Below are 144179 nucleotides of genomic sequence, written 5' to 3'. Positions count from 1 at the left end.
TTGTGCGTCAGTGCATTCTATGTCTTTCACCGCTGGGGAAGGGCTAGGTGGATGCCCTTGGGAAACCCTGCCAGCGGAGTCTTCAAACAGCATAAGAGACTGCTGCATAACTTGAGGCTGAGACAGTTTCCCTGGTATGCATGGGGGTGATGTGGCAGACTGATGGGGTTTGTTTTTTAGGCGCCATCTGTGCGCTTTCTGCAGAAGACTGGGTGGGAAATAATGTGAACGTGCTGGATCCACTGTCGGCCACCCAATTGACTAATGCCTGTACCTGCTCAGGCCTTACCATCCTTAGAACGGCATTGGGCCCCACCATATATCGCTGTAAATTCTGGCGGCTACTGGGACCTGAGGTAGTTGGTACACTAGGACGTGTGGATGTGGCAGAACGGCCACGTCCTCTCCCAGCACCAGAGGGTCCACTAACATCACCACGACCATGTCCACGTCCGCGTCCCTTACTAGATGTTTTCCTCATTGTTATGGTTCACCACAACAACAAAAATATTATTTGGCCCAATGTATTGTATTCAAATTCAGCGGGATATAAATTTGAGGCCTAGTATTTAGGCGCTGGGTGACCGGTATGGATTTACTAACAGAATTGGACTTGGAAATGCACAGTAGCGTGTGTGTGAAGTTATTCTGAATGACCCTATGTGCACCTTGAATATTATATACCCTTTTAGGGATAGATTTCAAATAGCTCTGATATAGCAGGAACCACTAAATTATGAAATTGCTAAATTGGGAATTGTATTTCAACCCAGAACAAAAAATGTGCTTTGACGGACACTAAATAACTTTCCCAGCCACAACAGGACAGCGGTAACGAGAGATTTAGCGGGATATAAATTTGAGGCCTAGTATTTGGGCGCTGGGTGACCGGTATGGATTTACTAACAGAATTGGACTTGGAAATGCACAGTAGCGTGTGTGTGAAGTTATTCTGAATGACCCTATGTGCACCTTGAATATTATATACCCTTTTAGGGATAGATTTCAAATAGCTCTGATATAGCAGAAACCACTAAATTATGAAATTGCTAAATTGGGAATTGTATTTCAACCCAGAACAAAAAATGTGCTTTGACGGACACTAAATAACTTTCCCAGCCACAACAGGACAGCGGTAACGAGAGATTTAACGGGATATAAATTTGAGGCCTAGTATTTAGGCGCTGGGTGACCGGTATGGATTTACTAACAGAATTGGACTTGGAAATGCACAGTAGCGTGTGTGTGAAGTTATTCTGAATGACCCTATGTGCACCTTGAATATTATATACCCTTTTAGGGATAGATTTCAAATAGCTCTGATATAGCAGAAACCACTAAATTATGAAATTGCTAAATTGGGAATTGTATTTCAACCCAGAACAAAAAATGTGCTTTGACGGACACTAAATAACTTTCCCAGCCACAACAGGACAGCGGTAACGAGAGATTTAGCGGGATATAAATTTGAGGCCTAGTATTTAGGCGCTGGGTGACCGGTATGGATTTATCAAACAGAATTAGACTTGGAAATGCACAGTAGCGTGTGTGTGAAGTTATTCTGAATGACCCTATGTGCACCTTGAATATTATATACCCTTTTAGGGATAGATTTCAAATAGCTCTGATATAGCAGAAACCACTAAATTATGAAATTGCTAAATTGGGAATTGTATTTCAACCCAGAACAAAAAATGTGCTTTGACGGACACTAAATAACTTTCCCAGCCACAACAGGACAGCGGTAACGAGAGATTTAGCGGGATATAAATTTGAGGCCTAGTATTTAGGCGCTGGGTGACCGGTATGGATTTACTAACAGAATTAGACTTGGAAATGCACAGTAGCGTGTGTGTGAAGTTATTCTGAATGACCCTATGTGCACCTTGAATATTACATACCCTTTTAGGGATAGATTTCAAATAGCTCTGATATAGCAGAAACCACTAAATTATGAAATTGCTAAATTGGGAATTGTATTTCAACCCAGAACAAAAAATGTGCTTTGACGGACACTAAATAACTTTCCCAGCCACAACAGGACAGCGGTAACGAGAGATTTAGCGGGATATAAATTTGAGGCCTAGTATTTAGGCGCTGGGTGACCGGTATGGATTTAGTGACAGAATTAGACTGGGATATGGCCAAAAAATAACCACACTATTGCTGGTTAAATGCACTTGGTGACGGGCGCAGCTTGCCCCTGATGTAGTATATGGCCAAAAAATGAACAGACTATTGCTGGTTAAATGCACTTGGTGTCACAGCTTGACCAACCACACTACTGAGGGTTAAATGCACTTGGTGACGGGCGCAGCTTGCCCCTGATGTAGTATATGGCCAAAAAATGAACAGACTATTGCTGGTTAAATGCACTTGGTGACGGGCGCAGCTTGCCCCTGATTTAGTATATGGCCAAAAAATGAACAGACTATTGCTGGTTAAATGCACTTGGTGTCACAGCTTGACCAACCACACTACTGAGGGTTAAATGCACTTGGTGACGGGCGCAGCTTGCCCCTGATGTAGTATATGGCCAAAAAATGAACAGACTATTGCTGGTTAAATGCACTTGGTGACGGGCGCAGCTTGCCCCTGATTTAGTATATGGCCAAAAAATGAACAGACTATTGCTGGTTAAATGCACTTGGTGTGATAGCTTGACCAACCACACTACTGAGGGTTAAATGCACTTGGTGACGGGCGCAGCTTGCCCCTGATTTAGTATATAGCCAAAAAATGAACAGACTATTGCTGGTTAAATGCACTTGGTGTGACAGCTTCACCCTGATGTAGGCTTTAGCCAAAAAACAACCACACCATTGAGGGTTAAATGCACTTGGTGACAGGCGCAGCTTGCCCCTGATGTAGTATATGGCCAAAAAATAAACAGACTATTGCTGGTTAAATGCACTTGGTGTGACAGCTTCACCCTGATGTAGGCTTTAGCCAAAAAACAACCACACCATTGAGGGTTAAATGCACTTGGTCGCAGCTTGTGCTGGCGCACCACAAGACACAAAATGGCCGCCGATCACCCCAGAAAAATGTGACTGACAAACGGTCTGGGCAGCCTAAAAACAGTGAGCAATTGAGTATCAGCAGCTCAATGATCCACAGCTGCAGATCGATCAATAATCAAGTACTTTGGATGAGTTAATCTGCCTAATCTCGCCCTACTGTCGCAGCCGCAACCTCTCCCTACGCTAATCAGAGCAGAGTGACGGGCGGCACTATGTGACTCCAGCTTAAATAGAGGCTGGGTCACATGGTGCTCTGGCCAATCACAGCCATGCCAATAGTAGGCATGGCTGTGATGGCCTCTTGGGGCAAGTAGTATGACGCTTGTTGATTGACTGCTTTGCAGCCTTTCAAAAAGCGCCAAGAAAGCGTCACAAAAGCGCCAAGAAAGCGACGAACACCGAACCCGAACCCGGACTTTTACGAAAATGTCCGGGTTCGGGTCTGTGTCACGGACACCCCAAAATTCGGTACGAACCCGAACTATACAGTTCGAGTTCGCTCATCCCTAGTCATGACGTTCCTATCTCCGAATGAAGATGCTGAGGAAAGTCTACATCGCAGGATATGTCACTGGATGTAACAGGTATGGTGCGGTCTTCTCCTGTATTTTTCGTAGCAATGTATGTTATGTCCATACAAATATCTGTTTGGGAGGGGTGGATATAGAATTTGGGCCACACTGCCGACGCCTGGCCCCAGACTTCAGGTCACACTGTGTGTGTGTTCTGAATTCTGGGGCCTCGCACCCATCTACTACATTATCTGTACTCAGAGTTATCCCTGTGTTATCTGTGGTGTTACATAGGACTGCAGATGACATCTACTGCATTATTTGTATAAAAAAAGGGGCGTGGTCACAGGTTGGGGGCGCAATACTTGGCTTGCCCCGGGTGCTGGCAACCTATGCTACGCCACTGGGTGGTATGTTAGAGGACCACTCTGAACTGTGCCTACAGTGGAGGCTGAGGACAAGGTGGAGGATGACTAGGCAGAGGAGGACATTGGCGCAGAAATCTGATGATTACAACATGAAGGCGGCATTGCCATCACCTGGTGTGCCTGGGCTGGAACTATATTTACCCAGTAGGTTGTAAAGGACATATATTGTCCTTGACCATAATTACAGCGCTGGCATGAACTGTACCAGACACTGACAGGCTCAAGCACTGGCCCACCTTCTGCTCAAAATACATGTGCAGGGCTGGTACAGCATTTTTTAGAGAAGTAATGATGGCTTGGTACTCTCCACCTTGGCTGTTCAGAGTCCACAATATGGAAAGGGAGGGACTGCAGCACTAGCAACTTGGCCAGGTGCATGTTCAGCTTCTGCGTTGTTAGATGAATGCACACGTACTGTTGTCTCTTTGTAATTGCCTTGGTGATCGATTGCTGGCAAAACACGTGGGAGTAAGGGAGCAATAGACGAAGGGAAAGAACGACCGCTTCCATCTGCTGAGGCTGAGGAGTCCTGGCTGCCGGAGAAGGGGTGCGAGCCCCTGGGAGATGCATACTGCAACACTAACATCCTCCAGTTACTTGATAAAAAATTCCCACACTGCAGAGTATGGCATTTTAACCCACGCATATGCGTTCTACAGACTAAGTTCATGCACTCCACAGCTCTCAAAAAACGCCAAACCGGAAGTTTCGGTACTGGAAGCGCTCATGAGAACGCTTATACGTTCCACAAGCGGGCACGAATCACCGCAGAGTCGCTGCCACCAGATATGGTCATTATGGATACAACAGGAAACAACAAGTGCGCTCCCAGTGACAGATTAGACCAGGAGATATGAGTCCAAAGGGAGAGAGTAGCAGCCATGGGTACATTGATAAACAAATACCATTGGGGCGGATTTATTTTATTTTAAGATAAAAAAAGAGTGGAGGAGGAGAGGAGTTGTTTGATAACAACCAAGAGGGGGGGGGGGGCAAAGCATGTACTGTTTTTATTATATTTCTCATAATATTCTATTTTTTTTTTTATATATAATGGGTTATTACTAAGAATTTTCTTTATGTTGCCTGCAAGTTGCAACCCAGCATGGGGTGATCCAGTAAAGATAAGGATCACCCCGTGGTAGGTATTTAATGATACATAACAATGGATCTTTTTGATCTGATAGAGAAGACTATGGCTTTGATTCATAGTATTAGGGACTCCTTAAAAGACATTTGTAGATAAAATAAGGGGGATAGGTAACGGACTGGCACCATGAGGGGAATATGGGACATTCGAAAAAAAGGAAAAAATCCCAATGCACGTAATGTAAGTCAGAAAAAGATGATATTGGCTATAGGAAACATCTAAATGACAGTTGCTCATTTAGGCCCTCAGGATTAAATGTCCTCAGTCTGTAGATCCATTGCCACTACCTCTGTAATATTTTCCTATCCCAATCTCCTTTACGTGGGGAAGGAAGGACCACTTCAATAGATTGAAATCTTAAGGAACTTGGATCCCCTTCATGGAATTCCTGAACATGATTAGCCACTGATGTATACCTTTTATGCTTAATGTCTCCAATATGTTCACCGATTCTCTTTCTCAATTCTCTTTTTGTCTTCCCTACATAATTCAGAGGGCATTGACATGTGATCAGATACACAACTCCACATGTTCTACAATTTGAGAAGTCCCTTATATCATAGATTATTTCTGTGGAGACACTCTTGAAAGACTTAGATGTAGAAATAAAGGGGCACGCAACACACCCACTGCATTTAAAGGTCCCCAGAGGCCTTCTATCCAGCCATGTTCCTGCGGGCCTGGGTTTTGTATACATACTGTGTACCAGGTGATCCTTAATAGATTTTCCTCTTCTAAAGGTTATCGCTGGTCTAGGTGGTAGTATGCCCTCTAGATCAGGATCTGTCTGTAAGATACCCCAATGTTTTCTAAGTATCTCATAGACTTTCTCATGGGCATTGGCATATGTACCAATTATCCTAATTATCCCCTTTTTTAAGGAACTCATTCTTATCCGTGACCAAGGAATGTTTGAATGCCCCCTTGAGTGTCTCCTCCGGATACCCCCTCTTCAAGAATCTACTTTTCAATTCCCTCAATTGTGCAACAAAGGTGGAGGTACAGTATCAGTATAGTTTCTCCTAATCCGTATGTATTGGCCTTTTGGTATTCCCTTCCTTAGGGGTTTTGGGTGGAAACTCCCCTAATGAAGGAGATTAATTGTCGCCGTAGGTTTTCTAAACATTTCTGTATGGTGCATGTCTTCCTTTTTCGAAATTTTAACATCCAAGAAGGAAATTTCCCTCTCACCGACCTCGTATGTGAAGCGTAGACCAATGTGGTTCTAGTTTAGGGACTCCACAACTGATTTGAAGGCTTCCTCTGGACCATCCCATAAGACAAAAATGTCTTTGGTTGGTCCAGGGTTCCTCCACCTCACTAAACACCAAACGATCTTCCCACCAGCCCAGGAGAAAATTAGCATATGTGGGCGCACAGGGGCTAACCATTGCGGTGCCCCTGAGCTAGTGGTAGAATACAGACTCGAAAAGAAAAAAATTGTGAGTCAAGATGTATTTGAGGAGAGACAGGACAAAAGAGTTGTGTGCTCTGTACTGTATCCCCCTTGTCTCCAAGAAGGATTGTGCAGTTTTCAGACCCCATTCGTGTGGTATACTTCTGTAGAAGGCCTCAACATCTATGGAGGCCAACAGTGTATTATCCTCTACAGCAGTATCCTGAATTTTCAAGAGTAGGTCAGTTGTGTCCCTAATAAACGAGGGCAGTGAGGAGACAAATGGTCTCAGGATCTTGTCCACATAAATACTTATATTTTGGGACAAAGAGTCAATTCCCAAAACGATCGGTCTCCCCTTAAGGGGATATCTTCCTTTATGAATTTTGGAAAGGGCATAAAAAGTTGGTGTCTGCGGATTTTTAGGAGTCATGTATTTTAATTCTTCAGAGGAAATCATTTTATTCTCAAAGGCATCCCCTAGGATCAAATTGAGTTTGTCCATGAATTTTTCAGAGGGATCAAGTTGTAGACGACTATTGCATTGCGGATCATTCAGGAGGGAACCACACATCTTTTAATATATCTGATGATTTATTATCATTATGTTCCCCCCTTTATCTGAAGGTTTTATAATAATGCTATTGTCCTTCTGCAACCTACTAAGAGCCTCTTTCTCACCCCAAGTGAGGTTCCATTGCTGACCTCTATGAGGACGTTTTTTTTTATCAAACTCTTGCAGCACTAATCTAGAGAATATATCAATCACCGCATTTTCCTGAGAAGGGGGTATATTTTTGCTCTTTGGGAGTAAAATCTGTGAAGGTGCCTTGCCCAGATTCTTGGCCTGGGCCCTCACTGATGGACATCAACAGCTTCACATCATCAAGACAATCAAGAGGAATGCCCAATTTGATGCACTCCTCTCTATTGTTATTCCTGTAGAATTTGTGCCACTTTTATTTACGCGTGAACAGACCCAAGTCCTTCACCCAGGAGAAGGCATCAAAGACTACAGTGGGGACAAAAGACCCTTAGAAAGAACTTGTGACTAGAGTTGAGCGAACACCTGGATGTTCGGGTTCGAGAAGTTCGGCCGAACATCCCGGAAATGTTCGGGTTCGGGATCCGAACCCGATCCGAACTTCGTCCCGAACCCGAACCCCATTGAAGTCAATGGGGACCCGAACTTTTCGGCACTAAAACGGCTGTAAAACAGCCCAGGAAAGGGCTAGAGGGCTGCAAAAGGCAGCAACATGTAGGTAAATCCCCTGCAAACAAATGTGGATAGGGAAATTAATTAAAATAAAAATTAAATAAATAAAAATTAACCAAAATCAATTGGAGAGAGGTTCCATAGCAGAGAATCTGGCTTCCCGTCACCCACCACTGGAACAGTCCATTCTCAGATATTTAGGCCCCGGCACCCAGGCAGAGGAGAGAGGTCCCGTAACAGAGAATCTGTCTTCATGTCAGCAGAGAATTAGTCTGCATGTCATAGCAGAGAATGAGGCTTCACGTCAGCCACCACTGCAACAGTCCATTGGCATATATTTAGGCCTAGCACACAGGCAGAGGAGAGAGGTCCCGTAACAGAGAATCTGGCTTCATGTCAGCAGAGAATCAGTCTGCATGTCATAGCAGAGAATGAGGCTTCACGTCAGCCACCACTGCAACAGTCCATTGGCATATATTTAGGCCCAGCACACACACAGGCAGAGGAGAGAGGTCCCGTAACAGAGAATCTGTCTTCATGTCAGCAGAGAATTAGTCTGCATGTCATAGCAGAGAATGAGGCTTCACGTCACCCACCACTGCAACAGTCCATTGGCATATATTTAGGCCTAGCACACAGGCAGAGCAGAGAGGTCCCGTAACAGACAATCTGGCTTCATGACAGCAGAGAATCAGTCTGCATGTCATAGCAGAGAATGAGGCTTCACGTCACCCACCACTGCAACAGTCCATTGGCATATATTTAGGCCTAGCACACAGGCAGAGGAGAGAGGTCCCGTAACAGAGAATCTGTCTTCATGTCAGCAGAGAATCAGTCTGCATGTCATAGCAGAGAATGAGGCTTCACGTCAGCCACCACTGCAACAGTCCATTGGCATATATTTAGGCCCAGCACCCAGGCAGAGGAGGGAGGTCCCGTAACAGAGAATCTGTCTTCATGTCAGCAGAGAATTAGTCTGCATGTCATAGCAGAGAATGAGGCTTCACGTCAGCCACCACTGCAACAGTCCATTGGCATATATTTAGGCCCAGCACACACACAGGCAGAGGAGAGAGGTCCCGTAACAGAGAATCTGGCTTCATGTCAGCAGAGAATCAGTCTGCATGTCATAGCAGAGAATGAGGCTTCACGTCAGCCACCACTGCAACAGTCCATTGGCATATATTTAGGCCCAGCACACACACAGGCAGAGGAGAGAGGTCCCGTAACAGAGAATCTGGCTTCATGTCAGCAGAGAATCAGTCTGCATGTCATAGCAGAGAATGAGGCTTCACGTCAGCCACCACTGCAACAGTCCATTGGCATATATTTAGGCCCAGCACCCAGGCAGAGGAGGGAGGTCCCGTAACAGAGAATCTGTCTTCATGTCAGCAGAGAATTAGTCTGCATGTCATAGCAGAGAATGAGGCTTCACGTCAGCCACCACTGCAACAGTCCATTGGCATATATTTAGGCCCAGCACACACACAGGCAGAGGAGAGAGGTCCCGTAACAGAGAATCTGGCTTCATGTCAGCAGAGAATCAGTCTGCATGTCATAGCAGAGAATGAGGCTTCACGTCAGCCACCACTGCAACAGTCCATTGGCATATATTTAGGCCCAGCACACACACAGGCAGAGGAGAGAGGTCCCGTAACAGAGAATCTGGCTTCATGTCAGCAGAGAATCAGTCTGCATGTCATAGCAGAGAATGAGGCTTCACGTCAGCCACCACTGCAACAGTCCATTGGCATATATTTAGGCCCAGCACACACACAGGCAGAGGAGAGAGGTCCCGTAACAGAGAATCTGGCTTCATGTCAGCAGAGAATCAGTCTGCATGTCATAGCAGAGAATGAGGCTTCACGTCAGCCACCACTGCAACAGTCCATTGGCATATATTTAGGCCCAGCACACACACAGGCAGAGGAGAGAGGTCCCGTAACAGAGAATCTGTCTTCATGTCAGCAGAGAATTAGTCTGCATGTCATAGCAGAGAATGAGGCTTCACGTCACCCACCACTGCAACAGTCCATTGGCATATATTTAGGCCTAGCACACAGGCAGAGCAGAGAGGTCCCGTAACAGACAATCTGGCTTCATGACAGCAGAGAATCAGTCTGCATGTCATAGCAGAGAATGAGGCTTCACGTCACCCACCACTGCAACAGTCCATTGGCATATATTTAGGCCTAGCACACAGGCAGAGCAGAGAGGTCCCGTAACAGACAATCTGGCTTCATGTCAGCAGAGAATCAGTCTGCATGTCATAGCAGAGAATGAGGCTTCACGTCACCCACCACTGCAACAGTCCATTGGCATATATTTAGGCCTAGCACACAGGCAGAGCAGAGAGGTCCCGTAACAGACAATCTGGCTTCATGACAGCAGAGAATCAGTCTGCATGTCATAGCAGAGAATGAGGCTTCACGTCACCCACCACTGCAACAGTCCATTGGCATATATTTAGGCCTAGCACACAGGCAGAGCAGAGAGGTCCCGTAACAGACAATCTGGCTTCATGTCAGCAGAGAATCAGTCTGCATGTCATAGCAGAGAATGAGGCTTCACGTCACCCACCACTGCAACAGTCCATTGGCATATATTTAGGCCTAGCACACAGGCAGAGCAGAGAGGTCCCGTAACAGACGATCTGGCTTCATGTCAGCAGAGAATCAGTCTGCATGTCATAGCAGAGAATCAGGCTTCACGTCAGCCACCACTGCAACAGTCCATTGTCATAAATTTAGGCCCAGCACCCAGGCAGAGGAGAGAGGTCCCGTAACAGACAATCTGGCTTCATGTCAGCAGAGAATTAGTCTGCATGTCATAGCAGAGAATCAGGCTTCATGTCAGCCACCACTGCAACAGTCCATTGGCATATATTTAGGCCTAGCACACAGGCAGAGGAGAGGTTCATTCAACTTTGGGTAGCATCGCAATATAATGGTAAAATGAAAATAAAAATAGGATTGAATGAGGAAGTGCCCTGGAGTCCAATAATATATGGTTATGGGGAGGTAGTTAATGTCTAATCTGGACAAGGGACGGACAGGTCCTGTGGGATCCATGCCTGGTTCATTTTTATGAACGTCAGCTTGTCCACATTGGCTGTAGACAGGCGGCTGCGTTTGTCTGTAATGACGCCCCCTGCCGTGCTGAATACACGTTCAGACAAAACGCTGGTTGCCGGGCAGGCCAGCACCTCCAAGGCATAAAAGGCTAGCTCTGGCCACGTGGACAATTTAGAGACCCAGAAGTTGAATGGGGCCGAACCATCAGTCAGTACGTGGAGGGGTGTGCACACGTACTGTTCCACCATGTTAGTGAAATGTTGCCTCCTGCTAACACGTTGCGTATCAGGTGGTGGTGCAGTTAGCTGTGGCGTGTTGACAAAAGTTTTCCACATCTCTGCCATGCTAACCCTGCCCTCAGAGGAGCTGGCCGTGACACAGCTGCCTTGGCGACCTCTTGCTCCTCCTCTGCCTTGGCCTTGGGCTTCCACTTGTTCCCCTGTGACATTTGGGAATGCTCTCAGTAGCGCGTCTACCAACGTGCGCTTGTACTCGCGCATCTTCCTATCACGCTCCAGTGCAGGAAGTAAGGTGGGCACATTGTCTTTGTAGCGTGGATCCAGCAGGGTGGCAACCCAGTAGTCCGCACAGGTTAAAATGTGGGCAACTCTGCTGTCGTTGCGCAGGCACTGCAGCATGTAGTCGCTCATGTGTGCCAGGCTGCCCAGGGGTAAGGACAAGCTGTCCTCTGTGGGAGGCGTATCGTCATCGTCCTGCCTTTCCCCCCAGCCACGCACCAGTGATGGACCCGAGCTGCGTTGGGTGCCACCCCGCTGTGACCATGCTTCATCCTCATCCTCCTCCACCTCCTCCTCATCCTCGTCCTCCTCGTCCTCCAGTAGTGGGCCCTGGCTGGCCACATTTGTACCTGGCCTCTGCTGTTGCAAAAAACCTCCCTCTGAGTCACTTCGAAGAGACTGGCCTGAAAGTGCTAAAAATGACCCCTCTTCCTCATCCTCCTCCTCCTCCTCCTGGGCCACCTCCTGTTCCATCATCGCCCTAAGTGTTTTCTCAAGGAGACATAGAAGTGGTATTGTAACGCTGATAACGGTGTCATCGCCACTGGCCATGTTGGTGGAGTACTCGAAACAGCGCAACAGGGCACACAGGTCTCGCATGGAGGCCCAGTCATTGGTGGTGAAGTGGTGCTGTTCTGTAGTGCGACTGACCCGTGCGTGCTGCAGCTGAAACTCCACTATGGCCTGCTGCTGCTCGCACAGTCTGTCCAGCATGTGCAAGGTGGAGTTCCACCTGGTGGGCACGTCGCATATGAGGCGGTGAGCGGGAAGGCCGAAGTTACGCTGTAGCGCAGACAGGCGAGCAGCGGCAGGATGTGAACGCCGGAAGCGCGAACAGACGGCCCGCACTTTATGCAGCAGCTCTGACATGTCGGGGTAGTTGTGAATGAACTTCTGCACCACCAAATTCAGCACATGCGCCAAGCAAGGGATGTGCGTCAAATTGGCTAGTCCCAGAGCTGCAACGAGATTTCGCCCATTATCACACACCACCAGGCCGGGCTTGAGGCTCACCGGCAGCAACCACTCGTCGGTCTGTTGTTCAATACCCCGCCACAACTCCTGTGCGGTGTGGGGCCTGTCCCCCAAACATATGAGTTTCAGAATGGCCTGCTGACGTTTACCCCGGGCTGTGCTGAAGTTGGTGGTGAAGGTGTGTGGCTGACTGGATGAGCAGGTGGAAGAAGAGGAGGAGGAAGCCGAGAAGGAGGAGGTGGCAACAGGAGGCAAAGAATGTTGCCCTGCGATCCTTGGCGGCGGCAGGACGTGCGCCAAACAGCTCTCCGCCTGGGGCCCAGCTGCCACTACATTTACCCAGTGTGCAGTTAGGGAGATATAGCGTCCCTGGCCGTGCTTACTGGTCCACGTATCTGTGGTTAGGTGGACCTTGCTACAGATGGCGTTGCGCAGTGCACACTTGATTTTATCGGATACTTGGTTGTGCAGGGAAGGCACGGCTCTCTTGGAGAAGTAGTGCCGGCTGGGAACAACATACTGTGGGACAGCAAGCGACATGAGCTGTTTGAAGCTGTCTGTGTCCACCAGCCTAAATGACAGCATTTCATAGGCCAGTAGTTTAGAAATGCTGGCATTCAGGGCCAGGGATCGAGGGTGGCTAGGTGGGAATTTACGCTTTCTATCAAATGTTTGTGAGATGGAGAGCTGAACGCTGGCGTGTGACATGGTTGAGACGCTTGGTGACGGAGGTGGTGGTGGTGGTGTTGGTGGTACATCCCCTGTTTGCTGGGCGGCAGGTGCCAACGTTCCTCCAGAGGCGGAGGAAGAGGCCGAGGCGGCAGCAGCAGAATAGGCCGAGGCGGCAGCAGCAGAAGAGGTAGCAGGGGGAGCCTGAGTGACTTCCTTGGTTTTAAGGTGTTTACTCCACTGCAGTTCATGCTTTGCATGCAGGTGCCTGGTCATGCAGGTTGTGCTCAGGTTCAGAACGTTAATGCCTCGCTTCAGGCTCTGATGGCACAGCGTGCAAACCACTCGGGTCTTGTCGTCAGCACATTGTTTGAAGAAGTGCCATGCCAGGGAACTCCTTGAAGCTGCCTTTGGGGTGCTCGGTCCCAGATGGCGGCGGTCAGTAGCAGGCGGAGTCTCTTGGCGGCGGGTGTTCTGCTTTTGCCCACTGCTCCCTCTTTTGCTACGCTGTTGGCTCGGTCTCACCACTGCCTCTTCCTCCGAACTGTGAAAGTCAGTGGCACGACCTTCATTCCATGTGGGGTCTAGGACCTCATCGTCCCCTGCATCGTCTTCCACCCAGTCTTGATCCCTGACCTCCTGTTCAGTCTGCACACTGCAGAAAGACGCAGCAGTTGGCACCTGTGTTTCGTCATCATCAGAGACATGCTGAGGTGGTATTCCCATGTCCTCATCATCAGGAAACATAAGTGGTTGTGCGTCAGTGCATTCTATGTCTTTCACCGCTGGGGAAGGGCTAGGTGGATGCCCTTGGGAAACCCTGCCAGCGGAGTCTTCAAACAGCATAAGAGACTGCTGCATAACTTGAGGCTGAGACAGTTTCCCTGGTATGCATGGGGGTGATGTGACAGACTGATGGGGTTGGTTTTCAGGCGCCATCTGTGCGCTTTCTGCAGAAGACTGGGTGGGAGATAATGTGAACGTGCTGGATCCACTGTCGGCCACCCAATTGACTAATGCCTGTACCTGCTCAGGCCTTACCATCCTTAGAACGGCATTGGGCCCCACCATATATCGCTGTAAATTCTGGCGGCTACTGGGACCTGAGGTAGTTGGTACACTAGGACGTGTGGATGTGGCAGAACGGCCACGTCCTCTCCCAGCACCAGAGGGTCCACTAACACCACCACGACCATGTCCACGTCCGCGTCCCTTACTAGATGTTTTTCTCATTGTTATGGTTCACCACAACAACAAATATATTATTTGGCCCAATGTATTGTATTCAAATTCAGCGGGATATAAATTTGAGGCCTAGTATTTAGGCGCTGGGTGACCGGTATGGATTTAGTGACAGAATTAGACTTGGAAATGCACAGAAGCGTGTGTGTGAAGTTATTCTGAATGACCCAATGTGCACCTTGAATATTATATACCCTTTTTGGGATAGATTTCAAATAGCTCTGATATAGCAGGAACCACTAAATTATGAAATTGCTAAATTGGGAATTGTACTTCAACCCAGAACAAAAAATGTGCTTTGACGGGCACTAAATAACTTTCCCAGCTACAACAGTACAGCGGTAACGAGAGATTTAGAGGGATTTAAATTTGAGGCCTAGTATTTAGGCACTGGGTGACAGGTATGGGTTTAGTGACAGAATTAGACTTGGAAATACACAGTAGCGGGTGTGTGTGAAGTTATTCTGAATGACCCAATGTGCACCTTCAATATTATATACCCTTTTTGGGATAGATTTCAAATAGCTCTGATATAGCAGGAACCACTAAATTATGAAATTGCTAAATTGGGAATTGTACTTCAACCCAGAACAAAAAATGTGCTTTGACGGACACTAAATATCTTGCCCAGCAACAACAGTACAGCGGTGGGTAACGAGAGATTTAGAGGGATTTAAATTTGAGGCCTAGTATTTAGGCGCTGGGTCACCGGTATGGATTTAGTGACAGAATTAGACTTGGAAATGCACAGAAGCGTGTGTGTGAAGTTATTCTGAATGACCCTATGTGCACCTTCAATATTATATACCCTTTTAGGGATAGATTTCAAATAGCTCTGATATAGCAGAAACCACTAAATTATGAAATTGCTAAATTGGGAATTGTACTTCAACCCAGAACAAAAAATGTGCTTTGACGGACACTAAATATCTTGCCCAGCAACAACAGTACAGCGGTGGGTAACGAGAGATTTAGAGGGATTTAAATTTGAGGCCTAGTATTTAGGCGCTGGGTGACAGGTATGGGTTTAGTGACAGAATTAGACTTGGAAATACACAGTAGCGGGTGTGTGTGAAGTTATTCTGAATGACCCAATGTGCACCTTCAATATTATATACCCTTTTTGGGATAGATTTCAAATAGCTCTGATATAGCAGGAACCACTAAATTATGAAATTGCTAAATTGGGAATTGTACTTCAACCCAGAACAAAAAATGTGCTTTGACGGACACTAAATATCTTGCCCAGCAACAACAGTACAGCGGTGGGTAACGAGAGATTTAGAGGGATTTAAATTTGAGGCCTAGTATTTAGGCGCTGGGTCACCGGTATGGATTTAGTGACAGAATTAGACTTGGAAATGCACAGAAGCGTGTGTGTGAAGTTATTCTGAATGACCCTATGTGCACCTTCAATATTATATACCCTTTTAGGGATAGATTTCAAATAGCTCTGATATAGCAGAAACCACTAAATTATGAAATTGCTAAATTGGGAATTGTACTTCAACCCAGAACAAAAAATGTGCTTTGACGGACACTAAATATCTTGCCCAGCAACAACAGTACAGCGGTGGGTAACGAGAGATTTAGAGGGATTTAAATTTGAGGCCTAGTATTTAGGCGCTGGGTGACAGGTATGGGTTTAGTGACAGAATTAGACTTGGAAATACACAGTAGCGGGTGTGTGTGAAGTTATTCTGAATGACCTAATGTGCACCTTCAATATTATATACCCTTTTTGGGATAGATTTCAAATAGCTCTGATATAGCAGGAACCACTAAATTATGAAATTGCTAAATTGGGAATTGTATTTCAACCCAGAACAAGAAATGTGCTTGAACGGACACTAAATAACTCGCCCAGCTACAGCACTAGGGACAGATTTAGCTGGATATAAATTTGAGGCCTAGTATTTAGGCGCTGGGTGACCGGTATGGATTTAGTGACAGAATTAGACTGGGATATGGCCAAAAAATGAACAGACTATTGCTGGTTAAATGCACTTGGTGTGACAGCTTCACCCTGATGTAGGCTTTAGCCAAAAAACAACCACACCATTGAGGGTTAAATGCACTTGGTGACAGGCGCAGCTTGCCCCTGATTTTGTATATGGCCAAAAAATGAACAGACTATTGCTGGTTAAATGCACTTGGTGTGACAGCTTCACCCTGATGTAGGCTTTAGCCAAAAAACAACCACACCATTGAGGGTTAAATGCACTTGGTGACAGGCGCAGCTTGCCCCTGATTTTGTATATGGCCAAAAAATGAACAGACTATTGCTGGTTAAATGCACTTGGTGTGACAGCTTCACCCTGATGTAGGCTTTAGCCAAAAAACAACCACACCATTGAGGGTTAAATGCACTTGGTGACAGGCGCAGCTTGCCCCTGATTTTGTATATGGCCAAAAAATGAACAGACTATTGCTGGTTAAATGCACTTGGTGTGACAGCTTCACCCTGATGTAGGCTTTAGCCAAAAAACAACCACACCATTGAGGGTTAAATGCACTTGGTCGCAGCTTGTGCTGGCGCACCACAAGACACAAAATGGCCGCCGATCACCCCAGAAAAATGAGACTGACAAACGGTCTGTGCAGCCTAAAAACAGTGAGCAATTGAGGATCAGCAGCTCAATGATCCACAGCTGCAGATCGATCAGTTAATCAAGTCCTTTGGAGGAGTTAATCTGCCTAATCTCGCCCTACTGTCGCAGCCGCAACCTCTCCCTACGCTAATCAGAGCAGAGTGACGGGCGGCGCTATGTGACTCCAGCTTAAATAGAGGCTGGGTCACATGGTGCTCTGGCCAATCACAGCCATGCCAATAGTAGGCATGGCTGTGATGGCCTCTTGGGGCAAGTAGTATGACGCTTGTTGATTGGCTGCTTTGCAGCCTTTCAAAAAGCGCCAAGAAAGCGTCACAAAAGCGCGAAGAAAGCGACGAACACCGAACCCGAACCCGGACTTTTACGAAAATGTCCGGGTTCGGGTCCGTGTCACGGACACCCCAAAATTCGGTACGAACCCGAACTATACAGTTCGAGTTCGCTCATCCCTACTTGTGACTCATCATCAGTGAGTGCCTGATTGGTTAGATTAATAATGCACTTTTCTTCCTTCTGTGTGTTGTCTCTGTCCCTCAAATGATAGGGAGGGCCCGTATGGTCCTCCACTCCTTTCGCCAAAAAACCCGAGGATGGCCCCCCAGCAACAGCATCCGAAGAGGAGGAGACATATGTTCTGCCATCTATTTGTGGCCAACTCCTCCCTCCCCTACCTCTATTGCAGCCCCTATTAGATGGTTTTGATTTCGTTGTCCTTTCTGTATCAGAAGAGTCTATGTCAGACTATGCCTTCTGGTTTCTCCGTTAGGAAATTAAAGGCTTTTTTGCTCCCTAAAAGTAGTCAGATCCTTTATGACCTGTTTGTGTTTTCTGTCTTTTAGCTGAGTTTGGAAGCGTTCCACATAGGATAGCTTCTCTTCTATTAAAGTCGTGATCACCTTTAAGTGTCAAAGCCAGTTTAATTTGTTTGTTAAGTTTCTTACAGTTATTGCTGAGGATTTCACTCTCTTCCTCCAGCAACATCTTCATAAACCTGATAGAGCTCTCAATGGATTTTTTTCATTTTCCCAATTCTCAATCAATTTTGGTGAGAGAGACCGTAGTGTACTACAGGCCCCAAAAATTATGCATTCAGCATAAAGAAAAGAACAAGTAAGTATGTGGCTGGAGGTAGATTACACAGTCATTGGATATCAATTTTACAGGAGGCCAGTGAACTACAGGCCCCAAAAATTCTGCATTCAGCATAAAGAAAAGATCAAGTAAGTATGTGGCTGGAGGTAGATTACACGGTCATTGGATATCAATTTTACAGCAGGCCAGTGGACTACAGGCCCCTAAAATTCAGCATTCAGCATAAAGAACAGAACAAGTAAGTATGTGGCTGGAAGGAGATTACATGGTCATTGGATATCAATTTTACAGCAGGCCAGTGGACTACAGGCCCCAAAAATTCTGCATTCAGCATAAAGAAAAGAACAAGTAAGTATGTGGCTGGAGGTAGATTACACGGTCATTGGATATCAATTTTACAGCAGGCCAGTGGACTACAGGCCCCAAAAATTATGCATTCAGCATAAAGAAAAGAACAAGTAAGTATGTGGCTGGAGGTAGATTACATGGTCATTGGATATGCAATTTTACAGCAGGCCAGTGGACTACAGGCCCCAAAAATTATGCATTCTGCGGACAGAAAAGAACAAGTAAGTATGTGGCTGGAGTTGAATTACACGGTCATTGGATATCAATTTTATAGCAGGCCAATGGACTACAGGCCTTAAAAATTCTGCATTCAGCATAAAGAACAGAACAAGTAAGTATGTGGCTGGAAGGAGATTACATGGTCATTGGATATCAATTTTACAGCAGGCCAGTGGACTACAGGCCCCAAAAATTATGAGTAAGTATGTGGCTGGAGGTGAATTACACGGTCATTGGATATCAATTTTATAGCAGGCCAGAGGACTACAGGACCCAAAAATTCAGCATTCACCGTACAAAAAAGAACAAGTAAGTATGTGGCTGGAGGTAGATTACATGGTCATTGGATATCAATTTTACTGCAGGCCAATGTATTTACAGGCCCCAAACATTATGCATTCACCGTACATAAAAAAAAAAACAAGTAAGTGTGTGGCTCGAGGTAGATTACACGGTCATTGGATATCAATTTTACAGCAGGGCAGTGGACTACAGGCCCCAAAAATTATGCATTCAGCAGACAGAAAAGAACAAGTTAGTATAAGGCTGAAGGTAAATTACATGGCCATTGGATATAAATTTTATAGCAGGCCAGTGTACTACAGGCCTCAAAAATTATACATTCAGCATAAAGAAAAGAACAAGTAAGTATGTGGCTGGAGGTAGATTACACGGTCATTAGATATCAATTTTACAGTAGGCCAGTGGACTATAGGCCCCAAAAATTATGCATTCACCATACAGAAATGAACAAGTAAGTCTGTGGCTAGAAGTAAATTACACGGTCATTGGATATCAATTTTATAGCGGGCCAGTGTACTACAGACCCCAAAATTTATGCATTCAGCATAGAGAAAAGAACAAGTAAGTATGTGGCTGGAGATAGATTACACGGTCATTGGATATTAATTTTACAGCAGGCCAGTGGACTACAGACCCAAAAAATTATGCATTCAGCGAACAGAAAAGAACAAGTAAGTTTCTGTCTGGAGGTAGATTAAACAGTCATTGGATATTAATTTTACTGCAGGCCAGTGTATTTACAGGCCCCAAACATTATGCATTGACCGTACATAAAAGATCAAGTGATTATGTGGCTGGAGGTCTATTAGACGGTCAATGGATATACATTTTACTGAAGGCCAGTAGAAATACAGGTCAAATAGATATGTTTAAAATAACTAAAAATATAAAATTGGAATAAAAACATGGCTAATAAAATACCCCCTCTTAAAAAAAACAACTTTATTATAATAGTTAAAACACCTGGTCGTCACAGGTGTTGAATTCCTCCAAGGCCCAAAAGATTAGGCATTCAACGGACAGAAAAGGCCTTTTATGCCACATTATTTACATAAGACAGGGACCATTCTTTGTTCTTGGTGTTGTAGGATATGTGTGAGCTGGCATGAGGAAATTCTATTAAACGTGGTCGTCACAGGTGTTGAATTCCTCCGAGATCCATGCCTCATTCATTTTTATAACTGTAAGGTAGTCTACACTGTTGTGAGCTAGGCGAGTGCGCTTATCGGTCATGAACCCCCCTGCTGCGCTGAACATCCTTTCGGACAGGACACTGGACGAGAGGCAAGCCAAGAGTTCCATGGCAAATTGTGCCAGCTCTGGCCACATGTCAAGCTTGCACACCCAGTAGTCCAGGGGTTCCTTGCTTCTCAGAGCGTCCACATCAGCCGTTATCCTAATGTAGTCGGACACCTCTCCGTCTAGGCGGCTGACGATGGGTTGGCTGCAAGAATGATCTCATATCCGAAGTGACCATCACATCATGCGCTGTTAGATTGGTACCCACAACTGTTTCTCTGTGATTGGAAATTCCTCTGCCAGCGCCCGCAAAGACAAAATGCTGCATTTCTCGAAGCAAGGCCTGGAAGTGGTGCATTCTGACAGCACTCTGTGATGCTGGTAAGATGTCCACCATTTTGTTTTTGTACCGGGGGTCTAAGTACGTTGCCACCCAGTACTGTTCCTTGCCCTTTACGCTTTTTATATGGGGGTCCCTCTTCAATCACTGGAGCATAAAGGCCCCAATTTGTACTAAACTGGAAGCAGTGAAGTGGTCTGGCTCCTGCTCATCGTCCAGGATAATGTCGTCCTCGGTCTCCTCCCCCCAGCTACGGACAACACCAGGATTCCAAGAAATGTTTAAAGCATGCCCTTCTTGCTCCTCCTCTTCCTCCGCCCCGGCTCCATCCTACTCTGACTCCTCTTCAGACTCCTGTTGATTTGTCTCAGATGGAGTAGCCCCTCCTGGGAAATTATCCAGTATTTCGACTTCCTCATCTTCCTGCTACTGCTCCTCGACGGCTTGATCAATGACGCAACGCAATGCACGCTCCAGAAAGATGGCGTAAGATACGATGTCACTGATGGCGCCCTGGCTGCGACTGTCCAGTTTGGTGATCTCATCAAATGGTTGCAGAAGTCTGCATGAGTCGAGCATGAGCAGCCACTGGCGCGGTGAAAAAAAACTAAGCTCCCCAGTCGTTAACTTCACGTTTCTGCCGGAGCAGCCTATCAAGCATATACAAGGTAGAGTTCCATTGCATCGGGCAGTCAAAATCAGATGTCTGACGGGCAGGTGGTGCCGTTGCTGAACGTCAGGAAGGCGAGCCATGGCCGTGTAAGATCTTATAAAATGTCCAGAGATTTTCCTGGCCTGCCACAAGACATCATGGACCCAGGGGTATTTGGCAACTCCCTAGTTGAGTATTGGGCTTACCGCGACTTATGCGTTGACAGCTCAGGCTGCAAATGGCAACACTATTACCAGCAGCGGACACGTTAAAAAAAGACCACACTGCTGAGCCATGTGCCACAGTCCTGGGAGCGCCATATGTGACCGTGAATGGTGGATGGCTCTTTCCAGATACATTAGCAGTCTGCTTTTTGCCTCCTTTGCACTGTAAGTCGTACCTGCTTCTCCTCCCTATCTGCTGCTCTGTCTCTCCCTCTGAACTCCCCTCCTCTTCCTCTCTTTTGGGCACCCACATGTAATCCATCGACACGTCATTATCGTGACCTTCACCAACACTGACATTAGAGATCTCGGAGTAGGCAGCAACAGCGGGGACCACCCTCCTTGGGCTGATCTGGGTACAGTCATCAGACTGCTGGGTGGCGACCGTTGCTACCCCCTCTTCCTGATCTGATGCCTAGAATAGCGGCTCATCAGTAAGGTCTTGGAATGAGTTGGAAAATAATTCCTCTGACTCGAGTGGGGGGATATGGTGGCGGTGGTGGTGTCTTTGGGGGTGCAAACAGCAGAGAGTTAAGAAGGTGCAGATAGAGAGGATGAGGAGGGTGCAGAAGCGGAAGGCTGAGTTAGCCACTCAATCAATTCTGGTGCGTCCTTTGACGTAATCGCACGCACCTTCTGCAACTTTTCACTTAGGCTTCGGCCTGGTGTACCTACCCGACCCCTACCACCCCTGTGGAATGGCCTGCCTCTTCCTCTGCCTGTCATTTTCAAAATGACCCTGTGACAAAAGTCCCTATAGAAGAGCAGTATTTGTAGAAGAAGGTATATCACACCCCTGCCTCAATCAGTTTTTTTGGGGGGCAACTCTGTGTAGCTGTGGTAACACAGCAAAACCGCAAACAAATGCTGCACTACCCAAATGCACTATATAGAAAGCATATTATTGGTATTTCGCACCCTTGCCTCAATCAGTTTTTTTGCAACTGCGAAGAGCTGAAGTCAATTCAAACCTGTTTACTGCACACAACAAAGGTACTGATGGCCGATACCATGAAAGGTAAAAGCTAATAAAACTGAAGATAACAAAAAGTGTATTTACTGTATTCCTACATCTAACAATGAATCGCTTCTGATCATAACAGTGGTTACTAAAAGCTAGGGAAATTCTTAGCTTACATCACAGTATGTTAATTTCTTGTCTTACGTTTCTTCTGACAAACTTGTAAGACAAGGAAATTTATGATTCACCAAAACTCTGCTCTTGTTGTATAGAAATGCCCCTGCAGCCAAAGGGAGTGATTCTGGGTTAGTGCGGAGGCTGGTGGTGGGAGTGGAAAAGTGATCCAGTATCACCCCTTCCCTGCTATGTCTGGTACTAAACAATAATATCAACATGTGTATGGGGCGTCACAGTATGCTTTTCAAGTGAATAGAATAAAATGGCACAATTGGTATAAAAAAGAGCAATCTTATATTTCAGCTCATAAAAGGTATACACACAGGAGGTAGACACAATGATTAGAATTATAACCCTAAAATATACGCTAAAAATAATAATAGGCCAGTTGAATCGAATATGTCACTTACTTCACTAGGGAGGGGGGTGTACAAGATAAAAAATAACAATAAGGGATATACCATAGGAAATAGTAGTGGTGTCCTTAGAGACTAGAAAGTAAATTAATTTGCAAAGGAAGTACTGTACCCTTAAAATATCAACTTTATTAGGATTAAGTTAAAAATTTCTTTTAGACCCAGAAATAAAGGAAACTTACTGTGGGCAAAAAGATGACCCAACAGATTTAATAAATATAGTGTCCAAATGACGGCAGGTATGATGACAACAGATAGTAAAGTAAAAGCGACAGGGTAATTGGACAGTACAAGTTGGAAATACAGAGCGGGGAGCACTTTCCCTATAGAGGCCCTAGTTACACCTCGGCCCAGGGACGACCCCTAATGGTTGGGTCTCCCTGTCCTCATGCCTGTCCTGCAAGACCCTGGAATGCCCTAGATGGTTTGGATTATTAATAACATCACCCCAACGCGTTTACCCCAGATGGGTTTCTCAGGGGGTCGGTATTAGTCAAAAATAGTCCTATCCACACTAATGATATATATGATGCAGTTACATAGACACAGAAATGCGGCAGGTTAGGAAGACATGATAATGGGTAAGAAATACATCACATGTTCCTGATGGGCTTGAGGAAGAGGATACAACAACATATGAAGTGCCCAAAAAGTCACCAGGCTGCCTATGGTAGGGTGCTCAATGAAGCAGCTATAGGGAAAGTGCTCCCCGCTCTGTATTTCCAACTTATACTGTCCAATTACCCTGTCCCTTTTACTTTACTATCTGTTGTCATCATACGGTACCTGCCATCATTTGGACACTATATCTATTATATCTGTTGGGTCATCTTTTTGCCCACAGTAGTTAACTTTATTTCTGGGTTTAAGAGAATTTTTTAACTTAATACTAATAAAGTTGATGTTTTAAGGTTGTACAAGATAAACTCAAGACACTTGACACCCTCTCCTCCCTCGCTGAGATCGCCTGTAGTATGTTAAAACCACCACGTCCACAAGAATGACCCTGGGTACTTCCAAACATAAGGTGCTTTATTAGAAACAAGCTCAACGCGTTTCGGGGAATGTATATAAAATCCTCTTCTTCAGGAGCATAGACAGTGAACAGACATTGAAAATCAAACACTTAAATAGGTGCACAGAGGTATTTGTATTGTGCAGCAGTTGTGTGCGGTTCTGCTGTGATACCGCAGCTACACAGAGGGGCAAACGCTATTGGAACCAATAATTTCTACTGGTGTGATATACCAGTTTCCCCCCAAAAAAACCTGATTGAAGCAGGGGTGTGATATACCAATTATATATTTTCTATATTGTGCATTTGGATAGTGCAGCATTGGTTTGCGGTTTTTCTGCGTTTCCTCAGCTACAGATAGTGACAAACGACATTGGAACAACGTACCCCCGTGGCCTAAAATAAAAATTTTCTAGGCTCCAACAGGCACATTTCAGAGAATTTCCTTTTAAGAAGCATAACAATGTCTTCTGATTAAGATACATATTTTTTGTTGGAATTTTTGTCATTGATCCCCCTCTAGTATGTCACTGTCCATGCTGTGGGACTATTTGTACACTTCTACAAATTATTTGGTAGCTGCAAATATGAGCTGAAGGTTTTTCAGGTTCACCAGCCATTAAAGTGAATGAGGCCCGCCACGAACCGTCCTGGCCGATGTTCGTCCATCACTACCCTTCACTTCCAGTTTGCGTTCCAGTGTGGAACGCAGCGGGCTACAACATACTGCATTAGGGCCCTTCTCTTCCGGTTTGCGTTTGCACAGCAACGCACCGGGCTACAATATGCTTCATTAGGCTGAGCGCTCCACCATCAAAGGCACTGCCATAGTAGGGGCAGCGCATGTTGGGATGAAGCACGCTGCCCCACCAAGAGACTCGGTGTGTGTCTGAGTGGAACGCAGCACCTCATGGGGCATACCATCTAAAAAGGTTTCTTAACAAAGGAAAAACTAACAAGAAGATAACATAGACCAGTGTTTCCCAACCAGTGTGCCTCCAGCCGTTGCAAAACTACAACTCCCAGCATGCCCCCACAGCCAAATGCTGTCCGGGCATGCTGGGAGTTGTAGTTTTGCAACAGCTGGAGGCTCACTGGTTGGGAAACACTGACATAGACAAATATACTGTATAAGAGCAGCAATTATCTCTTACAAAAATTAAATTTATAAAAAGATATAATATTAATAAACCACAATTGTGCCTTAAAAAGAACCTATTCCCAAGGGGGATAAAAAAAATTGATATGATATATAATTAATACAATCTTAATAAAATATGATAATAAATATAACTATAATAATAGCAAATCTAATGATATGAATGATAATAAATATGACATACGATAAATTCAAGTGACATACTATGAAAACATTTTTTAAACAGATAACTGATATAATCCAAAGTATGATGAATAAAATACAACATAATGATGGACCTAATGATATGTAGGGTAATGAATATGATATGCTATATGATAAAAAAATTTTTTATCAATAATTGGCATATTCCAGGGTTTCATTGAGTCCATAGGGGGTTAGAGTGTTAAACTGAAAAATCCAAAACATCTCCTTTCAGCAGAGTTGTACGTAGGAATTTGGTATCCAAGGTGTTAATCTCAACCCCGCTGGGATCCTATGACTCTCCTGAAAGTGTTTAGATATACTGTGTTTGAGGTACTGACCGGCAATATTTGAACAAAGTTGGTTCAATCGTTCTCTTAGTGTTTGGGTTGTGAGGCCGATGTATTGGAGACCACATGGACATTGTAACATGTATATGATATCACTGGAACCACAGTTCATATAATGTTTCAGTTTGATAATTTCTCTTGTATTCATTATTAATACCTCATCAGTACCATGAGAGATAGTTTCGCAACACTTACAGCGTCTGGAGCCACGCCTATATGAAGCCTTTTTCTTTGAGTCATCACATTCACCAGGTGCGAACTCCATCCGCGTATCTAAAGCTTTTGGGCGTGATGGAGCTAACAGATTCTTTAATGTGCGAGCTGTGTAAAAAATGACAGTTGCTTGCTTGGGTAGATCATCCCCTATAATGGCGTCCTTAAGAAGAATGGACCAATATTTTCTTAAAGTTTGTTTGATTCGATTGTGATCTGAATTAAATATAGTAATGAAATTGGAGCGCTATGCTCCATTGTTTTCTTTGTGGGCCCATGGTTTTAGACATCCAGTCTGGCTTTGCTGCATAATTTTTTCTTTAGAGTCTTGGATAAGACCAGAAGGATTCCCTTTATCCAAAAATCTATTCTGTATGGTAGTCAGTTCATTTTCAAGTGTAGTGTTGTCAGAACAGTTTCTCCTTACTCTTTTCATTTGGCCATTTGGAATATTAAGGTTCCATTTCTGGCAACTATGAAACTCTAAATAACTGTTCACTTCTACACTTTTAAAATGAGTACTGGTAGTGATGTGGTTGTTTGCAGAGGACAGATTGAGATCCAAGAAAATTGCAGTATGGGGGTCTATGTGGGCTGTAAATGTTAATTTCCAAGAATTGGAATTAATCTCCTTAATGAAACTCTCCAATGTCCTGAGGTCACCTTGACAGATAAAAAGAATGTCTTCAATGTATATTTTATAAAACCTGATGTTGGTATGTATGGTCAAGGAGTCCCTCATCTGATTCGAATGCTCCCATAAAGAAATTAGCATATGCGGGGGCAAATTTTGTCCCCATTGCTGTTCCACGTTTCTGCAGGTAAAAATCTCCTCTATATTGAAAGTAATTATGTTTCAATAAATAATCTACTGAATCTAATAGATATTCTCTCTGTTTATGTAGAACATAAAGTTCCTTCATAAGGATGTCTGGTACTAGGCAGCCGGCCAAGTTCAGAGTTTCCTAAGAAATAATTGCCATGAAATATTATTAAAGTTATATAGTGCCCTATTTTTGGAAAATTGTTAAAAAAACATTTACACTGCACATAGAGGAAGTTATCCTGTGCTCTCTCATGTTAGATGAATGCAGCTTTGTACACAATCAGGTCATTATAGCAGCCTATTAGCAGTGACCTCCATTGTTACATCTACATATAACACACACTCCTAAATCCTTGTCCAACCATGGAAAACCTGAAGAACATGCAGTGAATTGCTATTATGATTCTCCCTAATACCAGACATAATGTTACATGTGTTTTCATGGACTATCACCTGCCCTATATAAGCTCAGTTCCCCCCTTTACTCTAAGCCCACTGAGCACCAGGAACATTAAAGAGGTTGTCCAACAGTAAAATAAAAAGAATAGCAAAAAACAAAAACAAATAACCAAAATACTTTTAGACTTCTTCATGCATTCATGTCACGGCAGTACCGCTGTTAAATTACACGTGGTCTAGCAAACACAGGCATGGAAGGTATATAACTTTTACTGCCCACTGGGTGAACCTTCTGACGGCTGTCAAGCATGTAAGCCGTGGCACCCGTGTAGATTTGGTTTTACCGTCACGGATTGCATGCAGGCCTGCCTCTTCTTCTCCTCCTCTTACTCCATCCTCCCTCTCCTCCTCGGCTGACTCCTCCTTTTCCGCTGCTACCGTCTCTTTCATTGCGCCACCCAACCAAGATCCCCAGAACCTATTCGACATGCCAGGTGAGATGTTGCCATGCTGTGCTGCGTATGTTGTGCCTGGAAGCCAAGAGCCACACTGGTCCTGCACTCCTTTCAGCTTTGCGTTCACAGGCAGATCAGTGGCTAACACCGCTCAATTTGACAGTTGGTAAAGTGGTGTGCGACAACAGTGCCAATCTGCTGAGCACGCTGAAACAGGGCAAAGTTACACACGTGCCGTGCATGGCACATGTCCTGAACTTGGTCATGCAGCGATTCATTGTCAAATACCCTGGGGTCCAGGACGTCTTGAGGCAGGCCAGGAAAATCTTGGGCCATTTCAGAAGATCTTACACAGCCATGGCTCGCCTTGCTGACATTCAGCGGCGATACAACTTGCCCGTCAGACGTCTTATTTGTGACTGCCCGACGCGATGGGACTCAACCTTGTATATGCTTGATAGGCTGCTCCAGCAGAAATGTTCAGTTAACGACTACCTGTACGAACTCTGTGGCAGGACAGGTTCTGGTAGCTTTTTTTTTTATGCACGACGCATGCAGACTTCTGCGCCCATTTGATGAGATCAAAGGATATTTTTATAGAGACGGTCGATATGTACACGGCGGTACAAAATATTTCTGTCTATTTTTAAACTTTTTATATTTTTTATTTAAAGTCTATATACACATGAACAATTTAAATCTCAATACGTTAGTTAATGATATTTATGATGATTATATTGTTTATTAGTGATATATTTTAGTACAGTATAATTTTATTTTGTTTGTTAGTGATAGTTCTATAGAGTTTAATATTATTTATTTGTTAAGTTAATGGTTTTAATGTAGATTAAAGAGTTATTGTCCAGTGTTCTTTTTTGTATTACTATAGTGTATGTTGTCCCCTCATTGTTGTCCCTTTTAATGTTTATGTACATGTTATGGATACATAATCATATTGCTATGTGCACATATTTACCCTCCTGGCGGGGGCTGGTGATCGCCTCCTTTTCCTCTGAGTCCTGAGATGGGGCGGTGCTGGAGGGTCCAGCACTTTCCACCTCCACCTCCTTCACTTCTCCCACATCTGGTGGGGGTGGCTCAATAGGCTGAGAGGGTCCGGCCTACTCCTCCTCTTCCTCCTCTTCCTCCTCAACTTCCCACAACCTCCATCGCCTTCTCCGAATGGAGGGAATAGGAACTTCTGTGATCACAGAATGTTCAGATTTTAGATAAACAACTCCAAAATCTTAACAACATTAGATATAAAGAAATTCCAATATGGAGGGATCTATATATAATTGCAGTGGCTGCCAGCTTTATGACACATAACTCAATCAAAAATGAACAGCATGCAAAAAGACATCCCCTCCACAGTGTCTTGATGAAACAATAGAGTGAGAGGAGACCCATGTGATGGGATTACCTCCTGAGTGTATCATAGGATGATCTACTTTTCTACACCAGAGTCGGCTACTTCTTAATCCCATCACTAACACAATAGAACAAAGGGACAAATAAACTAACACATTCATAGGTAGTCTCAGAGCAGAGTTAACCCTTATACCTGTTTATGGATTCAGACCAGGCAACATTAATGGGGAATAGGAAAGATGTGGCCTATAAGCTCAACCAAAAAATCATGGTTTATACTGTAGTTCCCTCTAACCCAAATAGGTCAGAGTGGGGGTCTCCATAGTCCTGGGTCAATAGCCTGTAAGAAGGAGGCTAGCCCTCAGGCTTCTACTTCAGACACAGAGATGGTTCAGTCCGTCACTTGTCTGGCACAAAGCCAACACATCACATCACCCAAAGAACACCATCCCCACACCATCAGCAGCCGGGACTAAGAAACTGGTCAGAGTTGAGGGAAAGATGGATGGTGCTAAATACAGGGATATTATTGAGCAAAACCTGTCCCTCTCTGTGCGTGATTTTGAGGCTATGACAGAGGTTCTCCTTCCAGATGGACAATGCCCCCAAACACGCTGCTAAAGCAACACTTGTGTGGTTTAAGGGGAAACATGTAAATGTGTTGAAATGGCCTAGTCAAAGCCTAATCTCAATCCAATAGAAAATCTGTGGTCAGACTTAAAGATTGCTGTTCACAAGCGCAAACCATCCAATTGGAAGGAGCTGAATCAGTTTTGCAAGGAGGAATGGGCAAAAATCCCAGTGGTAAGATGTGGCAACTGCTCATAGAGACTTATCCAAAGCGACTTGGAGCTGTGATTGCTGCAAAAGGTGGCTCTACAAAGTATTGACTTTAGGGGGGTGAATAGTTATGCACATTGACCTTTTCTATTATTTTGTCCTATTTGTTGTATGCTTTACAATTAACCAATTTAAAAAAAGGTCTAACCCTCAAACAATCGATGTTAATTCCAGGTGGTGAGGCAACAAAAAAAAGAACGAAGTCAAGGGGGGTGAATACTTTTGCTTAGCGCTGTAAACATTACAGAGTGTTGGCAAAACATACAAAAGTTATTTACGCATGTACCTGGACATTCTTCATCCCAGATTCTTTTTATAAACCTGGGGTGTCTTCGCTTCATGTCTGACCATTTTTTTATGATGGCCAGACGGCGGTGTTTGAGATGCATTTGGCGCCAGATCTCAAAGGCCAGCTCCCGCACACTTCGCTGCTTCTCGGCGTTGGACCAGGTGCGGTCGTATCCCCGCCCCAACATCCGCTGCAAGATAAAAATGCAAGCATATAATCCCAATTTTTAACAATAATAGTACTCAAGTAAACTGCAAAAATTATTTAATGCTTTGAAGTGGAAATATTAGATTTATGCCACCTGCACACGGGCGTGTTTTATCACAACTACGGACCATACAAACCCGGCCTGCCGTCCTGCAGAGTGGACAAGCGCACAGCGTCATTGGTTGCTATTACGACGTGCGCTTCCAGCCACCACCGCTGTACTGTGATACACTTGTATTACTGTACAGCGGTGGCAGCAAGAAGAGCTCAGCATCAGAGCGAGTTAGCATCCAATGACGCCATGCGCTCGTTCACGCTGCAGGACGGCAGCCTGGGTTTTTACGGTCCGTAGTTGTGAAAAAACACGCCCGTGTGCATGCGGCCTTACTGTTACAGTTAGAAGATGGGATTGTATTACGACTGTATGTGGGTGGGGTCTGAGCTATCAGATATTGTCCAGCTCAGCAGAGATGTACCTGTCTAGTGAAGTGATGGTAGGTATGGGGTGTACAGCTGGTTCGCCTCCCCGGGATGCACCCTGGGTAACTCTAAATGAGCCAGCAAATACTGGCGGTCTGACAAAGAAAGCTTCTCCTGAGTCCTGACTAACAGGATACAAACTATAATCTATAGACTCTGTGTGTGTGTGTGTGTGTGTCTGTGCGGTATATAGTGCGTGTGTGCGGCATATAGTGTGTGTGTGTGTGGTATATAGTGTGTGTGTGCTGTATATAGTGTGTGTGTGTGCGGTATATAGTGTGCGGCATGACAATGGATGTGCAATGTGCATGTTAAATATATTTTTATGCTTTCCATACAAATATGCTACTAACATAGTGGGTGTGATGTCACAGGAATACTTAGTGCAAAAATCAATAATATCTAGTGAGACCTTATAAAATGTGAAGTTTTGTACACTTCAGAAAAAATAGAATCGCAGAAGGTCGCACTGGCGATTTCTTTTTATAACACTCTTTATGCATATAAAGCAATTGTTCAGACATGCAGGTGAGATGTAATCAAATACATTACTTTAATCTAGGATTACTTACAGTCACCAGGAGTACTTCCTCTTTGTCGCTGAACTTCGTTCCAACCATTGCATCCATCTAATTTCTAGTCAGTGCAAACCAGTTGCTGTAGGCCACACCTTTCTAGCGCATGTGCTCTTGTGATTAATACTTTGATGAAATTTCGCAGCTGAAAAAAGAATGCTTGTAGATCGCATATTCGCTTAATACTTCTGGTATGTCAGTGTCCATGTTGTGGGACTATGTGTGCACATCTATTAAGTATTTTGTGGCTGCAAATATGACCTAAAGGCTTTTCAGGTTCGCCTGCCATTAAAGAAAATGGGACCCGCCGCGAACCTGCAGTTCGCGAACATTTGAACGAGTTTGAGCAATCGTCCCATCAGATGTTCGTCCATCACTATTGTACACCAATTATATACTTTTCTACTAGTGTGATATACCAATTGCCCCCCAAATTTTTTTTATGAAGCAGGCGTGTTATAAACAAACCGGATTCCAAAAAGGTTGGGACACTATACAAATCGTGAATAAAAACCGAATGCAATGATGTGGAGGTGCCAACTTCTAATATTTTATTCAGAATAGAACATAAATCACGGAGCAAAAGTTTAAACTGAGAAAATGTACCATTTTAAGGGAAAAATATGTTGAATCAGAATTTCATGGTGTCAACAAATCCCCAAAAAGTTGGGACAAGGCCATTTTCACCACTGTGTGGCATCTCCCCTTACAACACTCAGACGTCTGGGGACCGAGGAGACCAGTTTCTCAAGTTTAGAAATAGGAATGCTCTCCCATTCTTGTCTAATACAGGCCTCTAACTGTTCAATCGTCTTGGGCCTGCTTTGTTGCACCTTCCTCTTTATGATGCACCAAATGTTCTCTATAGGTGAAAGATCTGGACTGCATACTGGCCATTTCAGTACCCGGATCCTTCTCCTACGCAGCCATGATGTTGTGATTGATGCAGAATGTGGTCTGGCATTATCTTGTTGAAAAATGCAGGGTCTTCCCTGAAAGAGATGACGTCTGGATGGGAGCATATGTTGTTCTAGAACCTGAATATATGTTTCTGCATTGATGGTGCCTTTCCAGACATGCAAGCTGCCCATGCCACATGCACTCATCCAACCCCATACCATCAGAGATGCAGGCTTCTGAACTGAGCGTTGATAACAACTTGGGTTGTCCTTGTCCTCTTTGATCCGGATGACATGGCGTCCCAGATTTCCAAAAAGAACTTTGAATCATGACTCGTCTGACCACAGAACAGTCTTCCATTTTGCCACACTCCATTTTAAATGATCCCTGGCCCAGTGAAAATCGCCTGAGCTTGTGGATCTTGCTTAGAAATGGCTTCTTCTTTGCACTGTAGAGTTTCAGCTGGCAACGGCGGATGGCACGGTGGATTGTGTTCACTGACAATGGTTTCTGGAAGTATTCCTGAGCCCATTCTGTGATTTCCTTTACAGTAGCATTCCTGTTTGTGGTGCAGTGTCGTTTAAGGGCCCGGAGATCACGGGCATCCAGTATGGTTTTACGGCCTTGACCCTTACGCACAGAGATTGTTCCAGATTCTCTGAATCTTCGGATGATGTTATGCACAGTTGATGATGATAGATGCAAAGTCTTTGCAATTTTTCGCTGGGTAACACCTTTCTGATATTGCTCCACTATCTTTCTGCGCAACATTGTGGGAATTGGTGATCCTCTACCCATCTTGTCTTCTGAGAGACACTGCCACTCTGAGAAGCTCTTTTTATACCCAATCATGTTGCCAATTGACCTAATTAGTGTTAATTGGTCTTCCAGCTCTTCGTTATGCTCAAATTTACTTTTTCCAGCCTCTTATTGCTACTTGTCCCAACTTTTTGGGGATTTGTTGACACCGTGAAAATTTTAATCAACGTATTTTTCCTTTAAAATGATACATTTACTCGGATTAAACGTTTGATCTGTCATCTACCTTCTATTACAAATAAAATATTGACATTTGCCATCTCCACATCATTGCATTCAGTTTTTATTCACAATTTGTTTAGTGTCCCAACTTTTTTGAAATCCGGTTTGTTCCAATAATATACTTTCTATATAGTGCATTTGGGCAGTTGCCCCCCAAAAAACTGATTGAAGCAGTGGTGTTATATACCAATTATATACTTTATATATAGTGCATTTGGGTAGTGCAGCATTTGTTTGCGGTTTAGCTGCAGATAGTGACAAACACCATTGGAACAAACCATTTATTTTATGTACGCTGAATGCATAATTTTTGGGACTTGTAGTACACTGGCCTGCTGTAAAATTGATACCCAATTACCGTGCAATCTACCTCCAGCCACATACTTACTTGTTCTATTATGTACGCTGAATGAATTGTTGCGGCCTCGGAGGAATCCAACACCAGTGATGACCACGTGTTATCTAATTTCAACTATTATTATTAGGTGTTTTTTCAAGAGGGGGGATTTCGTTAACCATGTTTTTAATACAATTTAATATATATATATTTTTTTTTATGTATTTGACCTGTATTTGTGCTGGCCTGCAGTAAAATTTATATCCCTTGACCGTTTAATATAACTCTGGTCACATAATCACTCGATTTTTTTTCTCCGGTAAATGCCTGATGTTTGGGGCCTGTAGTTCAGTGGCCTACAGTAAAATTTTTATCCATTGACCGCATAATGTACCTCGAGCCACATAATCAGAATTTATTTTATGTCAGGTGAGTGCCTCATTTTTAAGGCCCGTACTTCTGTGGTCTAAAATAAAATTTCTCTAGGCTCCAACAGGGCACATTTCAGAGAATTTCCCTTTAAGACGCATAAAAATGTCCCCTGATTAAGATATATATTTTTTGTTGGAATTTTTGTTATCGATCCCCCTCTAGTATGTCGCTGTCCATGTTGTGGGACGATTTGTGCACTTCTATGTGAACTATTTGGTGGCTGAAAATATGAGCTGAAGGTTTTTCAGGTTCACCAGCCATTAAAGTGAATGGGGCCCGCCGCGAACTTGCGGTTCGTGAACATTTTATTGCGTTTGCGCGATCGTGTTCGTGAACCGTCCTGGCCGATATTCGTCTATTACTACTGCTGGTAAGCTGACCCTCTAAAAAATTATATGCGAGGGCCTGCAGCTGAGCTGACCCTGTAAAACATTGTAGGTGAAGGCATGCTGGTGAAATGACCCTCTAAAAAATTATATGCGAGGGCCTGCAGCTGAGCTGACCTTGTAAAACATTATATGCGAAGGACATATATGCGAGAGCATTATGTGCGACAAATAAGCATGTTGATAAGAGGAGGAGAAGGATGAGAAAAGGAAGATTCAACCATATACCCTTGTTTGTGGTGAAGGGGTGCATTGGAATACAGTGTATTCAGTACATTATAAACAACATATTTAAAGTGCATTTATGTTCAGCCGCTTTCCTCTGGTGGAGTAGAGAAGTCATGGTCAATCCAGGCCTTGTTCATTTTTATAAGAGTCAACCTGTCAGCATTTTCAGTTGACAGGCGGATACGCTTATCTGTTATAATGCCACCAGCAGCACTAATTACCCACTCAGACAAAAAGCTTGCGGCAGGGCAGGTCAGCACCTCCAAGGCGTAGAGCGCCAGTTCGTGCCACGTGTTCAGCTTGGACACCCAGTAGTTGTAAGGCACTGAGGGATCATTGAGGACGCTGACACGGTCTGCTATGTACTCCTTCACCATCTTCCAAAATGTTTCCCTCCTTGTGACACTAGGCCGTGCATTAGGATGAGGGTGTCGGCGGGGTGTCATGAAACTGTCCCAGGCTTTGGAGAGTGTTGCCCTGCCTCTGTTGGAACTGCTGTGTGTTCTTCTTGTCTCCCCTTCTTGGTTGGCCAATGAACTATGGACTCTGCCGCCAGCTTTGTCAGATGGAAATTTTTGGAGCAATTTTTCAACAAGGATCTTCTGGTCTTGCACCATTTTGCTTGTCCTCTCCAAAAGAGGAATGAGAGATGATAAGTTCTCTTTATAGCTGTGTTCGAGAAGGGTGAACAACCAGTAATCCGTGTTGTCTAAAATGTGCATAAAGCGTGGGTCACGGGAAAGGCAGCATAACACGAAGTTAGCCATGTGTGCCAGAGCACCAAAAGGCAAGACTTCGCTGTCGTCATCAGGAGGATCACTCTCAATATCCTTATCCTCTTCCTCCTCTTCTGCCCACCCACATTGAATAGAAGGAATTAAACTTTCATGGGTACTACCCTCTACTTCTCCTGCTCCTCCTCCTCCTTTTCATCGTTTAATTTGCGCTGAGACGGCGAACTGAGTGTGATCTGGCTATCACCCGGTGTAATGTCTTCCCCCATTTCCACCTCTTCCACATCTTCCTTAATTGTGAGCAACGAGCGTTTGAGTACACTGGAAAGGCGACGACAATGTTGCATCTGGTATTTCACTGCTGCCCTCTACTACTCACAAAGCCTGGCCAACATGTGGAACATTGAGCTGGCAATTTTACAAGCACTGCTGCAGTTCTGACAGACCCGCTGAAGCTGTCGATGACTTGCAGAAATGTGCACACATGCGGCACACCTTCACCAGTAGCTCAGGCAAATTGGGGTAGGTTTTGAGAAACCGCTGAACCACTAAGTTTAATACGTGGGCGAGGCATGGGATGTGTGTGAGCTTACATCCATTATCAAACACAACAATGCCTGGTTCTAGGTTAAGTGTCGAGAGCCACAGCTCAGTCTGGTCTCTTATCCCCTGCCACAGCTCTGCGGCGGTGTGCTGTTTGTCCCCTAAGCATATCAGCTTCAGCACAGCCTGTTGCCGCTTCTCCACTGCAGTGCTACACTGCTTCCAGCTACCGACTGATGACTGACTGGTGCTGCATTTAGATAATTCAGAGGTGGAAGTGAAGGAGGAAGCGAAGGAGGAGAAGTGGGGGATGGAGCCACTAACGTAGGTGCTGGCAGAAACCCTAAACGAAGTAGCGCCCGCAATCCTTGGTGTCGGTGGCACCTGTGCCATCCCAGGGTACGACTTGCTCCCGGCTTCCACAACGTTCACCCAGTGTGTCGTCAGGGAAATGTAGTGTCCCTGGCTAAATGCACTTGTCCATGTGTCCGTGGTTAAGTGGACCTTCCCAGTAACTGCATTGGTCAGGGCCCGTGTGATGTTACGGAACACATGTTGGTGTAAGGCGGGCACGGCACACCTTGAAAAAGAGTGGCGGACAGGGACTGCGTAACAGGGGACGGCCACCGATATCAGGCTGCGGAAGGCCTCAGTATCCACAAGCCTAAATGGCAACATTTCCAGGGACAGTAATTTGGAAAGCTGCGCATTTAGTGCTATGGCCTGTGGGTGGGTGGCTGGGTGTTTGCGCTTCCGTTCAAATGCCTGGGGTAGGACATTTGTACACTGCGCTGGAACATGGAAGTGGATGTGGTCGCTGATGGTGCTTGCAAAGGTCCAGGTGAAGGACGGGAGGCATCCAGGCCTGCGCCTTCGACAGAGGATTGGCCAGCAGGTAACACAGGGGAATAGAAGGCAGTGGTGTGACCTGCAGACACAGATTGTGGACCCAGGCGTTCGGCCCACCTATCTCAGTGCTTTGATGCCATGTGGCGGATCATGCTGGTGGTGGTGAGGTTGCTAGTGTTCACAACTCTGCTTATTTTTGTATGGCACAGGTTGAAAATTACAATTCTTTTGTTATCCGTAATTTCCTCAAAAAAGCGCCAGACAGCGGAACATCTACCCCTTTGCAACGGAGATTTCCACAAGGGGGTGCTCTTTGGAACAGTTGCAGGCCTGCCTTCTCCCTTTTGCCACCCCACTGCCTCTTCCAGCCTGTTGTGGTGCAGCAGATCCCTCCCCCTCTGTACTGCTGTCCTCACTCGGCTTTCCACCTTCCCAGGTTGGGTCAGTGACTTCATTGTCCACCACCTCCTCTTCCACTTCTTCACTCTACTCATCCTCCTGACTTGTTGACCTAACCACTACCTCAGTGATTGATAACTGTGTCTCATCCTCTTCCTCAACCTGATCCAGGTTTATCCAGGGAGTTATTCTGATTGCCTGATTGGAGGGAATTTTTTATTCCCCTAAAGTGGGGGAAATTGGCTTCTACCTCACATTTTATTTATTTATTTTTTTGCCTTCCTCTGGATCAACTTGCAGGATAACAGGCCGAACTGGATGGACAAATGTCTTTTTTCGGCCTTATATACTATGTTACTATGTAACCTCTTGAGACAGTAATTGCCGTTGAGTTATTGGCAACTGTGTCTTATCATCATCCACATCTTCTTGTAATTGTGGATGCTCAAGAGTTTGGGAATCAGGGCACAAGATCTGTCCCTCTTCAAGCATGCTTGGAATGGTGCAGAAAAGAGCTTCTCGGAATATCCAAGTGTGGGATGACTTGTTTGGCCAGACTCTCCATGGTAGGAGGAAGGAGGATCAGGGTGAGGATTGGGTTGAGCAGACTCTTGGCTACTGAGACTGGACATGGTGGAAGACAGGGTAGTGTCTAACCGACTAGAAGAATTATCTGCTGCAATCCAACCGACCACCTGGTCGCACTGGTCTGACTTCAAGAGTGGTGTCCTGCACCGCCCTGCAAACTGGGACATGAAGCTTGGTATCGTGGATGATTGTTTTCCTTGAGCTTTGGCAGCAGGTACAGTTTCACCGCGCCCAGGCCCACGGCCTCTACGTGCACCATTATCATCAGGGCCACTGCCCCGTCCCTTATTGCTCGCCTTATTCATATTAAATGTTATATATGATTGAAAGGCTATCACACGTACAGTAGTCTAGGATTTGGAGGTGTTTGTGCAAAAAAAAATTAAAAAGGTATTTGGGATGTGGAAACGTCACACAGGAGATATCTTGCAGATAAGGTCAATACTGTCAGCAGCGGCTAATGAAAAATTACAGGAAATGTCACAGGTATTTGGGATGAGGAAACATTATACAGGAGAGGTATCACTATCTAAAAGTACCACTAGAGGTACTATCACTGTACGCAGGGTCTACGCAAAAAAGTACACTGTATGTCACAGATACATTTTTTAAATGCACACGTTACACTGCAGATGTGGCACTGAAAATGTCACTGTCAAAAGCGGACAGCGTCTATTGAAAAAGTACACTGTATGTCACAGATATTTTTGGGATGCACACACTTTACACAGGAGATGTGGCGCAGCTAATGTCACTGTCCGCAGCAGAAACTGTCTACGGAAAAATTACACTGTATGTCACAGATAAATTTTAGAAGCACACACGTTACACTGCAGATGTGGCGCTGGCAATGTCACTGTCCGCAGGAGACACCGTCTGCAGAAAAAGTACAATGTATGTCACAGATAAATTTTTGAAGCGCACACATTACAGTGCAGATGTGGCACTGGTCATGTCACTGTCCGCAGCAGACACCGTCTACAGAAAAAGTACACTGTATGTCACAGATAAAAATTTTAAGCACACCTTACACTGGAGATGTGGCGCAGCTAATGTCACTGTCCGCAGCGGACACCGTCTATTAAAAAATTGCACTGTATGTCACAGATATTTTTTTGGTTGCGCACACTTTACACAGGAAATTTGGCGCAGCTAATGTCACTGTCCATGTAGTTCGCCAGCTAAGACCTGTCCTAGGTTGCTAATATAGCCTATATGTTTTATACAGCTAAACCTGCCAATAACCTTAATACAGTTCCTATGTTTGTGTGTTAAAGACAAAAGCAGGGTTATTTACAGTGACTTCATGTTTGGATGTCATATAACTGTTATATATATTGTGTTCACAGAAGCAGAAAAGATAATATGCCTTTAAGATTAATTATATGTATGTGAGGTAAGCTCAATGACACAGCAGACACAACAGAAAGCATAGAGTTAAACTGTTGTTGCTGGGCAGGAGTCTAGACTAATCACAGCTAGCCTCACACACAGCAGGAGTTTTGACCAATCACAGCCAGCATCACACACAGCCTGTGTGGGAAATTCCCCTAGCAGGAGCTGCTAGAAATCATTATTTTACAGAGAGAGAAGCTGAACAGACATTCACTCAACTAAGAGCTGTGTTTTATGAAAGCAGAGAGGCCAAAATAGGTATTTAAAACAGTTATATAATATTCCTACTGTTAATATAGTGATTAGAACTGTATATTGAACCAGTTATATGTGTGTTTACTTACAGTCCCACCAATTGCAAATACCATACAATTGCAAACTACAAAGTTCACAATCCAATTTCAAATTCCATATTACAATCCAAATTGCATATAACCATATCAGATCATACTCAACCAATGTGCAAATAGTTACTGCTAACTGCATATTGCAAATTGCGACCAAATTTAGCAAGTGAACTATTAGTTAGACCTCAGATATACCTCGCAAAGAGATCATAAAGTGCTTAAATAATTTAAAGTGAGAGTACAGTTACTGAAGAGAGAAATATATCCACCATTTTATGTTGAATGACAAGATTGAACAGTTGAACCACCATCTTATGCATACCGCCATTTTGTGATATCTTTTCAACACGTGTTATGTACATGGACTATCTGCTGCGGAGGCAGCAGTGTTATATATGAAGAAAAGTTGAAGTTAATAAAGAAGTTATTTCAGGCATTTGGTGTGCTCTTTAAACCTACTGTTTCCATAGAACGGGGCTAGAGGAATTATAGAGTAATAGACAGTCTGGTTAGACTAAAAAGTCAGAGATATCAGAATTCTTCTAATGTCACAGCACAAAAGGCACTTCATAGTGCTGCACCTGCCACAGTGGAACTATTACCCTCAGAGGGAGAAGCGATAGAGCTCATCAACTTGTACAGTAAAGAGCGCATTAGAGCAGCTGTGCAGCAACTGTTCCCTGAGTTAGCAAGCAAAGACACCTCAGCAGAGCTACCATAGATGCCATAGAACGTGCACATTAGTCAAATTGCAGCCGACTCTTAAAGTGTCAGAACGGCAAAGGCAAAATAGTCCGAGTAATAGCGCCAACCCTCTGCGATCCCTAGAAAGAGAAAGAGACAAATGGTGTAAAGGCCAAAGTCCAGAGCTAGTGTCTGTACCGCTATCCACGAAGGGACCACTTACTGTAGCCAGCTAGTTTCCCGCCACTAGGCCCAAAGTCTGCACAGACCATTGCAAGCCTTCACAGAGCATCACAAGTCATCACAGAGCATCGCAAGTCAGCGCAGAGCATCGCATCATCAAGAAAAGGCACATCTCTTTAAGACAGACATTTATTTCTGCTCTTCAGAATAAGGTCAGAGCTTTCCTTATTACTTATCATTGCACATAGGTTTTGGTACAAAGTGACATTTTCGTGTTCAGGAATAAAAGATAAAGGACAGTTTGTAATACAGGGATGCTGTTACATTTAAAGTGCAAGTCATTTATTGCCTGCATTTATCGCTGTTACATTTAAATCGAAAGTCATTTATTTCTTTATTTGTCAATATTGCATTTAAATTGAAAGGCATTTTATTATTATTATTATTGATTGTTATAGCATTGAAAGTAAAATGTCTGAGCCTAGTATTACCATGCCACTGTTAGAGGATACAAAGATAGATAGAGTAGAAGTTGTAGAGCAAGGGATCCTGTCTGAGGTAGAAGAGTCTGATGCAGCATTAGTCTTGCCTCAAACAAATCTAGTCCAAACAAATGAACTAAGACGTTCATCGCGTGCCAGAAAACCAACCTCAAAGATGCTGGAAAATTTGGAGCAAGAAGCAGCATTAAAAGAGAAAAAGTTTGCCTGGGTGTATGATAGGTGGAAATCATACATTAAAGACATTCGTAGAAAGCTAAAGCAAGAAAGTATAAAAAGGAACTTGAGTGATATGGTAGAGATGGTAGAAGAATATGAATCAGAGCTTATGGCAGCATATGTGAACCTGTGGTCATCTACGACACCTTCCCAGGATATTGTAAGGAACATGGACACATGTACTGCGGTCACTAAAGATTTAGTAAAGCTCATGAGAGAACTTTCATCTGCAGCTAATTATGATAAATTTAAAGCAAGAAGTAAAATAAATGAGATTTTTATTAGAGACTATGCTAGGTCCTTAGGGGGAACCACAATCTCAAGTGTGACTTCCTTCACTAGCAGAAGTGCCACCCATATATCAGAGTCCTCAAATACTTCAGCCAAAAGAAAGAAATTAGCTGAACAAGTTGCTTTCAAGAGAGCAGAAATGAAATGAAATCTGCCATCGAGGCACAGCGCTGTCAAATGGAAACATAGCACCATCAAATGGAAGCTGAAATGGATACACAACGCCATCAGATGGAAGCTGAAATGGAGGCACATCACCAACAGATGAAAAGTCTGTAAAGGCAGAAAGAAGTTAAGATCATAGAAGCCAGACTCAGAGTACACGAGGAGGATATGAGTCAGTATAGTCATAGGTTCAAATCTGTACTAAGTGAAGAAAAAGACTCCTATTTTTCTTTATACGCTCAAGAGAATGAAAGGAAATCTCCAGTTTGTAGTGAAGAAGTCATTATCCTTCCATCCCTGCTCAGAAAGACAAAGAGAGGCCTCGTCCAGTGTTAGGAAAAAGGTGTGTGGATTTACCCTCTATCTCTACCAGAGAAGAAGAAGACAGGGACTCAACTAATTCAGAGCTAAGTGAGAAAATAGAACCGGATGATTCAATTCCTAGATGCCACGGCAATGCTCAGGAGAATGTTACAACCATTTTCCTAGCAAGACCACAGAGAACAGTGCTATCTAGATTTCCTGTTCCAGAACCTACTGTATTTTCAGGAGACGTACTGAAGTTTATAGAGTGGAAGGCAAGTTTTGAAATGATCATTGAGCATCATTGCTTCAGTTCAGTCGACGAGTTATTCTACCTTCAGAGATCTGTTGGTGGGGAAGCAAAGAAAGTTCTTGAAGTTAACGTCTATAGAAAAGACAAAGAAGCCGACAAGCAAGCTTGGGAAAAATTAAATGCAAGATATGATCATCCTTTCTTAGTACAAAGAGCTTTTAGAGAGAAATTTAATAGCTGGCTTAAAATAGGTCTAAAAGAACACTTCAGACTCCAAGTGTCTCCAAGCATGCAACAATGCCATCCCACATGTTCAAGGACTGGAAGTACTGAACGACTATATAGAAAACCACAGGATGCTAGCCAAGCTACCTGAAGAAGTGGCTTCTAGAGTGAATCGCTATGTGACTGAACAGTTAAATCTAGACAAGAACTTCCCAAATTTTAAAGAGTTCTCCGAGTTTGTCAAAAGGAAGCATGGATAACATTTAATCCACTAATATCATCTTACGTCTAAAAATCCTTAGAAGAAAGGCCTGCAAGAGAGATAAGACGTGTAAGAACAACTACCTTTGCAATCAACGCAGCAGCTAAAGGTCCAGATACCTACGAGAGCAAGTTCAAAGTCACTACTGGGATCAGTAGAGAGACAAAACCGACAAATAATCAGACTACCTTCAAATGTATGTTCTGTGGAGAGAACCACTCCATACACAAGTGCCAACAATTGAAGCAGAAGCCCCCAGATGAAAAGAAAAGGTTTGTACTTGAGAACCAACTGTGTTTCAGATGTCTAAGAAAAGGCCATGTTACTAAGGAGTGTAAGAAAAAGGCCAAATGCAGCGTTTTCAAAGGACACCATCCTATACCACTACATGAAAAAACGGCCAAAGAAAGATAAATCCTCAATACCTAAAGATACTGAGGAAGGAAAGAAAGTATCGGTATTCTCTTGCAGAGTGAGGGAAGGAAATGCAATGGCACATCAATGGTTGTACCAGTGTGCATTTTAAATCCTAAAAGGAGGAACAAGAAGGTATACGCCTATGCGCTTTGTACGAAAATAGGATTGTGCTGCAGATATTCCTGAGGTCCTCTTTCACACCATGCGGTTTTACACTATCAGATCCAAGCACAGGACGAAATGTAAGTACTCATAAAATGACTCCCCTAATCCAAACCTATAAAAACCAAGGGGTCACAGAATAGTGAAGCACATTCACATATATGTCCCGTAAAAGGTTTATTGTACTAACAAAGTTAATCCTTGTAATCAGCATATCAGAATTTAAAGTGTCCTCGCTGCCCTAGCCGTTCTACCTCCAGCTTATACAAAAGATGATATACCTCTAGATCGAGATCACATACCTACCTGTGAAACAGCAAATAAATGAGAGCACCTATCTGTTATATCTCGTGAAATGTCCCCACTGAAGGAGTTTGGTGTTGGACTGTTGATAGGCTACGATTGTCCCAAAGCCTTGGTACCACCAAAGGTAATCACAGGAGGAAAGGGTAAATCCTACGCTTTTAAAACTGATATGGGATGGGGTGTTGTTGGAGGAAAACAGCAGATCGCAAACTCAAGACAGGTGACAGGATTGTGTCATCGAATATCTGTCCAAGAGTTACCGACTGTAAGTCCAGCGAAAGTAATCAAGACCCTTGAATCCGACTTTGCAGACATAAGTTATAAAGAAAAGAGTGTATCCCAAGAAGACATAAAGTTCGTACACACTCTAGAAGAATGTATTCAGCAGAATCACCAAGGTCATCTTAAAATGCCCTTACCTTTTAGAAGTGTGGGTCACGGACAAATCTAATTTCCCCTCGAAAGCAGGGAAACAGAAGAGAGAGAGCGCACAATAGTGTAGTATGTTTAACCGGATACGGATATCAAAGTGAGAAATATTCAGACTCACCTTACAAAGTTGTGCTCCGGCAGGCACAACTCTACTTGGAGCTTAATCAAAAATAAGACCTCAAAACCAGGACTGCAGCCGCAGATTCTGTAGTCTCTCGGATGGGATGTCCAGTCCCCCAAAAGAAATTTGTAGTAGAAGAAAGAGGTTCTGCGTCGGCGCGAAATCACTGGTGAAAGCGGTCTTAAAGATGAATTTTTCTTTTATTCAGAAACAACGCGTTTCGGGGATCAAAGACTCCCCTTCATCAGGTTTCACAGACATATAGCAGGTATTGTCACAGTATCATATTTATAGGTAAGTTCATTTAAAAAAAAACGCCAAAGGATGCACCTGGGTGACGCCCCTTATGGGAGGAGCTATCTCCAGGTGTCATTTCAGGACATACAGGTCATCCCAACATATTTAGCATAAAGTTATAGTGATTAACTGTGTATGCCTTGGGGACTAAAACCGCTTCTTTATTTACATAAAATTCATAGCCGATTGTAAAAGCCGAAGTAACAGGGTAAGGTATGGTTCCCGGTCATGTGATCGCTAGTGTAAGCGTCACATGACTCGGGAGTCCGGAAGTGTTCTGCTGTTCCAGCGCCGCTCTCATCGGGCGGAAGCAGCAGTGTCAGCGCATGCTCTCATGGGCAATGTGAGCCGGCAGCTGAAGTACGTAACAGGGATGTCACATGATCGCATTTATGCCAGAACGAAGTTCTGGCATAAAAATATCATTTACTTCAAAAGATACATTGACGATTTGATCTTCATCTGGGATGGCGAACAATCTACAATAGAGGAATTCATATCTCATTTAAATACTAACAACTGGGGGATCAAATTTACAGGTACATATGACAAAACAAAAACAGAATTCTTGGACCTAGAAATTTTTATCCTGAATAATGAAATTAAAACACGCACCTTCTTTAAAAAGGTTGACAGTAACAGCTATCTGGACTTCAGCAGCACACATTACAGAAAATGGAAGTCAAACGTCCCTTTTAGCCAATTTAAACGGATCCGCAGAAATTGTACATCGGATTCAGATTTTGACTCACAATGCAACATTTTGACATCCCGATTCAACCAAAAAGGGTACCCTAGGGATATTATTATTGGTGCCAGAGAAAAAGCGAACAAGCTAACTCAATTAGAAAGCCTAGCGCCCCCCCAAAAAAGAGATGATAAAAATGATATCAACTCGTATTGTTATAATTTTATAACGACTTATAATCAAAATCACAACGCCATTAAGACGACATTGGGGAAACACTGGCATATCCTCAAAAGGGATCCCATACTTAGCCAAATTATTCCGGAGAACCCTAAATTTACATACAGAAGAGCTAAAACCCTGAAAAACATCTTAGCTCCAAGTAAAATGAGATCAACAACTCATTCCAGTAAAAATGATCTGGATATAGAGGCCCCCAAAGGAAGTTTCAAATGTGGGAATTCAAGATGTCTCTGCTGTAATAGCATCAAACAACGATCATCCTTTCATAGTAAGAGTACTGGGGAACTGTTCCAAATCCAACATCACTTGACCTGCAGCTCAAACTTTGTCATCTATCTATTAGAGTGCCCCTGTCACCTACAATATGTAGGCCGTACAATACAAACCTTACGCAAACGCTTTAATACACACCGTTCAAAAATTCGGAAAAGATATATGAAACATAGTGTCTCTAGACATGCGGCAGAACACCATGATGGTAATGTTGTAGGGTTCACGATAACGCCAATCGAACTTATCCCAATACATCTCCAAACAGACGTCCAATATATTAGACGTCGGGAGATGTATTGGATTTTTAAACTCAATAGCCTCAATCCATATGGGCTTAATGAGGCTTTTGAAATCAACCTTTAAAGGAAATGATACCAACAATAAAAGGACATTTATTTTATTTAAATCTAAAAATGAAAGGAATTTTTTTATTAATTTTTTTTATTTATTTTTATTTATTATTATTATTATTATTATTATTTTTTTTTTTTCTTTTCCTTTTTTCCTTTTTCTTTTATATCCTTTTATTATTTTTTTTTATTACTATTTTTATACTATCTTTATATAATTTATACACCCTTTTTAATATTATAATCTTATATGAGTCACTTGATTTTATGATACTTTACTGGTTGCTATTTATATCCTTTATTTTGCCTTGTGCTTTTATATATTATATTATATGGCACCCAAAGTAATCTTATAACTATAAAAACTATGGTATAACCTATGAAATAAGTTGCCCTCTATATATGAGCTCATTATGTATAGATCGCTCTTATGAAGTCTAGAACCTAACACTGTGATTGTGGATACTGAAGTATACAAGACCTACGACGCTGTACTACAAGATTACAGGTCACATGACCGCATTATGCGATCATGTGACATCCCTGTTACGTACTTCAGCTGCCGGCTCACATTGCCCATGAGAGCATGCGCTGACACTGCTGCTTCCACCCGATGAGAGCGGCGCTGGAACAGCAGAACACTTCCGGACTCCCGAGTCATGTGACGCTTACACTAGCGATCACATGACCGGGAACCATACCTTACCCTGTTACTTCGGCTTTTACAATCGGCTATGAATTTTATGTAAATAAAGAAGCGGTTTTAGTCCCCAAGGCATACACAGTTAATCACTATAACTTTATGCTAAATATGTTGGGATGACCTGTATGTCCTGAAATGACACCTGGAGATAGCTCCTCCCATAAGGGGCGTCACCCAGGTGCATCCTTTGGCGGTTTTTTTAAATGAACTTACCTATAAATATGATACTGTGACAATACCTGCTATATGTCTGTGAAACCTGATGAAGGGGAGTCTTTGATCCCCGAAACGCGTTGTTTCTGAATAAAAGAAAAATTCATCTTTAAGACCGCTTTCACCAGTGATTTCGCGCCGACGCAGAACCTCTTTCTTCTTACCTTTTAGAAAACAACCTTGTCTGCCAAATAATAGAAATCTTGCCCAAGCAAGATTGAATTGTTTGAAGAAAAAGATGGGAAGAGATCACAAATTCAAGCAGGAATATTTGAAATTCGCATCCTCGAAGAAGGACATGCAGAGAAACTTAAAGGGGTTGTCCGAGTTATGAAAAAAAATAATATCGCACTGAAAATTTGATGGGCAGCAATATATAACTAAGCTAAGCAAGTTTCAGGCAAAAATATATATATATTTCCTCATTTCCCTGGTTCTCTTCTGGCCCTTTGTTTACATGCAATAAAAACAATCTCTGCCGCTCCCCTGCTCTGCTAAGGGAGTGAATACAAGAGCTGCCCTGAGTGACATGTCTGCCCCTCCCCCTGCTCTGCTAAGGGAGTGGATACAAGAGCTGCCCTGAGTAACATGTCTGCCTGCTGGGAGACTCTGCAGTATGTTATATGTGTAGAACTACAAGTCCCAGCTGTATAATGTCACTGCTAAAGGAGTGGATACAAGAAAACAGCAACTTGTAAGTGTAGAACTACAAGTCCCAGCTGTATAATGACACTGCTAATACACACAGGATCTTCCCCCTACCTTCTTGTGCAATGCTCTCTCTAGTCTGTCAGATCCTATGCCCAGAATTGTTACTGCCCATAATTGTCACTGCCTGCAGTCTGTGCAGCTGAAGGGGTTAAGAATCTTAAGAGAGAGAGCAGACAGCAGTGGAGGGGGGCGTGGCCAGCACAGTGATGTCTCGTTTACAGGCTTGTAAACAACCATCACAGGTCATGTGACCGTCAGTGAAATCTGAGAAACCAGCCACTGGAGATAAAGTGAGTTAATTGTAAAGCTGTTACCTTTGCTTAGTTAGGAACATAGAAAGAACAAAAAAATTAACTCGGACAACCCCTTTAATAACCAACCTAAAGAAGGAGAAGTGTGGTACATCCCACATCAAGGTGTTTACCACTCAAAGAAACCAGATAAGATTAGAGTAGTTTTTGATTGCTCAGCAAAGTACAATGGTGTTGCATTGAATGATCATCTACTAAAAGGACCAGTTTTTACAAACTCTCTGCCTGGAGTACTCTGTAGATTCAGAAAGTATCCCATAGTGGTCATGTGTGACGTTCAAAAGATGTTCCACCAGTTTCATACATCTATGCCCCTTTTTGATGCAACCCATTATCTTATTGGCCTTGGCAGCAGCTGCCTGACACTGGTTTCTACAGCTTAGTTTGCTGTTCACTAAAATTCCTAGGTCCTTTTCCATGTCAGTGTTACCCAGTGTTTTACCATTTAGTATGTACAGGTGACTTGCATTATTCCTTCCCATGTGCATAACTTTACATTTGTCAGTGTTAAACCTCATCTGCCACTTATCTGCCCAAGCCTCCAATCTATCCAGATCCCTCTGTAGTAGTATACTGTCCTCTTCAGTGTCAATTACTTTACACAGTTTAGTGTCACCTGCAAAAATGTATATTTTACTGTGCAAGCCTTTTACAAGATCATTAATAAATATATTGAAGAGAATAGGGCCCAATACTGACCCCTGAGGTATTCCACTAGTGACAGTGACCCAATCTGAGTGTGTACCATTAATAACCACCCTCTGTCTTCTATCATTGAGCCAGTTACTTACCCACATACAGATGTTTTCTCCCAGTCCAATCAATCTCATTTTATATACTAACCTTCTATATATTACAGTGTCAAATGCTTTGGAGAAGTCCAGATATATGACATCTATTGATCTGCTGCGGTCAAGTCAAATTAAAGCTGACAGTCTGCAGTTAAAGCACATCTTGTTCGTTTCATTTCAAATCCATTGTGGTGGTGTATAGAGGCAAAAATATTAGAATTGTGTTGACGTCCTAATATTTATGGACCTGATAGTATAAGACAAGATGTGCACTGTACTGCGCTGTCAATAATAGAACACATACTAAATGGGGATTATTCAAGAAAAGAGAAAAATACAATATAGTGCAGCGGTAAGAATCTAACTTACTGTAGTCCCCTCCTAAAGTCCCTGAATCTAAAGTCATGTAATCTAAAGTCACACACTGAATACAAACATGTGAACGATCGAAAACTTGCGTTATTTGCCTGCTTGTATAAATGCAGATTTCAGACCAGCCTGCTTTTTTCCTACACCTTTCCTTCTGAACTGTTCTACTCCCTCCTTCCATTCCTCCCCCAGTCCTATTACCTCGCCCCCGAGCTCTATCTGCACTATCTTCCCATCCCATAATGTAGTTACCCTCCCCCCGGTTATAATGTCAATGCTGTCAACAGCGGCTAATAAAAAAATTACAGGGAATGTCACAGGTATTTGGGATGAGGAAACGTTATACAGTAGAGGTACCACCGGTAATGTCACTGTCCAAAGCGACTACGTAAAAAGTACACTGTATGTCACAGATAAAAATTTTAAGCACACTTTACCCTGGAGATGTGGCTCTGGTAATGTCATTGTCCGCAGCAGACACCGTCTATTGAAAAAGTGCACTGGATGTCACAGATATTTTTTGGATGCGCACACTTTACACTGGAGATGTGGCACGGATAATTTAACTGTCCGCAGCGGACACCGTGTACGGAAAAAGTACACTGGATGTCACTGATATTTTAGGGATGCGCTCACTTTACACAGGAGATGTGGCACTCATGATTTAACTGTACTCAGCGGACACCGTCTATGGAAAAAGTACACTGGATGTCACAGATATTTTAGGGATTAGCACACTTTACACAGGAGATGTTGCGCAAATAATTTAACTGTCTGCAGCGGACGCCATCTACGGAAAAAGTACACTGGATGTCACTGATATATATTTATGTGGCGCGGATAATTTAACTGTTTGCAGTACCCACTACCCTCGTGGGTACTGCAAAGTTGTGCCATTCTCCTTTTCACTTATGCGAGCCTGCCCAGGGACGACATAACCGTGAGTAACCAGAACTGTATTTACCTCGGCCCACCTATTGCTCACACCGTGACCTCACACATAATTCCCCTGCAAGGTCTGGCATACCGCATAATTAAAATTGGCATCACTACGAACAGGATTTCATATTCCTCTGTGCCTTATAGAACAGGATTTCTGATCAATGTCCTCTGTGCCTTTAATGAACTGGACTTGTGCATTGTTGTATTTTTGTGCACTGCAATAATTGAAATTGGCGCTGTGTGAGAACAGGACTTGCAAAACCCTGCTTTATTGTGGATTACCGATTGTGAATGAGCCCCAACTGTTTATTGCTTATATTGGGCCAATGAACTGTTAAAACTGCTTAAAGACTGTCTGCATGTATTGCGCTATTCATCTACTACAAAACTACATAGTTAAAACTGTGAAATTGTGGATTTTTGAAAAGTCAGTAGCGCTGCTTTCTGTATTTGACTGGACTGTTTTGCATTAAAAATTGCTGCCTAACGGACTTGTAGTTATTTGCTGTACTATCACAGAGCAGCTTGGTGGGAAATTCAAATTGCACCCCCTTTCAGCGCAGAGAACGTTAGCGCACCGCCCCTTGTACAAAGTGATTATTCAAAGTGCCGCCTACCACTCCTGTAACCCACGGAGAGGCCGGGCTGTATGTAAAGTGTGGCACCGCCCCCTCTGCTGTGTAATCTCGTTGAAGAGACGCCGCGCACGGGACTTGTCCGTGACGTACTCACGCGCATCGCGAGATTTGGTGCGGACAGGAGAGAAGGAGGATCGGAACTGCCAGCCTCAACCGGGAGACAAAAGCAAGTACAAGCCCCTATTTAGGTCTGCAACTGGTAAAGAACTTATTACCAGCCATAAAGAGACACTTAACTCACATTTCACTCTGCAATAACCTCCAGCCTGCACCGGCCGATCATTTCTTAAAGGGCCATACACCCGCAACGGTTATCCATAGCAACCTCATCTAAGAAGTGTGCAAAATCAGATTTAACCTGCAGCATTTGAATAAAACATCATTGCCATGTCTGCACAGGAGGAAACCGCGCAGCCTGCCCTCAGCGGATCCCTTGCAGCAACCGCACTGGCCCCAGTACACCACCAGCTGTTGCAGCAGCCAGCATGATGCCACCAACCATGCCCTACTACTTTGGGGTCCCTTGGTTCCCACGATACTCTGGTGAAACTCACACCCTAAGAGATTTTAAAGAGAAAATGTGTGCCTTGTTCAGATTGTACCCTGCTTCCACAGAGCAGCAAATGGTAATTCTTCTAGCCCAATTAGAAGGAGCTGCACTCCGGGAGGTGAAATTCTGGCCTAGCTCTGAAAGAAGAACCCTGGGACAGAGCTTTGAGAGGCTCTACACCACCTTTGAACCCAAGACCGTGTCAGAAGTCAAAATGAGGTTCTTCCGCACAAAACAACAAATCGGTGAGTCACTCAGAGACTTTGCATTGTCATTACAAGAAGCCCATAGAGCTGTGGTTCAGGTAGACCCCCGTGAGGCAGAGAACCAAGACAAAACTTTAAAAGAAAAAATTATTGAAGGTGTTAGCACTGACAATCTAAAAAGCCAGTTGGGAATGTTAGCTGCACAACACCCAAGTGTCACATTCCTAGACTTCAAAGAGCTAGCCATTAGCATTCTGGGAAAGAGTCCGCAGCCAGAGCCTACTAAAATAGCTGAAACTCTTGTCCACACACCTGCTACCCCTTCAAAATGTTGTCCAGTAGCCAGTCAGGTAGCTCAAACTCCAGACCCTGATGCCGTAGCAGCTTTGACAGAACAAGTTAACTTTTTGACAAAAAGCCTGGAAAAGGCATGTCAGAAATTAGAACAGTGGGAGAAGCCTTTATTATTGGAAGATAAGAGACCAGTACAAAAAGAACTTTTCCATCCTGACTACAAAGATATATATCCCAGAAGTCCTGGCTGGCGCCCAAATGACCGCTCCAACGCCCGCAGGCGACCTATTTACGCCTACTGTCATATGATAGGACATACAGAAACAATGTGCTGGCGGTTAAAAGAGAGCCCTCGAGAGGTAAACCAATAGGTCCACAAGATTCCAACTGGATGCCCAGATATGTAGGATCCAGTCAATAAGTAGCAATCCGAATTAACGGAATTCCTTTTGTCGCCCTACTGGGCACCAGATCTCAGATCACTACCATCTTACGGCCTGAATTTGATAAATACTGGAACCAGAGCCAACTTACACAACCACCAGAATCCTGGTTGGATCTTACAGCCAGTAACGGGAATCCTGTGCCAATACATGGTTATTGGGAGCCAACCCTGCAAGTAGAAGAAACCACCCTACCTAGACAAAGTGTTATTGTTGTACAAGATGGAGACAAAGGTGGCTCTGCAGTGATCCTAGGAATGAATGTCCTTTGGAATTGTTACACTGAGATGCTTGAGGCATTACACCAATCTATGCCTACTGCTTCACCTGCCTCCAAAAGGGGCATACAACAGACCATTCGTGTGCTGAGAGCACAATAGAAATTCGCCAATGGCAAAGGAGAAATCTGCTGTGTCCACTTCAGAGGTAACCAGCCTGTGATACTTAAGCCAAATACAGAGACACTCATATAGTGCCGTGCTGCCCTGGGAATTCAAGGTCAAGACTACCAAGCCATGGTAGAGCCCTTAGCGCTAGATGACCATCCTCTCGTCAGAGTGGCCAGGAGCTTAGTGACTGTTTACCAAGGAAAAGTGCCTGTCCGTCTCATAAACTTGAATGATCACCATGTTACCCTCCATAAACATTATCCTGTTGCTCAGTTATTACAAGTCTCTTTCCAGGATATTATCAGCATGCCTACAACTAAAATAGGACAATCTGCGCAGAGCTCCAGTACTTCAGAACATACTCTGCCTGCATCATGGTGGGAAGAACTCAACGTGGGAGACAACTCTACGCCCAAAAACCAAATTGAAGGAGTTTTGAACATTGTGGAACATTGTGGAACATCATCAAGCCTTCAGTAGGAACTCTACGGATTATGGGAAAGTCAGAGGGATCAAACACACTATCCCTACTGGTTCTCACCCCCCAATAAAAGAGAGGTACCGGCCTATACCACCAACAATGTACCAATCTGTGAAACAAATGATCCAAGAGATGAAGGATTCCAATATCATCCAAGACAGCCATAGTCCATGGGCTGCACCCTTAGTTCTTGTCTGGAAAAAGGATGGCAACATCAGATTCTGTGTGGACTACAGAAAACTTAATCAAATCACCCACAAGGATGCCTATCCTCTACCCAGAATTGAAGAATCCCTGACAGCACTGGGATCATCAGCCTATTTCTCTGCTCTTGATCTGACCAGTGGATACTAGCAAGTACCCATGGCTCCTGATGACTGAGAGAAAACAGCTTTTACCACCCCCATGGGCCTATTGAAATTTAATTCCATGCCCTTTGGACTTTGTAATGCACCAGGAACGTTTCAACGACTGACGGAATGCTGTTTAGGCCATAGAAACTTTGAAACTGTCCTACTCTACCTGGACGACATGATTATTTATTCCAAATCCTACGAAGACCACTTGAAACACCTTGCAGAAGTCTTCCAAGTCCTCATTAAACATGAACTTAAGATCAAACCATCCAAGTGCTACCTGCTAAAGCCAGAAGTCAAGTACCTGGGACATGTTGTCAGTGGAGAAGGTGCTAAAGCAGATCCGGAGAAGTTAGCTGCAGTCCGGAATTGGCCTACTCCTACCACAGTAAAAGAGGTGAGAAGTTTCCTTAGTTTTGCAGGATACTACAGACGCTTCATCCCTCACTTCACCCAGATTTCTGAGCCAATTCAGGAACTCCTAAGAGGACACCCAAAGAAGTATCAGAAGACGCAGATACCTGTGGAATGGAATGAAGACAGGGAAATTGCCTTCCAGCTCTTGAAAAAGAAGCTGACCGAACCACCTGTCTTGGGATATCCAGATTACCAACAGCCCTTCCATCTCTACACTGATGCCAGCCAGAAAGGCCTGGGAGCTGTCCTGTCTTAAGTGCAAGAAGGTAAAGAGAGTAATTGCTTATGCGGGCAGATCCCTGAAAGGAGCTGAAAGGAATGACCGGAACTAAAGCTCTTTCAAATTAGAGTTCCTCACACTTGTGTGGGCTGTCACCAAAAAATTTAAGGACTACCCTGAAGCAACTCCCTTCATAGCTTTTACCCATAACAACCCCCTGGTGCATATCAATACAGCCAAGCTAGGTGCCTTAGAACAAAGATGGGCCTCAAGCCTTGCTAACTACAACTTCACTGTCAAATACAAAACGGGCAAATCCAACGAGAATGCAGATGCCTTATCTCACCTGCCTACCAAAGAAGATCCTACTACACACATAGATGTCTGGGAAGAAGTGGAGACACCTAATTTCTACAAAAACTTTGCCCAACAAAGCATCCTCTCCATCAAAAACAAAAGAGTCCTAAATCCCCATCTACAGAACAATCCAGAATCTCAAATTGAAAAGGAGAGATGGATCAAACTTCAGTCAGAAAGTAGAGTAATTGGAGAACTAAATGACTTCTGAACCAGTGGAAGAACACCTGAGAGAATCCGCAGAAGAAATGCAGACTCAGAACTGTTGAAGCTGTGGAGGCACCGGAAACAACTCTTTCTGCAGAAGGGCCTACTATTGCGAAGAAGTTCCAGTTACCTATGACAGAGTATACCAAATCCAAATTCCCTGTCGGGATGCAAGCATCATTCTTGAGATGTATCATGACAAATCAGGACACTTTGGCGTGCAGAAGACAGAAGCTACCGTCCGTAGATGATTCTATTGGATTGGAATGTGAGAAGACATTGAGAAGTGGTGTCGAGAGTGTTCCGCCTGTGCTATTGGACGAGGTGAAAAGCATGACCAAAAAGCACCTTTACATTCTATTGTAAGCCAAAAACCATTGGAGATCGTTGCAATTGACCATGTGAAGCTGGAACCAAGTCGCTCAGGTTACACATACGCTATGACCATCATTGACCACTACACCAAATTCGTTGTAGCCGTACCTGTTAAGGACTTGACCGCTAAAACAACTGCAGATGCCTTCTGGAAACATTTCCTGTTACCATACGGATGTCCAGAGAAAATCCTTACAGATCAAGGATGTGACTTTAAGTCACAACTCTTCAAAGAACTGTGTTTACTTCACAATTGCCAGAAAATCAGAACAACAGCTTACCAGACTAAAGGTAATGAACTTTGTGAAAAAATGATCCAAACCTAATAGAAATGTTTAGAGCTGTGCCACCTGCTACCAGAAATGATTGGCCTACTCTTCTACCTCAGCTGATGTATACCTATGATAATACCATTCACTGTTTCACGGGGTATACACCTTACTATCTCATGTTTGGCTGACAAGGTAAACTACCTGCTGACCATACTTTGGACGTACAAGTGCCAGATGCCATCAATCCCTTGCCAAAAACTGATTGGGTGAGCGAACACCAAAGGCGTCTAGCTGATGCACAAGAAATTGTTTACTAACGCATGGAACATGCTTACAAAGAGCAGTAAAAGGATTATGACCAATCTGCCAAAGCAGAGCCTCTTGAAATTGTTGAATATGTGTGACTAAAGAACAATCATCGCACCAGAAAATTGTATAGTAAGTGGAAAAGAGTTCCCTACATTATTTCAGCTATCCCAAATCCAGCAACTGACACCTATGAGATCACCAGAGAAAACAAATCACCTCAAATAGTTCATCGCAATCGCTTCAAACTGTGTAACAAGAAGAAAGATACTCTAAGAGAAATCCTTCCAGATGAGATTGTTACAGAGGAACATCAACCTCCAATTCAAGTGCCTTAACTACCAGCTAAGTCTGTAGAGCCTATACAAACTGGTGAAAGACTAATGAAGGAAACAGATCCACTGCAATGGTTCCTTACACCCTGGTTAAACATTGCTGTGCCTGCACCAGTCAGTACAGTGCCACATCAGCCAGAGGAACCACCTGAAGCAGAAGTTCCGGAAATGCAAAAGGTTCCAGAAGTACCAAATTCCCTTGAGCCAGGGTCAGAAGAAGGACCACCACTTCACAGATCCAGTCAGATTACAAAGGGACAACTACCTGCTTGTTAGAGAATATTTGATTTAAAATACATGGAGAGGCCTTCCAGATACTCCAGTCTAATGTGGATTACAAATTTCACTTTTTGATGAGACTACAGAGCCTGAGTCTGATTATTTGCCTTACTCAAAGGACTCTCTACAGTCTTATTTGTTTTATTGATGCAACGTTCAAGCCTGTGCCCAGAAATGGACTCAAACGCATATGAGCCTCTGTGTTTATTCATTCATCTTTACTTCCCCTATGCTCAGGGAACGGACTCATGCCCTGTGAGCCTCCTGATTTTCACCCATGTTCATTATTTTCCCCATTATGGACTATCCTGGTTTTATTGTTTCGCTGCGCCAGGTCAGCGCCCCTATTCCTCAGTCTTCAGAGAAAAGAAACAATGCCCTTTTCCACTTGTTTATTACCAAATGTGATGTTTAGCCTGATAATTTACAATTGTGCCTAACCAATTGCTTTTCAGATCTCAAGAAAAAGTATTGATATGGGTTATGGTACTGTTCTTTATGCCTGCAGGAGTGTTCTCTTTTGTATTTTTCAGGAGACCTCCATCTTCGTGTTGAGGCCGACACAGATTAAACAAGAGGCGTATGCAGCGTCCCACTACCCGCGTGGGTACTGCAAAGTTGTTGTACTATACTTTATATATACTATACTTTATATGCCTTTTATAAACTGCTATATGTCCTTATGCATCATCCCTGCTAACAGGTGTATTAGCATTCAATTACACTGAGCTTACCACTAGGGGGAGATAACACCTCCCATATATATAGTTTAGCTTATGCCTAGCTAGCTCAGACCAGTTCCTGTTCAGTCTAGTTTTCAGACAACTTTCTGTTGAGACTAGAGTGGCAGTTGAGCACAGTCTAGCAGTGTATGCTTCCTGCTTTATTTATCCCTTAGCCATATCTCAGCCCAGAGCTGAAGTACATTATCTATTCAAAAAAATACTACAGAAAGGAGACCCCCAAAGGGTTATTTGACACATCTTCTTAGTGCCTTAGGACCTTTGGATGTCACCGTGAAGGATATACCAGCCTTTAGAAATTTCACAAGCCTGAACCAGGACCATTCCTGAAGTCATCTATCAATAAGGCTGCAATTTCATACTACTTATTAGCTAGAGAGGGACAGTTACACCTGTCAGCAGAGGACTAGCAGCAGGTTTATCTCTGTACTGAGACTGTGTTAATGCATTGGATGTGTAATTATGCAGAGACATCTACAGTAAAGTTCCCTTTTGCGTTTTATCCTGCTTGCCTCAGACTCAGTTCCTCTATTAATACAACAGTAAATGGCTGTACCTTCATATAAAAGGTACTGGCATCACGACTACAAGGGACCTTGCCACTGGCACATTAATACAGACCACCAAGGGCACCTCAAACCACCATCTGGCCGGTGTCCCTTACACCAGAGTGTGCCCCAGAGAACCCTTGTGCCATTCTCCTTTTCACTTATGCGAGCCTGCCCAGGGACGACATAACCGTGAGTAACCAGAACTGTATTTACCTCGGCCCACCTATTGCTCACACCGTGACCTCACACATAATTCCCCTGCAAGTACACTGATATTTAAGGCATGCGCACACTTTACACAGGAGATGTGGCACGGAAAATAAAAATAAATAAATAAAATAATAAAAATCTTCAAATAACACTCCCTACACTGTCTGTCCCTTCCTATGCACAGCTCTCCCTAAGACTGAGCAATTTAGCGCAGGTTGCTCTACAAACATATTGCTGCTTTCAAGCACTATAGTCCTTAAAAGGACTTTGGGTCTCTGAAAAGTTTTTGTAATAAAAATCTTCCAATAACACTCCCTACACTGTATTTTCCTTCCTGTGCTCAGCTCTCCCTGACTAAGACTGAGCCGAACACGCTTTATAGCACCCGATGACGCGTTCCGGCCAGCCAATCACTATAATGCCAGTAGCCAACATGGCTACGGCATTACAGTGATTGCCAGCACCTCCCTGCGCGTTTATTGGCTACGTAGCAGCCAAGAAACGTGCGGGGAGGAGACTCGAGCATTGCGCTCAGTCACATGCGGTACTCGGCCGAGTACCGCCATGTGCCAAGCATCGAGATGTACGAGCCGAACAGGTGTCATCACTAGTTCTTTTCTGTTAGGTGAATGCCTAATTTTTGGGGCCTCTACTCCAGTGGCCTACAGTAAAAATTGTATCCAGTGACTGCCTAATGTACCTCCAGACACATAATCACTACTTCTTTTCTGTCAGATGAATGCCTAATTTTTGGGGCCTGTACTGGCCCCATAAATTGTTATCCACTGACCGTCTAATATGCCTCCAGCCACTTAATCACTTGTTCTTTTCTGTCAGGTGAATGCCTAATTTCTGGGGCCTCTACTCCCGTGGCCTAAAATAAAAAATTTCTAGGCTCCAGCAGGGCACATTTTTGAGAGTTTCCCTTTAAGATGCATAAAAATTTCCCCTGAATAAAATACATATTTTTTGTGGAATTTTTCAGGTTTGCCTGCTATTAAAGTGAATGAGACCCACCGTGAACGCTCGGTTTGCGAACATTTGATTGCGAACGCATGTTCTCGAAAAGTCCCGGCCGATGTTCGTCTATCACTACTCCTAAGCATGTTATCTTGTCAGACCCCTGGTTTTTACCCTTTAAAACCCCTGTACAAGGATTTGGACTTTGATGCAGGAGAAGCACCACATGTCTTGGAGTAGTCTCTGTATGATTGACAGCTGACCTACTGGGGTCAGAGACACGAAAACAGAGCACCGAGTGTTCAGAAAAAATTGTAGTTAAGGACAGGCTGTGTTCAGTTATATGGTAAACAGTGAAAAGTGAGGATGGGCGGCAAAGAATCAATATGGAGTAGAGGCAAAGGTCATGTCAGGCAACGTCAATATCCAGAAAACGGGCAAAAGTTAGTACACAGACAAACAAAATACAGCACACCTTACCAGGATACTAGCAGACTTGCAAACTATTGCTCAAGTACACTCCCATAAAGGAAGGCGCCTAAAGTACCTCAAAGTTGCCAGCCATAAGCTGGTTTTGAATTAGGGTGCATGAGAGCTGGCAATTAAAGAGCTGGAGGGAGAGCACATGCACCCTAAAAGGCAGAGGAGGAGATGCCTTGCCAGCAAGCAGGCTTCAGCCTGCGTGGAGGAACAGAGCTACCCCAGTGGCTCGGCCCACCCAGGAACAATATGTAAATAACAGTAGTTTTAATTCATTTAGAAGCCGGTCCCTCCATACTTTACAAAAGTGTAAGCCCCTTGAAGTCATGTGCCTGACAATGCACCAACATGAATGGGAGGCAAAGCAAACCACATCAACATTGAGGAAACTACTGGGCTTCTGGTATTTATGATTGGCTTTGGACTACCCAGTTCAAGAGTGAATTACAAAGTTATTTTCAGATATTAATATGAATAATTTCCAGTCCATGGATAACCCAGTATATGGTTGTATAGCCTGCTGCATTTTTCTATATAGTGACAATAAATTTATATATGCCATGTAGTACTGTAATTTTTCTTTTTTTACATTGGCCTGTATGTCTGAGGAGGGGAACCTCCCTTACCCGCCCTTATGGCTTCAGGGTTGTGGTTGCGTAAGAGATCCCATCTAAATAACTGTAATTAATCTAAAGTCTTGTACTATTGTAAGGTTATAATCTTGAAGTTACCATTCCTGTTCAGTAGGCTTGTAAATATAATAACTAGCTAGGGCAGCGCTAAAGCCTGCCCATCACTGCCGGTGACATCACCGGGCTTCCTGGCAGCCCCATGGAGAGCCGGGTTTGTCACCGGAACTCCTGAAAATGCCTTTGTCCTGCGCGACTTAGCGTAGGGCAAAAGAGAGCATCGGAGCATGAACTGCTCCAATGCTCAAGCCAGGGGGCTGCCTGGGGGAAAATGGAGGTATGTCAGGGTTCAGCTCTGAACCCGGACAACCTCTTTAATCAGTATTTTGTAGAAGCAGGTATATCGCACCCCTGAATCAGTATTTTGTGGAAGCAGGTATATCGCACCCCTCAATCAGTTTTTTGGGGGCAACAGGTATATCACACCCGTTGCAAATAGTTGTTCCAATAACGCTTGTCCCTCTATATACCTGCGGTATCGCAGAAGATCCGTTCACAACTGCTGTACAATATAAATGCACTATAATATACTTTCTATGTTAGAAAGTTTATTATAGGTATATCACACCCCTCAATCAATTTTTTGGGGAAATAGGTATATCACATGGGTATATCTATGTTAGTAAGTATCTTATAAGTATATCACATCCCTCAGTATGTCACACCTATCGATAGAACACATATACCAGTCCTTAAAAGGACTTTTGTGGCCCTATTAGCTAGCGTTTGGTGTCCCTAACAGTCTGTCCCTGCTCCACAAAGCAACCTCTCCCTACACTGGCAAAACACAGGATGTAAAATGGCTGCCAGATCGTGTTCTGTTATAGGGTGGTGAAACGTCTCAATTGGATGTCCTGTCCCACCTGATGGATGTGTCATGGGTTAAAGTTTGGCGCAATGCAAAAATGCAGAATATCGCCATATGTTCGGCAAATTGTGAACGAGCAAAGTTCTCCGCGAAACTACCGCCAGGCGAACCACAAAGCCATCTCTAATGGGGAGATCTCTGGATCCATCTGAGGTACAGGGCTGGTTCTAGCTTTGTTAGAAAGAGATTGCCCTGTACTACTGTATCGTTTCAGATATTTTTTTTTTACATTAATCATGGGACCACCCTTATGAATGGGTTTTCTAGGCTTTTAATATTGATGACCTAGCCTCAGGATAAGTCATCAATATCAGATCAGCTAGGTCTATGTCAAGCAGGAAGAGAGACACCTGATCAACGAGGGGTGTCAGGTGTCGGACCCCCTACGATATGATATTGATGACCTAACCCGAGGATAGGTCATCAATATTAAAAGCCTGGAAACCCCCTTTAAGTTTTGGATATGAGGGAACCACAACATTTTTCAGAGTACGAGCTCTCCTATGTGTCACCTTTGTGCTCAAGGGTACTAATTCCTTCAACAATGAGTCTCTGAGGATGATCGACCAATGGGATTCCAAAACTGTACAAATATGTCTAAGATAGTTGTTAAAACGTGTGATAAAATAACATTCTAGGTTTTACTCTCTACCTTCTCTATAGAATCTATAACTACCTTCCTTGGATATGTAGTTGTTTTTTTTTAAGGAGGTATTATCCAAACAATTACAACAAATTGGCCTCATTTGGCTATAAAGAATATTAGTTTTCCACTTTCAAAAATGGCAGCTCTTGTAATCCAAATCACTATTGGAGTCAACCTCCTTAGAATGGGTTCTAGTCATAATAACATTACCGTAATAGTAAAGGTGCAGGTGTAGGAAAAACATTTCAACCAAATCTATATGGGCTGTAAACTCAATTGACTGGTCATTTTTATTCAGTTCCTCTATAAAAGTAATACGTGTATCTTTCTGTCCTTGCCAGATAACATTTATATTATTGAAATAACTTTTATAAAATCCCTCATCTTCATAGCTTATTAAACCTTAGCTCTCTTTCTCAAACAATGGAAGTGAAGGGATGAAGACGGCAGTGCCCTCTACCTATTTACTGTAAGTACATGACAATTTTATTGTACAGATTTTCACTCCTGAAGAAGGGGACACATTTGTTCCCTGAAACATGTCAATATTCAATAAAGATACCCCACTATTGGTAAAGTTTCTGTTTTACTTTCCAATGGTGGTCTCCAGCTATAAGTGACCTTGGCATGAGAGGTATTGGACACAAGGAAAAGTTGGAGATTAATTAGAGAAGGCTGCACCTAGGTCCAATTACTGAATATCAATTTGTGGTCATCTATTGTTGTTTGGTGAGCATTACGCCATCTTAGACATGGTCTTTACACATTGACTCACACCAATCTGACATAGAGATCTACCATCAATTTCTGAGATGGCAATACCTCTTTAAATACTTCCATCTAACTTTATGCTGCATCTTGGTTGACACAATGTGGCATATTTTTCCGGAAAGCCATGCTCCCTTGTCTAGTAAAGTGCAGACATTTCCTAAAACACATAACAAATCTGACACAATGTATGTATCCCAGTTTTTGGTGCATATGGAACCAGAATTCTGGTGAATTTAACTCAGTAAATCTGCACCATTGTCTAGGACAGTTTTCTCCAACCTTTGGCCCTGAACCAGGGGTGTCGTTAGGTCACAACATTCGGGGCTTGAGCCCCGGATGTTTTGTCCAGTTCCCCGAATGTTATGCTAGCCCAACCCCCCTTGTACTTGTTCCGCTACTTGCGGGCTGCGCGGGCATGACTTCAGTAACTTCGGTGCGCAATCCCGTACTGCAGCTCTTGATCCCGCGAGACCTGCTGCTGTAGGTCACAGGTCTAGTGGGATCAAGCTCCGAAGGATGTGATTGCACACCGAAGTGAGTGAACTCATGCCCATGCAGCCAGCGGATCAGCGGAACAAGGACAAGGGGAGTGAGGGGATGATCTGTGGGGTTGCCCAGACAGCTAGGTCCTTCACAGTAGTTATTAACCTCTTTCAGCAGTCCCCCATTCACTGAAAGGGGACTGATGAAAGGGGTTAATAACTACTGTGAAGGGGGGACTGCTGAAAAGGGTTAATAACTACTGTGAAGGGGGGACTGCTGAAAGGAGTTAATAACTACTGTGAAGCCCCCCATCCCCAGCGATGGGTGTGTGGCTTCACTGGGTGGGGGTGTGGCTTCATGGGGCGTGATACAGTGGGCTTGTGCCCTGGATGTTTTCAGACCCTAGCAACGCCCCTGCCCTGAACTGTCTTTTACCTACAGCTCTCAGCTTGTCCAATAGCTAGAGTGTGAACACAGGATATGATATCGACCAACCATGTAATGTAATAGAGGAAGAGTTCAAAAGGACAATTACGAAAAAAAATTCAAAGCCTTCTGATTATTAGCAAGAGTGAAATAAAGCAAATGAGCATTTATTAACTTCCTATATCGTCTATCAGTGATCATTATAGGCAATTAATCTGCACATGTAAAAGGACCTTAACAGAGAGCCTGCTGACTTTTGTGGACACGTGACATGCCCCTTGTTGACCAGTTCATTGTAGTAGGCCTACCACTTACTCTGGGTGTCTTGGTAGATAATAATGAGATCCTGAACTTACTCCAACCACTGTCCCTAGCTATTTGCACGATCCATCCTAACTGATGGCCCATAACTGGTCTACATCCCTCCTTACCTAGCTGTTGGGGCCTATACAAGAAATGTACCATGGAGGGAAAAATAATAAACTAGTGACAGATCAGCACTACAAAATCAAATTTCGGCGGAACAGACTAACCAGGTCAGACCAGGAAAATAGAAGCTGTACCAAATGAGGAGAATCAAATCAGAAACTAAACCTCGCCAGAGTCCATACCAGGAGAAAGACACAAGATAAGGCTGCATTCACATGACTGTATGTGTTTTGCAGTCCGCAAATTGCGGATCCGCCAAATAAAACTATGATGTCCGTATGACATCCGTTTTTTTTTTTGTGGATCCATTGTAACAATGCCTATATTTGTCCGCAAAATGGACAAGAATAGGACATGTTCTATTATTTTTGTTTGAAGCTTTGGAAGGGACATACAGATGCGGAAAGCACATGATGTGGTGTCCGCATTTTTTGCGGACCTATTGAAATGAATGGGTCTCCATCCTATCCGCAAAAAAAAACGAACGAACGTACACGGAAACAAAATACGTCCGTGTGAATGTAGCTTTAAGTCAGAGATCAATAACCAGAAACAATACCAAGCCAGGGATCAATAAAAGGATTCCATTTCAGGGTCTAAATCGTCAGGCAAAGGGTTAGCATCTAGGTTCAAATCAGACATCAGGAATCCAAGAACAAATAGCCAACTAATAGGGCTAGTGCAACAATCCAGGGAATAAAACCAATCACTGGCAACTGGACCTATAGGTAGAGTTGAGCGAACACCTGGATGTTCGGGTTCGAGAAGTTCGGCCGAACATCCCGGAAATGTTCGGGTTCGGGATCCGAACCCGATCCGAACTTCGTCCCGAACCCGAACCCCATTGAAGTCAATGGGGACCCGAACTTTTCGGCACTAAAAAGGCTGTAAAACAGCCCAGGAAAGAGCTAGAGGGCTGCAAAAGGCAGCAACATGTAGGTAAATCCCCTGCAAACAAATGTGGATAGGGAAATGAATTAAAATAAAAATTAAATAAATAAAAATTAAACAAAATCAATTGGAGAGAGGTTCCATAGCAGAGAATCTGGCTTCCCGTCACCCACCACTGGAACAGTCCATTCTCAGATATTTAGGCCCCGGCACCCAGGCAGAGGAGAGAGGTCCCGTAACAGAGAATCTGTCTTCATGTCAGCAGAGAATTAGTCTGCATGTCATAGCAGAGAATGAGGCTTCACGTCAGCCACCACTGCAACAGTCCATTGGCATATATTTAGGCCCAGCACCCAGGCAGAGGAGGGAGGTCCCGTAACAGAGAATCTGTCTTCATGTCAGCAGAGAATTAGTCTGCATGTCATAGCAGAGAATGAGGCTTCACGTCAGCCACCCCTGCAACAGTCCATTGGCATATATTTAGGCCCAGCACACACACAGGCAGAGGAGAGAGGTCCCGTAACAGACAATCTGGCTTCATGTCAGCAGAGAATTAGTCTGCATGTCATAGCAGAGAATGAGGCTTCACGTCAGCCACCACTGCAACAGTCCATTGGCATATATTTAGGCCCAGCACACACACAGGCAGAGGAGAGAGGTCCCGTAACAGAGAATCTGTCTTCATGTCAGCAGAGAATTAGTCTGCATGTCATAGCAGAGAATCAGGCTTCACGTCACCCACCACTGCAACAGTCCATTGGCATATATTTAGGCCCAGCACCCAGGCAGAGGAGGGAGGTCCCGTAACAGAGAATCTGTCTTCATGTCAGCAGAGAATTAGTCTGCATGTCATAGCAGAGAATGAGGCTTCACGTCACCCACCACTGCAACAGTCCATTGGCATATATTTAGGCCTAGCACACAGGCAGAGGAGAGGTTCATTCAACTTTGGGTAGCCTCGCAATATAATGGTAAAATGAAAATAAAAATAGGATTGAATGAGGAAGTGCCCTGGAGTCCAATAATATATGGTTATGGGGAGGTAGTTAATGTCTAATCTGGACAAGGGACGGACAGGTCCTGTGGGATCCATGCCTGGTTCATTTTTATGAACGTCAGCTTGTCCACATTGGCTGTAGACAGGCGGCTGCGTTTGTCTGTAATGACGCCCCCTGCCGTGCTGAATACACGTTCAGACAAAACGCTGGCTGCCGGGCAGGCCAGCACCTCCAAGGCATAAAAGGCTAGCTCTGGCCACGTGGACAATTTAGAGACCCAGAAGTTGAATGGGGCCGAACCATCAGTCAGTACGTGGAGGGGTGTGCACACGTACTGTTCCACCATGTTAGTGAAATGTTGCCTCCTGCTAACACGTTGCGTATCAGGTGGTGGTGCAGTTAGCTGTGGCGTGTTGACAAAAGTTTTCCACATCTCTGCCATGCTAACCCTGCCATCAGAGGAGCTGGCCGTGACACAGCTGCCTTGGCGACCTCTTGCTCCTCCTCTGCCTTGGCCTTGGGCTTCCACTTGTTCCCCTGTGACATTTGGGAATGCTCTCAGTAGCGCGTCTACCAACGTGCGCTTGTACTCGCGCATCTTCCTATCACGCTCCAGTGCAGGAAGTAAGGTGGGCACATTGTCTTTGTAGCGTGGATCCAGCAGGGTGGCAACCCAGTAGTCCGCACAGGTTAAAATGTGGGCAACTCTGCTGTCGTTGCGCAGGCACTGCAGCATGTAGTCGCTCATGTGTGCCAGGCTGCCCAGGGGTAAGGACAAGCTGTCCTCTGTGGGAGGCGTATCGTCATCGTCCTGCCTTTCCCCCCAGCCACGCACCAGTGATGGACCCGAGCTGCGTTGGGTGCCACCCCGCTGTGACCATGCTTCATCCTCATCCTCCTCCACCTCCTCCTCATCCTCGTCCTCCTCGTCCTCCAGTAGTGGGCCCTGGCTGGCCACATTTGTACCTGGCCTCTGCTGTTGCCAAAAACCTCCCTCTGAGTCACTTCGAAGAGACTGGCCTGAAAGTGCTAAAAATGACCCCTCTTCCTCCTCCTCCTCCTCCTCCTCCTGGGCCACCTCCTCTTCCATCATCGCCCTAAGTGTTTTCTCAAGGAGACATAGAAGTGGTATTGTAACGCTGATAACGGTGTCATCGCCACTGGCCATGTTGGTGGAGTACTCGAAACAGCGCAACAGGGCACACAGGTCTCGCATGGAGGCCCAGTCATTGGTGGTGAAGTGGTGCTGTTCTGTAGTGCGACTGACCCGTGCGTGCTGCAGCTGAAACTCCACTATGGCCTGCTGCTGCTCGCACAGTCTGTCCAGCATGTGCAAGGTGGAGTTCCACCTGGTGGGCACGTCGCATATGAGGCGGTGAGCGGGAAGGCCGAAGTTACGCTGTAGCGCAGACAGGCGAGCAGCAGCAGGATGTGAACGCCGGAAGCGCGAACAGACGGCCCGCACTTTATGCAGCAGCTCTGACATGTCGGGGTAGTTGTGAATGAACTTCTGCACCACCAAATTCAGCACATGCGCCAAGCAAGGGATGTGCGTCAAATTGGCTAGTCCCAGAGCTGCAACGAGATTTCGCCCATTATCACACACCACCAGGCCGGGCTTGAGGCTCACCGGCAGCAACCACTCGTCGGTCTGTTGTTCAATACCCCGCCACAACTCCTGTGCGGTGTGGGGCCTGTCCCCCAAACATATGAGTTTCAGAATGGCCTGCTGACGTTTACCCCGGGCTGTGCTGAAGTTGGTGGTGAAGGTGTGTGGCTGACTGGATGAGCAGGTGGAAGAAGAGGAGGAGGAAGCCGAGAAGGAGGAGGTGGCAACAGGAGGCAAAGAATGTTGCCCTGCGATCCTTGGCGGCGGAAGGACGTGCGCCAAACAGCTCTCCGCCTGGGGCCCAGCTGCCACTACATTTACCCAGTGTGCAGTTAGGGAGATATAGCGTCCCTGGCCGTGCTTACTGGTCCACGTATCTGTGGTTAGGTGGACCTTGCCACAGATGGCGTTGCGCAGTGCACACTTGATTTTATCGGATACTTGGTTGTGCAGGGAAGGCACGGCTCTCTTGGAGAAGTAGTGCCGGCTGGGAACAACATACTGTGGGACAGCAAGCGACATGAGCTGTTTGAAGCTGTCTGTGTCCACCAGCCTAAATGACAGCATTTCATAGGCCAGTAGTTTAGAAATGCTGGCATTCAGGGCCAGGGATCGAGGGTGGCTAGGTGGGAATTTACGCTTTCTATCAAATGTTTGTGAGATGGAGAGCTGAACGCTGGCGTGTGACATGGTTGAGACGCTTGGTGACGGAGGTGGTGGTGGTGGTGTTGGTGGTACATCCCCTGTTTGCTGGGCGGCAGGTGCCAACGTTCCTCCAGAGGCGGAGGAAGAGGCCGAGGCGGCAGCAGCAGAATAGGCCGAGGCGGCAGCAGCAGAAGAGGTAGCAGGGGGAGCCTGAGTGACTTCCTTGGTTTTAAGGTGTTTACTCCACTGCAGTTCATGCTTTGCATGCAGGTGCCTGGTCATGCAGGTTGTGCTCAGGTTCAGAACGTTAATGCCTCGCTTCAGGCTCTGATGGCACAGCGTGCAAACCACTCGGGTCTTGTCGTCAGCACATTGTTTGAAGAAGTGCCATGCCAGGGAACTCCTTGAAGCTGCCTTTGGGGTGCTCGGTCCCAGATGGCGGCGGTCAGTAGCAGGCGGAGTCTCTTGGCGGCGGGTGTTCTGCTTTTGCCCACTGCTCCCTCTTTTGCTACGCTGTTGGCTCGGTCTCACCACTGCCTCTTCCTCCGAACTGTGAAAGTCAGTGGCACGACCTTCATTCCATGTGGGGTCTAGGACCTCATCGTCCCCTGCATCGTCTTCCACCCAGTCTTGATCCCTGACCTCCTGTTCAGTCTGCACACTGCAGAAAGACGCAGCAGTTGGCACCTGTGTTTCGTCATCATCAGAGACATGCTGAGGTGGTATTCCCATGTCCTCATCATCAGGAAACATAAGTGGTTGTGCGTCAGTGCATTCTATGTCTTTCACCGCTGGGGAAGGGCTAGGTGGATGCCCTTGGGAAACCCTGCCAGCGGAGTCTTCAAACAGCATAAGAGACTGCTGCATAACTTGAGGCTGAGACAGTTTCCCTGGTATGCATGGGGGTGATGTGACAGACTGATGGGGTTGGTTTTCAGGCGCCATCTGTGCGCTTTCTGCAGAAGACTGGGTGGGAGATAATGTGAACGTGCTGGATCCACTGTCGGCCACCCAATTGACTAATGCCTGTACCTGCTCAGGCCTTACCATCCTTAGAACGGCATTGGGCCCCACCATATATCGCTGTAAATTCTGGCGGCTACTGGGACCTGAGGTAGTTGGTACACTAGGACGTGTGGATGTGGCAGAACGGCCACGTCCTCTCCCAGCACCACAGGGTCCACTAACACCACCACGACCATGTCCACGTCCGCGTCCCTTACTAGATGTTTTTCTCATTGTTATGGTTCACCACAACAACAAATATATTATTTGGCCCAATGTATTGTATTCAAATTCAGCGGGATATAAATTTGAGGCCTAGTATTTAGGCGCTGGGTGACCGGTATGGATTTAGTGACAGAATTAGACTTGGAAATGCACAGAAGCGTGTGTGTGAAGTTATTCTGAATGACCCTATGTGCACCTTCAATATGATCTACCCTTTTAGGGATAGATTTCAAATAGCTCTGATATAGCAGAAACGACTAAATTATGAAATTGCTAAATTGGGAATTGTATTTCAACCCAGAACAAAAAATGTGCTTTGACGGACACTAAATAACTTTCCCATCCACAACAGGACAGCGGTAACGAGAGATTTAGCGGGATATAAATTTGAGGCCTAGTATTTAGGCGCTGGGTGACAGGTATGGGTTTAGTGACAGAATTAGATTTGGAAATGCACAGTAGCGGGTGTGTGAAGTTATTCTGAATGACCCTATGTGCACCTTGAATATTATATACCCTTTTAGGGATAGATTTCAAATAGCTCTGATATAGCAGAAACCACTAAATTATGAAATTGCTAAATTGGGAATTGTATTTCAACCCAGAACAAGAAATGTGCTTGAACGGACACTAAATAACTCGCCCAGCTACAGCACTAAGGACAGATTTAGCGGGATATAAATTTGAGGCCTAGTATTTAGGCGCTGGGTGACAGGTATGGGTTTAGTGCCAGAATTAGACTTGGAAATACACAGTAGCGGGTGTGTGTGAAGTTATTCTGAATGACCCAATGTGCACCTTGAATATTATATACCCTTTTAGGGATAGATTTCAAATAGCTCTGATATAGCAGAAACCACTAAATTATGAAATTGCTAAATTGGGAATTGTATTTCAACCCAGAACAAGAAATGTGCTTGAACGGACACTAAATAACTCGCCCAGCTACAGCACTAGGGACAGATTTAGCGGGATATAAATTTGAGGCCTAGTATTTAGGCGCTGGGTGACAGGTATGGGTTTAGTGCCAGAATTAGACTTGGAAATACACAGTAGCGGGTGTGTGTGAAGTTATTCTGAATGACCCAATGTGCACCTTGAATATTATATACCCTTTTAGGGATAGATTTCAAATAGCTCTGATATAGCAGAAACCACTAAATTATGAAATTGCTAAATTGGGAATTGTATTTCAACCCAGAACAAGAAATGTGCTTGAACGGACACTAAATAACTCGCCCAGCTACAGCACTAAGGACAGATTTAGCGGGATATAAATTTGAGGCCTAGTATTTAGGCGCTGGGTGACAGGTATGGGTTTAGTGCCAGAATTAGACTTGGAAATACACAGTAGCGGGTGTGTGTGAAGTTATTCTGAATGACCCAATGTGCACCTTGAATATTATATACCCTTTTAGGGATAGATTTCAAATAGCTCTGATATAGCAGAAACCACTAAATTATGAAATTGCTAAATTGGGAATTGTATTTCAACCCAGAACAAGAAATGTGCTTGAACGGACACTAAATAACTCGCCCAGCTACAGCACTAAGGACAGATTTAGCGGGATATAAATTTGAGGCCTAGTATTTAGGCGCTGGGTGACAGGTATGGGTTTAGTGCCAGAATTAGACTTGGAAATACACAGTAGCGGGTGTGTGTGAAGTTATTCTGAATGACCCAATGTGCACCTTGAATATTATATACCCTTTTAGGGATAGATTTCAAATAGCTCTGATATAGCAGAAACCACTAAATTATGAAATTGCTAAATTGGGAATTGTATTTCAACCCAGAACAAGAAATGTGCTTGAACGGACACTAAATAACTCGCCCAGCTACAGCACTAGGGACAGATTTAGCGGGATATAAATTTGAGGCCTAGTATTTAGGCGCTGGGTGACAGGTATGGGTTTAGTGCCAGAATTAGACTTGGAAATACACAGTAGCGGGTGTGTGTGAAGTTATTCTGAATGACCCAATGTGCACCTTGAATATTATATACCCTTTTAGGGATAGATTTCAAATAGCTCTGATATAGCAGAAACCACTAAATTATGAAATTGCTAAATTGGGAATTGTATTTCAACCCAGAACAAGAAATGTGCTTGAACGGACACTAAATAACTCGCCCAGCTACAGCACTAAGGACAGATTTAGCGGGATATAAATTTGAGGCCTAGTATTTAGGCGCTGGGTGACAGGTATGGGTTTAGTGCCAGAATTAGACTTGGAAATACACAGTAGCGGGTGTGTGTGAAGTTATTCTGAATGACCCAATGTGCACCTTGAATATTATATACCCTTTTAGGGATAGATTTCAAATAGCTCTGATATAGCAGAAACCACTAAATTATGAAATTGCTAAATTGGGAATTGTATTTCAACCCAGAACAAGAAATGTGCTTGAACGGACACTAAATAACTCGCCCAGCTACAGCACTAAGGACAGATTTAGCGGGATATAAATTTGAGGCCTAGTATTTAGGCGCTGGGTGACAGGTATGGGTTTAGTGCCAGAATTAGACTTGGAAATACACAGTAGCGGGTGTGTGTGAAGTTATTCTGAATGACCCAATGTGCACCTTGAATATTATATACCCTTTTAGGGATAGATTTCAAATAGCTCTGATATAGCAGAAACCACTAAATTATGAAATTGCTAAATTGGGAATTGTATTTCAACCCAGAACAAGAAATGTGCTTGAACGGACACTAAATAACTCGCCCAGCTACAGCACTAGGGACAGATTTAGCGGGATATAAATTTGAGGCCTAGTATTTAGGCGCTGGGTGACAGGTATGGGTTTAGTGCCAGAATTAGACTTGGAAATACACAGTAGCGGGTGTGTGTGAAGTTATTCTGAATGACCCAATGTGCACCTTGAATATTATATACCCTTTTAGGGATAGATTTCAAATAGCTCTGATATAGCAGAAACCACTAAATTATGAAATTGCTAAATTGGGAATTGTATTTCAACCCAGAACAAGAAATGTGCTTGAACGGACACTAAATAACTCGCCCAGCTACAGCACTAAGGACAGATTTAGCGGGATATAAATTTGAGGCCTAGTATTTAGGCGCTGGGTGACAGGTATGGGTTTAGTGCCAGAATTAGACTTGGAAATACACAGTAGCGGGTGTGTGTGAAGTTATTCTGAATGACCCAATGTGCACCTTGAATATTATATACCCTTTTAGGGATAGATTTCAAATAGCTCTGATATAGCAGAAACCACTAAATTATGAAATTGCTAAATTGGGAATTGTATTTCAACCCAGAACAAGAAATGTGCTTGAACGGACACTAAATAACTCGCCCAGCTACAGCACTAGGGACAGATTTAGCGGGATATAAATTTGAGGCCTAGTATTTAGGCGCTGGGTGACAGGTATGGGTTTAGTGCCAGAATTAGACTTGGAAATACACAGTAGCGGGTGTGTGTGAAGTTATTCTGAATGACCCAATGTGCACCTTGAATATTATATACCCTTTTAGGGATAGATTTCAAATAGCTCTGATATAGCAGAAACCACTAAATTATGAAATTGCTAAATTGGGAATTGTATTTCAACCCAGAACAAGAAATGTGCTTGAACGGACACTAAATAACTCGCCCAGCTACAGCACTAAGGACAGATTTAGCGGGATATAAATTTGAGGCCTAGTATTTAGGCGCTGGGTGACAGGTATGGGTTTAGTGCCAGAATTAGACTTGGAAATACACAGTAGCGGGTGTGTGTGAAGTTATTCTGAATGACCCAATGTGCACCTTGAATATTATATACCCTTTTAGGGATAGATTTCAAATAGCTCTGATATAGCAGAAACCACTAAATTATGAAATTGCTAAATTGGGAATTGTATTTCAACCCAGAACAAGAAATGTGCTTGAACGGACACTAAATAACTCGCCCAGCTACAGCACTAGGGACAGATTTAGCTGGATATAAATTTGAGGCCTAGTATTTAGGCGCTGGGTGACAGGTATGGGTTTAGTGCCAGAATTAGACTTGGAAATACACAGTAGCGGGTGTGTGTGAAGTTATTCTGAATGACCCAATGTGCACCTTGAATATTATATACCCTTTTAGGGATAGATTTCAAATAGCTCTGATATAGCAGAAACCACTAAATTATGAAATTGCTAAATTGGGAATTGTATTTCAACCCAGAACAAGAAATGTGCTTGAACGGACACTAAATAACTCGCCCAGCTACAGCACTAAGGACAGATTTAGCGGGATATAAATTTGAGGCCTAGTATTTAGGCGCTGGGTGACCGGTATGGATTTAGTGACAGAATTAGACTGGGATATGGCCAAAAAATAAACAGACTATTGCTGGTTAAATGCACTTGGTGTGACAGCTTCACCCTGATGTAGGCTTTAGCCAAAAAACAACCACACCATTGAGGGTTAAATGCACTTGGTCGCAGCTTGTGCTGGCGCACCACAAGACACAAAATGGCCGCCGATCACCCCAGAAAAATGTGACTGACAAACGGTCTGGGCAGCCTAAAAACAGTGAGCAATTGAGGATCAGCAGCTCAATGATCCACAGCTGCAGATCGATCAGTTAATCAAGTCCTTTGGAGGAGTTAATCTGCCTAATCTCGCCCTACTGTCGCAGCCGCAACCTCTCCCTACGCTAATCAGAGCAGAGTGACGGGCGGCGCTATGTGACTCCAGCTTAAATAGAGGCTGGGTCACATGGTGCTCTGGCCAATCACAGCCATGCCAATAGTAGGCATGGCTGTGATGGCCTCTTGGGGCAAGTAGTATGACGCTTGTTGATTGGCTGCTTTGCAGCCTTTCAAAAAGCGCCAAGAAAGCGTCACAAAAGCGCGAAGAAAGCGACGAACACCGAACCCGAACCCGGACTTTTACGAAAATGTCCGGGTTCGGGTCCGTGTCACGGACACCCCAAAATTCGGTACGAACCCGAACTATACAGTTCGAGTTCGCTCATCCCTACCTATAGGCTATAATGGCATCTGTTTAATGGATACTATAAGAACTTTCCAATAGTAAGAAAAACTATTGCAAAGCTCAGGAGGCATACATTTACCAGATGCCTGTGATCGATGCTATAAGGTGGTATCTGTTATTTATAGGCTACGGTACCATGACGAAAATAATGTATACCACTTAAAGGGGTTCTCCAAGTTATATTTATTGATAACCTATCAAATGAATGGGACGACTTGGGTGTAATTACACCTGCTCACCACTGCAGATGCAACGGCTAAAAGGTAAACAGTGAAGGGGAGGCAGCGCTGACACCGCACACGCCTTCTCTTCAAACAGCTGATCGGAGGGGTTCCGGACCGGAACGTTTTTTGTCCGGAGGATAGGTCATCAATAAATATAACTTGGACAACCCCTTTAATATATATTATTTTTCTTGGATTCAGTGGGATGGAATAGCATAGTGTACTAAGCTAGTTCATTTTTTTTATATATTGGTGTAAACCTAAAAATAAATATGATGTAAATGGGGCCTTAATGGGGTTATCCCATGACTAATGTAAAAATGAAATATAGTACATGCCAATCTTATAGTACATGCCAATCTCCTTCTAACAAACCCAGAACCAGCCCTGTACCTCACATGGATCCCCAGATCTCCTCATTCATTGCTCTGCTAGATTTATATTGAGCTGACAGCTCAAGGGGAGTGTCTTTTCTGTTGTAGCTAAGGGGGCGTGTCTCAGCTCTCCCTATCACAGCTCAGGAGGCAGTTAAATGATGAAACTGAGCATGTGCGGCCATCTCGGTGAGCAGGACAAAGAAATTTGAAAAAGAAACAAAGAGCAGGTGGTACTATACAGATAGATTTCACTAAATAACTCAGTGGCTATGTAAAAATTTTTATTATATGTAATTACAAAAGTATTCAGATCCAGGTGTTGGTTTGAAAACTGTAGAATATTTTTTACGGGACAACCCCTTTAATACCATTGTCTCATATGAGTACTTTCAAAATTATTTTGAACTTAAAGAGGTTTTCTGGCATTAATTAACTATTAATCTTCACTGCTGCAGCCAAGGACTGGTTTCAGTGGTGGTGGGTTACTTGGGAACACATCAGCACTGAACAAGCCATTGGCTGCAGCAGCAAACGAGACCAAGGCCATACCCAGCTGTAAAAAAACAAGCTGGGGACTAGAAAATGGAGGAAGGGGAGCCAGTGCACAGGTAAGAATGAATTGTTTCAGGAGAACCCTTTTAAGCATAGAAAATATTGCAGACACCATTACATTTTACTACTTTCATGTCTGAAGATGCACAGTGAGGATCTCTGTGATGAAATGTGAACAAGTGATAAATTTCGACATCTCTTTAATTTTGCATATTTTATTAATGGAAGAGATTTTCAAATGCTTAGACACAGAGCATCATTGAGAAATCGTAGGGCTACAATTACTAAAGTTCATAATTACAGTATAGTGCACTGCCAAATAACAACTCCCTTCATCTAATAATAAAAGTTACATGGTGCAGCCGAGCTGCATTCTACAGAGCAACGTTTAACAGGAACATGGGGATTTTACCTTTACCGGGATTTATGACATGTGCGAATAAAAAATCTGTAGATCTCAATGTAAGTAATATCTGTCTATCTATTTCTCTCCTATCTGTCTGCCTTTCTATCAGTCTACAGAGAAAGGCTCTATTGCTGAGCTGAAACGCTATTACATGGGTGAATAAAAGACCTTTTGTTTTTCATTTATATTTGGAATATGCTGTTGTTTTTTCCCTCTTTTTGTCTTGGTGCTGCCATTTTTCTGTCTATTATCTATATTCTATATATCTATGATATATATCTATATTTTTCATCAGAGCAAGCTATTTTCTATCTATCAGTCTATCTATCTATCTATCTATCTATCTATTATCTATATTATATCTATATATCTTTCTATCTATCCATTTACCTAGCTATGTCTATTATCTATCTATCATTTATCTATTATCTATCATCTATCTATCTTCTATCTATCTATCTATCTATCTATCTATCTATCTTTTATCTATTGTGACACAGTGAGAGGTTTTGTGTGGGTAAATAGGTATTCACCTCCCAGCATGTGCTGCTAGGCTGATTTACAAAATGGCTACCGCCTGACGTGCTGAGACCCACTGCTATGCTGGAACGTCTGTTAGCCGATATGTGCTGGAGGGCTTTGACTTACCCTCTCCAGCACTGAATCAGTCAGGTGTCTCCTGGCAATGCCCTTGAGATGGTGGACCTGGAGGAACGCTATGAAGCTACGTGGAATCTAAAGGAGGCTTCTATCAGGAGGGGGGTCGTCAAACCCCAGAAATCTCCACCCCAAGCCCGGAGATTTGAGCCGATAAAACCCGCCCGGGATGGACCCACGGCAGACCTGGCTCTGATAGTATGCTGGCGGTGTCAGGAGCCTGGCCATGTAAGGGCTGATTGTCTCCATCGGGTTGAGCTCATGGACACTAACTATGGCTACCGTCAGTCGCTATATGCCAGGAGGCTGTGTGCAACAGGTTCCCCAGAGTCTTTAGATCACTTGTGCCAGGTGGAAGTGGGAGACATTCCGGCAGAGGCTCTGCTGGACTCAGGGAGTCTTTTAACCCTAGTAAGGGCTACCCTGGTGTGGTTTACTGAGTATACAGGCCGGAGAGTCGGGGTGATGTGCATCCAAAGAGACTTAAAAGACTACCCCACCGCGCTGGTGTCTCTAACTAAAGTGGCCGGTAGATGGACCCATGAGGAGGCTGTCGCCACAAATCTACATTATGAACTCATAATAGGGAGAGACTTCCCAGGCTTCCTGGCACTGTGACCTGCTATGAGAGTGACTGATACCCATGAGACAGGGGTAACCCTAGCAGAGTGGGTCGGCTCAGGGGGAAGACCAGAACCCTGGGAACCTGAGACTGAAGGACCAGCGGTAGGGGTGACCACCACAACCCCGCTAAGTGTGATGGTGGGAGACGTGGAGGACTTGCTGTCGGGTAGTGAATTGGTGGACCTCAATGTCTCCAGGGATCATTTTGGTACCGCCCAACGTCGGGACCCAACCCTATCCTGCGCCTGGGAAAATGTGTTAATAGTAGATGGTGAACCACAACAACCTAGGGCAGAGTCAGTGTTTCCCCATTTTGTGGTTAATCAATATATGTTGTATCGGGTAAACCAACTACAGGGTGAGCCTATTAAATAGTTGGTGGTCCCCAAGGCTTATCGCAAGCTTATGTTAGATCTAGCCCACCAACATGTTCTCGGGGGTCATCTGGGGTTGCAGAAAATTTAGGATCGTATTCTATAGATGTTTAACTGGCCCAGCATATTCAAGAAGTGGAAAAGTTTTGTAAGTCTTGTCCGACCTGCCAGATAAGTAGACCCCAGCCACATTTCCATAGTCCACTAGTACCTCTCCCGATTATCGAAGTACCGTTTGACCGAATAGCTATGTACCTCATAGGCCCAGTACCGAAGTCCGCCAGAGGGCATCAACACATCTTAGTCATTCTAGACTATGACACTCAGTACCCGGAGGCGGTGCCACTGCAACATACATTGGCCAAACTCATAGCTAAGGAGTTAATGGAGATGTTTTCCAGAGTAGGACTACCTAAAGAGGTTCTGACCGACCAAGGGACCCCTTTTATTTTCAAGATAATGAGGGAACTCTGTAAGTTGCTGCACATAAAAACGGACGGTCTGGTAGAACGGTTTAACTAAACATTTAAAAATATGTTGAAAAAGGTAGTGTCAAATATGGGAAGGACTGGGACCCCCTTCTGCCTGTCACAGTCATATTGTTGTTTGACCGTGACGCGGTTGCCGTGCAGACTCGTTGCTGGTGGCAACGTGTAGTATTTGGTTTGCACGTGCAATTCCCCTTTAAGGTGTGCCTCCCTACTGTTTGGTTAGCTAGGGGTTAATCTTCTAGCTAGTGGGGATTATGGTGTGTCCTGGGTGTGGCCGCAAGCTTGATATATACCTGTGGCTTGCAGGCTGGGGGCAGTGGTTCTACAGCCTTGTTTGGTGATGGAGCTCTGCTACTTGCCTGGGTGATTCTGCCCAGTCCTTGAGGGCCACCTTGTTGCACATAAATTGTCTTTCCTTATGTTTGCTCCTGGTTCCCTACCTCACTTGTTATTTGTTAGGTGTGGGTTTATGTTCAGAGCGTGTTGTACGTCTTCATGGTTGTTACATGTCTGGGCTGTTGTTGGTGTTTGTCCCTACATGTATGTTTGACGTTTGCCCTGTATGTTGAAGCCTGTATGCAGCGCTGCTTGGGGTTGCCATGCACTGTGTGAGCATGGGGGGCTCTGGAAGAGTTAGTATGCTGGATTCCTGTGTGGGTTGTTTGTACTGTGACCTGCTGTGTGTTCGGGCTCCTGTTGTGGCAGTTGTGGAGGCTTCGGCAGGCAAGTGAGTTGTCATGTTGTTCTTACCTGCCGATCCTCTTGCTGTGTACGGTCTCTCCCTTTCCCTGTTCCTAGGCCTTTAGAGACTCCTGTTCCTCCGTGTTGTGGAGGAACAGGTCGTCTCTCCCCTGCTCCTAAGTGAGGGATTTCCAGGGCGACTCAGCATATTAGGTATCTAGTGTATGAGCTGTCCCACCATCAGGGTCCGCTCATACGGTTAGGAGTTAGGGAGAGAATTAGGGATGCAATAGGAAGTGACCTGCTTCCCTTTTCCTTGCTTCCTGGCCTAGTTGCTACTGTTATCCTTCTTACATTGTACGGTGGAGGGTTTCCCCCACTCCCCACCGTGACACTGCCCTATCCCATGCTCGCAGTGCAAGAGGTGCCCCAGGCCTCTACTGGATTCTTGCCTTTCGAACTGCTATATGGCAGACACCCTCGCAGTCTCTTGGATGTGGCCAAAAAGGCAAGGGAACAACAACCCACTCCACATAAAAGTGTCATTGAGTATGTTACCCAGATGCAAGATCGGATAGAGACAGTGTTGCCTCTTGTTAGGGAGCATATGGAGGCAGCTCATCGAGCCCAGAGTCGGGTCTATAATCGGCAGGCTCGGGTCCGGATGTTTAACCTGGGTGATCGGGTTTGGTTCTGGTGCCGACCGTGGACAGTAAGTTCCTGGCTAGGTGGTAGGGGCCCTACGAGGTACTCGAGAAAATTGGTGATGTAAACTACAAGGTACACCAGCCAGGGTGGCGAAAGCCGGAGCAGGTTTACCATGTGAATTAACTCAAACAGTGGAAAGATAGGGAAACCTCTACAGGAGACAGCCCGCGGCCGGGTTTTCTAGGAGAAGAGGTATCGGCCCCTCTGTCTGAAGCAGAGAGGCGGCTCCCACTATAAAAATTGCTGACAGCCTCTCCTCTAAACAGACTCATGAGGCCAAGGAGTTCTTTAGTCAAAACACGGATGTGTTCTCGGACCTCCCTGGACGCATTTCCATAATCCAGCATGACATTGTCACTGAGTCTAAGGCAAAAGTCTGATTAAAACCATACCGGGTGCCCGAGGCCCGGCAATAAGTCATATCGTAGGAGGTGCAGCTAGTGTTGCAGCTAGACGTAATTGAGGAGTCAAAAAGTGGGTGGGGCAGTCCTATAGTATTTATACCCAAGCCAGGTGGGACATTGCGGTTTTGTAACGACTTTTGAAAACTTAATAAGGAATCCAAATTCAATGCGTATCCCATGCCCCGGGTGGATGAGCTCATCAAGAGATTAGGACAAGCCCAGTATTTTTCTGTTTTGACTCACGAAAGAGTACTGGCAGGTGCCCTTAACGGAGGCTGGAAAACAGAAAACTGCATTCATCAAGCCTGAGGGGCTGTATCAATATAAGGTCTGACCCTTTGGTCTACATGGCGCTCCCGCCACTTTTCAGCAACTAATGGACATTGTGCTTCATCCACATCGTCAACACGCTTCGGCTTACCTGGACGATATTGTCATCCACAGTACCGACTGGGAAAGTCACCTTCGTAAAGCTGGCCTAACCGCCAACCCAAAAAAATGTGCAATAGGGTTAGAAGAGACTAAGTACCTGGGGTATGTTGTTGGGTACAAGTGAACAAAATAGAGGTGATACGGAATTCCTGGGAATGGTGGGCTATTACATGAGGTTTTTTCCCAATTTGCTACCCTAGCCGCACCCTTGACAGGTCTCTTGAAGTGACACAAGTCAATGATGGTTCGCTGGGATGATCGGGAGGAAGAGGCTTTCTCCACTTTGAAGTCGGCCCTGTGTGGGTCACCGGTTTTGGTGACGCCCGACTTCAAAAGGAAGTTTATAGTACAGACCGATGCCTCCGAAGTAGGCCTTGGTGCTGTACTGTCTCAGGAAGTCAATGGGGAGGAGCATGCCATTGTCTTCCTCAGCCGTAAGCTCACCCCAGTCGATACCCAGTATAGTATAGTGGAGAGAGAGTGCCTGGCTATCAAGTGGGCACTAGAATCTCTCCGCTATTATTTATTGGGGAGAAAATTCTGCCTGGCCAAGGACAGAAATGCCTGGGTCACCCGATGGTTTCTCTCCCTATGAAACTTTAAGTTACACTGTCTGGCGTGTGTTCACCCCCTCAGGGTTGAATAAAGGAGGGTGGGTATGTGACACAGTGAGAGGTTTGGTCTGGGAAAACAGGTATTTCCCTCCCAGCATGTTGCTGCTGGGCTGATTTACAGCCAGGTGAGGTCAAATACCGGACCGGATTTTAAATGTCGGTCCGGGTTTTGGCAGCACATGGCTGTCCTTAAATAGGCAGCTGGGCTCAGAAATGATGTCTCTGTGTTGGAATCTGGGAGATTTGTGTCTGGATGAAGGCTTGCTACCTATTTGGCGTGAAAACAGGTTAGTGCTGCTCTCAGAAAGGACTCTTTGAGGCAGAATTGCCGCATGGTGTTAATTACCGCCAACATCGCAAGGTGATTTTTTGTTTGAATATGACACTGAACTGTTTGTTCCAAAGAACTTGTTATTGCCTCTATACTGTGTCCGCTAATCCTGTCTACCAGAGCGAGTCCCCACACTATCTATCAATATTCTATCTATCTATCTGTCTATATTCTATTTATCTAAGCCAAGGTTGTGTTCAGTGTCACATATATATATATATATATATATATATATATATCTGTATACACCCATAATCTGTCTTGCTTGACAGGATCATGTCTATTGTTACCCTTTTCAAGGTCATAAAACAATATATATATATATATATATATATATATATATATATACACACAGTATATATTTTTTAAATTTTAAATAGAAATGAATTTATATGCGCTAAATATTCCATAAATTAATTTACTCAAACTCTATTCAATATACATGTTAATTGCAGAATGAAGTCAATGAAGCTAACAATGATGGAGAACCAGAACGGGAGATGTGGCCTAGAAAAGCTGACTATCTGCTGTCTGTTGTGGGATATGCAGTGGGACTTGGCAATGTCTGGAGATTCCCCTACCTTGCTTTTAAAAATGGAGGAGGTAAACCTATTGACCATGGAAGTGCTACATGTGGACAAAAGGATTTGCCATCACTATCTGATCAGCTCAGGGACTGCACAGTTCTGAAGTTAATGGGAGCTGTGCTGCAGTAAGCAGTTGCATCCACTTTACAATGGACAGAGCTATATACCGTATTTTTCGCTTTATAAGACGCACCTGATGCGTCAACAATTATAGTGATACCAAATTTTTTATTTATTTTTTTAGTTTTGTGCAAAGAAAAATCTATTTAATTTTTGCAAGTAATTTCATTTGTTTTTATTTATACGGTTTGTATAGTGGCTCTCCTATCTCATTAACCGTAGTAGGGGTGCTTAGTTTAAAATGACTCACCCAGTCACTATAGTAAGAATACTTTCACACTTGCGGCAGTGTGATCCGGCGGCAGTTCCGTCGTGGGAACTGCACTCCGGATGTGCCGATCTGCCGCTGACTGAAAACATTTGTGAGACGGATCCGGATCCGGCTCACAAAAGCATTGCAAGGACGGATCCGTCTCTCCGCTTGTCATGCGGACAGACGGATCCGTCTTGTATATTTTTTCACATTTTTACCGGTCTGCGCATGTGCAGGCCGGAAGGACGGATCCGGCATTCCGGTATTTTGAATGCCGGATCCGGCACTACTACATTCCTATGGGAAAAATTGCCGGATCCGGCATTCAGGCATGTCTTCAGTTTTTTCCGCCGGAGATAAAACCGTAGCATGCTGCTGTTTTATCTCTGTCCTGATCAGTCAAAACGACTGAACTGAAGACATCCTGATGCAAACGGAACGGATTACTCTCCATTCAGAATGCATGAGGATAAAACTGATCAGTTATTTTCCGGTATAGAGCCCCTGTGACGGAACTCTATGCCGGAAAAGAAAAACGCAAGTGTGAAAGTGCCCTAATAAATAGTACAATATTCACAAATAAACTAGAATTCACCATCCAAATCACATCTAAAACCAATTTGATATGAAAGGTAGATTCAAAATTACTATTTATTTTATACATAAAACCAAAATAATAGAAAAAATATATATAAAAAATGTGGCTTATAAAGTTGTTGTACTCGCCAATTGCAATAAGAAAATGTACAAATACTGTCCAATCAATGTCCACTTGAGTCTTTGCCTTTCATAAATAGGTAAGATATCCCAAAAAAGTGAAGATGCTATAATTTATATATTAGAAGTATCATTCATAAATAACCAAAAAGATGAAAACCAATCGATGCAGTGTGATAATTCATATGTTGAATCCACTGGATATAAACTGGTGTAAAAAAATTGTGTCACTCTTTCTTCATTTACAATAAATAATTTGCTGTGCTGTAAAGTGCTGTAATAAGAGATCTGTCCATTTATATATTTGGCGTAAAACATAGAAGGATCCTTTTTAGATGAAAAGTGCCTTGCTCTTGTAGATATACGCGAATATAAATAAATAAATATGTCTCTACTTACTTAGTAATTGCTTCAGCGTGTACACCAGAGACGTCCCTCGTGGTGTAATTACACTCACCCACCCTCGTATTGTTGTAAGATCTGTATGTGTCGGCTTTCTGTGTAGTGGCCGTGTTCTTTCGGACCCGCGCTGACACTGGCGTCTCACGTGATGCTCCGTCACGTGACTTTTATATCGGAGCTTGTATTTCTCTTTCTGTCACGTGATAGTTCTGGATGGGTGTTGAATGAAGCAAAAGGAGAGATCTTCTTAGTTAGTCTTGCAATATTTTTTTTAAAGTATCGCAATTGGATAGGCAATATGAACGGGTAATGGTGGGCAGTTGCGGTCTTTAATTGCGCCAGACGCGTTTTCGAGGTCTTCTAACCTCTTCCTCAGTGGTCATATTATGATTCACATCTACACTCCTTTTATACCCTTTTCTTTAGGGAACCCACCAAAACCCGACATGGATCTCTTAAAGGGACAGGCCATCCCATTATAGTCCAACATGATTTTGCCTTATTTACTTGCTTTTATTAAGTTCATTAATGCCTCCACGTGTTGATTCTTTTGCGATCAGTAAGATTTCAAAAATATTGATAAAAGTAAGAAATCTTAAGAAATCTTACTGATCGCAGTATTTGTACATTTTCTTATTGCAATTTGTGAGTACAATAATTTCATATTGTAATTGGCGAGTAGAACCACTTTATAAGCCAAAATTTTTATATATATATATATATATATTTTTTTTTTATTTTTTTTTTCATCTAATTTTTAATCTCCTTTCATATCAAATTGGTTTTAGATGTGATTTGGATGGTGAGTGCTAGTTTATTTGTGAATTTTTTCATTTGTTTTTATGTTGCCGCATTCAAAGACCCAGGACATTTTTATTTTTCGATTTTACTGAGCTGTTTAAGGGTTTGTTTTTTGTAGTTTTCATTGGTGGCATTTTGGGATAAATCAAACTTTTTGATTGATTAACATTTTTAAATTATTATTTGCAATGTTCACCAAACGAGATAAAAAAATGTGGTCATTAAGAATGCCACAATAGAATTATTATTTTTTTTTCATATATATTTCAAAGGAAAAAGGTGTTTGTAATTGAAAGAAGGCATTTTTTTTTTCTATTTTTTCAAACTATGTAATTGTAAGAAGATTGGCTCCAAAATTCATGTTTTATGCAGAATGCAAGCATTCTGTAATGTCAGGAGAATTTCAGGAGAATGGACTCTTTAAAGTTAATATTCTTATTTTTACTGTTACCGCATAGTAAATACGGTTATGCCTTGTCTCAGGTGTGAATACAGGTTATCTTCAAAGCTTTCACAAACCTACTTTAATTACTCATATGTTACTTGTAAAAGTTTCTAACATACTTTAACCTCTTGAAGTTGCATGGATCGGCCACTCGGGAACCTGGTCACATGACACTACTTCTTTGAAAGTCCTGCATCTGATGACATCACCTCTTTTACCAGCGCAGAGCGAGAGATGTGCTGCAAATGGGGCAAGAACTATTTGCCTCCCTGGCGCATGCACAGATTAAATAGTCAGGAGTTTGTTAATGTCTATAGCCAAGGCAGGAAACCTGGTGAAGGATGTGACAATAGCAGATGCAGAATATTCAGAACAGGAACATCACATAACTGGTACTTAAATGAGTAAGCCATGCAACTTCGAGATGGTAACTATATTAAAAATTTTGCTCTACAAGAGAGATCCAGGAAAACCCTATTACCTTCTATACATCTTGTTTTCTAAGCATGCTCTCAATACAGTGACTTTGCTCTGCATTTTGGTTGTGTACAACTCAGCCTATAGTATATAGGCAATTCTATAGTATATACTGTAGTCATGTGGTCGAGGTGGTTCTTTTGCATTCCCCTCATCTTGTGCATCCATGATCAGGGAGGGATCCCATCACAGATAGTAAGACTGGGGTTGTAAGGGTTTTACGTTAATTAAATATTGATGGCCTATCCACAGGATAGATCAATACTATCAGATAGTTGTGATTCCCAATACTCCAGCCGATTAGCTATTAGGGACCTCTTCACAGTATACCAAGAATGATACCATACATTGTATATTGGTCATGCTTGGTATTGTAGCTCAAGTTCATTCACTTGAATGGGACTATGGTGCACGAGGTCATGTGACCAATGGGCATGATGTCAGAAGAAAGGAAGAGGTCATAGCATTCGTCTGAGTGTTGGGTGGGGGTGCAAGGAGTAGAACTCCACTGATCTGATATAGGATGGGTAATTAATATTTAAGTCCTGGAAAACCACTTAAAGCAATGATTTTCTACTCCTTGGTAAAGATGGTGATGCTCCAGGATGGAATTGTTAGCTCAATCTGAATGATTAGGATTTTGGAAAATTTCAAAAGATTTACTAATCCAAAAAGATAACAAATATGTAACAATGTCTTTCAATTTTTCAGGAGCCTTCCTAATCCCTTTTATAATCATGCTGGCATTTGCTGGTTTGCCCATGTGTTTTTTGGAATGTTCACTCGGACAATTTGCCAGTCTGGGTCCTGTTGAAATATGGAGGATTGTGCCAGTCTTCCAAGGTAAGATTTAGAATTCTGGATTTCATTTGTTGTTTTCTCTTTGCTGGTTATGGGAAAGTTTTAGAGATGTCTGTAAATTTCAATTACAACTACAGTGACATGAAAATGTATTTGCACCTTGCAACACAGATTTTGAAATACTAGTGTCTCAATATACAAGTTGGGCAGCAACAAATCTGATAAACAAAGGTAAATCTGAAGGCAGATGGCTTATCTTAGCTTTGGCTCACATTCATATGACATTCAATTACAGGACAAGGAAATATTTTACCAACTGAGCTTCCTGCTTCAATCTGTAACACAACTAAGCTCAGAGAGATGAGCACAAGACAAACAAAAATGTAGAGATGTTTGTTCCATATACAGTGCATTCAGAGAGACTTCATACTCTTTAACTTTTGCCACATTTTGTTATATTGTCTACAATAACAAAAAGATTTCCATCAGTCCACACCCAGTTCCCCATCATGAGAAAGTGAAAACTGAATTTAATATTTTTTTTTTTCAAATATATTGAAAAGGAAAAACAAAAATTTTCCATGGACATGTGTCTTTAGACCCTTTGGTATGACACTTGAAATTTAGCTCTGTGGCCTTCCCATTTCTTTTGAGTCCACCAGTGGTAAATTCAGTTGACTGGACATGATTTGAAAAGACACAGCCTTGTCTGTACAAGGTTTTACAGCTGACAATGCATATCAAAGCAAGAACCAAGCCACAAGGCACAAAGAACTGCCTGTAGAGCCTAGAGACATGATTGTGTGGAGGCACAAATCTGAAGGGTAAAAAAAAAAAATCTGCTGCACTGAAAGATCCCAAGAGCACAGTAGCCTCCATAATTCTTAAATGGAAGAAGATTAAAACAACTAGAACTCTTCCTAGAGCTGGCCACCCCATCAAACTAAGGGATCAGGCACAGGAACGTGTGCCAGTCGGGCCAAAATTGCAGCCCACAAACAGCACTCACCATTCACTTTAATGTTTTATTTTTTTGCGGTGCTGACAGATCATGGACCCATTCAAGTTGAATAGGTCTGGATCCGTCTGCAGCAGCCGCACGGATGTCGCTATTGCATAGTAAAAAAGCCATCTGTCTGATCCTATTGGGCTGCAAGTACTTTCCACTCAATGAAGCGACTGCATTAGGGCGCAGAGACGCCAAGCCAAGGGGGGCCTATCATAGGTCCAAACATTGTAAGATAACTATCTGTATATGTATCGTGGCCCCCAGGGATATTACTGCACTTACTATTATCTCTGGGCGCCGCCATTCACCCTCTGTGGCCCCCGTTACTGTCTCCCGCGCCGTATGCTAATTACTACTAACTTCGCAACAGGGAGGAGACATCAGCTTCTCTCCCTGAGCGTTCCTTTCCCCTGGCTGTAGCGCTGTCCAATCACAGCGCAGAGCATCACAGCCAGGGAGAGAAAAAAAACACCTTCACCCTGGCTGTGACGCTCTGCACCGCGATTACACAGCGCTACAGCCAGGTAGAAGGAACGCCTAGGAGAGAAGCTGATGTCTCCTCTCCATTGCTCCGATAGTACTAATTATCATACAGCGCCAGAGATGGTAACGGGGACCACAGCGGGCGAACGGAGCGGCGCCCAGGAATAATAGTAAGCACAGGGAGATCCCTGGGCGGCGCACTACATATACAGACAGTTATCTTACAATGTTTGGACCCATGAAAGGTCCTCTTTAAATAAATCACAATGAATGGGGAGAAATGTGACATGGGAGGGATGATGTGCCATGGGGGAAGAAATGTGACACAAAGAGGGTGATGTGATCTGACACGAAGGGGCTGATATAAAAAGGAGGGAATGATGTGACATGGAGGGGGAGAAATGTGACATCAAGGGGGAGAAATGTGACATGGAGCGGAGGGGGTGAAATGTGACATGGAGGGGGAGAAATATGAAATGGAGGGGGAGAAATGTGACATGGGGGGTGATGTGACATGGGGGGAGAAATGTGACATGGGGGTGATGTGACATGGGGTGGGTGATGTGACATGGAGGGGGATAAATGTGACATGGGGAGAAATGTGACATGGGGGTGATGTGACATGGGGGTGATGTGACATGGAGGGGTGATGTGACATGAAGGGGGAGAAATGTGACATGGGGGTAATGTGACATGGGGGGGTGATGTGACATGGGGGGGTGATGTGACATGGGGGGAGAAATGTGACATGGGGGGTGATGTGAAAGGGGGCGGCGACAAAGTTTAGCTTTGCTTGTGTTGGCAAAAATTCTTGCACCGGCCCTGCACTCAACCCCTGTGTTTGCAGCAGAAGCCCTAATGCGGTTTATGCATTTTTTGGACAATTCCCAAGTCCCCCCAGAACTGACCCAGCCAACGACCGGCTAAATAAATTGGGACCCCTTATTTCCCTCCTTAGGAATTTATTCTTAAACTTATATACCCCTGAAAAAAATCTGTCGATGAATCCCTTTTTAGTTTTAAAGACCGCCTTTCTTTCCATCAATTTATTCCCTCCAAGTGTTCCAGATATGGGGTAAAATTATATAAGGTGTGCGAGAGCACAACTGGCCACACCTGCGGTCTATCTGGATCTATTGGCGCCATTCCTGCATAAAGGGTACCACATGTACACCGATAATTTTTACACTAGTATACCCCTTTATAAATCCCTTCATGCTGAAAACACAGGGGCTTGTGGGACAGTCCGTAAAAATAAAGTGGGATACCCACAACCGCTGGTGGCCAAGCGTTTGGAGCAGGGGCGTTGCTAGGGTCTCAAAATATCCAGGGCTCAAGCCCCAATACATATGTGCCATATTCTTGAAATATCCGCCCTGTCCTTTCCTGATCTCTGATGGAAATGTCTAAAACGGATGCACAATGTTCATAATGGATACACAGGATCATTTTTTTTTACAGGATCAGTTTTTTTTTTCTGTTCTTCAGAATGGATCAAAAGAACGGAAAATGAAAGGCGATGTAAATCCAGCGTTAGGATGGCTGTGTCTTTCAACTCCCCCTTACCCAAACATACTAGCCAAGAGTGCATATGTTTTTGGTGGATAACAATTAAAGAGAACCTGTCATTAACGTTATGCTGACCTCACTGAGGGCAGCATAAATTAGTGACAGAAATGCTGATGTCAGCGGTGTGTCACTTATGAGCTAAAAGTAAGTGGTTGCCGAGAACCAGCATAATAATCATTGCAGCACTGGCCTGGAAAATAGTCAAATCTACCTGAGAAGAGTCCTGGTTATTCATAATCTCCTGCTCTCCACGACCCATCTCCTGATGATTGGCAGTTGTCTCCTACCAGGTGGGCAGGGAGAGCGGGAATTTATGAATAACCATGACTCTTCTCCAGTGGCCGTGACCCTTTTCCAGGCCCAGTCTGCAATGATTGAGATGTTGGTTCTCGGCAACCAGTTATTTTTAACTTATAAATGACAGACCGCTGAAATCAACTCACCTGTCTCTACGTTATTCTGCCATTAGTATGAGCAGCATAAAGTTGATGACAGGTTCCCTTTAAATAAATCCAGTGACTGATCCATGACAATACCACACTTCCAACCTTTGTACATGCTTCTTCTTTTTTGTTTTGTTTTTATCTGTTTTTGTGTTATTATATTCTGAGATTCAAAATATTTATATTTTTTCTGTTGATGGAGCTGTATGAGGCTTATTTTTTGTATTATGAACTGTTTTCATTCTGGGGTACCTGCAACTTTTTGATCACTTTTTCTGTGTTTTTGGTGGGGACAGATGGAATATGACCCTTTCTGGCATTCAGCATGCATTATAAATAAACTGTGCAGTTGAGGAAGGCTGACATGCCGCAACGCGTTCTGTGAACCGTTTAATAAACTACATTCTGAAGAGCAAGTTTGTCTGCTGGGATTATTTCGTATGCATCATATGGGGATTGCTCCTTTCCCGTGCAGACATTGAAGGTTGTGAGCTGTCTTATTTAGGAACTGTTGCATTATAAATAAGACATTTATTTTATAAAATGGCTAATTAAGGCTTGAGTGATATGTGCCCATAGTAACATCACAGGGCACTGGTGGCGTTACAGGGGGAGCCCCCTCCCTCTGTTTAACCAGACAAATGTGTTCACATACAACCCCTTAACGCTTATGATGCACAGTTCAGTCATATCGTTTTTAAGGGGTTAATGGCTAGGATCTGTTGGCTGTCATTTGGGGTCTTAGATGGGGTGTTTCATCTAGAGGCTTTCTGGGGGATCTTTATTTGGGGGTATGCTTGTAGATAAAGGGTGCCACAGGCAGAGTCATTTACTCCAGGCCCCCTTCATAACTTATTGGAGCGATCTTAGAATTATCAGGGACCACAAATCAGCTTTACATTAGTGTATATATTTATTAGACTTAGTAGAAATATAATGTAAGTCTGCTTTTTGGTCCCACATACTGTAATTCCAAGATCATTTCAATCTAGTATGGAGGGAAAGTGGAGTGAATGACATTTGCCTGTAGGAATTACTCTCCCCACCTTTCGAAAATAAAGCGAGTGTAGCCTGCATTGTCTCCACAACCTTCCTCTGGAATGTGCAGTAGCCGTCCTGCTGCCGGTGCCCTCATCCACCCCCTACCCACACATTCCAACCACCACATTCCCAAGAACACAGCTGTAGAACTTACACTGTGCCTGGCTGTGGCTGACTTTTCTCATGGTGTGACAGAGTCGGCCAGGAGGAGGCTCTGATTAGTGGAGCAGCAGCAATGAGAGAAGCCTCCTGACTGCTCCTCCACCAATCAGCATAGGTATTCCAGAAGAGAGGGAGGAGCACTGCTTGTCTCCTTCTCTCTGCGAAGTATAAATGTATCACACTGTGCTCTGCGACTGCCATAACATTCGGGCCCTGGACAAAACATCTAGGGCTCAAGCCCCGAATGTTTTGACCTGGCAGCGCCCCTGGTTTGGAGAAAGGAGCATCCTTCGCCCTTGCAAGTGACCAGCTGCTTGCAGTGAAGAGGAAGGACAGGAAGGATGTCTACATGCTCACCACCGTGCATGCAGGCTTTCAGAACGCCACTTCCCTCACCCCGTCCCTGTAACTACCAGCAAGACATATCCTCAGCAGAAACAATGCCGGGTGTGTAGAAAACATGGAAGGAGGAGGGACACCCAAACTTACTGCCCCAGTTGCCCATCACAACCAGACCTCTGCAATCTGCCCTGTTTTGAGACATACCATACGGTTGCTAATTATACATTTTATTTAATACCAAAAAGGGTGGAAGTCAATTTATTATCCTTTTCTGTTTAGTTTGTGGGCTTTCCAGGGAGGGAGGGATCCTTTTGGGATGGGTTGTGGAGCTAAAAAAAAAATTCAGACATTGGAACAAATTTTACCTTTTCTGATTTGTTTTCTTAATTTTCCTAATTTAATTTTTAATGACTATGCCCTGCCACACAAAGCTGTTAATTCCATTCACATTACTGTATCATGATATTGGCATGATATTTTTTATTTGGATGATCTCTAATGATTGAGTTGTTCCTCACCAGTATACTAAAGGCTTTATTAAGAATGTTTTTTTTGTGGACACCCCACAACGCATCTAGAAATATTGACATCATTTTAGGAATTAGTGATCCATTACTATTCCTACAGACGGTTCTGGACACTGTCCTTTTATATATTCTGTAGGTGACTGGTTAATTGTGTGCATAGCGGTTTCTACCTTGCCGGGCAGGGGCCTGTTATGGTGCACCGCATCACTAAGCACGTTTGTCTCTCATATAGGGATTGATAGGGCTAAAGAGGCGTTGTGTGACCAGTCACTGTCCTTGAATGCCAGCTTGTGATTATAGCCCTATCGGTGTTCTTGTATATTGTGAACAAACTGGAATTTACAATATAGTTGGAGACATTTTGCTCCGTTTCTTGGACTTGTTGCCTTTCACTACAGTTCATTTTTTTTGCTTTTTTATTTAGTTTGGCGAGACATAATCATATGTACAGGCAAATGCCTTTTTAGAAATCTGCCTCCCTTATAAGTGCACAGCTTCACTTCTCATGTGTATGTGCCACAAAGATAAGAATGTGGCGGATTAACAGTAACAGGGTTACCCATCTAAAAATATTTTTTCTCCAATTTCCTGTGAAAATGTTATTAACAATTTGAATAAAACCATATATACTCATTATTTCATCCTATAATAATTTTGCACTCAGCATGCTTACTACACCACTAGATGCATGCTTTAAGGGATCTAGTTTGTAAAATGGGGTAATTTATAAGGGTTTTATATCATTTTGCAGCTCAACGCCATTACATGTGTGTAATGGGGCCTGAACCATTTTCAGTTTATTATCTGAAAGGCCACTGGATGCTCCTTAATGTTTGGGCCCTGCCGTTTGTCAAGACATAAGATTTGGGCCACTATGGAGGTATTTCTAAAGACAGGAGAAATGGGGTGATATATTTTGGGGTGTTCTTCTTCATTTTCATGTGCTCTGTAGAAAAAAATCTGTCTTTAAATTGACACTTTTGTGTAAAAAATGATGATTTGTTTTTTTGCCTGCTTAGCAATAATTTCTACAAAAAACTAGGGGCTCTAAAAGCTCACTACACCCCTAGATGAATACCTTAGGGGGTCTAGTTTTAAAATGGTGTAATTTATGGGGGGGTTTCTATTGTTTTGGCAGCTCAACGCCATTACAAGTGTGCAATGGGGCCTAAAACATTTTCAAGCTAATTTTGTGTTCTGAAAGCCACTGGGTGCTCCTTTATGTTTGGGCCCTGCCGTGTGTCAAGACATAGGATTAGGGCCACAATGGGGGTATTTCTAAAGACAGGAGAAATGGTGTGATACATTTTGGGGTGTACTTCTTCATTTTCATGTGCTTTGTAGAAAAAAAATCTGTCTTTAAATTTTTTTTCACCCTCTTAGCATTAATTTCTTTAAAAGACTAGGGGGTCAAAAAACTACACCCATAGATGAATACGTTAAGGGGTCTAGTTTTCAAAATGGGGTCACTTTTGGGGGCGTTCTATTATTATGACACTTATAAGCCTCTGCAAACTTGGCTTGTTGCAGGAAAATATATGCACTTCAACAATTTTTAAATTTATGTTAAAATGGTACCGTAAGTCTCCTAAATAAAATAAAAAGTAAAAGTTTTTTGTAAGTGCAGCCAAAATAAAGTAAAGATGTGGAAATATATTTCTGCAAAAATATTGAATAGTATTTATGTATATATATGAAATATTGCAGTTGAAAATAGAAAAAAAAATGCCAATTTTTACAAATGTTCATCGATTTTTAAGTTTTTTAATAAAGATACACATATTTTATCGGTAAAATTTTACCACCTAAGTAAAGTACAATATGTGACAATAAAACAATGTCAGAATTACTTTGATGTGCAAAACCTTTACGAAGTTACTCTCTGCTAAAGCGACACATGTCAGATTTCCAAAATCTAGCTTGGTCATTAAGGCCCAAACAGGCTTGGTCACTAAGGGGTTAAAGAAAATACAACAGGATCCATTCATATTGGATGCAGATAGTTGTATTATCAGTAATGGAAGCGTTTTTGCCGGATCCAGTAAAACAGCTAGTGTGAAAGTAGCATAACTGGAAACTAACCATGTGCCCCATAGAGATTATACACTGATAAAAGATGTCAAAAGTAAAAGTACATATAGGAGTTCATTTATTAACATATATATTCCACTTTTTGGCATATTAAAGTCACAGATTTTGTCGCATGGCAATTTTGCTGCAAAATCAGTGACTTTTCCCCAATCACGCCACTTTTCCAGAGAGCCGAGAAAAGGGGGCGTTCTGTGGGTGGGGGAAGCGAAAGAGCCAGCCGAGCCGGCTTATTTATCATTTTTGGTGTGGAAAAAGTCTTAAAATCTACACCAGTAAGGTAGGCACGGTCTGCTGGAGGAACTGCCAGAGTTATGTAGAGGGACTTAAGATGGGGTGGAAAATGCCAGTCTTAATTAATGTCCCCCATAATCTTTTATGTGCAAATTGTAAAGCTCAAATTTTGCTATGCAATAATCCAGACACATCTTTGAATTTTCAAAAATAAGGAGGAAATAAAAATTCTAATAATGAGTGCAAGGCCTCCTGCATGCATATTATAAATTCATATTGTTCAGATCTGTAATGTACAATGCCATATAGTATATTGCCCAAATAATAGTGCCATATGTTGACCATACATTACCAGTTAACTAAAAAATGATGCCATCTATGCCTTAACCGCCATACTAAATACATGCTGAAAAAAGTACAGAGACCAAATAACAGCTTTATAAATGACATTACCGTACTGTGTCTAAATGAAACTGCCGTTCAATTAATATTGTAGGGGATATCCCTTAAATACCGGAGTTTAAAAAAAATATATATAGTTTTTTCGTTTTCTTTTTTCTTCCCTATTTTCCGTGAGCCATAACTTTTTTATATTTCCAGTCAAATAGCTGTATGAGGGCTTATTTCTTGCAGGACAAGTTAGACTTTCTAATGCCATTATTATTAATTATTAAAATGTTGGATAACCCCTTTAAACATATTCATTTTCCGCTTCACTTTGCATACTAGAGTAGTAAATGGCTTGTGACAGAACTGCCTTTTTTCTCCATTGCAGGTATTGGAGTAACAAGTGTCCTCATATCAGCAATGGTATCTATTTACTACAATGTTATTGTTGCCTACAGTCTATATTATTTATTTGCCTCATTTACGAGTTACCTGCCATGGACGGAGTGTTCACACTGGGCAGACAGTAGGTGTCGTAATGAAATATCAGGTTAGTATATACTTTTTATATGTTCACTAGAAAATTTATTCAGCATTTTTTTTTATGGCCTTGTTATGCTATGGGAGGGGAGAATGGAAAGTAATTGGGAGACTGTGACCAAGAAGTCACTGTGCCTGTTGAAAGAACATAAAGGCAATTTTCATGCGAACACTGTGGCTGGTTCTCCCAAAACTTGGACAGAAAGTAAGTACATGTGTAAGGGGGCAGTGTCTTAATATGTCCATACTAGTGTCGATCGTGCACCAAAGTGCTCGGGTGCTCGAGTAGAACATCTCAGGATGCTCGGCACAATGGAAGTAAATGGGAGAACCCGAGCATTAAACCAGGCACCCCCTGCTCTAAAGAGGGAAGGGTGTCTGGTTCACAGGAACAAGTCAGAAGTTGATGGAAACACCACCGAAATGGTTTGGGAACAGCATGAGAAGGATGTCTGGATGCATCTTGGACTCTCATGTCACTGCTGGGAACGATGTTGTGCGAGTAGTACGCCACTTTTACAGACTGACAATAATACGCACAAAACCAAAGATAAAATCGATTTTAGAAGAAAAATTGTTAGGAAACATTCTTTTCTGTATATTTAGGCCTCATGCACACAACCGTTGTTCTGATCCGCATCCGAGACGCAGTTTTTTCGGCTCGGGTGCAGACCCATTCACTTCAATGGGGCCGCAAAAGATGCGGACAGCACTCCATTTGCTGCCCGATACCTTTGCTACGTTATGTATCCCCGCAAAAAAATAAAAATAAATTAACATGTCCTATTTTTGTCCGTTTTGTGGACAAGAATAGGCATTTCTACAATAGCCGCCTGTTCCGTTCCGCAAATTGCGGAAGGCACATGGACGGCTTCCATGTTTTGCGGTCCGCAATGGTCGTGTGCATGAGGCCTTACTTGTAAATAAAGTGCTGCCAAAAATTAAAGGAAGAGGCAGTCCAATACAACCTGCATATCACATAAAGGAGGACCTCATTCACATTGTGGTACAATTGTTCAGGTAGTGGGACTCCTACACTCATAAAGCCTATGCACTAAGTGAAAGGGCTGCCAAAAATTATAAGGAATCTGCACTACAATACACCCTTTATTACACATAAAGCAGGGCATCTAGAATCCTTGAAAAATTATGATTGATGGCCTGCTGGTGACCATCAAAAACATGAGGGGTTAGGGCCTGCACACACGTTATACAGGAGATTTGGCGCTGGTAATGTCGCTGCCACCAGCAGCAAAAGAATTAGACTGAATGTCACTGATATTTCGGATACACAAACGTTATACAGGAGATGTAGCGCAGGTAATTTGACTGTCCGCAGTGGACACCGTCTACAGAAAAAGTGCACTGGATGTCACAGATATGTGTAGGCTGCGCACACGTTACACAGGAGATGCAGCGCAGATAATGTCGCTGTCTGCAGCAGCCAAACAATTGCAAACTATTTAGCACAGGTTGACCTAAAAATATATTTTGCTGCCAAATACAACTATAGTCCTTAAAAGGACTTTTGTGTCTCTAACCAGTTTTAGCAAATTAGCGCTATTTCCCAGTTTTAGCAATTTTGCTATATAGCAAAAGATGAAGCGTTCCAGACAGCCAATCACTGTAAGGGCCAGCAGTCAACATGGCTGAGGCATTACAGTGAATGGGAGTACTTACCTGCGCTCGAGCACACGCGGTATTCGCCCAACACTAGTCCATACTTACCAATGTTTAAATTGATAAAATCAGGCAATCTAAGCCTGGTCCCCTGGGAACACCCACTTATGGATGGGGTTTGTTTTTGTCAGCCTGGGAAAACTCAATTTTGTCAGTACCGTGTCTGAAAATCAGGGACAGTGTCACCAAATTCAGAACTGTTGACAACAATGTACAAACCGGATTCCAAAAAAGTTGGGACACTATACAAATCGTGAATAAAAACTGAATGCAATGATGTGGAGAAGGCAAATGTCAATATTTTATTTGTAATAGAGCGTAGATGACAGATCAAACGTTTAATCCGAGTAAATGTATCATTTTAAAGGAAAAATACGTTGATTCAAATTTTCACGGTGTCAACAAATCCCAAAAAAGTTGGGACAAGTAGCAATAAGAGGCTGGAAAAAGTAAATTTGAGCATAACGAAGAGCTGGAAGATCAATTAACACTAATTAGGTCAATTGGCAACATGATTGGGTATAAAAAGAGCTTCTCAGAGTGGCAGTGTCTCTCAGAAGCCAAGATGGGTAGAGGATCACCAATTCTCACAATGTTGCGCAGAAAGATAGTAGAGCAATATCAGAAAGGTCTTACCCATCGAAAAATTGCAAAGACTTTGCATCGATCATCATCAACTGTGCATAACATCATCCGAAGATTCAGAGAATCTGGAACAATCTCTGTCCGTAAGGGTCAAGGCCGTAAAACCATACTGGATGCCCGTGATCTCCGGGCCCTTAAACGACACTGCACCACAAACAGGAATGCTACTGTAAAGGAAATCACAGAATAGGCTCAGGAATACTTCCAGAAACCATTGTCAGTGAACACAATACACCGTGCCATCCGCCGTTGCCAGCTGAAACTCTACAGTGCAAAGGAGAAGCCATTTCTAAGCAAGATCCACAAGCTCAGGCGTTTTCACTGGGCCAGGGATCATTTAAAATGGAGTGTGGCAAAATGGAAGACTGTTCTGTGGTCAGACGAGTCACAATTCGAAGTTCTTTTTGAAAATCTGGGACGCCATGTCATCTGGACCAAAGAGGACAAGGACAACCCAAGTTGTTATCAACGCTCAGTTCAGAAGCCTGCATCTCTGATGGTATGGGGTTGCATAAGTGCCTATGGCATGGGCAGCTTGCATGTCTGGAAAGGCACCATCAATGCAGAAAAATATATTCAGGTTCTAGAACAACATATGCTCCCATCCAGACGTCATCTCTTTCAGGGAAGACCCTGCATTTTTCAACAAGATAATGCCAGACCACATTCTGCATCAATCACAACATCATGGCTGCGTAGGTGTCACAACCAGACAGCTGAGAAGCTCTGACAGAGGCCTTATATAGTCGAGGTACGTGGATATGCAACCTTCCACCTTTCGGATCTTTGCATAGGCTGAGCAGCCAGGGAAAGTCTCAGGTCTTGTGCAGGGGTCTCCCTTTTGGTTCCTTAGCTTTGGATCCACTCAGTCATATATGCATGTTGCTTTGTCTTGTTTCCTGTACACCGTCCGTGACATTATAAGCCGCCAAAACCGTCTCAAGCATGGATCCGGTTTCACTTTTGGCTGAACGCCTTCAGGGTCTTTCATTGGAGGTAGCTGATCTCCGTAAGACTTTTTCTCAGCTTCAAGTGACCGGTTCAGCTTGCGTTCATGGAGTTTGTTCTGAGCCTAAGATCTCGCTCCCGGATACGTTCTCCGGGGGTAGTGAGAATTTTGTGCGTTTTAGAGAGGCTTGCAAACTCCATTTTCGCCTTCTTCCCCATTCCTCTGGTGATGAGGAACGGAGGGTGGGGATCATTATATCGCTGCTCAGGGGTAACGCTCAGTCCTGGGCCTTTTCGCTGCCGAAGGGGTCATGGCCTCTCCGTTCAGTGGATGAATTCTTTTTAGCCCTGGGTCAGATATATGATGATCCGGATCGTATTGCTCTGGCTGAGTCTAGACTACGTCTATTATGCCAGGGTAAACAATCCGCAGAAATATACTGCTCAGAATTTCGGAGATGGGCAGTTGATACTGGTTGGAATGATGCTGCACTCCGAAGTCAATTTTGCCATGGTCTTTCAGAGGGATTGAAAGATGCATTTGCCTTTCATGAGAGGCCTATTTCTTTGGACTCTGCTATGTCTCAGGCCGTTCGTATTGACAGGCGTCTTAGAGAGAGAGGAGAGATGTCCCCTTCCTGTCATACTCAGTCCCAGGACAGTGCAGATGTCCCATTCTGTGCGCAGGGGTCTCAGTCGCTGTCAGCCCCTTCTGAGCAGGAGCCCATGCAGCTGGGGTTGATTGCTTCTGACAATAGAAGATTCAGCTCGCATGGGAGGGTTTGTTTTTGTTGTGGAGGCATAAATCATTTGGCAAATATTTGTCCTTCTAGGAGATTCAGGCAGTTTTCTGGGAGTAATAAAGAAACAAACAGGAAAAAATCTTTTAAAAATGTTACTATTGTCTGTTACTATTGGCAGCGTTGAGGCGGAAATTGAAGGTTTTCCGTTTGCTTGTAGTTCCCGTTTTGTCCTGCCGGCTAGGGTGGCGCTAGAGAGCAAGAACATTTTTTGTGAGATTTTTGTGGATAGTGGAGCAGCGGTCAATCTCATTAATAATCAATTTGCGATAACTCATGGTTTCCAGGTGCGCACTTTGGGAAAGGATATTCCTGTTTTCGCTATTGATTCCGCTCCACTTTCTCAGAAATCATTAAAGGGCATAGTTCACAATATCCGTTTAATTGTAAGTGATGCTCATGTTGAGGATGTGTCATGTTTCGTCCTTAGCGGTTTGCCTACTCCTCTAGTGTTGGGGCTACCCTGGCTCACTAAACATAACCCCACCATTGATTGGCAAGCGAGGCAAATAAATGGTTGGAGTGACTTTTTCAAAGAGAATTGCCTCACGACATCTGTTTCTGAGGTTGCTACTAAGACTGTACCATCTTTTCTCTAAAAATTTTCGGATGTGTTCTCTGAGAGTGGAGTTCAGGATTTGCCCCCGCACAGGGAGTACGATTGCCCCATTAATCTCATCCCAGGCGCCAAACTGCCTAAATCTCATTTATACAATCTTTCCCAACCTGAGAGGATCGCTATGCGTGCTTATATCTCTGAGAGTCTGAGAAAAGGACACATACGACCCTCGAAGTCACCTGTTGCCGCTGGTTTTTTCTTTGTTAAGAAAAAAGATGGTTCTTTAAGACCTTGTGCAAAGAAGGAAAGGGATGGCACTCAGAACATTTGTGTTGTATGGGTGAATAAATTAATATATTTATTAAGGGGTGGCTAGATATGCCTTATGTAGTAAAATATGATAGGAGGTTGTATCAAAGTAATAAATTACATAGAATAGCAGTATGAATAAAGCACATTAAAATAACAACATGTTGATTATATAAAGTCCTGTTAAATAAAGGATAAAATGGATAGAAGTCTGTATAAAAATGGATCTATTTAAGAAGTTAATAACGTATCCTCATATGTAATGTCACTTGTCCTGATAGATCATAAATAACATAAAATAACCATTACTGAAAAAAATCCTGTTGCGGAAGGAGGAATAGTAGGAGATGTCTTGTAGACCTGTAGGAGAAAATTATCGTCTCAAATTTCGATATCCAGCAATATATTGTGGTATATTCTCCTGAAAAATCAAAACTTCCTATAAGAAGTAATGTAGAATAGTGTAGAATCTCCTTATTGTTTGAGAGTCAATCGTATCCGATTTGGTGGTAATATTATGTGGTCATCAATTACTGCTGTTAAAGCAGGTACATTACCCTCCTGGTGGCCGTCCACGTGGCAAGCTATTATCGAATTGAGCGGGAGATCTTTCACACGCATGTGACGTCACCGGAAGTGACGAAGAGCAGCAGCAAACCAACGGCCGGATCACACAGCGGGCGCGAAGAATACACGTGGACGCCGATCTGCAGGCAGGAGCCGCTCCCCGATCCACTGACGGCCCCGATCCATGACGGCCACCAGGAGGGTAATGTACCTGCTTTAACAGCAGTAATTGATGACCACATAATATTACCACCAAATCGGATACGATTGACTCTCAAACAATAAGGAGATTCTACACTATTCTACATTACTTCTTATAGGAAGTTTTGATTTTTCAGGAGAATATACCACAATATATTGCTGGATATCGAAATTTGAGACGATAATTTTCTCCTACAGGTCTACAAGACATCTCCTACTATTCCTCCTTCCGCAACAGGATTTTTTTCAGTAATGGTTATTTTATGTTATTTATGATCTATCAGGACAAGTGACATTACATATGAGGATACGTTATTAACTTCTTAAATAGATCCATTTTTATACAGACTTCTATCCATTTTATCCTTTATTTAACAGGACTTTATATAATCAACATGTTGTTATTTTAATGTGCTTTATTCATACTGCTATTCTATGTAATTTATTACTTTGATACAACCTCCTATCATATTTTACTACATAAGGCATATCTAGCCACCCCTTAATAAATATATTAATTTATTCACCCATACAACACAAATGTTCTGAGTGCCATCCCTTTCCTTCTTTGCACATTATTCTTACTACAAGTGTTGGGTACACTTGTCTGGATTGAGCACCTAATTCCATCTTTTTGGGTTATAGAGAGCCGCCCTATTCTTATATCTTTAAGACCTTGTCTGGATTTCAGGGAGCTGAACAGTATCACTATTCGTGACCCTTATCCGCTTCCTCTGATCCCGGACCTGTTTAACCAGGTTGTTGGGGCTAAAGTCTTTTCCAAATTAGATCTAAGAGGGGCATACAACCTGGTCAGGGTCAGAGAAGGAGACGAATGGAAGACGGCCTTCAATACCCCTGAGGGCCTTTTTGAGAATTTGGTTATGCCTTTTGGTTTGATAAAATGCCCCAGCCGTTTTTCAGCATTTCGTGAACAGCATTTTTTATCATTTGATGGGAAAATTTGTATTAGTGTATTTGGATGACATTTTGATTTTTTCTCCTGATTTCAAAACTCATAAGGAACATTTAAGTCAAGTCTTGCTCATCCTGCGGGAGAATAAATTATATGCGAAACTGGAAAAATGTGTGTTTGCGGTTCCAGAAATTCAATTTCTGGGGTTCCTTCTCTCCGCTTCTGGTTTTCGCATGGAGCCCGAGAAGGTCCGCGCTGTGCTTGAGTGGGAGCTTCCTGAGAATCAGAAGGCGCTGATGCGGTTTTTGGGCTTTGCCAATTATTACAGGAAGTTTATTTTGAATTATTCCTCTATTGTTAAACCACTCACTGATATGACCAGAAAGGGGGTAGATTTTTCTTCTTGGTCAGTAGAGGCGCGTAAGGCTTTTTCTAATATCAAGGAGAGTTTTGCTTCCGCTCCCATCTTGGTGCAACCTGATATTTCTTTACCCTTCATAGTTGAGGTTGATGCTTCTCAGGTGGGTGTGGGGGCGGTCTTGTCTCAGGGTTCCTCTCCTGCCAAATGGTGACCGTGTGCCTTTTTCTCGAAAAAACTCTCCTCCGCAGAGAGAAATTACGATGTGGGAGATAGGGAATTGTTGGCCATCAAGTTGGCTTTTGAGGAATGGCGCCATTGGCTAGAGGGAGCCAGACACCCTATTACCGTATTTACTGACCATAAAAATCTGTCTTACTTGGAGTCAGCCAAGCGTCTGAACCCGAGACAGGCCAGATGTTCTTTTCTAGGTTTAATTTTGTGGTCACGTTCCGCCCTGGAGTTAAGAATGTGAAGGCAGATGCCCTGTCATGATGTTTTCCGGGAGGCGGGAATTTTGAAGACTCGAGTCCCATTTTGGCTGAAGGTGTGGTGGTCTCTGCTCTCTTTTCTGAATTGGAGGCAGAGGTGCAGGCAGCCCAGTCAGAGGCTCCTGATCTTTGTCCTCCTGGGAGGTTGTTTGTGCCTCTCGCTTTAAGACACAAGATTTTTAAGGAACACCACGATACGGTCCTTGCTGGGCACCCGGGGGCAAGAGCCACACTGGATCTCATCGCTCGGAGATTCTGGTGGCCTGCGCTTCGTAAGTCGGTTGAGGGCTTTGTGGCAGCCTGTGAGACTTGTGCTCGTGCCAAAGTCCCTCATTCACGGCCATCAGGTCCTCTCCTTCCCTTACCCATTCCTTCCCGTCCTTGGACACATCTGTCCATGGACTTTATAACGGACCTGCCTCGTTCCTCGGGGAAGACTGTGATTCTGATGGTGGTGGACCGTTTTAGCAAAATGGTGCATTTCATCCCTTTTCCTGGTTTGCCCAATGCTAAGACGCTGGCGCAGGCATTTATTGATCACATTGTCAAATTGCATGGTATTCCTTCAGACATAATCTCTGATAGGGGCACGCAGTTTGTTTCCAGATTCTGGAAGGCTTTCTGTTCTCGCTTGGGGGTTCGGTTGTCATTCTCTTCTGCTTTCCACCCGCAGTCGAATGGCCAGACAGAGCGCGTCAATCAGAATCTGGAGACATATCTGCGCTGTTTTGTGGCGGAGAATCAAGAGGATTGGTGTTCTTTTTTGTCCCTTGCTGAGTTTGCTTTAAATAACCGTCGTCAGGAGTCCTCTGATAAGTCACCATTTTTTGGTGCATATGGGTTTCATCCGCAGTTTGGGACTTTCTCGGGAGAGGGGTCTTCTGGTTTACCTGATGAAGACAGATTCTCCTCGTCTTTGTCATCTATATAAATTCCGCCCCATCATGCATTTCTGGGTGGCTTATACTACTTCCTGGAGTGTGTGTGCATGCTGATCTTGTTTTTCAGTCTGCTACTAAGTAAGTGCTGAACATTTATCTGTTATTTTCTGTTTGCTGGATCCCAGGTGACCCTGACTCCCTCCGTGTCTGGTGTAGGGAGCCGGTGGTCATGTCCCCTCACTATTGTAGGGTGTTCAGGGGTTATATAGTCGAGGTACGTGGATATGCAACCTTCCACCTTTCGGATCTTTGCATAGGCTGAGCAGCCAGGGAAAGTCTCAGGTCTTGTGCAGGGGTCTCCCTTTTGGTTCCTTAGCTTTGGATCCACTCAGTCATATATGCATGTTGCTTTGTCTTGTTTCCTGTACACTGTCCGTGACAGTAGGAGAAGGATCCGGGTACTGAAATGGCCAGTCTGCAGTCCAGATCTTTCACCTATAGAGAACATTTGGCGCATCATAAAGAGGAAGGTGCAACAAAGAAGGCCCAAGACGATTGAACAGTTAGAGGCCTGTATTAGACAAGAATGGGAGAGCATTCCTATTTCTAAACTTGAGAAACTGGTCTCCTCGGTCCCCAGACGTCTGTTGAGTGTTGTAAGAAGAAGGGGAGATGCCACACAGTGGTGAAAATGGCCTTGTCCCAACTTTTGGGGGATTTTTTGACACCATGAAATTCTGATTTAACATATTTTTCCCTTAAAATGGTACATTTTCTCAGTTTAAACTTTTGTTCCGTGATTTATGTTCTATTCTGAATAAAATATTAGAAGTTGGCACCTCCACATCATTGCATTCAGTTTTTATTCACGATTTGTATAGTGTCCCAACTTTTTTGGAATCCGGTTTGTATGTTCTCATGGTGGTCAGGTTCCCTTTCAGAAAATTGGAGTATATTTTAGGCTCAGGGTGGCATATTTTAAGTGGCTACCACTGTAGAATGGCCGAAGGAACCGGGAAGACACAGTCACCCCACGTAGGGTAACAAACTTACAGTTGCAACAATCTTTGATAGGCAACATACTTAGTGGTTACTGTCTCTCAGTGAGGGTACAGGCTTCGTTACCAGCATCAGGACAATTGTGTACACTGTCTCTGTAAGTGGCAACAAATACATTACTTTCCCTTTTAAAAAGAACAATTTATTCTCCCTTTGGCTGATGCAGAACACAATTACTCAGCATTGTCAATGATGCAGATGACCATATTTGCAGTACTACCATGCATACCTTTCCAAGTGCCGCAGTATCTCACAATTTGGACAGTGTCTAGGAGGAGCATCTCACTTCACAACTATTCTGCACGCTGTCTCTCACTAAATATTAGGTATAGGCTGTCTGGTCTCTGACCTGTCTCTTTTACAGGCCCCAGCTGCTTTTAGGATGCATTGACTAGCTGGCTTCTCTTTATCCCTCATCTATCTCTACCTCTGAACTTTGCAGTATTTGGCTTCTAATGCCCTAGCAATTGTATGAGGTGTTATACCCTTCTTTTCAGTAGCAACCACCTCTACTGGAATAACACTGGATCTGTCTCCAGCAGCAACCATCAGCTCAATCTTCCATGTCCTGTCTAACTCACACTCACTGAGCACATGGCGTGCATAGGCCTGTATTTATCAACTCACCCATGAGCATCTAATGTAAGCTCAAGGACTGCAAGAAATTGCCATTCCAGATCAAACTTCAGCACAGGACCTTTGCTAAATAGGTCAGCTATCAGAAGGTATTGCATCATCCCATATGATAATATAATTGCATAATAGGTAGCATCAAACCTAAGTGTTGTTCTACCGGTCCTATGATACAAAACATTATATACATTATGTGCTCTCTGTGCAATAGATATGTGCAGTTACAGGGTGCTCCCCTTGTCTTCAGAGTGAACTTGTCTATATACCCAAGTTATGACTTTCCCAGTATCAGTACTTACATGGTATTTCACTCACCATAATATCCATTTTCCATTCCCTCGCTGATATCTCATAACAGCTTAAAGGGACTATACATGGTAAATCACATATCACAGAACATGACCTGTCACATTGGTGCAAGCACTGGGAGATATGTCGCATGTATCCACATAAGAGAGAAAATGTATCATAGGCCAGCATTTTTAATCAGCCTATGATATCCCAGTGTGCTACTGGAGGCCGCACCTAATTCATGATGCCTCGTCATAAATTTGGCGCAGCTCTAGCAGTCCATGTAAATGAACTTAAAGGATAAGTGTCATATTTAAAATTTTTGTTTCCTAAAGTGTAGGGCAAGTGATAGGTAACAATTTTGCAATAGACTTTATTTAGCCAAAATTTGGTAGAAAACTGGGGCTGAAATAGCCCTTAGCAGCACTCTTTAAAGGGAACCTGTCACCGGGATTATGTGTATAGAGCTGAAGACATGGGTCGCTAGATGGCCGCTAGCACATCCGCAATACCCAGTCCCCATAGCTCTGTGTGCTTTTATTGTGTAAAAAAAACGATTTGAAACATATGCAAATTAACCTGAGAAGAGTCCTGTATGTGAGATGAGTCAGGGACAGGACTCATCTCAGGGTAATTTGCATATGTATCAAATCGTTTTTTTTTTACACAATAAAAGCACACAGAGCTATGGGGACTGGGTATTGCGGATGTGCTAGCGGCCATCTAGCAGCCCATGTCCTCAGCTCTATACACAAAATCCTAGTGACAGGTTCCCTTTAAATGAGTGCTGCTAAGGGCCTTCCGTCTCCGATTAGAAAAGGGGAGATGGGCTGTGCAGGCGCTGTGCTTCTGCCTCGTGCTTCCCTGGGAGACAGAGGGCTGGGCACAGGAGTCTTAGGAGTTAAAATTACATTTATATCCCCCCTTTCTATGCAATCTAATGCTCCGTTACATTCACTGACCTGCGATTCAAACCCTCTTACATACGGACGCTAGGCGGCATCCATTCTGATGGATTGCAGTATACATTTTTTGTTTTGAATTTTCTAATTTCCCACTTCTTTCCTGCTCCATGGCTCCTGGATTTCCAGTCCCCATCTATCGTCTATATTTCACATGGTCATATGTGTTGCTGCAGCCAATAACCGGCCTCAGCGGTTATTGACTGCTGGGACATGTGCCATTTGAGGGCATGTCAGCACATGAATCCCATACATGTTTAAGTAGACAGACAGGGATCAGAAGTCCAGTGAACACAGACCAGGAGTCACAGAGCCAGAAAAAAAAGTATGAATTTCTTCACAGGTACCTCTGGGTGGGTGGATGGGTTGGGGTATTTTTAAAAAAAATTGTAGACAAGTTTTAAGACAATATAACCTTTTTGTTTTTTTTTGTTTTTTTTTGCATAGGATTATGCAATGTAACATTGGACAATGCGACAATAATGGTAAATGTGTCATGGGTAAAAGACAACAATCTCACCTGCATCACTGACAACAATACTGAACTTCCAAGCAAACAGTACTGGGAGTAAGTATGAAAGTAATTTCATGAATGGAATATGTGGATCCCTTACCCCTCTGGAGGTATCTACGAAATATGTCCCTCTTTTAGAGTAAGTAGTCGTGACTAGAGTTGAGCGGACACCTGGATGTTCGGGTTCGACGGGTTCGCATGAACTTCGGAAAAAAGTTCGAGTTGACCCCGAACCCCATTGAAGTCAATGGGGACCCGAACTTTTTAGGACTAAAATGGCTGTAAAAATGTCATGGAAAGGGCTAGAGGGCTGCAAATGTCGTCAAAATGTGGTTAAGAGCATGGCAAGTGCTCTGCAAACAAATGTGGATAGGGAAATGACTTAAAATAACATAAAATACGTAAAAATAAAAAATAATAATCTTGATCTAGGAGGACCAGGTCCATATGGAGTAGGAGGTTGAGGAGGCGGTGGATGTGGCGGTGTAGGTGGAAGCGGCGGTGGAGGAGAAGGAGGTAGCCTACACTGCTTTTTGGTTTTAAATTTTATTTTTAAAATTAGGGTACACCCCAAAACATTGGGAAATATAACCTGTGATAACCCCCTCCAGTCGTTCTAAACACACTTTCAGACAATACACTGGCTGCAGGGCAGGCCAGCACCTCCAAGGGGTAAAGCGCACGCTCAGGCCATGTGCCCAATTTGGAGACCCAGAAGTTGCAGGGGCTGACCCCTGTCAGTCAGTTCGTGTAGGCGTGTGCACACTTAGTGCCCCACCATGTCGCACGTCCCCGTGATGTTCACGATCCAATTTGATATCTGCTCTATCAACTTACGATGTTCTTTTATGCGCCTACCATGGTGATCATGGGTGGCGAGGAATCAGAGTTCCAGGCCAGAGAGGGAGCGTGAGAAAGAGAGACCACATCCAAGGTAGGATTTATTTTTTCAAATTTCAAATTATAGAGTTGAAATATGGGAGAAATTATTAAAGCGTAAAAGTGTGACAACTTTTCAAAGTTTAAGCATTGAATGAAAGGATGTGGCCCGCATTAATTACTGAATAATATATTAAATTTTATTCCAAGTCACCTATGCATAGCAGGTGTTTATTCAAGTCTAAACCCAAGAATGTAACAGAAAAATTATTGAAATTTATTAAGCAGTCAACTAGGTAGTTGACAGCTTTTTTACCGTTCCACTAGGTATAGCAGTGGTACTATACACACCAAAATTGGTGAATTTCACCCTAAAATGTAAATGACAATTTTTATTTTTAACCGGCCTACAAGGTATAGCAGTAGTACTATACAACCAAAAATTGGGTAATTTCACCCGAAAAAGTTAATTGCAATTTAATATTTTTTTAGTTTTACCTGTCTACTGGGTATAGCAGTGTTACTAAACACCCAAAAATTTGTGAATTTCACCCAAAAATGTAAATGACAATTTATTTATTTTTTAGCCGGCCTACTAGGTATAGCGTGGTACTATACACCCAAAAATTGGTTAATTTCACCCGAAAATGTTAATGACAAAGTAGTGAAATTATATAAAATAAAACACGTACAAAAAAAAAATTGGATTTATGAGGTGGAGTTCCATATGGAGTAGGAGTTTGAGGAGGCGGTGGACGTAGCGGAGTAGGTGGAAGCGACGGTGGAGGAGGACGAGCTAGCCAACACAGGTTTTTGGTTTTTATTTAATTTTGAAAAATTATGGTATACTCCAAAAGAGTGTGAAATATCCAAAATACAAACATGAGCAATTGCGCTGCAGTATAACAATGGTTGCTTAGTGCTGATATACACGTCTATTCTGCACAAGGTACGGACAAGTCCTGAGGGATCCATGCCTGGTTCATTTTAATGAACGTGAGCTTGTCCACATTGGCTGTGGACAGACGGCTGCGCTTGTCTGTGATGACGCCCTCTGCCGTGCTAAACACACGTTCAGATAATACACTGGCTGCAGTGCAGGTCAGCACCTACAAGGCGTAAAGGGCAAGCTCAGGCCATGTGCCCAATTTGGAGACCCAGAAGTTGAAGGGGCAGACCCGTCATTTAGTACGTGTAGGCGTGTGCACACATACTGCTCCACCATGTTGGTGAAATGCTGCCTCCTGCTAAGACGTTCCATATCAGCTGATGGTGCTGGTTGTTGTGGCATGCTGACAAAGCTTTTCCACATTTCAGCCATGCTAACCCTGCCTAAGTGTGCTGGCGGTGCCCCAGCTGCATTGGCGATCATTTCCTTGTCCTCTGCCTTCGCCTTGCGCTTCCACTTTGCCCCCGCTGTCGGGTGGGAATGCAACCAGCAGCGCGTCTACCAGCGTCTACGATCACGCTCCAGTGACGGAATTAAGGATGGTACGTTGTCCTTGTAACGGGGATCCAGCAGCGTGGCTGTCCCCCAAACAGATAAGTTTTAAAACTGCCTGCTGTCATTTACCCTTGGCTGTGCAGAAATTGGTGGTGAAGGTGTTACGCTGACCGGATGAGGAGCTGGTAGAGGATGAGGAAGCTGAGTAGGAGGCGGAAGCAACAGGAGGCAAACTAAAGCGCCCTGCAATCCTTGGTGGTGGAAGAACATGCGCCAAACTGCTATCCGCCTCAAACCCGGCCGCCACTGCATTTACCCAGTGTGCTGTTATGGAGATATAATGGCCTGACAGTGCTTACTGGTCCATGTATCTGTAGTCAGGTGCACCTTGCCACAGATGGCGTTGCGCAGTGCACACCTAATTTTGTCCCCTACTTGGTTGTGAAGGGAAGGGATGGCTCGCCTTGAAAAGTAGTGGCGGCTGGGCACGACGTACTGTGGGACAGCCACTGCCGTAAGGCCTTTAAAACTATCCGTCTGCACCAGACGGAATGACAGCATTTCAAAGGCCAGTAATTTAGAAATGCTGGTATTCAGGGCTAGGGATCGCGGGTGGGTAGGGGGGTACTTCCTCTTCCTCTCCAGAGTTTGGGATATGGAGAGCTGAACGCTTAAGTGGGACATTGTGGAGATGCTTGGTGACCCAGGTGTTGGTGTTGCTAGCAGATCCTCTGTTTGCGGGGTGGCAGGCGGCACTGTCACTCCAGAGGTGGATGAAGAGGCCGCGACTGCAGTAGAAGAGGAAGCAGGAGGAGCCAGAGACCTTTCTTGGTTTTTGAGGTGTCTACTCCACTGCAGCTCATGCTTTGCACTTAAATGCCTGGTCATGCAGGTTGTGCTCAGGTTGATAACGTTTATGCCTCGCTTCAGGCTCTGATTGCACAGCGTGCAAACCACTTGTGTCTTGTCGTCAGCACATTGTCTGAAGAACTGCCACACCAGGGAACTCCTTGGAGCTGGCTTTAGTGTGCTCGGTCCCTTGCTCCGGTGGGCAGTAGGAGGCGTACTGTCTAGAGGACGGCCGCTCCGCTTTTGCACCCTGCTCCCTCTTCTGCTGTGCTGGTGGCTCTGTGCGACCACCGCCTCTTCCTCTGAACTACATAGGTCATTCGCATGACCTTGATTCCATGTGGGGTCGAGGACCTCATCATCCTCCACATCATCTTCCACCCAGTCTTCACCCCTTCCTTGTCAGTCAGCACACTTTCGAAAGCTCCAGCAGTTGGCACCTGTGTTTCGTCATCATCCGAGACGTGCTGCAATAGTCCTCCCATGTACTCATCTTGAAAGATAAGTGGTTGGGCATCGGTGCACTCAATCTCTTCCACTTCTGGGGCAGGGCTAGGTGGATGGCCTTGTGAAACCCTGCTAACAGAGTCATCAAAAAGTAGAAGAGACTGCTGCATAACTTGGGGCTCAGACTGCTTGGCTGATTTGCAAGGGGGTGAGGTGAAAGACTGATGGATATCGGCTGCAGGTGCCAACTGTGGTCTTTCAGCAGGAGACTGGGTGGGAGACAATGTGAAGGAACTGGATCCACTGTCAGCAACCCAATCTACTATCACCTGTACTTGTTCATGTCTCACCATTCGTAGAGCAGCATTAAGCCTGACCAAATACCGCTGCAGGTTTTGTCGCCTACTCGCACCTAAGAAAGGGGTTTCACTTGTGCATGTAGCTGGCACATATTGACCACGTCCTCTCCCTGCAACAGGAGCTCTACCAGCAGCACCACGACCTGGGCCACGTCCCTTATTTGAAGCTCTCCTCATATTTTTCGAATTTAGGATCTTGCCCTAAATGGGTGTTTAATTAATAGTAGAATAGAACGACAGTATGTAAAGAGTGTTTCTCACACGGTCTGAACCAGTGTAGGCCTAAATTAAATATTTCTTTGCCAAAAATGGCTGTATTTCAAATCCCTGATTCAAATCCCTGTATGTAGAGGGTGTATCTCACACAGTCTGAACCAGTGTAGGCCTGAAGTAAATATTTATTTGCACAAAATGGCTGTATTTCAAATGGCTGTATTTCAAATGCCTGATTCAAACCCCAGTATGTAGAGGGTGTATCTCACAGGGCCTGAACCAGTGTAGGCCTAAATTAAATATTTCTTTGCCCAAAATGGCTGTATTTCAAATGGCTGTATTTCAAATGCCTGAATCAAACCCCTGTATGTAGAGGGGATATCTCATACGGTCTGAACCAGTGTAGGCCTGAAGTAAATATTTATTTGCCCAAAATGGCTGTATTCAAATGGCTGTATTTCAAATGCCTGATTCAAACCCCTGTATGTAGAGGGGGTATCTCACACGGTCTGAACCAGTGTAGGCCTGAATTAAATATTTCTTTGCACAAAATGGCTGTATTTCAAATGGCTGTATTTCAAATTCCTGAATCAAACCTCTGTATGTAGAGGGAATATCTTACACGGTCTGAACCAGTGTAGGCCTGAAGTAAATATTTCTTTGCCCAAAATGGCTGTATTTCAAATGCCTGATTCAAACCCCTGTATGTAAAGGGGATATCTCACAGGGCCTGAACCAGTGTAGGCCTGAAATCAATATTGGTGCACCAAATGGTGGTATTTAAAATCTCTGAATGTAACCTAAATGTATCAAAGGCTGCCAACTAAATTTTTTTTGCCCAAACGAGTGTTTGTTTAACAACTGAATTTGACAGCAGTATATAAGCCCATAATTTCACACGGGTTTGCTCAACCCTAGTCAGCTCAACCCAGCTATGGTTAAGCAGCGGAAGCACAAGGCTCCCTTTTGTAGTGATGTTATGGTGCCCAGTGGTAGGAAGGCCAGAGTGGTGTTAAATAGGCCACAATATCCCTGGAGATGTTGTGTAGAACTTGTCATGATGCTCCTACCTAAATATGGGTATACATTAAATTTTGCAAAGAGACTTAATTGCGGGGAAACTACAAACCGGATTCCAAAAAAGTTGGGACACTAAACAAATTGTGAATAAAAACTGAATGCAATGATGTGGAGATGGCAAATGTCAATATTTTATTTGTAATAGAACATAGATGAAAGATCAAACGTTTATTCCGAGTAAATGTATAATTTTAAAGGAAAAATAAGTTGATTCAAATTTTCACGGTGTCAACAAATCCCCAAAAAGTTGGGACAAGTAGCAATAAGAGGCTGGAAAAAGTAAATTTGAGTATAACGAAGAGCTGGAAGACCAATTAACACTAATTAGGTCAATTGGCAACATGATTGGGTATAAAAAGAGCTTCTCAGAGTGGCAGTGTCTCTCAGAAGCCAAGATGGGTAGAGGATCACCAATTCCCACAATGTTGCGCAGAAAGATAGTGGAGCAATATCAGAAAGGTGTTACCCAGTGAAAAATTGCAAAGACTTTGCATCTATCATCATCAACTGTGCATATCATCATCCGAAGATTCAGAGAATCTGGAACAATCTCTGTGTGTAAGGGTCAAGGCCGTAAAACCATACTGGATGCCCGTGATCTCCGGGTTCTTAAACGACACTGCACCACAAACAGGAATGCTACTGTAAAGGAAATCACAGAATGGGCTCAGGAATATTTCCAGAAACCATTGTCAGTGAACACAATCCACCGTGCCATCCGCCGTTGCCAGCTGTAACTCTACAGTGCAAAGAAGAAGCCATTTCTAAGCAAGATCCACAAGCTCAGGCGTTTTCACTGGGCCAGGGATCATTTAAAATGGAGTGTGGCAAAATGGAAGACTGTTCTGTGGTCAGACGAGTCACGATTAGATGTTCTTTTTGGAAATCTGGGACGCCATGTCATCCGGACCAAAGAGGACAAGGACAACCCAAGTTGTTATCAACGCTCAGTTCAGAAGCCTGCATCTCTGATGGTATGGGGTTGCATGAGTGCGTGTGGCATGGGCAGCTTGCATGTCTGGAAAGGCACCATCAATGCAGAAAAATATATTCAGGTTCTAGAACAACATATGCTCCCATCCAGACGTCATCTCTTTCATGGAAGACCCTGCATTTTTCAACAAGATAATGCCAGACCACATTCTGCATCAATCACAACATTATGGCTGCGTAGGAGAAGGATCCGGGTACTGAAATGGCCAGTCTGCAGTCCAGATCTTTCACCTATAGAGAACATTTGGCGCATCATAAAGAGGAAGGTGCAACAAAGAAGGCCCAAGACGATTGAACAGTTAGAGGCCTGTATTAGACAAGAATGGGAGAGCATTCCTATTTCTAAACTTGAGAAACTGGTCTCCTCGGTCCCCAGACGTCTGTTGAGTGTTGTAAGAAGAAGGGGATTTTCTCAGTTTAAACTTTTGTTCCGTGATTTATGTCCTATTCTGAATAAAATATTAGAAGTTGGCACCTCCACATCATTGCATTCATTTTTTATTCACGATTTGTATAGTGTCCCAACTTTTTGGGAATTCGGTTTGTACATTGATAATGGTTCATCTCTCTACTGCACCATTACCTGCTCATGTGTATAACCAAAAAGCAATAACTTTCCACAATACTCTTCTATTCACACATGCCATTTTTGTGTTTCTTTGCTGCCATTTTCTTTACAATAAAAAAGCCCAATTCCAACTGCAACTACGGCAAAATGGCTCCAAAAGCATAACAGGTAGATGCAGCATTAATCTTTCTCATGAGTAAAACAATGTTTTTTTGTGCTTCTTAGAGACAAAATGGTCCCACAGTCATAGCTTTCATAAATAATTGCACTGCTGCTGTTTTACCAAAATATCCCTCTAAGGGCTAACACTTTGAATGACCTCAAGCAAAGATGACCGAAGTTCCTAAAATTAGTTTTGGTCCAATTTGTCTGAATTGGCTAAGAAATTCAAAAATGGCAGGAAACTATCTTTCTCTTTCTCTCGCTATCTATCTATCTATCTAATCTCAAGTCTTTGTGTCTACATCCAGCTCTATTAATGAATATTTGTTTGAACTTTATTTTTGCAGAAAAGTGACCCTGCAACTATCTAGTAGCCTCGATGAGACAGGGCATGTGGTTTGGTACCTTGCTCTTTGCCTGCTCTTGGCATGGATCATAGCTTTTGCTGCACTATGTAAAGGCATAATGTCTTCAGGAAAGGTACATTTATCATACTATTACTTTTACATCACTGTGAATCTTTACTTGTATCAAGTTTAGAAGTAATTTACTGTCTCTTTACTCCAAAAATGAGGTGGTGTACTTTACAGCCTTGTTTCCCTATGTTGTCTTAATTATCCTCCTTGTCCGAGGAGTCACACTGGAGGGGGCTAGGGATGGAATTGAATATTATATTGGGCAACAGTCTGACATCAGCAAGCTCAGCAATGGAGAAGTGAGTATTTTCAATTCAACTTTGCATTTCACCCTATTTTTCTTTTGTATTTCATGTGTTTTGGGCCACGACTGGACTAGACAACATTTTTAAGCCACCCAGACAATAAGATGATCACCCCATTTTTGGATGATGCAATCTCTAACAATCAGCTGCCATTGCAAAATTGTGGGTGACCACATATGGTACTTCCCCTCCACCCACCATAGACTGCCATGTAATACAAAATAGCACCAAGTCTGCCAGTATGGCATACCACCCAACTTTTTGGACAGTCAAAGAGGAACACTTATGGCTCATTATGTGAAAGATCCAATCACTGAGGAGGTCGGTCATGGCTGCAGACAAGCATTCACAGCCATTTCCCGCCATGTTGAGACAATAACAATGAATTGGGTTGCAGCAGGGACCCGGCGCTGTCATAACTTTAGCAATGGGGGATTAGTAAGGTGGGTATATGCTCTGTAATTTTTTACAACATGTTCATCCCTTTGGACAGCTTTTTTCTTTTGCTAGAACCCCCCTTTAAATATCAGCAACAAATCATCTGAGGTCCAACTTTTACCAAATAATGAAACACATATAAACGGAGGTCTAATTTACAGGAAGGAATCAGTCAGATAGTCTCTGCAAAAGTTTACTAAGTTTATTAATGTACATTTATTTCCCAGGTCAAACACAGAAACTTTTTAAGAGCAAAGAGGAACAGAGGGGCTTAGGTAAAAAAGAGGGACAGTCCCTCCAAAGGAGGGACATTTGGGGTAAATGGTATGGGAAACAACTTTTTGCAGTGGCTATACAGTCAGTCTGCACTCGAATACCAGTAAGAACAACCCTATAAGCAATTTGGCTTTTCCACAATTACTTTGTTTTTTAATGTGGTTATAAGTTGACAAGCATTATACAGGACAGAGCTCTGTAAAGTAACCATGGGTCCTTGTGTCAACTCTATATTCATGCACAGAATGAGCTAAAGCTGCACCGTTTGCTTGCAGGCAACCTTCAATCCATCACAAAAAATCTCACTGGGTTTTAGTGTAGTTGTCTGTCACCTGCGTATGATTACATCTATGGCCAGTTTTAATTGTTAATTTACTTTTTTTCCTAGGTCTGGAGAGATGCTGCTACCCAAATATTTTATTCCCTTTCAGTAGCCTGGGGGGGACTGTTCGCTCTTTCATCTTACAATAAATTCAATAACAACTGTTACCTGGACGCCATTGTGGTCTGCGTAATAAACTGCCTTACCAGCATTCTTGCAGGATTTGCCATCTTCTCTATCTTGGGGCACATGGCTTTAGTGTCAGGCAAAAAAGTCTCAGATGTAGTTGATGAAGGTAAGAAAATGTTCATGCATTGACAGTAGCACTAAAATTACAGTAGAAATTGGCTTATACAGAAGGAAAAATGTAAAATTACTTATAAGTGTTATGGACACCACTATTTAGCATCACAACCTGTATGGAGGTAACTAAGTGGCTGAGGCTCTGGAGCTCCATTTGCCAAGGGTCATGTCATATTATAGCAAAAGAAGGATCAAACGACCCCCAGCACCCAAGGTTAGGACTGTTTTATTATTTGGCATTGTTACATGAGGAATGTATAGAACTCTGAGCATTATGAGGGGAAACAATAAATAACTGCACTGCCATTAATACAGTTAATAAAGATAAAAATATCCTGACATCCTTCTACCATTTCTATAAATAAAAACTTCTGTAACTGCAATTCCTCAAGACCCCCAAAGAGCCCGGTCATCACAAGTAAAAAATGTACTTTTCAGTTTGCTTGTGGATCAGAACCAAACTAATTTACCCAGCAGGTACACCCAATGCTTAAAATTCCAGTGTGACTATCTCATGACGGAGAAAATTGGTTCAAATTGAATTCAATCTGAATTTAAAAAAAATTCAGGTTGAAATCAATTCCACATTCTTGGTGACTTGATCCAGGTCAATTTCTTAAAAAAGTGTTAGGACAGGAAAAATGAATAAGGGAGATCAGGTAAAACATCTGACAGTACAGAGAGATTGGAAATAGGCTGTTATTACTACCTGCAGTAATTTGTTTACCCATTTACCCGTTTTATACATATCGTTCGCTGTAACTTTGACATTATTAATAGTTTCTTGGCTTTAAAGAGCCTAAATGATGCAATGTGTCATCTACAACTTGTTTGGGCGATTGGGGCACTTTTTAATTTGGGTAGACTTTATTCAGATCCAATTTGAATTGGCTAACCAATTTGGCCAAATCTAATTGAATTTAAGGAAATTTGCTCATCATTGCTCCTGACTCTGTTGCAGGATGCACCGTTGCCATCTAATAAAACACAAAGCGGAAAACTTCAATATTGTCAACATCACTTTTTAAACTTCTATACATGTTACACATTGATATTCACTTCCATTCTAATCAAACTAACCATGGAATCTTTCTTTATAGGATTCGGCCTGGCATTTATTGCTTATCCTGATGCACTGACAAAATTGCCTATATCTCCACTCTGGTCCATTTTGTTTTTCTGCATGCTCTTGGCGTTAGGACTTGACTCACAGTTTGCTCTGATAGGTAAGCTGAGCAGAGTCATTTCCTTTTCATCCACAAAGAGGTACAACGCATTGAACATTTTTAGCCATTGAGGTCACTGAGAAAAGTAGGATCTATTTTTTGCTGTAGAGAGCCCATAAATAGCACAACAAATATGAGCTATTTGTCTAAATACGCAGCGCAAGTCACTTTGCCAATAAACTATTTCATTTATAGCAAATTTCTATACAGTCCCTAAAAGTGACCAGACACTAAGGGTGTAACTACCAGGGTAGCAGGCATAGCAGTGGCTATGGGGCTGATAACCTCTCAGCCATTTGGTGCAGTCAGTAACAGTGGCGTACATAGAGAAGTAAGGGCCCCATATCAAGGATCACACCAGGCCCCCCACACAGGACGGAAAGGTTTCTGCCTAAACCCTTTTCAATGACCCTTGGACCATTTTTCCACTGCCTCATTTGCTAAAAGTTACTCCTTTAGAGGGTAGAGTCCTGACCAAGTTTTCACCTCCAGTAGAAGAGGACATAATTCCAACTAAGACTGGGCCCCCTCTTGCCCTGGGCCCCATAGCGGTCACATGGTCTGCTGCTACGGTAGTTACGCCCCTGGTCAGTAATGAAGTGCATATAAGGTGACATGAAAAATGTAATGTGTTCCCATTCTAAGTGTGTGTTCCCATTCTAAGTGTGTGTTCCCATTTTAAGTGTTACTATAGAGCCCCATGGCTACCCATACTTTGAGGCAACATGTATATGGTGACATTCCCTGGTCTAATGGTCTGAAGCATACCTACCTGCTTTTCACCGTAGGATACCAGCACCTTTGCTCCTCATCCTCAGCTGCTTTGCTCAATTCCCACTGTAACATCCCCTTTGATGTTGCTGCAGCCAATGACTGGCTGCAGCGGTGACCTGACCCCTTTGCTTCACGTAACCAATTGACATGATACAAGGGAAACAGGTTACTGCTGCAGCCAGTCATTTTCCAGATCTCCGCCTACTAACAATGGACGGAAACATTCTTAGTACAAAAAAAACCTGTTCTAATCCTGTCCAAATAACACAGGTTTATTAGAGTTCTCACTTGTATGGTGGACATGGTCAGGTTCGGTTATTCTGCCTTTGGATGTTTCTTTTCGATGACTGCAAGCAGAGATCTTAAAAATAGAGAAGAATAAAACAAAGTATATGAGAAAGTTGTTACCATCTTTACACAAGGAGAATTATGCCTTATTTACACAAAACTGGAGAAGATGGTTCAACGGCAGAGATTGTGGTTAAGCATTTTATTGCAAGTAAAAAATTATTGGATTTTTTTTTGTTTCCTTTGTTGTGAAGCATCCAAAAGGTTGTAACTAGAGATAAGAGAATTTTTGATTTGTCCGGTTCGCCGAATTTTTTTAAAACAATTGGTGGGTTTATAGTGGGTTAGAACACTGTGCCTTGCAGTAACACGCATAGGGAGTCTGTTGTGGTAGTGAAACAATACTGTGAGTCAGTATAACATGGGGATGACAGGCGTCGCTCTTAGAATCACTGCACACTTCACTTATTTGGGCAGTGATGGGGCCAAAACTGACCAAATAACTCAAGCATGAACTCAGCCTTACAGGTTGATGATAGCGTCAAGAAGAAGTGCACTTCTTTTACACCCTCATCAGCTGATCCCACATACAGAACATGTTCTATTAAACGCTTATACAAGTAGAGCTCCCTGACAGAGTGGAGAGTTGTCAGCAGTAGCATCAGGAGACCACAGAGTGGCAAGGTGACATAGTGTGGAGATGGCAGCAATAGCATCAGGAGACCACAGAGTGGCAAGGTGACATAGTGTGGAGATGGCAGCAATAGCATCAGGAGACCACAGAGTGGCAAGGTGACATAGTGTGGAGATGGCAGCAGCAGCATCAGGAGACCACAGAGTGGCAAGGTGACATAGTGTGGAGGTGGCAGCAACATGTCGAGGCCACAGGGTGGCAAAATGACAGAGTCTGGAGGTGGCGGCAGCATCAGGAGGCCACAGAGTGGCAAGGTGACATAGTGTGGAGATGGCAGCAGCAGCATCAGGAGACCACAGAGTGGCAAGGTGACATAGTGTGGCAATGGCAGCAATAGCATCAGGAGACCACAGAGTGGCAAGGTGACATAGTGTGGAGATGGCAGCAGCAGCATCAGGAGACCACAGAGTGGCAAGGTGACATAGTGTGGAGGTGGCAGCAACATGTCGAGGCCACAGGGTGGCAAAATGACAGAGTCTGGAGGTGGCGGCAGCATCAGGAGACCACAGAGTGGCAAGGTGACATAGTGTGGAGATGGCAGCAGCATCAGGAGACCACAGAATGGGAAGGTGACATAGTGTGGAGATGGCAGCAGCAGCATCAGGAGAGAACAGAGTGTCAAGGTGACATAGTGTGGAGATATCAGCATCAGGAGATCAGAGTGGCAAAGTTACATAGTGTGGAGGTGGCAGTGGCATGAGGAGACCACAGAGTGACCCGGTGACACAGTGGGGAGGTGGGTGGCACTACTAGTACCTGCTGATGAAGGTGGGAGAAAGAAGGTGCACTTGGCATCAGATGTGTGGCATCAGGCGGATGGCAGCATCAGAATAGTAGCTGAGGCAGGTAGCCAGAAGAAACCGTTCTCTTTTGTCAAGATTTTGGGTAAGGCGGCATTGATGATCTAATCTGATGTAGTTACGACCATGAACGATGTCCTGGCTGATTCACGCCTGATACATCTTGACTAGTGTTAATCGGGCACCAAAGTGCTTGGGTGGTCAGTTGCTCTGGCTGAACACATCGAGTATAATGGAAGTCCATGGGAGAACCCGAGCATTAAACCAGGCTCTCGCTGCTCTGAAGAGGGGAGGGTGCCTGGTTCATAGAAAAAGTTCAAAAATGGATGGAAACACCACCGAAATGGTTCGGGAACAGCATGGGGAGGATGTCTGGATGCATCTTCGATTCCCAGGTCGCTGCTGGGAATGATGTTGTCCGGATAGGATGCCACTTTTACAGACTGACAATAATACGCACAAAACCAAAGATAAAATCGATTTAAAGGAATTACAAGCAAGAAGCACTCCGATACAACCTGTATATCACATAAAGGAGGGCCTCATTCACATTGTGGTACAATTGGTCATGTAGTGGGACTTCTACACTCATAAAGCCTATGCACTAAGTAAAAGGGCTGCCAAAAATTGCAAGGAACCGGCACTCCAATACAACCTTTCTTACACATAAAGGAGGGCATCATACACACTCTTGAAAAATTATGATTTATGGCATGCTGGTGACCCTCTAAAACATTTGGAGCAAGGGCCTGCTGATCTGACCATCTAAAACAGGGTGATGGCCTGCTGCTGAGCTGACCCTGTAAAATATTATGGATGAGGGTCTGCTGCTGAGCTGACCATCGAAAAAATTATGGTTAAGGGCCTGCTACTGAGCTGACCCTCTAAAACATTATGGTTGAGGACCATTGAAAACATTTACAGTGTTCATAGCAGGCCGGGTCACCTGAATACTTCAGCTTGGAATAATGGAATAGGACTCCTGTTCTATATTGTTGGTTTTCGGAACTGAAGCCATGATTAAGAGGCACGGCCGGGGGCATCCGAATTGCTCGGCTAGAGGTGAAATTCTTGGACCGGCTCAAGACGAACCAAAGCGAAAGCATTTGCCAAGAATGTTTTCAAAAACGAAAGTCAGAGGTTCGAAGACGATCAGATACTGTCGTTGTTACGACCATGAACGATGTCGACCATGACCCACCGAGCAGCTTCCTGGAAACCAAAGTCTTTGGGTTCCGGGTGGAGTACGGTTGCAAAGCTGAAACTTAAAGGAATTGACGGAAGGGCACCACCAGGAGTGAAGCCTGCAGCTTAATTTGACTCAACACGGGAAAAATCACCCGGCCCAGACACGGAAAGTATTGACAGACTGATAGCTCTTTCTCGATTCTGTGGGTGGTAATGCATGGACGTTCTTAGTTGGTGGAGCGATTTGTCTCGGTAATTCCGATAACGAACGAGCCTCCTCCTTGATAACTAGTTATGCGACCCCCGGCGGTGAGGATTGTGTTGACCAGACTCTTGGATAGTGAGACTGGACTTGTAGGTGAGGGCCTGCTGGTGAGCTGACTCTATATGCCAGGGCCTGCAGGTGAGCTGACCCTGTAAAACATTATATGCGAGGGCCTGCAGATGAGCTGACCCTGTAAAACATTATATGTTCAGCTGCTTTCCTCTGGTGGAGTCGAGAAGTCAGGAACAATTCAGGCCTTGTTCATTTTTCAGATGTCAGCATTTTCAGTTGACAGGCGGATACGCTTATCTGTTATAATGCCACCAGCCGCACTAAATATTAGCTCAGACAAAACGCTGGCGGCAGGGCAGGCCAGCACCTACAAGGCTTAAAGCACCAGTTTGTGCCACGTGTCCAGCTTAGACACCAAGTGGTTATAAAGCACTGAGGGATCATTGAGAACGCTGACAGTCTGCTATGTACTCCTTCACAATCTTCCAAAATGTTTCCCTCCTTGTGATACTAGACCGTGCATCAGGGTGAGGGTGCTGGCGGGGTGTCATGAAACTGTCCCAGGCTTTGAGGAGTGTTGCCCTGCCTCTGTTGGAACTGCTGTGTTTTCCCTGACCTCCCCTTCTCGGGTGCCCAAGGAACTACCATACGGACTCTGCTGCCAGCGTTGTCAGATATAAATTTTTGGAGCAATTTATCAATAAGGACCTTCTGGTATTGCACCGTTTTTCTCATCCTCTTAACTAGATGAATGAGAGATGATAAGTTCTCTTTGTAGCGGGGGTTGAGAAGGGTGAACCAGTAATCTGTATTGTCTAAAATGCATATAATGCATGGCTCGCGGGAAAGGCAGCCTAACATGAAGTCAGCCATGTGTGCCAGAGTACCAACAGCCAAGACTTTTCTGTCGTCATCAGGAGGATCACTCTCAATCTCCTCATCCTCTTCCTCCTCTTCTCCCCACCCACGCAGAACACATGGAATTAAACTTCCATGGGTACTACCCTCTGTAGCGGAGGCAACCGTCTTCTGCTCCTCCTCCTCCTCTTCATCGTCCAATTCACACTGAGAAGACGAACTGAGGGTGGGTTGGCCATCACCCTGTGTAATGTCTTCCCCCATTTCCACCTCTTTCACATAAAAAACGTCTTCCTTAATTGTGAGCAGCGAGCGTTTGAGTAGACACAGAAGTGGAATGGTTATGGTGATAATAGTGGTATCGCCGCTCACCATCTGTGTTAATTCCTCAAAGTGTCTTAAAACCTCACAGAAATCAAACATCCATGCCCACTCCTCGCTTGTGAATAGCGGAAGCTGACTGGTAATGCGACGACCATGTTGCAACTGGTATTCCACTTCTGCCCTCTGTTGCTCACAAAGCCTGGCCAACATGTGGAACGTTGAGTTCCAGCGCCTGCTTACGTCGGTCAACAGCCGGTAAGCTGGCAAATTGAAGCGCTGCTGCAGCGTTGACAGACCGGCTGAAGATGTCTATGACTTGTGGAAATGTGCACATACACGGCGCACCTTCACCAGTAGCTCAGGCAAATTGTGGTAGGTTTTGAGAAACTGTTGAACCATTAAGTTTAGGACGTGGGCTAGGCATGGGATCTGTGAACTTGCCGAGCTCCAATGCCGCCACCAAGTTGCGGGCATTATCAGACACAACCATGCCTGGTTGTAGGTTGAGTGGCGAGAGCCACAGCTCAGTCTGGTCTCTTATCCCCTGCCACAGCTCTGCGGCGGTGTGCTGTTTGTCCCCTAAGCATATTAGCTTCAGCACGGCCTGTTGCCGCTTCCCCACTGCAGTGCTACACTGCTTCCAGCTACTGAATGATGGCTGACAGGTAATTTAGAGGTGGAAGTGAATGAGGAGGCGGAGGAGGAGAAGTGGGGGTTGGAGCCACTAACGTAGGTGATGGTGGAAACCCTGATCGACGTAGGACCCGCAATCCTTGGCGTCGGTAGCAACTGTGCCATCACAGGGTACGACTCGCTCCCCAGTGTGCAGTCAGGGAAATTTAGCGTCCCTGGCCAAATGCACTTGTCCATGTGTCCATGGTTAAGTGAATCTTTCCAGTAACTGCGTTGGCCAGTGCACGTGTGATGTTGCAGGACACATGTTGGTGTAAGACGGGCATGGCACACCTTGAAAAATAGTGGCAGCTGGAGACTGTGGAACGCGGGACGGCCGCCGACATCAGGCTGCATAAGGCCTCAGTGTCCACAAGCCTAAATGGCAACATTTCCAGGGCCAGTAATTAGGAAAGCTGAGCATTTAGTGCTATGGCCTGTGGGTGGGTGGGTGGCTGAGTATTTGCGCTTGCGTTCAAAGGCCTGGGGTAAGGACATTTGGATGCTGCGCTGGGACACAGAAGTGGATGTGGTCGTTGATGGTGTTTGCGAAGGTGCCGGGCGGGAGGCATCCGGGACTGGGCCTTCGACAGGGGATTGGCCAGCCAGTAACACAGGGGAAAAGGGGGCAGTGGTGTGACCCACAGACACATATTGTGGAACCAGGCATTTGTCCCACTTATTACAGCGCTTGGATGCCATGTGGCGGATCATGCTGGTGGTGGTAAGGTTGCTAGTGTTCACACCCAGCTTATTATGGTATGGCACAGGTTGCAAACTACTATTCTTTTGCCGTCCGCACTTTCCTCAATAAAGCGCCCTACTGCGGAACACCGACCCCTTGGCAAGGGAGATTGCCGCAAGGGGGTGCTCCATGGAATAGTTGCGGGCCTGTTTGGTGTGGCCCGCCTTCTTCCTTTTGCCACCCCACTGCCTCTTCCAGCCTGTTGCAGTGCTGCAGATCCCTCCCCCTCTGTACTGCTGTCCTCGCTCTGCTTTCCACCTTCCCAGGTTAGGTCAGTGACTTCATCGTCCCCCACCTCCTCTTCCTCTTCCTCACTCTGCTCATCCTCCTGACTTGTTGACCTAACCACAACCTCAGTGATTGACATCTGTGTCTCATCCTCTTTATCAACCTCTTGAGACGGTAATTGCTGTTGAGTTATTGGCAACTGTGTCTCATCATTATCCACCTCATTAAACAGTAATTGCCATTCCCAGCCGTCATCTTCTTGTGACTGTGGATGCTCAAGAGTTTGGGAATCAGGGAACAAGATCTGTCCCTCTTCAAGCATGCTGTCCCTCTTCAACCATGGTGGAGTATCAAGACTGGACTTGGTGGAAGACAGGGTGGTGCTTAACCGACTGGAAGCATTATCTGCTGCAATCCAACCGACCACCTGGTCGCACTGATCTGACTTCAAGAGTGGTGTCCTGCGCCGCCCTGAAAACAGGTATATGAAGCTAGGTATTGTGAATTACTGTTTTTCTTGTGCTCTAGCAGCAAGCACAGTTTCAACTCTCCCAGGGCTACGGCCTCTGCATGCATTATCAGCATCACGGCCACTTCCCCATCCCTTACTGCTCGCCTTCCTCATTTTAAATGTGTATGTCACACATACAGTAGCGTAGGATTTGGAAGTGTATATGCAAAAAAAGTCTAGCGGCCACCGTCTATTTAAAAATTACACTGGAGGTCACGGATATTTTTGGGATGCGCACACTTTACACTGGAGATATGGCGCAGTTAATCTCACTATCTGCAGCAGACACCGTCTACGGAAAAAGTACACTGGATGTCAAAGATATTTTTTGGATGCGCAAACTTTACACAGGAGATGTGGCGCAGCTAATCTCACTGTCTGCAGCGCACGCTGTCTACCGAAAAAGTACACTGGATGTCACAGAAATTTTATGGGTTGCACACACTTTACACTGGAGATGTGGGACAGATAATTTAACTGTCCACAGCGGACACCATCTATTGAAAACGTATACTGGATATCACAGATATTTTTGGGATGCGCACACTTTACACTGGAGATGTGGTGCCACTAATCTCACTGTCCTCAGCGGCCCCTATTTATTGAAAAAGTACACTGGATGTCACAGATATTTTCTGGATGCGCACACTTTACACTGGAGATGTGGCATGGATAATTTAACCGTCCGCAGCGGACACTGTCTACGGAAAAAGTAAACTGGATGTCACTGATATTATAGGGATGCGCACACTTTACACTGGAGATGTGGCGCGGATAATTTAACAGCGAATATATTTTTTCTGTTTCCACTTAAATACACCGCTAAATGCTTTTTAACATATAACTGCAGCGCTGAACAGCGAATATATTTTAATTTTTCTACCTATATTCTCCACTAAAACATTTTCAACATATAAATGCAGCGCCGAACGGTGAATATATTTATCTTTTTCTACTTATATACGCCACTAAAGCCTTTTCAACATATAACTGCAGCACTAAACGCTGAATATATTTATTTTTTTCCACTCATATACGCCACTAAAGGATTTTCGACGTTATAAGGTTGGATAGTTCTCCAATTGGATAACGTGGGTATTAGGAGATGGTTCCCAAACCAGATATATGTAATATAGAAGGACTCCTGTACTCCACTTTGAGTTTCAGTATAAAGCTTTATTTAGTGCGGTTCCAGTCAAAAAAACGTTTTCGGCTGAATAGCCTTCTTCAGTGTAACCGGATTGTGGCCGCAAGGTGTGCAAAGCTGAGTGGGGTTGAATTCCCTCAGTGGGTGGCAGGATACGCTGCTCTACGTTGGGCTCTATGTCCCTTGGGCACGTGGTCCGGGAGGCTGAGGCCTGTACTCCGGCAGCTTGGCTACCCGGAGTACAGGCCTCAGCCTCCCGGACCACATGCCCAAGGGACATAGAGCCCAACGAAGAGCAGCGTATCCTGCCACCCACTGAGGGAATTCAACCGGCCAAGTGGAGTACAGGGGTCCTTCTATATTACTAAAGGATTTTCAACATATAACTGCAGCGCTGAACTGCGAATATATTTTTATTTTTCACCCTGAGATTTTGTTCCCCCACTTGGAAGTCCCCCCATCATGGAGGGGTCTGAAATTCACATTGTAGGTGCATTCCCACTCTGAGAAACAAAATTAAATAAAAAATTTAGGAAATCACATTGTATGATTTTTTAAGAATCTATTTGTCTTGCACTGCTGAACATAAGTATTTGAACACCTGAGAAACAGCAAGAATTCTGGCTCTCAAAGACCTGTTACTGTGCCTTTAAAAAGTCCACCTCTACTCCACTCATTAATCTCATTTAGTAGCACCTGTCTGAGCTCTTTAAAGACACCTGTCCACCCCCACAGTCAGTCAGACGCCATCTACTACCATGGGCAAAACCAAAGAGCTGTCAAAAGACACCAGAGACAAAAATTGTGGACCTCCACGAGGCTGCAAAGGGCTACGGGGCAGCTGACAAGCAGCTTGGTGAAAATAGATAAACTGTTGGAGCAATTGTTAGAAAACGGAAGAGGCTAAAATCTCAGTCTCCACCAGACTGGGGCTTCATGCAAGATCTCACTTTGTGGGGTATCACCGATGATAAGAAAGGTGAGGAATCAGCCCAGAACTACAAGAGAGGAGCTGTTCAATGACATGAAGAGAGCTGGGACCACAGTTTCAAAGGTCACTGTCAGTAAAACACTACGCCGTCATGGTTTAAAATCATGCATTGCACGGAAGGTTCCCCTTCTCAAGTCATCACATGTTTGCCAATGACCATCTGGATGATCCAGAGGAGGCATGGGAGAAAGTCACGTGGTCATATAAGACCAAAGTAGAACTTTTTGGTCTAAACTTCACTCGTAGTGATTGGAGGAAAAAGAAGGATGAGTTGCATCCCAAGAACACCATCTCTACTGTAAAGCATGGTGGTAGTAACATCATGCTTTAGGGGTAGTTTTCTGCAAAGGGGACAGGACGACTGCACTGTATTAAGGAGAGGGTGAATTGAGCCATTTATTCCGAGATTTTGAACAACAACCTCCTTCCCTTAGTCAGAGCATTGAAGATGGGTCGTTGTTGGGTCTTCTTCCAACATGACAATGACCTGAAGCATACAGCCAGGATAACCAAGACGTAGCTCCATAAGAAGCATATCAAGGTTCTGGAGTGGCATAGCCAGTCTCCAGACCTAAATCCAATAGAACATCTTTGGAGGGAGCTGAAACTCTGTGTTGCTCAGCGACAGCCCCGAAACCTGACAGATCTAGAGGAGATCTGTGTGGAGGAGTGGGCCAAAATCCCTGTTGCAGTGTGTGCAAACCTGGTCAAGAACTACAGGAAACGTTTGACCTCTTTAATTGCAAACAAAGGCTTCTGTACCAAATATTAACACTGATTTTCTCAGGTGTTCAAATACTTATGTTCAGCAGTGCAAGACAAATAAATTCTTTTTTAAATTCTGTCTCTCAGAGTGAGAATTTCAGACTCCTCCATGATTTCTAAGTGGGAGAACTTGCAAAGTTGTAGGGTGTTCAAATACTTCTGTTCCTCACTGTAACTGCAGTGCTGAATGCCGAATCTATTTTTCTTTTTCCACTTTTATATACCACTTAAGGCTTTTCAACATATAACTGCAGCACTGAACGGCGAATATAATTTCCTTTTTCTACTTATATACACCACTAAAGGCTATTCAACATATAACTGCAGCACTGAACAGCAAATACATTTTTCTTTTGCCACCAATATACGGCAAAGGGTTTTACAACATATAACTGCACCACACAAGGGCAAATAAGAAGTACTGTTGAATGATTTCCTTGTAATAAAACCCTGTTAATGGCTGTATCCAACAGCACTTGACCCCAATAAAAAGAATGGTTTGCTGGAATTACAGAGCTGTATAATGGCTATTTGGATCCCCAGTCAGTGCAGCAAGGTGTAATAGTATTGTTCCTATTACCCAGGCTGTAACCTCCAATATCGAACCCTGTTCTACATACATGCTGTGAAATGATTCCTCCCTATCCTTTCCCTACACCTTGAATAATATTTTCCTGCACTTGTAAATCATTTTTTTGCACAATGAGGTTTTTCCTCGCACTGTCCCTAGTGCCTGCTGATGTCTCTCCCTGCACTAAGTACACTGGAAAATGGCAGAATCCAAGATGTCTGAGGCTATTTATAGGACTGTGACATCACAGGGCTGTCTGGCTGCTGATTGGCTGCATGAATGGCATTATGGGTGATCCCGCCTTCCCAGAGTTCTTTGCCCCATGTCCTCACACGTGCAGCAGCCATTTTAGGAAAAAAAGTGATTTGCTACCACAAAGCGTGAGGAAATTCGGATTCAATGCGAATCGAATAAAACCTGAAATTCAGATCGAATTCCACTTCGTCAGCTTCGATTCGCTCATCTCTAGTTGTAACATTAGGAGTCATTTACTAAAGATTGAAGGAAGATCTGACCACCTCGTAATAAATTTGTCCCATCTTCTGCTGTCCAGGCACCAGAAGTTAAAATCTACTACAACTAAGCTCTGCCTACTTTTTTTTTAAAATGGTAAAAGCAGTGGAAAACATAAAACAATAAATGTTTGCTCAAAATGTGCTACTTTCTAATGCCAAAAACCTGCTATTATGCCTTTGCAAAATGACCCCCATTGTGCGCCATGCTGCATAATGTCATTTATTACATGTGTGAGGAATATGGATTAATGTTTACTGTCAGCCATGTTCTCACACCCCCATTTGTTGACAGATAGTGGAGGTAGTGAACTCCACAGGAGGGCCCTGCTTCAGAGCCCCAGCCCTGCTTGTAATTTGATTCACCTTTTGGCAGGTTCATCAGTATACATGCAAAATAAGTTTCCACCCCCCCCCCCCCCAGCCACCTGAGGTGGCAAGGAAGAAAGCATCCAGGCTTCAAGGAGGCCCCAGGTGGAGAAGGTCACACCTCAGTCCACCAGTTTGAAGCCAAGCTAAATCCTGCAGGAAAACCCCCAGCAGGGGGTATCAGCCCTTGCTCAGGATCAATGAGACCTCCCAGACATGTTGGCACCTACCTTTCATAAGGAATTATGAATCGCCTGGCCATTGCAGGCGCAAACCAAATACATATTTGCGTCCCCCGGTGGCTACGATGTATGTGCCCCTTTGTTTAATGAGACAGAAAATGAAAAACAAAAAAATTAGTGGCAATTCTGGAGGAGCTGCTCAGCCCATGACACTGTAGCGTGTCTTTAGTTAGGGGAGCAGCCCGACCGCATGTGGACCGCAGTAATCGACTAACCCCAGCAAAATATGCATACAATGGAGGATATCGACGCGGTCCACATGCACCACAAGAGCAAACTACACAGAATGTAGCAATCATAGAGAACACACAGAGAGAATGCACCAAACAGATATAACACTGACTATGCTGGCAAGACATAAGTAAAGGTATTAAAAGCTGAGACTTTTGCCAATATGTTCCAGTCATGGAGATATCGGAGCCCACATGCACCACGTCACGGTTTCTCAGCATGGCAAGAGGTCCTAACCACTGCTCTGACTATGGTGTGAACACGGTCTGGGGATGATATAATTCAGCTCACAGCCAAGCTCCCCACAATTGCCCAGCATAAATGCTGTGGTTGTACAATGTGGATGAAGCCAGGCCGTGAGCCACACCCACACCAGACCATGTGAGGGAGGTTACCAGGTGCAAAAAAGTGCTAGAGTGCCAAATAAAGGCAAACACACTCAAATCTAACAAGACAGAAAATGAAAAACAAAAAAATTAGTGGCAATTCTGGAGGAGCTGCTCAGCCCATGACACTGTAGCGTGTCTTTAGTTAGGGGAGCAGCCCGACCGCATGTGGACCGCAGTAATCGACTAACCCCAGCAAAATATGCATACAATGGAGGATATCGACGCGGTCCACATGCACCACAAGAGCAAACTACACAGAATGTAGCAATCATAGAGAACACACAGAGAGAATGCACCAAACAGATATAACACTGACTATGCTGGCAAGACATAAGTAAAGGTATTAAAAGCTGAGACTTTTGCCAATATGTTCCAGTCATGGAGATATCGGAGCCCACATGCACCACGTCACGGTTTCTCAGCATGGCAAGAGGTCCTAACCACTGCTCTGACTATGGTGTGAACACGGTCTGGGGATGATATAATTCAGCTCACAGCCAAGCTCCCCACAATTGCCCAGCATAAATGCTGTGGTTGTACAATGTGGATGAAGCCAGGCCATGAGCCACACCCACACCAGACCATGTGAGGGAGGTTACCAGGTGCAAAAAAGTGCTAGAGTGCCAAATAAAGGCAAACACACTCAAATCTAACAAGACAGAAAATGAAAAACAAAAAAATTAGTGGCAATTCTGGAGGAGCTGCTCAGCCCATGACACTGTAGCGTGTCTTTAGTTAGGGGAGCAGCCCGACCGCATGTGGACCGCAGTAATCGACTAACCCCAGCAAAATATGCATACAATGGAGGATATCGACGCGGTCCACATGCACCACAAGAGCAAACTACACAGAATGTAGCAATCATAGAGAACACACAGAGAGAATGCACCAAACAGATATAACACTGACTATGCTGGCAAGACATAAGTAAAGGTATTAAAAGCTGAGACTTTTGCCAATATGTTCCAGTCATGGAGATATCGGAGCCCACATGCACCACGTCACGGTTTCTCAGCATGGCAAGAGGTCCTAACCACTGCTCTGACTATGGTGTGAACACGGTCTGGGGATGATATAATTCAGCTCACAGCCAAGCTCCCCACAATTGCCCAGCATAAATGCTGTGGTTGTACAATGTGGATGAAGCCAGGCCGTGAGCCACACCCACACCAGACCATGTGAGGGAGGTTACCAGGTGCAAAAAAGTGCTAGAGTGCCAAATAAAGGCAAACACACTCAAATCTAACAAGACAGAAAATGAAAAACAAAAAAATTAGTGGCAATTCTGGAGGAGCTGCTCAGCCCATGACACTGTAGCGTGTCTTTAGTTAGGGGAGCAGCCCGACCGCATGTGGACCGCAGTAATCGACTAACCCCAGCAAAATATGCATACAATGGAGGATATCGACGCGGTCCACATGCACCACAAGAGCAAACTACACAGAATGTAGCAATCATAGAGAACACACAGAGAGAATGCACCAAACAGATATAACACTGACTATGCTGGCAAGACATAAGTAAAGGTATTAAAAGCTGAGACTTTTGCCAATATGTTCCAGTCATGGAGATTTAATGGGACGAGGTCAGGGGAGGGAGATATCCATATCTTCCCATAGAAACCACATAACGGTACCAGGTTTGTAGCTGGAACCCAGGCAGGTCCATTGGTCCCAGAACCATCTCCCTGTGACCCTCTGGTCTGGAGCTATGAACCCTAAAGGGTTTTGTGGGTCACTTTCTGCCAGCCTAGAAGAGAGGGAGTGGACCCCTCCCTGAGGCCGGGAGGGGAGGGGTCAGCTACAGGTTAAAAGACTGGTGCCAGCAAGCGGCCGTGTCTTTCTCTGAAGAAGGGTCACATCTTACAAATGTGTTTAGAGGGACCCAGGAACTAGCTGAGATCACGGCCCTTCATGTGGACTCCAGAAAAGAACATCTCACAACCGAAAGGAACTTTCATCTTACCCAGTTACTGACTTTTACACTGCTTAACCCTGTTGTACCCATCTAATCTGTATCTGTAACCTCAGACCACTGTATATATTCTCTGTGTATATTGTGTTAAATCTAGTGTGCCCTTACGGCGATTAAATATATAATTTAATCTTGTGCTATCTTGTAACTCGATCATGAATCCCCACGTCTGTGTTTTGGCCTACAAACCGGATTCCAAAAAAGTTGGGACACTAAACAAATTGTGAATAAAAACTGAATGCAACGATGTGGAGATGGCAAATGTCAATATTTTATTTGTAATAGAACGTAGATGACAGATCAAACGTTTAATCCGAGTAAATGTATGATTTTAAAGGGAAAATACGTTAATTTAAATTTTCACTGTGTCAACAAATCCCCAAAAAGTTGGGACAAGTAGCAATAAGAGGCTGGAAAAAGTAAATTTGAGCATAACGAAGAGCTGGAAGACCAATTAACACTAATTAGGTCAACTGGCAACATGATTGGGTATAAAAAGAACTTCTCAGAGTGGCAGTGTCTCTCAGAAGCCAAGATGGGTAGAGGATCAGCAATTCCCACAATGTTGCACAGAAAGATAGTGGAGCAATATCAGAAAGGTGTTACCCAGCGAAAAATTGCAAAGACTTTGCATCTATCATCATCAACTGTGCATAACATCATCCGAAGATTCAGAGAATCTGGAACAATCTATGTGTGTAAGGGTCAAGGCCGTAAAACTATACTGGATGCCCGTGATCTCCGGGCCCTTAAACGACACCGCACCACAAACAGGAATGCTACTGTAAAGGAAATCACAGAATGGGCTCAGGAATACTTCCAGAAACCATTGTCAGTGAACACAATCCACCGTGCCATCCGCCGTTGCCAGCTGAAACTCTACAGTGCAAAGGAGAAGCCATTTCTAAGCAAGATCCACAAGTTCAGGCGTTTTCACTGGGCCAGGGATCATTTAAAATGGAGTGTGGCAAAATGGAAGACTGTTCTGTGGTCAGACGAGTCACGATTCAAAGTTCTTTTTGGAAATCTGGGACGCCATGTCATCCGGACCAAAGAGGACAAGGACAACCCAAGTTGTTATCAACGCTCAGTTCAGAAGCCTGCATCTCTGATGGTATGGGGTTGCATGAGTGCGTTTGGCATGGGCAGCTTGCATGTCTGGAAAGGCACCATCAATGCAGAAAAATATATTCAGGTTCTAGAACAACATATGCTCCCATCCAGACGTCACCTCTTTCAGGGAAGACCCTGCATTTTTCAACAAGATAATGCCAGACCACATTCTGCATCAATCACAACATCATGGCTGCGTAGGAGAAGGATCCGGGTACTGAAATGGCCAGTCTGCAGTCCAGATCTTTCACCTATAGAGAACATTTGGCGCATCATAAAGAGGAAGGTGCAACAAAGAAGGCCCAAGACGATTGAACAGATAGAGGCCTGTATTAGACAAGAATGGGAGAGCATTCCTATTTCTAAACTTGAGAAACTGGTCTCCTCGGTCCCCAGACGTCTGTTGAGTGTTGTAAGAAGAAGGGGAGATGCCACACAGTGGTGAAAATGGCCTTGTCCCAACTTTTTGGGGATTTGTTGACACCATGAAATTCTGATCCAACATATTTTTCCCTTAAAATGGTACATTTTCTCAGTTTAAACTTTTGTTCCGTGATTTATGTTCTATTCTGAAAAAAATATTAGAAGTTGGCACCTCCACATCATTGCATTCAGTATTTATTCACGATTTGTATAGTGCCCCAACTTTTTTGGAATCCGGTTTGTAGTTATAAGCTACCGCGGGTTGGTTTCTGACCCTATATAATACCGTTAGCGGATCGGGCTTATATCAAACGAGAAGCTGGTGGCAGATTTCCCGGGATGAGACAGCGCTGTTTTCACTGCGGCAGTGAAAAGGCTCTCTCAGCTTGTTGCCTCTCTGTGCCCACGTGGACAGGAGGTGTGTGTGTAAACTGTACCAACCTGACCTTACCTGCTCCTCCCGGAGGGCGTAAAGTCACGATTTTGGTAAACCAGGATCAATACCATGCCTCGTGAGCTCGACGTAGTTGATGTCAAGCGGGCACGAGGTGTGGTATTCGTCACACATGCACTGACACCACAAGAAGTAAATGTGTGTGAGGCTTAACATAGTGTATGGTATAACAAGCAGCAGCTTAATAGTGTTCTTTTTTCTTTTATATTTTGCTAGAAACTATTACAACAGCCATACAGGATGCATTTCCCAAAATAATGAAGAAAATGCGTATTCTGGTCACGGCGGCGGTCTGTGTGGTTTTATTCCTACTCGGTATCCCATGCGTCACCCAGGTATAGCTATCACTTTATATTAACCTGTTATGCTAACCTACATTTAACACATGTCTAGTCTGTACCAAATGCTAAATATACTTTAGGCTACTTTCACACTTGCATTATTAATTTTGGTATTGAGATCCAGCAGAGGCTCTCAATACCGGAATTAATCAAATCCGTTTCGATTTTGCAAATCAGGATGTATGCGTTAGGATGCGGTTGTGTGAAATCAAAACGGAAAAAAACTGATGCATCACTAAACATATTGAAAGTCAATGGGTGATCTGTTTCTTAGGCTCCTAAAAAAACATTGTTTTCAGTGCTGGATCAGTTATTTTTTATTTTTTATGATCTAACACAAAACCGCAGCTTGCAGTGTCTGGTCACAAAACGGAATCCTGACAGAATGGAAAACATCCTGATGCATCCTGAATGGATCTCTTTCTATTCAGAATGCATGGGGACAAAACGGAAACTTTTTTTCCGGAGTTGTGATTCTCTGAAGGATCTCAATACCTCAAAACAATGACACAAGTGTGAAAGTAGCCTTAGTTCAGCATATATAAAAAATTATTTAATTATGGAATGGGCAACCTCCAAAATTTAAGCCTAGAATAAAATACTAGAGTAACACATAAGAGGAGTCTCATAATTGCTCATTTACAGTAAGTTCTGTCTTCTACTTGTCATCATACAAGATTACAGAATTTCAAATTCCAGTTTAAAGGGGTGTTCCTAGAATAAAATATTGTTTGGATACACACTAACATTCTAATCAGTGGTGGTCTAACCTCTGTGACCCAACATCAATATGAAGAACAAAAGAAGAGGTGGAAACACTGTAAAGGAATGGCAGAGCTTACATAGCACTGCAGACCCGGTATTATAAAGATCGGCAGATTCCCCCGATCACTAAGTGATACCATCACTTTATTGTCCTCCGATGCGGATAATGAAGGGGGTCAAACAATGCTTTAGTGTCTAACCCCGACCGATCAGAAACTGATGGTATATCCTATCATTATGCTATCACATTCTAAGTTGGGGAAAACAATATAACTGAAATGACCATTTCAATATTGTACTATATTGTACTAGGATCCAGCAGGACTGCAGACTGTCAATGTCTTCATGTCTTAATCAGGTTCCCACAACCATCTTGTGACCTTAATTCTTTTTTCGCAAGTCCTCCAACATGTCCTGAGTTCTTATGATCATTGGAAGAGACCCACTCACTCATTGATATACTCTTTATCTGAATCATCTTGTTTCTTTCACTTGCAGGCTGGAATTTACTGGGTTATTCTTATTGATTCCTTTTGTGGGGGATGGGCCATTTTATTTGCCGCAGTATTGGAATTAGTGGCGCTAATATGGATTTACGGTAAATATAAACCAGGATATAGAATATTTATGTCACAAGGCTTAAAGAGGTTGTCCAAGATAATTTGTATTAGGGGAGACTGCTGGGAGCCTGATGAAATAGTGAAAGCACCAAAACTCACCTTCCCAGCCCCTTCCGATCCAGCGCCGCTACTTCTTCCTCTTCCACAGGCAGAAGTCAGTGATTCCTTTTTTAGCTGCAGTATAAGAGGAAGGAGCAGACTCGATGGATCAGATGGAGCTGTAAATGAGCTTTCATTATTTTATCAGGGCCCAGCAGTTTTCTCTAAAAAACATATTTTGGACAACCCCATTAAGTTGGCCATACACATTAGATTAATGTTGATCAGCTGACCATCTGATTTGTATGGACTTTCCTACCTTTACCCTCATAAGTTGGGGAATAGAAGGATTGCCTGATCCTTTGTTCTCAGGGAGATAACCAACCGCTAATGGTGTCTGGCAGCACCTTTCTCCCCTCTCCCCATTCAAAACACATATAAACATGGCCATCCCATGCATGTGTATGAGGGGGTGGGGTAGGGTATTGAGATAGATAATTTGAGGCTGAACATGCAGCCAACAGTTAATTTAAGTGCATGACCAGCTTTTAACAACTCTATGGAATGAAAATCTCCTCACAAGGATAACTGTGCAGATACTTATATTTTAGCAGAACATTTGCCTGAAAACATCACACGTCACACGTGGGATCAGAGCAGATCAGAAATTACAAAAAGAAATGGGGAAATGTAATTGAGCCAAATTTTGTATAATTTTAATTTGCAAATTTGGCACAATTGCCTTTTCCCATTCCTTTTTGCTTATTTAAAGTTCTAAACACAGATGTAGTGGAATTCCTACAGGTTCGTATTACAAACCCCAGGCTTCTGAGCCAGAAAATACTGTCATCATAAGGCACTGTATTCTACTACATGGTATGTAATGGAGCTTGCCTCCATACAGAATATAATGGTATGTGCACTGACCCAGTGGATCACTGCTAACTAGTTAATTCCATGCTAAGAATCTAAATGTTGTAATTTATTACCTAAGCATTGAAATGGTAGTTCTCTTTTTACTTGTGCACTTTGAATCCCTTAGGCTGGGTTCACACCTGAGCGTTTTAAAGCGCGTTCCTACACGCTGTAAAACGCTCAACAAGGAGAAACCAATGCTTCCCTATGGGAATGGTTCACACTTGGGCGTTTTACAGCGCGTACGATCGCGCTGTAAAACGCACGACGCCCCGAGAAGTACATGAGCTTCTTTGGGGCGTTTTGTCGCGCGTTCCCGTACATAGACTTTCGGGAACGCGCGACAATGGGCGTTCGCTTGTCTCTGTGTGCGCAATTGTAAACGCTGGTACAATCGCGCATAAAGAGCGCTCCTTTCAGAATGCTCAGGTGTGAACCCGGCCTAAAGGTTATGTATGGGCTCTTGGCCAGCAAATAGTTAAATCTAGCAGTTATAGTTAGGGTGCTAGAAGACAGGATGGTCCTTCCTAGAGATGAGCGAACCAGTCAAGATTTGTTTCGGGTCTGGTTCACAGAATTTTAAAAAAGGTTCAATTCGATAGCAATAGTAAGTGATGTCTGAGTGAATTTGATATACATAGCTCTCGGTAAACACACATTTGACGTCATTATCATACAGCTACAGCCCGGGCACATGTCTCATACTTTTTCATATTTGAAAGCTTCCAAAAAATGTCCCTTATCATGGCAGATGATGTTTTGATATAAAATTATTTTTTTAAAAATACGTCTTTGAGAGAAAGTGATGGTTGACAAGTGGCATTAGTGGCAGACAGACAGCAACAGTGGCCAGATGGGGCATGGCTAGCGAAACAAAGTATAATTATCTGGAATAAACCTGAGTTGTGAAAAACTGTTGGTAATAATTCAGTAATAATGTACATTTATGCTGCTTAAAGAATTTTAACCTGCCCACCAAAAAAATGTTTTAAATTTCAACCGTGTGGAAACTGTATACACGTAAACAAACGATTGAGGTATTAGTGGCATGATAAAGGCTGCAGCAGCAGCAGCCATACAGAACATGATGGTAGTTATACAGACAGACAGTAACAGTGGTAAGATGGGGCACCACCAGAAAGTCGAGGTCTATACATAGGAATAAGCTGGAGGAGTGTAAAAATCCTCCTGAATCCAGACTTGGCTCATTTCGCCAAAATTGATGTTTTTGACACTGGTGGAGGACAAATTTGTCAGTTTCTGTTTCACCACGCCCTCAACGGCGATGAAATCCCTCTCCAAAATCACACTGGAGGCAGGGCGAGAATTAAGTTAGAGAGTGTGCTGTGCCAGTTTGGGACACTGTTACAGTCTGCCTGCCCCAGAAATCCATGGGGTCAGGGAACTGGGTATGCGACATAGACTGGCCATAGATTAGGTAGGCCTGAACATGGCGTTGAGGCGGAAGCTGTCAACTTGCTGACTGCCCTCAGCCGAGAGTGGCATGTGTAAAAACTGCTCCATCTTAGCGGTGAAAGGTGGTGACTCTGCGGGGGCGGAGGGGGTCCTCTCTTTCAGACATGTTAACTGCAGGCTCGCCGTAAGCTGTGGCAAGCTGCATACACAGTGTTTCCTGGTAGTAATGTAATTTTTCCTCCCTTTCTACCAGAGGAAAACATTCCCCCATTTTTCCTTGGTAGCAAGGATCTAAAAGCATGGCTATCCAGTAATCATAAGATGGCTTGAAGTCAACGACACACCTGTGCGAGCATACAGATGGCCATTCTGGCCAGCTGGCCTGAGAAGCTACTTCTTCCCGGCTCTGCCCCCCACTGAGATGATTGGGTGTCTTGACCGGTGCCATGCTCATCATCATCCTCTTGCTCCTCCACCTCAAACTCCTCCTCTTGCAGTGACAGCTCCGCATATTCATCTTCCTCATTCTCATCTTCGTCATCTTCCTCAACATTGACCCAGTGGCCTGTGAAAGACATGTACTGTCCCTGCCCATAAGAGCTGCTATAGGTGTCCACCATGGTGTGAACCTTGCCGCCAAGTGAGAACCCCAGGGAGCAGCCCACTTTGTCGGCCATATGAGAGTACAAGTACAGTATTTGGGAGAAATAATGCCAGCTAGGAATCTTCTAGCAAGGCTGTGGTCATGCCATTATTGCCCTAAAGGCAGTAGACTTGACTAAATTGTACAGCAGTAACTGCACCACCAGCAACTTGGCCAGATGGGAATTAAGCTTGTGCACCATCGGATTGCTGGGCATGTTGAGTTGTTTCATGGCCATGCATTCTGTTATCGATTGCTTACGATGGAGTGGAGGAGGGGTAGCGGAAAGGGATGATGATGATATGAAAGACACCGTACTGCCCCCACAAAAGGGAATAGAAGAAGGAGGGAACTCCTGCTGCGGTGGCTGGCAGGGGTGATGCAACTTCATGTGGTTCGATAGAACTGTGGTGCCTACTTTTGTGTTTGCCTGCCCGCGTTTTATTTTCCTCTTGCACAGCTTGCACAAGGAAATGATTTTGTCTTCTGGCAGCATGAATAAAAACTGGCAGACAGGGGAGCTCGGCTTTGCAATGGCATGTTTTGGGCCTAACCCACCCACTGCATCAGCAGCATCACCAAATCCTAAAGCAGACGTTGTCCTGGCTGTAGTTTGGGAGGTACATGGCTTTTTATTGCTGCCACCATAAGAACATAAGTACCCCCAAAGAAAAATTTGCATGCGACCATGTGGAAACTGAAAATATGTAAATGAACGACTGAGGCTTGAGGCTCAATTTCAACTTAAAACACACAGGTAGACTGCTGCCACACCGTGGGTATTGCTACAGTAATGACATATATATGCTGCTTAATTAAATGGAACCCACAAAAAAGAATTTCAATTGCGACCGTGTGGAAACTTAAAATATGTAAATGGCAACTGAGGATTGACACTCAATTTCAATTTAAAACACATAGGTAGATTGCTGCAACACCGTGGGTATTTCTGCAGTAATCACATATATATGCTGCTTAAATAAATTGAAAGCACCTAAAAAAAAAAAATATTATTGTGACTGTGTGGAAACTGAAAATACATAAATGTGGAAGACTGAGACTTGATGCTCAATTTTAACTTAATACACATAGGTAGATTGCTGCCACACCGTGGGTATTGCAACAGTAATCACTGCGTTAAGCGATATGTTGCTACTCATAGTTTTACACATTATGTTGCAGCCAAGGTAGAGTGCACCACCCTTATTCACAGCCCAGCACGGAAAGGCGTTCTACTAGGGCAACTCCCTGAGGCTGCAACATTGATTGGCTCACCCAAGCTGTCTGTCATTTTAGAGGACTCATCCAAAACAATCCCGGGAAGATTTGGGTTTGTCTTCTGTCTGAAAAATAGCAAAGTTTGGACCAAACTCCGTTTGATCTGAACTGGTTCACTCTTCCTTAGTCCTGCCCCTTCCTGGTTAGGAGTATCTGGTTTTACAGACCAGTCTGGTTGTATCAGCCAGTAAGTCTGGTCGCCTCTTGAGGGTTCTTAGCGTGTTTGGTGATTGCTGCAGTTAAACAGGCAAAAAAAAAAAGCCTTTTCTCTAGGAAAACACCATTCCTAAGACTGAAAGATGCCGTAGAAGCAACTGAACTGAAAGACTACCCTCAAAGAAGGAGAACAGACATTTATAGCAAAAAGGATAAACAGATGAGTTTACAAACATTCCATTCTAATGTGAGAAATTTGGAATATAAGATTAAAGGCGAGATTACATATGAGCACATGGGGGTCATCTACCTATTGGAGTGCCCATGTGGCCTCCAATATGTGGGACGAACAATGAGAAAACTAAAGACAAGGATACAAGAACATATTCGTAACATCAAAAAAGGTTTAGAGACTCATAGGGTCCCCTTACACTTTAAAAAAGTGCACACAAAAAAAACTAAGGGACTTACTTAAGTTTGTGGGGGTAGAACTGGTATAACCGCATTGGCGGGGTGGTGATCCAGTTGCAAAAATAAATTGCTGTACAATGGATATACAAGTGTCTTTTGATACGCTTTTTATGCTGTTATACTTAATATTCCATTGAGGAAGTGAATGAGTGGTTTGGAATCAATGTTTTCCTATGTCTGAAGGTGACTCTGGCCCTAACCTTAAAAGGAACACCTCCTGAGGAGCTGCAAGCAGCGCAGTCTGAAAAACGCAAAGACTGACAGTGTTAATTATACCCACTTTACAGAAGGACCTGCTGCGAAATTTGGGCAAGGCAACGTATTGGAGACTTTTATTTTTGTTGAACAAACATTTATAGATGATTGAGAACCAAGGCCACGGTGGACAGACAGTAAGGTCACTTTCGTTTATGGCAAAAGACTTTACTGCATGTGGAAAGCGTTAATTGCTTCTAACACCCGCCACACTTTGAGACGGACTGGTCATCTGGATTTAAGTTCTTCACCTTGCAGACTGGGCATTGCAGAGATTGTTAATGAGAATGGAATTGTGCACCCTCACTGCAGTTTTGCCCACATTATGTCCCCTTACAGTAGTAAGGTATACCTACCTTTGTGCCCCTTCACAGTTGTTATGCCCACCTTTGTGCCCCTTCACAGTAGTTATGCCCAACTTTGTGCCTCCTCACTGTAGTTATGTCCTGCTTATGTCCCTCTTTGGCCCCTATTGCCCTCCCCAGCTTTATAAAAAACACAAATACTCAATTATTTCACTGATGATCTGCAAATCTAGCACAGTTTCCCCCACACAGCCCGCAGTGCAATGTATGGCTGCTGGGGAGTGTCGGGGATCAGCTGAAAGGTGAAGCAGGGAACAAATGGCTCCTTCTACACCATCTGAGTGAATTTCCCAGAGAGTGCACTCCCCTAGACGGCTGCCCACCTCACTACGCCCCTGCTTTGGAACTACATGTCTATTGTTGCTATATGTACTGCAACTCCCATCTTCTATTTAGTAAAGAAATACTTTTTTATTATTCCCAAATGGACCTGTTCATTGACTCCAACATCCATCTGCTGGCCCTACACCTTTATCGCACCCTGTCATCATCAAGTGCAACCCAAATACCACCAGACAGGAGACCCCAAAAGTCCAGGGTGTGCTCCGAGGGAAGAAATTATTGAGATCCAAATGGTGGCTTGAAAGCTATAGAACATTTTTGGTTGGGACAACCCATTTAAATTATCCACTGTTTGATCATTGTTCATTTTTGCATATCCCGCTCATTATTACTCATCTCACTTTCTCTTGCATTTTCCTGATAAAGTTCAGATTCATTTTTCTCCTTAACAGGTGGCAATAGGGTTATCTTGGATATAGAAATGATGATTGGTAAGAAGCACTGGATCTTCTGGTTGTGGTGGAAAGCCTGCTGGTATTTTGTGTCTCCTGTGCTCTTAGCTGTAAGTGCATGACCATCTTCTAGATAATGGCATAATAAATTATATGTCAAGTTTATTCAGTTACGATACCATTAAAACCTAGACATCTAATCAGAGAAGAACTTGAATTCAGTTTTCTGTTTTGTAGGAGTAAGTGACCAATTAAAACCACTGTCAGAAATGAATTATCATCTTAACAAATTACAACAGTTTCTGTGTCTGCCATAAGGATGTATCCTTATCATATTTACAATGTGTAGCAGTCTTTTCATTATTCCATTGCAAATCTCATTGCCGGAAGGGTTCACCTGCAGCACCTCCACAGGTGAAAAGAAGCACTGCACGGCTCCTGTGGAAATCAGTAAACTGTCCATGTAATGCACGGACATGTAAAATCATACAGAGAGACAAGTCTTTGTAGCTGCTCTGTACTCGGGCTGATAGCGGGACCCCTCTTTATCTATTAACTCTGAGATTCCCAATTGACTATCTGAAAATGGTTTCCTAATACAGATAATTCCTAAAACCAATTTTACTAGCAAAAAACTGAATTAACCTGCAAAACATTTCATTTGACTACTGTATCACAGACATGTTTTGTACTTCTTCCAGGTGATTTTGGTTTGGTCACTGGTAACATTTGAAGCCCCCAAAAATAATGGTGTTGATTATCCTAAATGGGGAGTAACTATGGGATTCCTCATGGTTGTCTTCTGCCTCATATGGATTCCTATTATAGCAGTTGTCAAGATAATCCAAGCTGAAGGAAATATTTTCCAGGTCAGTATATAATGGAGACGTTCAGTGGTGTAGAGTGTTTTCTTTTATTTGTGCTATGTTTTAGCAGTTTTCATTATTATTATTATCATAATACATCCTTATAACATCCTAACATCAGAGGTTATCTCTGTTGACTTGAAGCCATAGACCAGGGATGGCCAACCTGAGGCTCTTCAGCTGTTGCAAAACTACAACTCCCAGCATGCCCAGACTACCTACAGCTATTAGTCAGGGCATGGTGGGAGTTTTAGTTTTACAACTGCTGGAGAAACGCAGGTCGGCCAAGCCTGCCATAGACAATGAGCCTGTGGGTTTAAACCTCACCTGAGCCAATTTTGCTATGCTTTCCGAATCCTCTCCTTTGCATGGCCTTAACTTGGGTAATGTAGTTTCCAAAAACATGTCTCAGCTTCCTAAAAGAATAAGATTCCAAGTCATTAGGGAGTTCAAATTATTATTATTATTTTTTTCATTTACTGTCCAGCCAGCATCCTCATAGTTCTGCTCCAGTAACATAGCACCCAGGCTCTTTGTACTGGACTATCAGTCCCCATTTAGCAACTTCTGCAAAGACAAGGTTATGTTCACAGCTGAGGCCAATGACTGTGGCACATTGCTGCTGAGTCACATACCCATGAGGACATATCACCATTGAGGTTAGCCATTGGCTGCAGCAGGGCATAGGACCCAGAATTTGCAGAAGCTGACAAACAAGGACCAGATATCCAGGGAAGACAGCTTAAGACTTATGGAGGTGGAACGGAGCAGCCAAGTGCAAGCAAATCTGACTTGATCCACAGTTACCCTTAACTAGAGGGGGGGAGGGGAAACAAAAAAAAAAAATAATGGACAACCCCTTCAAAGAAGTATACCTGAGTAATAGTTATGACCTATTGTCTATTTGAAATGAAATGCTTCCAAGTTCATGCAACAGTTAATTCAAGTGGACCAGTCGGCCTGTTTTCTAGGTCCTTTGTCTACAGGATATATTGAGAAGGGCTTTTAGATGAGATCTAAATAATAACCACCTAAGCTTCAGTATTTTGTTTGCAATGGAAGCTGAGCAGATGTGATACCTTAGGCACAAATATACATGCAGTTGATGGTAAACTTGATTGTTTACAAGTTAAAGGGGTTGTCTGGGTTCAGAGCTGAACCCGGACATATCCTCATTTTCACCTACACGGCCCCTCTGATATGAGCTTCGGAGCATTTCATGCTCTGATGCTCTCCCGTGCCCTGTGCTGTATCACGCAGGAAAAGAGCTTTTTTGTTTACATTTTTACACTGCTAGGTGGAGGCTTCCGCCTAGCAGTGTTGCTGGTAACATCTCTGGTTCTGATGGGCAGGTTTCAGCACTGCCCTAGCTGTTTTACAGGCTAGAACAGTGCTAAAGCCCACCGATTAGTGCCGATGCCGTCACTGCTAGGAGGAAGTCTCTACCGAGCTTTACCCATGGAGAGCACGGTATGTCACTGGATCTCCCAAAAAAAAGCCTTTGGCCTGTGTGATTCAGCGCAGGGCAAAAGAGAGCATCGAAACATGAAATGCTCCGATGCTCATATCAGGGGGGGCTACCTGGGTGAAAATGGGGATATGTCCGAGTTCAGAGCTGACAACTTGGACAACTCTTTTAAGTAAAAAATGGCACAAAAAGGTTAACTAACTCTTTCAATGTATTTCAATAACTTTTGTCAAAAAACGGCACAAGATAACTCTGTGACATGTGTATGAGAATTATTTTAGCTGGGCTACATCTGTATAATGATATCAAGTTTATTGTCTCCCTCTTACAGCGTATTGTGAGTTGTTGTAGACCAGCTGAAAACTGGGGTCCGGCCTTTCCAAAAAATCGTGGTGAGAGGTATCAACATATGAAGGATGAAAGGGTGAACAATGAAGACAAGGAGATGGAAATTACAGATAGAAAAGGGATCGAGCGATACACACAAATTAATGAAGAGCCTGTGAAGCAGGAAGACAAAGAGCTGGAGACTCCAGACATGAAAGGATTTAATAACCCATCATTTCAGAGTGAATGAAGATACTACATGTTTGCTTTTACTTTCATTATTTTTCTTATCCATAATAATACATTAAACGGATTTAAAATAATTCGAATGGACATTCATACTCTGGGGTATAATAAGTAACTATGGTTTCAATAGCAGAACCTGGAATGGGACCCCACTCCAATATGACAACCATTTGTCACGTCCTTTTCGATGCTTACGGTTTCCCATTGTGAGGGCCACTGGCTTTTCAACTCAGGTCCTGGTTTTACCTTATAAACTGGATTGGAAAACCTTAACAAAATCTGACCATGTGCAGGCAGTCAAAGAGGATGTGTAGGATCAATAAATCAATAAAGGATCTGCAGCAGTTGTGTCGTTCGAGAGGTCATCAATAAGAAAGCAAACAACCCCTTTAAGACCTCCTGCACATCACGCAAATCATGGATTTGCAAAATATTGGTGTGGTCCATGTGCATTTTGCAATTTTTGCAGGACCCACTGTAAAAAAGCCTATTCTTGTCCACAAAATGGACAAGAATAGGACAGGTTCTGTGGCCCAGCCTTATGGATGTGGTCAGCAAGCTGATGAGATCCATGTGTTGTCCATTTTTTTGGCGGATCCAAAGAAATGAATGGGTCCATATGCGATCCACAAAAAATTTGGATCGGACATGGACCAAAAATATGGTTGTGTGCTTGAGGCCTAAGAGTTATAAGACAATTCAGGCTCTGTTCACACTTATGTGAACACACTCAGCATGAGTAACGAGCGAGTCTCAAGTGTATATTGCGTAAGTAGTTATAGGCATCTGCTCACAGTATCTTTTTGCGCTCGGTGGATGTGGTGTGCAATGACATGCTGGACCGC

General features: G+C 43.8%; 1 protein-coding gene across 1 annotated transcript; it reads left to right on the top strand.

Annotated features, from left to right (window-relative positions):
- Positions 1-74993: 74993 nt before the first annotated feature.
- LOC122946165 (sodium- and chloride-dependent neutral and basic amino acid transporter B(0+)-like) lies at positions 74994-143832 on the top strand. The gene is made up of 14 exons (XM_044305571.1): positions 74994-75107; positions 80823-80970; positions 84881-85012; positions 93644-93805; positions 105543-105663; positions 112951-113083; positions 113178-113318; positions 114427-114655; positions 115764-115889; positions 132646-132764; positions 134034-134133; positions 140428-140537; positions 141129-141296; positions 143093-143832. Exons 1-14 carry the CDS (start codon positions 75045-75047, stop codon positions 143336-143338), a joined length of 1998 nt encoding a protein of 665 aa, XP_044161506.1. The 5' UTR covers positions 74994-75044; the 3' UTR covers positions 143339-143832.
- The last annotated feature ends 347 nt before the right edge of the window (positions 143833-144179 follow it).

Source organism: Bufo gargarizans, chromosome 9, assembly GCF_014858855.1.
Source record: "Bufo gargarizans isolate SCDJY-AF-19 chromosome 9, ASM1485885v1, whole genome shotgun sequence".
Taxonomy (NCBI): domain Eukaryota; kingdom Metazoa; phylum Chordata; class Amphibia; order Anura; family Bufonidae; genus Bufo; species Bufo gargarizans.
This window is presented reverse-complemented; position numbering and strand designations above follow the sequence as displayed.

What these genes read in the sequence shown, in the direction of transcription:
- LOC122946165 (XM_044305571.1), top strand. Translation starts at nt 75,045, where the DNA reads ATGGGGATTTTACCTTTACCGGGATTTATGACATGTGCGAATAAAAAA. An exon ending in AAAAATCTGTAGATCTCAAT is followed by an intron (nt 75,108 to 80,822) that starts GTAAGTAATATC and finishes TGTTAATTGCAG; the next exon opens with AATGAAGTCAATGAAGCTAA. An exon ending in TGCTTTTAAAAATGGAGGAG is followed by an intron (nt 80,971 to 84,880) that starts GTAAACCTATTG and finishes TCAATTTTTCAG; the next exon opens with GAGCCTTCCTAATCCCTTTT.